Source organism: Mytilus californianus, unplaced genomic scaffold, assembly GCF_021869535.1.
Source record: "Mytilus californianus isolate M0D057914Y unplaced genomic scaffold, xbMytCali1.0.p SCAF_11, whole genome shotgun sequence".
In the NCBI taxonomy this organism is placed as follows: domain Eukaryota; kingdom Metazoa; phylum Mollusca; class Bivalvia; order Mytilida; family Mytilidae; genus Mytilus; species Mytilus californianus.
Genome location: NW_026262593.1, coordinates 73,822,632 through 73,945,204, shown reverse-complemented (window position 1 = coordinate 73,945,204; position 122,573 = coordinate 73,822,632). Strand labels below are relative to the sequence as shown.

Sequence of the window (122,573 nt, the reverse complement as noted above, 5' to 3'; positions counted from 1 at the left end):
AATCAACATTGTTAAGTTCTTATTGGTTTATCGTTAATTGTATTCAAACAGTTTTTTTAAATGCCATCTATGTACACAATGTCAATACTTTTTGGGAGTTTTAAATGTTTTGTTGGCATTTTCCTTTCATCAACTATTTAAATCCATAAAATTCATATGTCAATGCACAGGTATAGAAAAATCGTTAACTTGCATACATTTGTATCTGTACTTTATGTTCAATGCGACCATTTACATGCTTATTTGTTTGTTTTTATAGTGATTAAGATTATATCACAATGTTGACTGCTGTACCCCTATTTTTGACAGTTTTTCCTATTATGTCTTTTTGTTTTGTTCACACAACGTTGTCAATATAAAGGAATTTTATGCGACTGTCATACAAGTGAGAGGTTTAGCTAGCTATTAAACCAGGTTTAATCCACCATTTTCTACATAAGAAAATGCCTGTACTAAATCATATGACAGTTGTCCATTCGTTTGCTGTGTTTGAGCTTTTGATTTTGCCATTTGATTAGGGACTTTCCTCGGAGTTCAGTATTTTTGTGATTTTACTTTTTTTTTGTATAAAATTCGTTTCACTGTACTTAATCAATTTTTTTGTTGATTCAATAGACTTGATGTAGTTTATTATATTGTTTAATTTAAATCAATGCATATTGGGAGAACACCATCTATTTGCATATCATTTGCATATTTCTAGTTTGATATGAGATGAAAATGTTGCCTTTATTTCTAATACAAATTCATTTTCGAGTCTATGAGATTGCGCATTTCAGTTTCAATTAAGACGTTATTACAACAAATTACAATACGATAATTCGTTTTAAAAGTAGGTAAATTAATATCACTTTGCTTTCATGTAACCATGGTACACTCGGGCATACTTTGGTTCTGTATTATATATAATTTCCCTTTAACCGCTTTTTTCATTCCGGTTTTGAATAGATATTTTTTATCTGACCTACAATAATTCCTCTGATTTATTTTATAATTGTGTTACTCCGCTGATGGAAATAGGTGGGCGTGTTTACTAACAAACACTATACTTGTCCTTGTCACGGCTTTTGTCATTTTGTGTTGATCCTTAGTCTCTTTAAATGCATTCAAAACTTTTTTAGATTATTTATTTAATCTTGTATAAAGACTTGTTTATTGATGAGACCTATATATTAAACTTAAAATACCTTTAAATTTTTCATTGAAGTGTAATTATTTCATTGACCATGATTTTAAAGACACAAATGTGTTATACTAACATTTAACCTTTCCTTTAACATGATTCGGAAATTACCTGCACTGATATGTAAGGTATATTATGTATAAAAGAAAACACAGGATAAATGCAGGGATGCACCACTATTCATTAAATTGAGTTCATTAAGATCCACACAAAATAGTAATATCCTGAAATATCATCAAAACTAATTCTATATGTTTTAAATTGTGTTTTAACTAAACATGTTCCGTACTATTTGAATGTAAGTGGTAGTTATTTAATAATTAAAGTACTAGTTTTCAATATTCATTTGAAAAATATGAAATTGTTTTTCATTATTAAACGAAAAATAAGCGGCAAATGTGGTTCTTTTGAATGCTATATTTTAAGCATTTCATAATAAAATCTAGCACTTAAACTGTATTAAGATGTATTCGTCAATACAAATATGGATTTGATAAATATCACCTCGCCCATTGGTCAGTACGCCACATGCAGGTAACGTTTTTTGTTAATGTCATTTGAGCGAGAATACTACTTCAATGTTGTTGGATTAATGTAGGCGTATCAGAGAGTTGCAACGGATAGTTGGGTCAGATATACCTACATTTTTCGCATGACTGACTGATTAAAGTAGACATATTAAATGATTGTTTGATTGTTGGTTGTTTAACGCCCAATGGTTCTTAATTTTCATACGTTCAGTGGCCAATGTCGTGCATGTTCATGAAGAGAAAAAAAATTAACAATTAATGCAATAACGTGCAGCGACGGTTACCTTTTTTCTGCAATAACCGAAGAACATCAATGGATGACCATATTTCCATGCTCCAGTCGACCGAACAGGAAAGAAATATTCGAATACAATTAAGACTACAGAAGTTTACAAAAAACAGTAAAATAGCAAAATTACCGAATCCAAAATGGAAAGTCTTTTATCAATTGGCAAAATCAAAAGCTCAAAAGAATGGAAAACAACTGTCATATTCCTGACTTGGTACAGGCATTTCCCTAATAGAAAATGGTGGATTAAACCTGGTTTTATAGCTAGCTTAACCTCTCACTTGCATGACAGTCAATACGTCAATCTCATAAATCGATATAGTAAATACAAATCAAGGTAACAAAAAAAAAAAAAAAAACAAAAAAAAAACAAAAACAAAAACTGAGTGAATCTCATGAAAAAAATAAATGAAGGAGCATAGGCGTCTCCTGTCAAGCATGCATCAACCACGATGAGTAAAACAAAAGACACATATCTGCTATTTCCCGTTTGTGCTAAACTAACAAAAAGCGGTCATTTTAATCGTTTCATTTTAATAGTATCAATTAAAATTTAAAAACTATCATGTGTCTCCTTTTCTCATTAACGTTATAGTTATAACAAACCCGATTTAATTCAGGTCATACTACATTAGCTTTATTTGACAAAAACTGTTCGGAATTTAGGGTCCTCAATAGTCTTCCACTTCCTACTTCGTTATTTATTTCATTCGAGCGTCACTTTTTTATATCGGCAGATAGAAAGGGAAAGCACTGTTCAAAATAAGGTAAATTTACGATGAAGAGTTATATTTGTGAAAAGTAATATAAGTCGTACCTAACACAATACACTCATAGGTTATCATGATGAATTTTTTCTGACTTTTTTTATCTCAAAATACCGAATACAAAAAAAAAAGAATTAGTAAACTAATATTCATATAATGAATGTAATGAATATATACAAATCTTTACGACGTGTGTCAGTTTCAATCTGTTATTCCTTTTCCACTAAGCAATATTTGATCATCTAGAAAAAAGTTTGCATTTTCCTACAAAAATGACTCGTATGCCAACAAGTCCTTCAGTATTGTATAACTATACTTACTAATACTTTGATTTGGATAATATAATGTATTCCATAAATAATATAACGAAAAGTAACATGCATAATGTCTATAAAAAAAAAACCAAACAAATCGTATCCTAACAGTTATTCAACGAAAATATAGTCAAGTAAATAAATTTAAATTCCATATTATTGTGTACAATTAGACGTAAATTTTAGGACTTAAAAACACTACAATTATATGTTTTAAAATGAATTCTATACCCCATTATATTGGAAGTCGATAGAATAGAAATACACACGTAGTTAAAACCAATTTTGTAACATTTAAATAGAATAGAAAGAAAAGAAGATGTTTATTTTGATTTGACTTCAAATTAATCGTTTAAAAAAAGATCGGTGATGAAGGTTTAAAGTTCATCAAACTACGGGAGACAGCTGTCAAATGCTAGCTGCATCTGAGTACGGTAATGTTTAACATATAGAATAGGATTAAACAAAATTAAAAAAAGTGAATGGTCAACGAGTTATATTGTTTGAAGAAGTGGAATTACTATATACTTATATATTGTCAGTAAAAAAGTATAAAATTCAAAACGTCGATCAGTTTTTAAAAACCCAAAACAAAATCACTTATGTGCCCTAGAATTAATGCTAATACGCTTATAAAGTAACAAGAACGTTAAATCGACCAGACTAAATATTTACACAGTATGTCACTAAATAAGTTAGCTATATACAAGTAATCATGTACTTAACCAGGATTGATTGATTGATTGTTGGTTGGTTAAAGTCCAGCGGCAAATATTTCATGCATGTTCAGGACGAGAACAAATTAGCAATAAATACAATAGGTAGGTTCTGTAATGAGGCCGTCCGGGATGAAGGTCGGGGAAACTTAGACTGCCACTGGAAAAAAAGGCATATTGGATAAGACATAAATTTTTAGCCTTGCTACAGGCCACCTACGGACCCCAAAAGAGTTGTTGCAAGGATTCTAAACGTGCAAAGAGTGTGGCACTACCTTTAAGCGAGGTATCGGATTTTACGCCCCAATTTTGACCGGACGGGGCTGCATATTTTTACCTCCCGCACAGCCAAACGGACGCCTCACTTTGGCGAGGGTTTGACTGCCGGCATGAGGAAGACCAATGTTGACCATATTTCTATTCCCCAGTCACCCTTAGGGGTTCTAACCAGGAGGTCAATGTGGTGTTAATTAGAAAAATTACATCAATTATATTTCGGTAAAGACCGACATAAGGTCATGAGGTCATGAGGTTACTTCAGGACTATTTTGCGTTACCTTGACTTTTAAAATCGGTTAACTTATTTTTAAACATAGGTAAACTTGTGTCACCTGTATACCAAGGTGCTCTTTAAATATTTAAAAGGTAATAGTTTTCCGATTTTAAGAATCATCAATGATAAGTTATAGCACTTGTTGTATATGATAAATCCAAGGACATAACTTCTTTCCAAATAACGATAGTTACGGAATAATCATATTTAAACACTGATCAATGAAAGTGGAATACAGTTTTTGCGATCATGGCCAATTCTTTATATTTAGCTTCAATGGTCCATTTAGTATTTACTTTTGGAGAGTGATTGATTGATTGTTGGTTGCTTATCGCCCTATTTTATTCTATATTTAACTGTTTTTATTTTAATGTGTTTAAAGAATAATTAGGGCATTGTATTTGATGATATACACAAATATACTTTCTACAAAGAGAGATGTCTCGCTTTTTGTAATTTTGATAGTAAAATGCAAATGTTGATAATAAATGGAAAATATTTGCAAAAAAAACAAAAAAACAAAAATCTAGAGGCTCTAAAGAGCCTGTGTCGCTCATCTAGGTCCTTGTGCATAATCAACAGTGGACTCTCTCCGACATTGTAGACAAGAATATAATTCAGGAAAACAAAATTTTTTTGTTGATCTTATATTGCTGACCATTTTTACTGTTTAGTTTTTCTCTATCTTCTTTATTTTATTATGTTGGGTAAAAAATCCTCATTAAAGGACAATCACTCCTATGAAGAGTGACAGTCTACTAACTTTATAAGCAAAATGTGACTTGTTTGTGGATCTTGCCTTACTGATCATATTTTTTATTAAAATTTCTATTTATCTATTACAATTTTTATCATAGACGCAAAAAATCAAAGGTAAAAATCGTCAATAAAGGGCAATAACTCCTACTATAAGATGTCGACGGAAATTTACTTTATATTGCCTGAAATGTTGATTTAGCCATGATGATAATTTTTGATTATTCAAGTTTCTATCTATCTATTTTAATTTTTAAGATATAAGGTAAAAACGCAAAATATTGGCAAAAATTGTCATAAAAGGGCAATTACTCTAATAAGGAGTCGTCTGACGATTTCGACTATGCATTCTTATTCGTAGATCTTGTCTTGCTGATCATCTTTGAACTTAAAGTTTATCTCCATCTATTATAGTTTGCAAGATAAAATGCAAAAATGAAAAAAATGAAACAATTTGCCTGTAACGGCAATAACTCCTATAAGATGTCGCCTGACAGTTTTGACGTCATTGAACAATTAGTAGAGCTCAACATTCTGAATATTTTTGTTCAGGTCAGATTTCCCCTTTTTATAACGGTTTTCAAAATAATAGACAAAACTTGCATTTTACTCCTATGTTCTATTTTAGCCATGTCGGCCATCTTGGTTGGCAAGCGGGGTCATCAGACATATCTTTTAAACAAGATGCCCAAATGATTATTGTGTCTAAGTTTGGTTAAATTTGGTCCTGTAGTTTCAGAGAAGATTTTTGTAAAAGTTAACGATCGACGACGGACGCAAAGTGATGAGAAAAACTCACTTGGCCCTTTGGGCCAGGTAAGCTAAAAAGATAATGTCCATGACGGAAGGTTCAGGGCCAAATAACCTCCATGGAAATGGTAAATGTCAATGCTTGTAAAACAGAATACATGTACCAAAGACCATTGCCTTATCCGAAGTAGTTCCCTTTAATTACTTGTTAAACATGCAAAGGTTTTAAAGTCAATCAATACAATATTGATAGGTATGGGGCAATATAATCTCAATGAAAATAATCTTGCAAATGTTCAAACAACTGCATAATATTGACTTCATATATATCAGTGTTTATCTTAATCTAATCTAATCACAAATTTCACATTTGACATGTCAACTAAGGACACGTTTCAAAGTCAATATGCCATGACAATTGGGGGCTAAATAATATCCATGAAAATGCGATGAGCAAATGCTAATACAACTGTATACAGAATTCCATTTACAAACCACAAGTGGTTCCCAAAAAATAGACCTAATCACAAACTATTACATGTAAACTTCTGAAAAGTTTCAAAATATGTAAACCACGACTAAAAGAAAGGGCTAAATAAAACTCCATGGCAATAAGTTGTGCCGATTATGATACAACTGCATACCGAATATCATAGATCTATCTCTAGCGGTTCATATCGACTGGTCTAACCACACTAATACTAAATTGACGACGCCACTGACGGAAAGTGTACGATAAGTCTCGCATTTTGGCCCCTTTGAAGTTAACAAAAGACGACGAGTTTTGACAATAGGTAACTGAAAACTTTGAATCAGGCCAGCAATAAATAAAATTCAAATATTTGCCCTTCGCCTAAAAAATCATAGTAGCGAACAATAACTCTTTTATATTACGATATATATAATTTGGCTTTTAAATAATTGGCTTTTGATAAAAATGCAATTAGCAACCAGTCTACAATTATATCATCCAAAACAATCAACAAGGGGGTCATCGGATTTGATTTTAACTTAGTGCCCATTAAAAAAAGTAAAATATATGCCATTTGCTTCCCATGCCTTTAACATGTTTAAGGAGATGTTATATTTTGCCATTTGATGAAGGACTTTCCGTTTTGAATTTTCCTTGGAGTTGGGTATTTTTGTTATTTTACTTTTTATATCTATAAAATAGCTAAATTATCAATAATAAAGTAGGGTACTAACCAAGCCCACAAGTGTGGGAAATTGCTATGATTGCTTTTGAGAGTTTTTCATTTTTTTATAAAAAATATTCTTCTTAATTAATCGGTAACCGAGAGTCTGCTTCTTGCCCCGCTATTATCGCTATTTCTTTTGTCGTCCCGAACATGCATGCAATATTTGCGACTGAACGTTAAGCAAATATCAATCATCAATTAAACTTACATCAATCACAGACATGTTTTTTTCAACATGTATTTTTTTTAAAAACCATACATTTGTAGCAGGAACAATTCTGCTGGGGATTCGGAGATGCGGATCACAGCTAATACTAGCGTATTGACTGATTGACGATTAATGCCAAATGTAATAACGCTTAAATAATCTAAAGTCAATGAAACAAAAACAGTATATACAAATATAATTTAATTCTTAAATACAATTTTCATAATATCAAAATCCAATTTAATCGAAATTGAGCAGTACATGGTATTATAGGTACGTGGCAGATGCACGAACCTTCATGTTGAAAAACTCGGCCTTCCTCAAGAAATTTGACAAGGTTAGCTGAATAATATTTATATAAATGTCAAAGTTTCTAACTGTTAGTCATCAACATCTTTACACTTTAAAAAATAAGAAAAAAATATATCTGAAAATAATAAATAGATATAAGAAGATGTGGTATGAGTTCCAATGAGACAATTCTCCATCCAAGTCAAAAGTTATAAAAGTAAACCATTATAGGTCACAGTACGGTCTTCAACACGGAGCCTAGGCTCACACCGAACAGTAAGCTATAAAGGGCGCCCAAAATTACTCGTGTAAAACCATTCAAACTGGAAAACCAACGGTCTAATCTATATAAAAAACGAGAAACACTTATGAACCACATCAACAAACGACAACTACTGAACATCAGATTCCTGACTTAGGACAGGTGCAAACAAATGCAGCGGGTTTAAACGTTTTAATGGTACCAAACCTTCACCCTTTTTCTGAAACAATAGTGTAACATCACAACATAGAAAGACACACTATAAAATATCAACTGAAATAGCTTAACTCAATCAAAGGACATATTAACACCATTGAACATACACTGAACAAATAAATTTGACCTATGATACAATGTAAATACAAAAAAAGTAAACTAAGGGAAGAATAATAAAAGTAACATGTTATATCGGTATGAAATGTTAAACAATTAAAGAAAAACAATCCGCTCGAACAAAAATATCAGTCGTTTGCAATAACTTTAAACACAGGTAAATGAAAATAATTTTGTTGTTAGATATACGTATACAGTACCAACAGAGAAAGGAATATTTTTACAAAATAAATAATTTTGATGTTCATAGTACGAAGTGAAAATTTATAGTAATACCAAACACTTATAAAAGCTGGTATATAGACCAGATATAACCCTGAATAACATTAAATAACAAAAAAGCAATACAATTAGTATCAACAGAACAAATAAACAAGAAAGTACGATTTGAGAGTACTCGCAGTTACTGACAGCTAGTTAAAAGCCAAAACAATTAATAATAAAAAATCATGCATCAGAGACTGAAATCAACTAAAACACATCCCAGGGATTTAGAATTTTAACGTCATGGACAGTTAAAGAAGACATGACTAGTGCAATGCCAAAAATTATAAATACCATTCAATTTAACACAATTGTAACGATTAAACATTAAATGACATATTTATCAACCAATATGAAATTTTGAGGGGAACTAATACCTATACTTCCACATTCCTCTCCCTAAGACAATCGATAAAATGTATATCAAAATAATTTAACCTTTACAGGCTTATTAAAATAAAATATTACGCAACAGATAACCCGCATAAAATGTAAATGTTTAGCATAATAAATAATTGGTTACAACAATTAACATGAAAAATGAAAATAAGTCAATGTATAGAACAAAATTAGGATAAGTGTTTGAAAAAAGAACCAATTACCATTGAAACCCTGGTCTTTTTTTTTCAAATGTTCTTTGTTAATTGAATCTTTTTACCTATAACCTGCCTCAATATTAGGCCTATTTATTGTTGCTATTGGTATTATCATGACATATGTACGATAGCAGCAGTCATGTTCTTGTTGTCATAAACTAACCATGTTACAATTATAATTGTCCATCTTGAAATGTTTTGTTAATTGCGAGTCTTTACCAAAAAAAATATACAATGTTACCTGAAGTTACCATTGTGACATAGATTTGTTCAATTCCCAAGGGCCAAGGACAAGTTAAAAGACGTAGTAGAAAAGTCCATGTGAGTAGTCAATAAAGATATGTTTTTGAACGTCAGTATTATATTTGTATCTTATAGATTTGAATGAATGAACGATGAGTCATACATTTAAAAGGTATTATATTTTGTGAACCCCTCTAATCATCTTCCACATAGCTTAATATCGTGGATAATAAGTTTTATTTTTTAAATGATTTCAAATTTACAATTAATCTATTCAGTATAATGTGTTCTTGCATATATTAGTCATGATAATTTAACGCATCACTAGAGGATTAATAATTACTGAGATTTTGATGTTTGAAATTGGTATCGTCACATTTGGCATGCTATTGATCCTAGTTTGCAGTTGTTTGTCTGTGTCCTTATAAAGAGCACAAAAATTTCGACAGAAAGATTTATATTTCGCTTAGATAAATAAGATGCAAAAAGGCAAACCTACGTATTTTTTGAGATTCTTTTTCGTTTTGTCTTTGTATCACAATAATCTGGCCAGAAGTGACTGTGCATTTGTGTTTAGGTCCCTGTACTGACCCATCGTGACTGTGTATTGATGTTTAGGTCCATGCACTGACCCATTGTGACTGTGTATTGATGTTAAGGTCCCTTTACTGACCCATCGTAACAATATAATGATGTTAAGGTCCCTGTATTGACTCATCGTGACTTTGAATTGATGTTAAGGTCCATGTTCTGACTCACCGTGACTATGTAATGATGTTTAGGTCCCTGAACTGACTCATAGTGACTGTGTATATATATCGTAATGTCCCTGTACTGACCTTGCGTGACTGTATTGATGTTTAAATCCCTGTTCTGAGTCATCGTGTCTGTGTATTGATTTTTAGGTCCCTGTTCTGATTCATTGTGACTGTGTTATAATGTTTAGGTCCCTGTACTGAATCATCGTGACTGTAATGATGTTTAGGTCCCTGTACTTACCTGGCGTAATTATATATTAATGTTTAGGTCCCTGTTCTGACTCATCGTGACTGTGTTATGATGTTTCAGTCCCTGTTCTAATCCATAGTGACTGTGTAATGATGTTTAGGTCCCTGTACTGACCCATCGTGACTGTCTATTGGTGTTTAGGTCCATGCACTGACCCATCGTGAATGTGTATTGATGTTAAGGTCCCTTTACTGAGCCCTCGTGACTGTATAATGATGTTAAGGTCCCTGTACTGACTCATCGTGACTTTGAATTGATGTTAAGGTCAATGTTCTGACTCACCGTGACAGTGTTATGATGTTTCAGTCCCTGTTTTAATTCATAGTGACTGTGTAACGATGTTTAGGTCCCTGTACTGACTCATCGTAACTGTGGAATTATGGTTATGTCCCTGTACTGACCCAGCTTGACTGTATTGATGTTAAGGCCCCCTTTCTGACTCATCGTGACTGTCCTATGATGTTTATGTCCCTGTACTGACCCATCGTGACTGTATTGATGTTTATGTTCCTGTTCTGAACCATCGTGACTGTGTATTGATGTGTTTGGTGTAACACCATTAATTCGGGCCCGGACAGAAAGCACATACCAGAAAGTAGTACATATTTACACAAAACAGTTCCTACGCATGGGTGTAACTTTCAAACTACGTAGAATATTTTGTCAATTTTGGTATCAAATGAAAGCTGAATGACTGGTGATCGTTGTAGAACATGTTTTTACCTATAATTTTGAATATTAAAAAAAAGGCATGAAAAGGAGGGTACATTTTGTCTGTAATTCAGATCTGAAGTACCTGTTTTGTTGGTACATCCGAAGTTCCGGGAACCAGTTCTCTCTTATATGCCATTAAAGGTATGTTGATTTTTTCAGTACAATACACCAAAAGGTGTTTCTTTGACATGCAATGATTATCACTTTCTTTGAAATTAAGACAAAAAAGCTGTGCCTGCTTGAAATTGAGTAATTTAACAAGAAAGCAACGGGGCCATGCATTAGCGGTGTACTTCCTATTACAGAGAATCACCAGAAATTCAATTTTTAGAAGTTGTACCCATTTCTATGATAATTGGTCATATTTGATGTCAGTTACCATGTTTAATCAACTTTTTTGGATTAACAATTCTGTTTATGGGAAATTTCAGCTCTTAATTGCCATTATAAGGTATTTTAGCCTTTTTTGGTCATACAACACGCATGCAGTTAAGACTTGACCTGAAGTTCTAACTTTTGATTTATTTTGGGTTGAAATCAATGAAACATGTATACTTTGACTTGTCTATTGTAAAAAAAATAGCTCTTGGTCAAATTTTTCTATGATTTTTCAAGTTTTATTGGTTTTCTTATGGTAGTTCTTTACAATTTCTGCAATTGGTATATACTCATATAAAAATTCCAAAATCTCACTTTATATGCAATTTTGAACCAGTTTAGTAAGTTATCCAGCTGAGGGTTATATAAATTGCTCTTAATAATCTATTCTTTACCAAAGAAGTATGGTTTATACCAAAAATGTCCCTTTTCCAATTTGAAGAAAAAAAGGGAGGACAATATTCTCAATTATGTCTCAGGTTTGGAATAATATATTTTTATTTAATGAACAATCTCTGATAAACATATGACTATTGGTAAGAAGATTGTTTTCCTAGTAGAAATTAAAAATGTGAAACAATTCAATAGAGAAAATTAATGGCCCAATCTATAACAAACCATTTACGAGAAAAAAAAGAAGACATGAACCAACTAAAGGCTACTGACTTGGGACAGACACACAACGAATGTGACGGGGTTTAACATATTTGTAAGCGCTCAACACTCCCCTAACCTTAGACAGTGATGTTACAACACAACATAAGAACAAACTGCAAAATCAATTGCAATGGGCCTAACTCATAATCGACACAAGACACAAAGCTAACTGACAAACATACTTTTCCAAACTGAAAGTCTTAAGAAACCTAATGACATATCTATTTCAAATAAAAATTTTAAATACAGTTATTTTAAATTTAATCCTTTGTGTTTATGTAAATCATTGTATAGTAACACATGATTTTGTTTACCTGCATAGTTCTTTGTAAGCTTTTATGTAATATTCCAATAAAATAGTATTGAAACGAAGCCGGGATACTGTCTATGGACCCTTAACAGGACTTTGTATCTATTAGATAACCCCCAACAACTTTTCTTTTAGTCTAAATCTAGGGTAGGGTTTGGCCTATGCTTTCGCTCTAGGACTTTATAAATAATTATATATGACTGTCTTTATAATATTTAAAAGTTTTATTAGGTATAATATTTACCGGTTTATGCCACCAGTTTATAAATGGTATAAACCTGTGTATTCAAGGTTTCTTCTTTTAAACTGAGTTTTACTGTGCGTATTGCTATGTGTTTTTTTATTCTACATTGGCTAGATGTATAGGGGGAGGATTGAGATCTCACAAAACATGTTTAACCCCGCCGCATTTTTGCGCCTGTCCTAAGTCAGGAGCCTCTGGCCTTTGTTAGTCTTGTATGTTTTTTAATTTTAGTTCCTTTATATGTTTTGAAGTTTAGTGTGACGTCCATTTTCACTGAACTAGTACGTAATTTTATTTAGAAGCTAGCTGAGGACCACCTTTGGGTGCGGGATTTTCTCGCTGCGTTGAAGACCCATTGGTGTCCTTCGGCTGTTGTCTGATCTTTGGTCGGGTTGTTGTCTCTTTGACATATTCCCCGTTTCCGTTCTCAATTTTATTCAAGAACTATATCTCTGATCGTTATAATACTAGTAGCCAGATACCCAGTCATTAATAGCTTCTAGACTCTTTTTCAAACTGATGACCAAGAGTGGCTAGTCTGCCCTTACCACTAACCATATGCTAATCTTTGACCTTGACCGCAGTCAGACTTTCCTAGTATCGGACTATCTATATCAACAGGTGAAACAATCTGGCTCGTCACAAGACAGAACACTCAAAGAGAGGATATTCAATGAATTTATAGAACTCACAAACTCAAATGTTCTCGTAGAAGTTCAGTACTAGTATATTATTTGTCTCATCGGTTTTCATACCACAAGCATCAAGCTGCATCTCGAATGGAATATCTCTCGGTATATCTTATTATGAAGAACAAACCCAATCTATCTTCAAAGTAAGTTTCAGAGTAAAGTTACTACATTTAAATAAGTTTGGGATTAAACAATGAATAAAGGTGGAACAGACCGACGCACCAAACATACTAGCCCGACATGATGATAGTTGTCGCTTCAAGCACGGGACAACAAACGTAAAGTCAGAACTTTTTGAAAACTCGTTCTCAATTTCAAGGCCAGTAATTTAACAAGTATACCAAATATTCAAATTAAAAGAACCAGCGTGTAAATCACTGAAGGAAAGTTGAAGCAAAATAAGACTCGTTCTGTTCTGAAAATGCTTTCACACATGCTCAAGGGTAATGGCTGATGTCTAGGTTTTTTCCTGTACAAAGGGGGGTAACAAGAATTAATTTTAATCACAAAACTTAACTCAATCCAGAGATAAGGCGTTTATCTGTAATAATTCAGTTAAGTACAATTTTTATTAAACAACACACAATTGTTATTAAACAATATTATTCAGCTGCGCCTCAAAGTAAATTTATGATTTAGTAATCCCAATAGTCTCTTAGTCAGCAGTCTCTATATGTCTTAGACCACAAAGGTTAATTGTTTTACAACTGTAATTTTCAAAGACTCACTCTGCCATTCTGCTCAGGGTCTGCATTTAAAACTCGCATGTTAACTCTTTAATACTTAAAAATGTCCGTCTTTAAGTTCAAGTCATAGATTTGAGACACGTACGAAAATGTCAGCAAATAATGACCCCGAACTTTAACTTCTTTTATCAGCAATCTATAAATAACTTTAACCTAAACAACTAACAAGCTGAAGAGTTAATCAATCTCGTTATTTGCAAACTGACAACTTTTACTCAGTTCAAAGAACTTCAAAAACTCAACTCACAATTAAACTCTTTTAACCAGCGAACCGCTTTATAAATAAACTACGTCTCAATACGTAAATATTCAAAGTTTCCGCTTAAATATTCCATGCAAACCCTGACCCAAAACTAGCCAGTTTTAGTCAAGCAAAATTACATAGAATTAAAGTTATTTATAGATTCAAGTTCGGGGTCATTATTTGTTGACATTTTCGTATGTGTCTCAAATCTATGACTTGAACTTAAAGACAGAAATTTATAAAGTATTAAAGCATTAACAAGCGAGTTTTAAAGGCAAACCCTAGGCAGAATGGCAGAGTGAGTCTTTAGAGAAAATTACAGTTGTAAAAACATTCAACTTCGTGGTCTAAGAAATCATCATAGAGACTGCTGAATTAGATACCATTGAATTACAAAATCATACTTGTACTGTTATGCAGCTGATTCATATGTGTGTTGCTTAATTAAAGTTGAACTTTACTGAATTATTTCATTACAGGTAAACGCCTTGTCCCTGGACTGAGTTTAGTCTTTTGATTAAAATTAATTCTTGTTACTCCCCTTTGTATAGGAAGTAACCAAGACATCAGCAATTCCCCTTAAGTCTTTGTTTCAGTGTTTCCTGACTACAGACCGTTTGTGTGAAGCATATTCAGGACAGAACGAGTCTTATTTTGTTTCAACTTCCCTTCATTGGTTTACATGCTGGTTTTTGTTATTTGAATATTTGGTATACTAGTTAATTTACTGGCCTTGAAATTGAGAACTAGTTTACGAAAAGTTTGACTTTACGTTTGTTGTCCAGTGCTAGAAATGACCGCTTTTTTCCGGTCGGGCTAGTCACATTTTGTCTGTCGGACCTTTATTCATTGTTTAACCCCACACTTTTTTACATGTAGTAGCTTTACTCTGAGACGTACTATAGAGATAGATTGGGATTGTTCTTCATATTTGGGTTAAGTGTTAAATATACCGAGTGATTTCCCGTTCGAGATGCAGCTTGATACTTGTAGTATGAAACCGACGAGACAAATAATATACTGAACTTCTACCAGAACAATTGAGTTTGAGATTGTGATTTTTCCTGTAAGTATTAGTACGCCGCATGTTCCGTTTCTGTCTTGTAACGATCAAGATTGTTTCTCCTGTTGATCAAGATAGTCCGATACTATGAAAGTATGACTGCGATCAAGGTCAAAGGTTGACATCTGGTTGGCCATAAGAGCAGACTAGTCACTCTTTATCAACTGTTCAAGAAAGATTCGAGAAGCTATTTGTGACTGGATATCTGATTAGTAATCTGTGCGAACGGATTAGCAATCCGTTATAACGGATTGGTAATCCGTGGGAACGGATTGGTAATCCGTGGGAACGGATTAAAAAAAATATATAGCATGTCCCTTCCCGGGCTTCGTAATTTTCAGATATGTACTTCGTGTCTTTTTTGTTTTAAGCATGAGGGATGGAAATAGACCATGCCATGTCCTGTCTGTATTTATGTTTGATGTTTTTCCTTGTATCGATCTGATAAGTTAAGCCTTTTCAACTGATTTTTATATTTTGTTCTTATGTTGTGCTGTTACACCACTGTCCCAGGTTAGGGAGGGTTGAGCGCTCACACACATGTTTAACCCCGCCACATTCTTTATGTGCCTGTCCCAAGTCAGGAGCCTGTAGTTCAGTGGATGTCGTTGGTTCATGTCTCATATTTGTTTTTTGTAAATTGTTTTGTTATAAATTAGGCCATTTGTTGTCTCAATTGAATTGTTTCATATTTATCTACTGTTAAAGAAAGATTTGAGAAGCTACTTGTGAATGGATATCTGAGTATAATAACCATCTGACATATAGTTCTCGAATACATAGGTTTAAACCAATTATAAACTGGTGTCATAAACCGGTAAATAATATGCCTAAAAAAACTTTAAAATATTCTAAAGACGGGCATAACTATAATAGAAGTCCTAGAGCGAAAGCTTAGGCTGAACACTACCCTAGATTTAGACTTAAGGAAAAGTTGTTGGGTTGCTGTCTAATATGTACCAAGTCCTGTTAAGGGTCCATAGACAGTACCTCGGCTCCGTTTCATACCTTGCACTAGTTGTGCATACTTCTAAATACATAATAAAATATAATCAGTCAGGGAAATAAACTTACTCTGTGGGGGACTTCTATTTTTCTAATTTTGTTTGATTCTAAACTGAAAACGTGTTGGCTTTGGTTAAATTTGAGAGCTCTATCTGAAAAGGGATAGGAACTGCAATAAATGCCTTAACTCTAAAACTGTAAAAGAAGGATAACTCAAATCTAAACATTGAAATACTACAAGAAGTATCCAAAAATTGCATAACAATCTGCTGGGAATTTTTGTTAACAAATTACAACGAGAATTATGAAATGAAGTAAGTTTTTATTCACAATTTACAAGTCACAGGAAATTGAATATTGTTTTTATAATCAAGTAGTTCTCGTTAAAATCAGAAATTAATTTAAAGCTGTAGAATTAGCCAATTCCGAAGTTTACAATATAACGTCTTTGCTGAAAGGATGTCTTCAGGCGGACTCACATAATTTTCCGCCATATATAAGCAACAAAGTTCAAAAACTTCTTCTTCCTCACACGGGAAGCTGGATTCACTAGCAGATCCTAATCTACACTCATCTATTTCCACTTTAGAAATATGAAAAACGTAATCACGTACATTTGCAAGATGGGGAAAAAGGTAAAATATGTTCGGTTTTCCTGATGGCGTGTTGGTGTTCCTGCTTGGTCGTATTCCATGCATATTCTAGACCATTGAAACTTCATCTAATTCGTCCTGTAAATGGAATCACTTGTTATGAAATATGTACCAAACTACAGCAACAATTTAATGAAATTTTGTTAATAAAAGAATTGTATATGATAACAAATACACGTATCGTATAATTCAATGCACATTTCATCGTTATTCTTTTCAGTAGAATGGTTAAAGGTATTCACGGTAGATTCATGGAGAGTCAAACTACATTGAATTATGCTGTGGTAAAAATAAGATCATCGATAAAATTTGAAGACAAAACGAAGTATGCAGTCCATTCAAATACATTAATTTGACAATTATATTGAGCATGCAATAATCTCATGAAACAAAACTGCACAAAGTTGATGTCCATATGGCTACCAGTGAAGACTCCTTGATCTTTCAACTTCCCTAGTTCTTCAATCCAAATCTGGCCTGACTTCTTTCTTAGAATTCCCCATCACGACTCAATCCTGGTATTCAGTGTGCCTTTTCCATAAATAAAAGATCTTTTATATGATTCTTCATCTTCATCGGCTCGTTGAAAAAATCTTTGCATTGCTGCAACGCGTACATTTGTCGTTCCCATGTCGCCCGAACTGTTAAAGAACATCCTCTTTGTTCTTCAACATCGTCATTGAAATAGTTTGCAATTATTATTGAGTTCTTATTACTACGTGCACACTTCAACCAAATTATTTTTCGTGAATACCCATCTATACAACCGCTGATACACAGGCCATATGGTTTCAGTTTGTAATAGCCGTCAATATGCCAACAAACGTTGGGTCCTTTTTACCAGTATGCTCTACGTTTCAGGCATCTTCTTTGACGTAAATCAACCCCGCGTGGATCAAGAATACGAAGCAGGTGTCTTATCTGTTCCTTTTTTACCTTAAGTCCATGTAAAATACATTGATGATATATCCATGCAACTGCCCTGCTGTCTTTTTCTGGTTATCCATGAAGTCAAATAAAGAATTGAAATCAGAATATTCTTTCCTTCTAGTCAGATCTAAGTCGCGTAACTTCCGCTTCAGATGTCGTAGCGATATAGTGTAATTGGGCTTCTTGCATAAAGTTTCCTTTATATGTTCATATGGTAGTCATAAGAGAAAAAAAAGTTTAATGATGTGAGGGTTCATCTGAAAACGGACAACGATTTATTATAATAAATCAGTCAAACGTTATAATTCACATACTTTATTATGATATTAAGCTCCCGAACGTCGATTTTTACTACTGCACTTGCAAGATTTTTTATTCAATCAGAAGTTGAAACCCAACTTCCGGTCTTGCGCTTAGACTCAAATTTGGGTCCGTTCGCCCCAATGTACGTATCTTCGCCTCGGGGCCGTTTGCATCCTTTGTTTAGATGGATACATATTTCCAGATATACCCTTCTTATAGAAACTGAGGGAGCTTATCAGGTAACGCCTGCTTCATATTATGACGTGATTATTTCTTATTTGCCTTGTTATTTGTTCTAGGCTAACAGTATTGCCTGAGGCGAAGCCGAAGTCTAATTTAGCTTTCCAAGGACCAATAACAAGGCCAATACAGAAATAATCACGTCATAATATCTTTATTTATTAACTACTCGGATTTTATTTTTTTCCAGTGTGTATCATTTCGCACGTAAGGCCAATAATTATATGTACCATGAATCTTAAAATAAAATAAAAAAAATCTTTATAAACATTAGCAGAAGTGGTATGATTGCCAATAGGACAACTCTCCATTTAAGACCTAAAGTAAATAATTTGAGCACTTATAGGTCACAGTACGGCCTTTAACGTGTATCCGTGACTTACACCGCAAAGTGAGCTATAGATGGCCATAAAATGACTTGTAAAACAATTCAGACGGGACAAACTAATGGCCAGATTTATGCAAAAAACAATAAACAAAAAACACATATGACACACAGCAACCTGCGACAATCACTTAAATTACAGGCTCCTGACTTTTTTGAAATAGGTTTAACTCATCAGACCGGTACCATGTAACATAAAGTAAGCAACCACTGAATAAACAGGTATGATGACACACTTGAACATAAAAGATATCAAGTATAAATATCGAAATGATGCTGAGGCCAATTAAATATAAATGATGCTGAGGCCAATTAAATATAAATGATGCTGAGGCCAATTAAATATAAATGATGCTGAGGCCAAAACAATCAAATTGAATGAACATGTCGTTAAGCAGGGATCAAAATAGTAGCCAAATGTTTGTCTATATAGTTTTTAAAATTATTATTTAGTTGAACTTTTTTATTTGTAGAGAAATCTGTCTGGATCTTTAGAAATATTCCGTCTTTGTTTTCATTGTCTTTATCAAATCATCATATCCCGTATAATGATCCGGTAGTTATATTAGTGAAATTTGGTTATTGTTTTGCTTTCATTCCGCTAATTCTTATAAAAAAACATGTATTTTTCATAAACGCGTCCATCAGTTCTTTCTCGCTTGAAATTTAATTGCTTTTAGGATTTGGTGTACAAAAAAACAGCGTCTGTCAGACGTCTATTTTAATAATTTCGACTTCACCATAACATTAGATCCAAAATCCAGAGACATCCCAAAATACTGTATATCTGTCAGGTTCGAAGTCGACCGATACGAAAAAATCTAAATTGACCTAATTATTTTGTATTGGCCGAGTTGACACTATTGTATTGAACAGGTTGTACACATCATATTAAGTCTAATAACAGAGTTGCTAATTACGAGTAATCAATATCCTTATATTCATATTCATATTTTTAAAGCGCTATACAAAGACATAAATATGACATTTCAGATCGCACTGATTTTGGTACCGTTCATAAGATAGTGTATTGTTAGTAACTAGCTTGTCGTTGCCCTATGATAAGAAAGGTTTACCAATAAATATAGCATTTTCATTCATAACATGTGGTTACATGTATACTCAATCTGTCATAAATCGTACAAGAACGCAGAATGCATTACTAACTGCTTGTACCAGCTGTCTCCAAAAATCTCTATTACCATGATAAACGTTCTTACTTTGCTAGTTGCCTTGTGCATGGCAAACATCACTGATACACATATCTTAAGTTCATTTGATATAGCATGTCCCTTCCCGGGCTTCGTAACTTTCAGATATGTACTTCGTGTCTTTTTTGTTTTTAGCATGAGGGATGGAAATAGACCATACCATGTTCTGTCTGTATTTTTGTTTGATGTTTTTCCTTGTATCGATCTGATGAGTTAAGCCTTTTCAACTGATTTTTACATTTTGTTCTTATGTTGTGCTGTTACACCACTGTCCCAGGTAAGGGAGGGTTGAGCACTCACAAACATGTTTAACCTCGCCACATTCTTTATGTGTCTGTCCTAAGTCAGGATCCTGTAGTTCAGTGGATGTCGTTGGTTCATGTCTCATATTTGTTTTTTGTAAATTGTTTTGTTATAAATTAGGCCATTAGTTGTCTCAGTTGAATTGTTTCATATTTGTCATGTCGGGGCCTTTTATAGCCGACTATACGGTATGGGTTTTTTCATTGTTGAAGGCCATACGATATCCTATAATTGCTTACATTCACTTGAACTTTGGTGGATAATTGTGTCTTTGCCAATCATACAACATCTTATTTTCATATTTATATTTTGGTTGGTCTCATTTATTTATTTCCTTAACCAATTTAGAATCAGTATCTTTTTTTTACGTTTTGCATTTGTTCGTACGTTATCCTAAAGGAACCCGTTAGTTGTTTCCATTTAATAAATATAGGCTCTTAGTTTTTTGTGATTTTGCTAACACATTTTCTATTCCATTGTGGTTGTCAAAGTAGAGGTTACACTTTATAACTTGTCCAGCAAGATTACCTATGAAAAAGAAACTTCTACATATGCACTGACGATGTCTAAACTTGATGACATTCATATGAGTTATTATAATTATTTTTTATGTTGATTTTTCCCAAACCGTACACAGGTTTTTAAATATCTTTTTAAAGTCTCGTAATTGTACTAAAACGGGATTTCAAATGCATCTTTGTCGTATCTAAACAATAACACGAGGAAACATTTGAATAAAACATTTTAAATAGTCAATGCATTGTTTAAATGTAATGTTTATGTTGATAATCTGTAATTCAAAACGAATACACTGCGATAAAACAATGTCTTTGTGAATACTACTTTTACTGTTTAGTCTATTTTCGATAATATCCATTTGACGTGGTCTGGTACTTATACATCCGTCATTGTGTTATTGTGCTATGGTAAATTTTGTGTTCTTGTCTTTCATTTTTGCCGATGTGCTTTATCTATATGCCTTTTCGTGTTTCTTTGTTGACATATTTGTTTTTATAGTGATTACGATTATGTTTTGTTCACACATCCTTGTCAATATTATGGAATTTTATGCGAATGTAATACAAGTGAGAGTTTTAGCTAGCTATAAAACCAGGTTTAATCCACCATTTTCTACATAAAAAAATGCCTGTACCAAGTCAGGAATATGACAGTTGTTATCCATTCGTTTGATGTGTTGGAGCTTTTGATTTTGCCATTTGATTAGGGATATTCCGTTCTGAAATTTCCTCGGAGTTATGTATTTTTGTGATTTTACTTTTTAACATTTGTTGGTTTTACACTATATTCTACTCGACTTTTAATATTTCGGCGTAAACGTATGCATGTGCATTGCCAACATGACATATACTCGTACTGTTTTAACGGATTAGCTTCCTCTGCTGCAGAACCGTTTTGTATAAAAAAAATTATTAAAATTTTTTTCGTCAATTGCTCATCATTTGACAGTAAAATATTAGCCTCCGGTTTTAAAATTTTTTTTCTGTCAGTATAAAGCTTATCTGTCACTGATTTTACAGATATATACTTTTTTATATAAATAAGGGAGTTAATTAACCACCGGTATATGAGTCACTTCCGGTGTTGAATAAAAGCTTGCTCTCCGCTGATTAAAAACATATATGGTTTCTATTCACTTCTACTTGCAAAAAAGGAGATAAATTAATATTTCCGGTTTATTAAATTTTACTTCCGGTTTCAAATGATACATTTATCTTAATTATTCCAGAAATATATAGTTTTAGGTATTTTTACACAAAATTTGTTAACAAAATGCTACTTTCGGTTCACAAAAGTCACTTTCGTTTGACCGTTTTCGAGGTCTCTTGTTTCCCAGTATAATGCAGAAGACATTATGGCTATATAATATTCCGGTTCGAAATTATAGCAAGGTCCTAATCTTCGTCAAAATCACATTTGCCCTTGGCCATAATTTCAAGTTCATAAACCAAAGTTCTCAAAATCAAAATACCTATGGTCTCAAAAATATATCAACATGCAATTTATTTTAAGCATTCCATGTGAAAAAACTATCAAACTGAACCTTACCCTTACGACAAAATTTTACCGTAGGAATTTTTGTAAAACACTTTTGTAAATACATGTATCTATTAATGTTTCTGAAGAGCAAAAACAAGCTAAAGTCAAAGGTACGTGTAAGATCATGACCCTGACCTTAATTGTCTTACCTAAAAGTTAAAAGCCTTAGGTCTCTATCACTCAGGGTTTATAAGTAACTTATAAAATCCAGAGGATGTAAATTGTGAAAATAGATTTGTCGATGTCTTGTACGGTTGCGAAGATGTACTGATACCAAGAAAACAGTGTAATGGAGATTACTCTTATCACACACATGTTCTGGAAAACGGTGACTCTTTCAAAAGCTCATTTACTGTTCGATATCATATACCAAATATCTAAGGAACATCTTGCGAAACAACCAATCAGCGAACAGAAATTTGGATGGAAGAAAAAAAATTATTATCATTTCAAAATCAAAATGTCTTTCCACGGAAAAGACATAACTATGCTTGGGAATACTTGTTATAAATTCAAATACAAACATTGTATCATTAATTCATCACTGAATATTATAATATAATTATACATATAAGATAAAACAATAATTACAAACATTTATTGACCATTACAGCAGACTTTACCAACCAGCACAAACCGACTTATCTAATAAGTTAACGTACAAACTACAACACATAGTCACGATAGTCTGACAAAATTAAAACTTTAGCAATCTGGTGCGTCCAAAGCCTTTAGATTTGTCATCACAAAGAAATATAAAACTCAAAAATGTGAAAGCAAAAGATATTTGACTTCTTGAATACGTGAGGAACTTAAAAAAGAATGGTCAAATCCAACAAAATGTGATGATATTAAAACAGCTTTGCGTACGGACAATCCTCCCAGTTTGTCTACCTTCATCATGTGTGTGTCAAATTATGTTTAGTATTTTTAATGTGCCTTTCAGCATGCCTATAGACAACGTTTAAAGATTTATCGGGAATGTACTTCTGAAATACTATCACATTTAGGAACTTCTATTCTTAACAAAGAAATTTCTCTTTTTTTCAGTCGCTGTTTGTATTACTGTTCATAGAACTATGCCACGATTGATCCAATTTTGTAATAGTAAGTTATTAAATATATAGACCCCAAGGATGACTGGGGAATAGAAATGCTGTCATTTTTGTCTTCTTTAGACCGACAGTAAAACCCTTGCTAAAGTTTGTCATCATTTGATTGTGCGTGCTGAAGAAGAACGCAGATGTTCAATCCGATGTTTCGTGCAATGATGGTGTCAAGCTCTCTGCACGCTAAGAACTTGCAACAACTCTTTTATTGGTCCGTAGGTCGACCACTATTACAGGAATGAAATGTAAAATAATATGTTTTTCTGTATACCTTTACTCAACTTAGGTGTTACCAGAATAACATGATAAACACATAAAAGGAATAACCAATTGTATTGTTTATTAGTTTGTTCTCGGCCTGTAGGTCCGTAGTTTGTTCATGTCAGTCATATTTGTTTTTCGTAAATTGTTTTGTTATAAATTAGGCCGTTAGTTTTCTCAATTAATTTGTTTCATATTTTTCATGTCGGGGCCTTTTATAGCCGACCATACGTATGGGTTTTTCTCATTGTTGAAGGCCGTATGGTTGGCTATGATTGCTTAAATCCACTTCATTTGAACGTTGGTGGATAACAATTATAATTATTATACTTTACTATAGCAAACAGTAATAAAATAATTAAGATATTGCTGTAAGTTTCTTTTTATTTCCTTCAAAGAGAATAACCCCCTTTTCCTGCGGCAAATGTCGCATAGGCAAAATATCTTTTTGTGAATCTGCGCGTAGGCAAAATATCTGTCCGGGAATATCCACGTAGCAAGACTAACTGTTTTGGGCGCACATTTGAATGTCAAAAAAATATCAATCTAGAGACGTCATATCGTTTGTTTACTTCTTCAAAATATGGCAGCCGCCTCAACATTTTGCTCATTTTCGCATCTCGGATCTGGACACAAAGACTCAAAAAGCACTTAACAGCTACAAAAGTTGCGTTAATATGCTTAAATGAGTATGCAATAAGTACAGATATATGTAGCATGTTTTATCTATTGTCATACAAATTCATTATATCAAATACAATTTGCCTTACTAAGTCCTTATATTTGAATAAAGTAACATTCATTTTTAGTGGAACATTGTTTTAACGTTGATTAAGCTCTTTTTACAAATTGTTTGATACCCCCTCTATGTGATTAATGCAAGATAACTCTGGTTAATTTTCCAAACATTTTATCGTTATGGGGAGATAATATAATTCGGTTTTCATTTATAGTCTTTTTCAAAAAAAAATAAAATATTTTATGTAGTTTCCAATCATAATTTCTCACTTAAGCACTGGACATAAGTTTGAAGTTTTGGGAATAAAGTGGTGGTTATGGTGTCCTGTTTTTTTTTTTGTGCGTATGTGTATCTTGTTTGTGTTTGTATTTAGGGGGTGTTACACTTCATACATGTATTTGTCTTTACGGAATCAAAAAAAGCAGATAAATTAAAACAATATGTTAATGCTGTTGGAGGTTATATGATGCGGACAACAACTTAAAACAGTGTATTCTTTAAAGCAGAATAAAACATGTGTTATTCGCCTGAATATATGACCTCAAATTAAAGGTAAATTACTTTTTATGTTATGTATTACCATCATATGGCTTTAAACGTAAAGAAACGTAATATGACGAGGGTGTATTTTTCCGACCTTGACTACCCATGAGGGTCTTGCACGGTCGGTAAACGTAATATGTTAGTTACTTTACAATATTAATAAAATTATGGAATGTCCTTTATATTGGTATATAATAATATTAAACGTTTCAAAACAAATAAATGAAATGATAGATATACATATATATCTTTAATAATAAATACTATGATCAATTAAATATATAAATATTGTAATGATTTCAAATTAAATCAAATAATTATACGTATAGATTTAATTATGAACCTGTTCAAGGGGGACAATTAACGCATTAATTCGATAGACTTTTTGGAATTAAGACAAAGTACAAAAGGATGTCCCTCTTGCATACAAATGACACATCAAACGAATTAATTAACACAACATTTGTGCTCCAGCTACAATGAAAATCCTTAATTATCAATATAACCAAAAGTTGTTAATCTATAGGATAGTGACAGCTAACGAATGCTAACCCACAGCAAAGTATATTTGTTTGCAATTTTTGTTAAACCTACTCGGAAAAATGTACGAACTACTTGACTTGCATAGCTTATACTTAAAGTGTTTACACATTCATATACTATGGTTGTTAAACATATGCCTCTTACAGTAAAAGACACATAAAAGATTACATGTTTGCATCAACTTACCTAAATAAAGATTTAATTTAAGCCTGAACATTTTGACATTGTTTATTTTTTTATCCGTGTCGTTTTTTTAGTTTTATCACAACTTTCTGTTAAGATTTGAATAAAATACCCATATCCCGATATCGTCAGGTAAATACGCTTATATATGAGAAATCTTGATTTTTCTACTTACAGTCGAGAGGAACTTTGCAAAATTATCTCAAATTTTTATCGTTCATTCAGGGAAAATTAAGTATCTTGTATTCAGTTCAGTATAATTACACAGTTATGACCTTCATGAAAAGTAAATATCCAAAGTTATTAAATCTCGAAAAGGTTATTTCCCTTCGGTTCAACGGACCTCCAGGAAAAAAACCTTTCCACGATTTAATAATTATGGATATTAACTTTTCACGAAGGCCATAAGTGTAAAATATCACATAAACATACAGTAGCGGTATCATGGGGTACCCAGTTACGTGTTGTCTTTATTCAGGGAAAAAGTGTCAAAATTGCCCTAAATTATTCACTGCATGGTGTTATGAAGCCTACCATGAAACATTTATTGGTAGTACATGTATAACCCTATTTATACTTGAACATGTTAAATTTCAATTGTATCATGAAATATTCGGAAATATGAAATTGAAGATTACCTTATTAATGCACAAACCTGAAATGTCTAATTTTTGTGTATAATGAACTCTTTTTTGTTTCATTGCATCGTAATTTAGATTTTGACCTATTGACGTTCTTTCTTAAATAAGTTCAAAGAAACGCTTTGTCGTCAAGTTTCAAATTTCATCTCTTACGAGTTTGTTATTGTGTATCATTGTTAGAAATCCAGATACATAAAAAGAAAAGTTTGGACGTAACAAACAGAAATGAACGTATAGCAGCAATCAAAGACGGAAAAGAGACCAGACGTTATGTTAGAATTCAGGTTATTGGTAAAGATGGAGTTGGCAAGTCAAGTCTTGTACGTAGATTAGTTGGAGATTTTAATACAAAATTGAACAGCACGGATGGAATCGATATTATTAAAAAATGTCAAATAAGAATGACTGATGGCGAATGGGTTATTGGTAAAGGTGAGTTACAATTTTTTTTACTCCCGGTTAAAAATCGAATTACAACATGACAAGGGTTTGCATCTACCCTTCATTTTGTCCAGTCAATGAATCGATTATGCCTAGTTATCTTGCTGAAAATGATAAAAAAAAATAAAGCTCAATTATAGACAAGTTTTAGATCATATAGTTATTTGTTACAATGAATTATATATTTATATAATTTGTTTTATCTCTGTGCAATTTATGTTTTTGCCAATTTGATGAAGTTCACAGAATTTTGTTTCAGGTTTCCTCAAATGATTAAATACGATTTTCAAAAAATAAAACAATATTTTAAGGTAGATTGGTTTTTAAATCTAACAGACAGATATACATAATATTTTTTTACATTCAAAGTCGAACCAATAACTTGTTTCATTTTGCAGACGGAATTAAATCCGAAACGAAAGTTTTCGTCTCTGACAAAATCTTAATTGACTGATTTTAGGCAAGAGAAGTACTTTAAAAAAATGTGTTTTTTTTCTGATTTTCAGTCACCGTCCCGATAACTAGTCTTTTTCAGACATTTGCGACCTGTTAAGACCATGATAAACAAGACGGCTTGTTTAACTATTATATTAAGACTTGTTCATACAGTCTATGCCGAAATCAAACAAAGGATAAACATGATGTATAGTGTTCAGGGTGACTGTACTATACTAGGAGTTAGGAGTTTTATAACGAGCTGGCCATTTATAATAAATACTTTACCACAAGCGATAGCGAGGTTTAAAATATCAGCATGAATTACCAGCACGTAGCAGAATCAGTATATATTCAAATCCCCGTCAATCATTTCTATTCTAATAGAACACATACGGCAATTTCGGTTGGATCGAAGCGCTCTAGGAAGGGGCAAATATTTGCTGTTCCCGTAATTGAACACACTATTAATATTGACGTAAAAGAGAAATAAATTTGAACAAGTGACATGTTAAAAGATTTACAATAACAAACTTAGACAGGTTTGGACGAAGAAAATGTTTATCGTACTTTTATTTAAGAAAATTGGTCTTCAACAAATTTTTATCTTCGTTTGTTTAGGTTTCCGTGATTTGATGACTTTCAGTTTTACATTCGTGCATTTTTAAGGAGAATGCGTATATTCACTTGCAATCATCCAATGACAACATGTAAATAGCACTCTGAAACATGTCCCCGATGCTGACACGTGTCAAAACGTGTCCTTTCATCACAAATCGCCCAAAGATGTCAAGTTGCACTACCCTTAAGGTGTTTATTTTCTCCGTTGAACTGGTTTTTTTATCGAGTCCAAACACAAAACAAAAATCCAAACTGCTATTTATAAAGACACTATAAATAATTACTGAATTACAAGAATATATTCAAGGTAGAGACCAGATCAAATTTCAGAGATTGTCAGAAGTTACAGAAATGATAAAAACATGCATACATTTATGATGAGGGGGCACGTTTGGGCGTACAGTGACGTCAAATGGACACCGTTGGTGGATTATTTCTCCCTAAAGGGGATAGGACACGTTTCTTACTTTATATTTTTATATACATAGCTGATTTTTTAGTTGTGTTGTTGTTTGTATTCGGTACTTATTTAATAACATATATTTCTTTTCTCCTTTTAACGTCGACATTAATAATATTTCCATCTGTTAATGTTTCATCTATTATTTAATATCCCATTTTTTATATATCACAACTAGTCTATTGTGTGTAGACGCAACTGTGTATGCCTCCAAATACTTGACCACATCTGGTAAGTTATGATACGGAACTTATAAATGTCAACTTTCTTACGGTTATATGGTTATCGTTTGGTAACAATATTTTATATTGATCGCTCAAATTGGTATTGACCCTATTTGCAAGAAATCAAAGATAACAACTTGACAAAAAATGAAACTGCTACCAATTCATTTCAATCCTTTTAAAAATACGCAGTCAAATATATTACATTTGGGGAAGTCAATTTGATTTACGACTTGGTTAAGTCCCATTTAAATCAATAACCTCGCTCCGATTAAACACATTCAAACTGCTCTTAATTTTCGTTAACCTGCCTGCGTCGTAGTAATGGTAAAAAACAATATCATTAATCAGATCCAACTACTGTCAATTGACAAACTACATGTAGTTGTCCAAACAATTTGCTTATCGGTCAAATTGACCGATAGGAATGTTAAAGTGTTAAGATTAAACGGGGAGCAATTTCAATCAACTGGAAATTTGAACAAAAATTCATACAGCGGCCAACTTGGAATCATCTGACAGATAATTGATTGAAGTTTTCAGAAATCTTAACTTTAAGAAAATATTCCTTTCTTAAGTCTCGTGGTATGTCTCAAAAAGTCACGTGACTTGCTGAAAAAATATACAATTAAAGTTGAAAAGTTATAGTACAGGCATTTTGTTACCAAAATAGAACAGTTTTAGTTTAAAAGCAATGCACAAAGTCGTTTGGAAAACGTACTAGATACCGACTTGATATAGAAATGTAAAAAAAAACGTACCAGGTGCATAGAAATATCGATGCTTGAAACAGTCAAAAACAACGGATGTTTGAAGAATTTTTGTCAAAGTCAAATATATGGCACAAGTTGTTAATTAAAACTGTTAAAACAGAATAAGTTATATACGAATAAATATTCACTGAACGATAATCTGGTATGGTTGGGTACCCAGGGTAAGAATTAACGAAAACAAAGGAAGGGGGAGTTAGGCACCGAAATTCATAAGAAACATAGTTTTCTTAATTGGACTTTAGCATGTATTTCAGTTGTTATTCTTTTTACCAAGGGCAGTGAGGTTTGAACCCGTGGTGTCTCTGGGGTCAGATTGTTCATCTTACCGTTGATACACAGACTTCTCTGGAGAAACAAAAATTGGAAGAAAATTATTCAACTTTTCTCTTAGAATGCTATTGTTGCGAATCCTTTTATTCTTAAGCAGATATGTCGGAAAGTAATACAGAAATGTTCGTATTTTTCATTCATATGTAACTATTTCCTCATTTAAGCGACATGGTGTCCAACATCCTCATAATCAACCATTTAAAAAAGTTTGTTACTGCTATTCTAACATCGCTAACAAAGTTTAGGACATTATAGGTTGCATTTCTGTAAATATTGACAATGCAATTTCCCTTAGGCACTCCTTTTACGGCTAAAACTGTACCACTTTTACTATGAAGTTTTGAAAAAAATCATATCCTAGAATGGAAAGTTTATACGCACTACAATTTATTTAGAGGTCAAAATATGGGGCTGTGCGGCATATTTTCAACGTTTACATGCCCCGAACTTCTAAGAGTTTAAACTAACACTAAATTTCTTAACTATCCCTACCTTGACTGTAGGATTACCACAGATTTCAATAAAAACAATATGCATATGCATATTTACTGGTAACATTCCCAAGTTATGTCTCTATGACATGAAATATAGAGATCATAACTGGGAACCAGTATGTAAACAGAATTAATTATCTATGAATATTCTATATCTCCCCAAAAGAGGCGTGGTTTGAGAAACAGCTGTATTTACAAAGTGCAACCTATACAAACAGTTAGTCCAATAGAAAACTCTCTAAAAACACTTTTGCTCACATTAATTTTTATTTATCAGAATTATAGCCTTAAAGAAATCACTGTATAAAGTCTAAGTTTTCTTTTACTGTACATTTTATACCCCTCCCCTGTTTCAATTTTTTAAAGAATTTGAAAACAAGACTTTTAATTATTGCCAGCTTACCCTATTTGCATGTTTTCTGACATGAAATGCCTAGATTCTGTTTAAAACTGTTCTGATAACATATTGAAAGCATTTCAGAATACTGTAAATGTATTTTTTAGCAGTCAATCATTCGAACATTCAAAATTATATAAAATATTCAATCCTGCCTGTGTCTCTAGTCCACATTTTACTGTATGCCTATTTGTCAATGAAAATTCACAATTTCTGCCTCATATGGTCAGTTTAGAATTCTTGTCACAACAGTATCATCTTTAACCATATATCTGACATAATTTGCTCATATGTGAGCTAAAAGTGTTAAAACAAAGCCATATTTGCAATAGTTGTATGTTTGCAGATACCAGTTTGATGTATAAATTCACTTAAAATTTTATAGAAATGACTGCTAACATCTGATTTTGGCATAACTTCCAAGCACAGTTATTGTTTTCAATATAAAGACCTCTAAAATCATAAAATCATAGCATTTACAAGTTAAACTATTTGTTTTATGACCCAGGGGGTAGGCAATTTTCTCAGTTTTTTGCCCCTGGGGCCTCATATTTCCAAAATTATTCTGCTGTTTCTAGCAATATGGAATATTAGTACATATTCAGGATAGAACACACTATTGTAAGTTTTGTTGAGATATTTTTGTATTTCTAGCTTGTATTTTTTTATGCAGCGGTGACAAAAAAGCAGATTTAGGCGTTACGGCTTAATTTTGGGTTATCGACAGGACAAAAACACCCCACCAATAATATTTAGGAAGGATCTATGAATTTCAATGACTGCAAAGAGTAAATATAAGCACTTCTAAACATTTTAACTTACAAATATGCATATATTATGAATTTATTTTGCATTCAGGGCTTTAAGTAAACTATGCATACTGTAAATTGTGAATTTATGCTGAGTCATCATAGTTAAGGCCCAGGATTTATTTAATCTTCATGAAATACTTATAAAACTTCATATTTGAGTTAATTTCTTCAGAATCTGTGAGATAAACCAAATTTGGTTAAATTCTGTATGTTTTCTTTTTTCACCCAGTATAGGTTGCATTTCTGTATATATTGACAATGCAATTTCCCATAGGAACTCCTTTTACGGCTAAAACTGTACCACTTTTACTATGAAGTTTTGAAAAAAATCATATCCTAGAATGGAAAGTTCAACGCACTACAATTTTTTTCAAAGGTCAAAATATAGGGCTATGCGGCATATTTTCAACGTTTATATGCCCAAAACTTCTAAGAGTTTAAACTAACACTAAATTTCTTAACTATCCCTACCTTGACTGTAGGATTACCACAGATTACAATATAAACAATATGCACCTGTATATTTACTGGTAACATTCCCAAGTTATGTCTCTATGAGATGAAACATAGAGAGCATAACTGGGAACCAGTTTGTAAACAGAATTAATTATCTATGAATATTCTATATCTCCCCAAAAGAGGCGTGGTTTGAGAAAAAGCTGTATTTACAAAGTGCAACCTTTAGATATTTTCATCTTTTTTGCCAAAAAAATGTTATGGAGAAACATGAATTTTGAGTGCGTTGTGAGTTTGTCTTATACTGATACTCTATGAATCAAATATTTTACTTGTGTACAGATTTATATTACAGTTTTAATAATCTTCCTGTAAAAAAAAAACACGGCACATTTATCAACAATAGTCATATGTCGTTTTTTTTAAAATCAATGATTTACAATACAATAATCTATTTCTCAAAAAAATAATCTTGTCAATATAGGGCAAATTGACATAACACATTGATTTATACTTGTTTCAGTCATCCAAATCATGTTGCTGGTATTCCGAGTATTAATTTGAGCCCTCAATAACATCTGTAGGTCGAAATATGTCGACGATACAAGACTTCATGCAAACTACTTATCCAAATAATTGTCCAATCGGTTAAAGGGTTAAACATATCTGTGACTAACATGTGGCGTATAATTGCGTAAACGAAAGAAAAATGCCAGACAGCATTTTTATTGGGAAAGTAGAATTGGCGTATACTGTGATTTGTTTCTATTTCTGATCGGAATTTATTCCTCAGTTATTGAAATAGAAAAAAAAAAGAAGAAATCTCATAAGGTACTCAATATAAGATAACTTCAATCAAAGCATATTATTATAAATATTTTAAAATACATGTCAACTATCCGACATTAACAAAGTTTTAATTTTGTTTTATGTTTATTGTATAAGAGTATGATTGGAAATGTTAAATACTTTAATTTGATTTCGTACAAGTCTTTGATTAGGTTTTTACATAAACAATCTATATTAGATCAGTAAATCAATTTACTGTTGACTTTTTATTTCAAGCTTGTAATATTAAACGATGGACTAAAAATTGCCATAGTCATTATTGGTATAAAATTTAAAAATCAATAAAAACGTTTGAAAACAATGGAAAAATAATAATCTTGCAATGATACATTAGAATTTAACGACACCTTAAAAGTATCTTTTCCTTTGAAAAACAGCATACACCAACTTGTTTTTTAAATATTTCAGTAAATGATACCACTTGTCTTGCGCTAGATTTCAGCTCATGTATCTTCAGTGATGTTGGAAGCAAAAATATCATACAAAAATAATTTTTCATTGGAAAATATACTAAACGGGTTTTTATCAAAAGGGTGTTTTGAGATGTTCTTTTGCCTCTATTTTTTTCGATTCATGCTCTGGATAGTCAATAGAATACATTATAAATCATAAACACGTGATGTGAAATTTCCTAGGTAAATGGAAATGTGATAATGTAGATTTAAATAATAAAAAATCGTTAACTTTTTGAAATTATCCTTCATTTGAAATTGGCAAAACCCCATTGTTTAGAAATACATAGTTACCGGGTAAAATCTAATAACACTGAACGAAGAAAGAAAATAAAAATATCAGGGATGCTCGTGTACAAAACCTTCCCCTCACAAAACTTAAAATAAAAAAAACATCCAAGCTTGTCCCAAGATATGTATCGGTACTCTAAGAAACACATGATTCAAAGTATAAAAAGACTTAAAATGATTTTGTTTACAGTTGTGGAAGCTTTTTATCGACGTTCCTTTTAACTTTAATTAATATTTTATGACTCATGTTTTTGGGATTTAAGTTCAACATAGGAATCGCTGTTAAAGCTTACAAAAAGCATATGCTTTATGATGTAGACGCAAACTATTTCGAGAATTGTGTACTGTTAAAACAATTACCATCTGCTAACAAGTCTTCGAGGCTTTATGCTCGTTATTCATGGCCAAATAAATTACAGGAGCGCAATACATGTAAAAAATATTTCCGTTCTCCATTTATACTGTATACCTTACAACAAACTTCTTTTCATTTACCTGCAAACATTATTCTATTTCGCGGCATTTTGTTCAAGGTTATGGTTGACTTTCTGAAATTATTTAACATCTCACCCCTCATTTTATTGATTTTGTATTTACATTGTGTCATAGATCAAATTTATTCGTTCAGTATATGTTTACTTGTGTTAATGTGTCTTTTGATTGAGTTAAACCATTTCAATATTGATATTTTATAGTGTGTCTTTCTATTTTGTGATGTTACACTAATGTTTTAGGTAAGGGTGAAGGTTGGTACCTATTAAAACGTTAAAACTTGCTGCATTTGTTTGCACCTGTCCTAAATCAGGAACCTGATATTCATTAGTTGTCGTTTGTTGATGTGGTTATAAGTGTTTCTCGTTTTTGTATATAGATTAGACCGTTGGTTTTCCCGTTTGAATGGTTTTACACTAGTAATTTTTGGGGCCCTTTATAGCTTGCTGTTCGAAGTGAGCCAAGGCTCCGTGTTGAAGACCGTACTTTGACCTATAATGGTTTTTCTTTTACAAATTGTGACTTGGATGGAGAGTTGTCTCATTGGCACTCATACCACATCTTCTTATATCCATATAAAACTTGTCAATATTATCTCCGCATTTCTTCCCGTCTTTTCAAGTCCGCTTGAGATACTTACTCGAAATATTTTCAAAAAATGAGCTATTTTAGATAGGCATAACAACAAGTGTATTAATAATTGAGTTTTTGTTTTAAGCACACTACGTTTTTCTAAAAAAAAAAAAAAAAAAAATTTACAAAAAAAATCATCGATAATGGCTTCTGCTCAGGCAGAGCTTTGAAAATTCCTATACATGAATATCAAATGATGTTGCAATCCTAACAAGAAATTTGTTTCTAAGTAAGCTAAGTGTTTTTTTCTTAAAAATATCGGTTTTCAATTTTAACAAAAATATAAAAAAAAACCTATGAATACACAGAAACAATTATTCATAAGTTTACTACATTTGATAAAAAAAGGTTTCATATTTCGAAAAAAGCACAAACCCATCAAGAAATTATGTGGATACTTCGCAAATGCAGTTGAAATTTACGTTGTTGCAGACAATTAGTTTACATCAATTATAACCGCCGAATATTACTCATGCAGACTAAATACACTTTTTTCCCATGAACAGTAAAGTAATGATAGCTTGTGGTTACTGAATATCGTTTCTGGATATACAAATCAACACCAAAAATTTATTTATACACAAATATTGTGTCTACATACATGTACTATCGTCAAATATGTTTATTGTGAAAACAATTCCACTTGACTATTCAGAGCTATTGCAACTTGTTTCTTTAAATATTTTTGTTGCATCAGACACAATGTTAGAGTCCCAAATATGAAATGTCAATTAAACCTAGTGCATCTTAACTTAAATCTTTCATTAGTGAAACTTTGCAACATGTTTGTAGTGTTCATGTTTGGTGTCTGCATGTTGAGTACAAAGAAGGCGGTTTAAGAAGGTTTGTCTTCTTATCTTTGTAATTCAGCAGTCTGCTGATAAAAACCAGTTCAGATATTTAGAATTATCCATAAGCATGTTACTTTTTCAAATAACTTATTACAGTTGAAACAGAGAGGAATAAAATAATAAACAGAATACAAGAGACTCTATACAAAGAACCAAGACAAAGCGAATCAGTTTCTGATCAAGTAATTCCTTACGAAGGGGAGAAAAACAGGAAAGAAGACATTACATCTAAAGAACCGCTGTCTAAAGTTGAAAGGAAACAAGAAAACTATCCTCCAACTGTTTCAATTGACAATTCATTGAAACATGAAAACGAAGTTAACGTAATGGACACTATTACCCCGGATGCATAAAAATCAAGTATTGACAAACTTATGAAAGATAATGTTATTTTTTTCTACTAATGATATTAAAAAATCCGAAGAATCAATAAAAATTGACGATATGAGGAAAAAGATTTTCGAACAAATGGATGAAATTCTTTCTGAAGTTAAGAAGGATCAAGACAGAATGACACCTGAGAGTTTGATAGAATGTGGTCTCTGGGATTTTGCAGGCCAGAAAGACTATTATGCCAAACATCAGACCTTTTTAAATCCACATGCTATTTATCTTCTTGTTACAAATATATCTGAAGACATATCAGCTGCAGGAGATGAGACAAACTTTGATTCAATTGAAGGTAAGATGTTACAATCTCCGTTAATAACAGGACAAAACAAGATCCTAATTTAAAAAAAAAATGGCTGAGCATCTATGGTTGAGTCAAAAGGATGTCAAACTGTTCAAATACACGTCCAAACACAACAAATATGTTATAAATAAAAGATTTCGTTTGAAGCATGTTGACAAAAAAAAACTGAACTAATCGAAAATAATATTCATTCACATTTTAAAATAAATAAAGCAGGACAATACTGAATTGATAATTCCTTTTAGGTTAAACGCTGGAATAATAAAAATAATAACTATAATACAGTAATCAAATTTAATATATAACTATAAAACAGTAATCAAATTTAATATATAACTATAATTATGAAGTAAACAATTGTGATTTTAGACGTAAATCCTCTAAACGAGAGAAGCTTAGGTTCTATAGTATTTTAAAGTCATGTTCATATTTCATGTGTTATCCTTAGAACAGTTTTGGTTGATTGATTGATGGTTTCTTAACCTCAAGGGGCAAATAGTACATGCATGTTCATGACAAAAACAAATTAACAATAAATGCAAAAGGCAGGTTTGGTAATGGAGGTCCTCCGGGATAAAGGTCGTGGAAATTTGGACTGCCACTGGAAAATGAGGCTATACTGGGTAGGACAGAAATTTAGCCTTGCAACAGCCCACCTACGGACCCCTCTGAGTTCTGTTTGTGCACATGTCCTGCAGTCATAAGCACCCAACTGTGGAGCACCATGACTCCTTATATACAGACATTACAATAAAGTGTGTAAAATACTAGAAGTTACATGAATATAAGTATAACAATATGGTCGACGTGGAAAGAACGATGTGGAGTTTGGAACTTAATTCGGTACATTTTTACACGATTTTTGCAAATGCTTTTCCTTTAATATAAATGAAATTTGATACGACATTATCTTTTTTATAATGGATACTATTGACCAAAACACTTTTTTTTACTTGGGAAATGGATGCATTAGGCACTTGACAAAGAGAGGCAATTGACAAAGAGAGCCATGACGAAAACGACTCTTTGTGAAAAAGATTCCAGTGGTTTCATCTTCATTTGAACAAAAACAAGTAGATTGTGAAAACTTAGAGTGAATTGGTTAATTATGCAACAAGACTTTGTACGTTTTCATAAAAATTTTATTCATTGAACATCTGCCTTGTGGAGACATTGTGATTTTTCATGGATTGAGGACCCAATAATATTGAAGAGTGATGAACAATTGGTGTTTGTCTTGAGACATGCAGAGGTATTTCGTTTAGAAATACATTATTTTACTGTTATAGTGTCCGACTGGAACTAGTAAGTAATTGTAATATGCATCCTTTGAGAGCATTACTTATGCACAAATAATTTTGCTCTTAAAGTCAAATGTCTTATGAGCCACTTCATCACACTTGCTACAAAGGGATTTCCCTCTGCATGAGTTAGTTCCATGAAAAACTTTTTGTTGACATTTCGAGCATCAGATAGTATAAATTAGGTCAAAACTCTTTTAACGGTCCGTAGTTTAGGAAGCCTGCTGCAATGCAAAATTTCTGTCGCAATCCAATATACCCTCATTTTCCATTGGCAGTCCCAATATCCCAGTTCGCGGTGTCGCAAGGGTTCGTAACGTGCTGAAATCTTGGCACTATCTCTACACGAGGCATCGGAATTAACCTCCTCATTCTGATCGGACGTGTCTGTATACTTTAACCTCTCGCACAGCGAAACGGACGCCCCACTTTTGGCAAGGTCGGAAAAAAGTCCTACGTGACCATATTTCTATTCCAGTCCCTCTTGAGAGTAAAACATCTACACAATTTCGGAGGAGATAATGTTGTCCTATCTTCAAAACAAGTATACTAGTGGTTCATGGTTATAAAAATCTGATTTTGATGAGTGTATGCCTGTTTCTGATTATTCCCATTTATTTAATTTGTTGGAAATTTTTATCATTGTTTTATTTTCAGATAAATACCATGCAACTCCAGCAAGAAAAAACCCATGCAGTTCCATATCTTTCAATTTTGAAAAAAGAAAAAGGTGTTATTAAAGAAGTTTATGATCAAGTTCAAGACACTATATGTCAAGGTCAAGAAGTCAAAGACCCATCTCTTCATCTCTTCAAAGTACACTAGGTCATCACCCAGGTACACATCAAATACAGTCCTAAAAAAGTAAAACAAAAAAATAATTTTCTTTCTCATGAAGGGTCTACATACCAAAAGGTATTTTGCAAAACAAAATCTTTTCGTAAGAAATAAAAGATAAGTGGGGGAATAAAAAAAAAATAAGAATAAATAAAAAGTCTTTTCACGAAAAGAGGGAAGACATAAAAACAATCTTTTGACTTACAGTTGACCACCGGGAAATTATAATTAAAACATTATAATGGATGTTTCTATTTCCTTGAAAGTGCATTTAAAAGTGATTTACCCTGTTGATAAGTAGATTTCCATCTCTTTGCTTTTAAACAATTGATATCAGATATAATCTGAACACGTACTTGACAATTAGTTTGCCAGGAAGATGTTCTCTCTTTTTCTCAGTATCCTCAATCTACTGTTTTATACAATGCAAGAGATGGTGATGCATTGAGGAACGATAGTGTATCTAGGACCAAAATTATAAAAAGGTAAGGTTATATCTTTTCAGAACTTCTTCTCAGACTGGTTTAAGTCTGAAGATAAAGAGTTCAAATCAGCGCTTCTTTACAAAGATCATATTAAAAACACAAGAGGAGAGAAAAGTCTCATTAGAATATCAATGCAAAAATATAGATGTTACGATTTGCCGCAACTAACAGGTAGGTAAATATATTTTGTTGATATCTTATACGGTATCTGGAGTGAACCGATAATAATATCTCAAAAGTTAAGCATGACCTTGGCCTTTTTGGTGAACCAAGTACCTCAAATCAAAAGACCCTAAGTCTCTATTCGTTATGGTATTACCACTTATAAATGCATATCACTTATATTTAATACATGAGGGCGAATTAAACTCATATGAAGTGTCTGAACCGCTTCGGTCAAAATAAGTTTTGATATCCTGAGGATGAAACGAAGAATTAGACCAAGTAAAGTTGTCGCCAATTGGAAATATAACTCTTACAAGGAAAACAAGGAAAACTCTTTGGTTAAAATGTGTCAGTTTCAAAAGTGTATAATATGTTCCATATCATAAATCAAATATTTAAGCGACATCTTGCGATACAAAATCTTCTCGTTAGAAATAAAAGTTGCGAAATAAAAAATATATGATCAGAATAAATCAAAAGGTCTTTTCATGAAAAGTGGAAAAACATTAAAAGAATCATTGGACCTACAGTTGACTACTGGGAAATTATATGTAAAACTATTTCCTTGACAGTGCTCTAAATGAATAAGTGGTTCACACTTTTCATAAGTAGATCTTTCTATCTTTGTTTTGATCTTGACTAGTACTTCGCTATTCGTTTACCAAGAAACTTTTATTTTTGTGTTTGAGTCTCTCTATGTTTCAGCTTCCTTAATCGATTGTTTTATAGAATGCAAGTGATAATGAGATTTTAAGCAACGATTGTGTATCTAGGACCAAAGTTATAGATAGGTAAGGTTATTTCTTTACGGAACAACTTTTTAGACTAGTTTAAGTTTGCACATACAGGGTTTAAATTGGCATTATTATCAAACAGCGCTTCTCTACATTACAGTTTGTAGTCATCATTCCATTAATGAGTATGGCTTTTAATTCTAAAGTCTGATTAAACATCTGTCTGAATTTCATCTATTAAATTCACTTCCTTTACTAGAAAGGTTAAGTACAACTGGCCATGTCAAAATATTGGGAAGATATTTGTAATTTCCTTAGTTGTTGTAGTATAAATAACGCATTCGAACTTCCACTTTGAATTTGTTTTATATTTTGACATATCGGAGTTCCTTTTAGCTTTTTTCTATTCGATATAGGTTTTGCTTATTTCTAAAGACTGTACGGTGACCTATTATAGTGATCTTTAAGCGCTCAAATGTTTGCTCTTAGCTGTATGGATAGTAGGATCGGCAATCAGGTACTTAACGCAAAAACAAATTCATCTGACCTCTAGGAAATGTATGTTTAAAAATAGAATGGAGTGAGGTTTCGAATGATGATTCAATACAGTTTTGTTTCAGTTTCCTTTAGGGTGTATATATACAAGTGTTTTACACTTTAGATTTATAAATTATTTACCAAGAAGTTTTTTTTTCTGTTTCAGGTTCCTTGTCGACTGCTTTCTACAATTCAGGTTGTAGTGAGGTATTAAGCAACATTTCTGTATCCAGAATCCCAATGGCAGAAAGGTAAGGTCTTTATCTTTGCAGAAAAACTTCCCAGACTAGTTTAAGTTTGCACATAAACTAATGTCAATTTGTCAATATTATAAAACAAGGCTTCTCTACATTAAAGTGTGTAGTCGTAATTCCATTGGAAGTTTGTCTATCAATTCCACAGTCTGATTCAACATCCATTTTAATTTGATCTCTCAAATTCACATCTTTAACTTTAAGTACACACTGACAGGCCAGACTGCCAGAGAGACGTTTGTAACCTATTGTATATATCTTTGTTGCAGAATAAGTCACGCGTAGAATTCCTGTTGTGAATTGTTTCAAATTTTTTCGTACCGTAGCTTATTGTAATTGGATTGAGTTTCAATGGGGCAAAAAGAACTACTACGATACGTTTTCAAAGTAAAACGTTGATATGTGCAAATAACTTTTTCAGGTTCCAAAAGAAAAAAAAACCTTTGGACTGTAACATTTGATTTCCAGGAAAATATTGTATAAAACAATGGCGTTAGGTTTCGAATGATGATTCAGTAAAGTTGAGTTTCAATTTCCTTAAAATGAATTTATACAAGTGATTTACACTTTCGATAAATTGTTTTCGTTCTCTTGGTTAAAAACGATCAATATGAGATATGATCTGGACAAGTTTTTTTTCTGTTTCAGCTTCCTCGTCGACTGCTTTCTACAAATAAATTTGTAGTTATGTATTAAGTAACGAACGTTTATGCAGAATCCAAAAGACAGAAAGGTAGGTCTATATCTTGACAGAAAAACTTCCCAGACTAGTTTACGTTTGCACACAAAAAGTGTAATGTCTCAATATTACCAAACAGCGCTTCTCTGCATTGAAATATGTAATCTTCATTACAGTTATAAGTTTGCCTTGCAAGTTTGGCGTGAATACGACGAAAGATGCTCCTGTTTGAAGTTTTCCTCATAATATCACCCGTAATCTTGTTACTTCTGCATATTGCATAATGGTCAATACGGTTGCCAATTTAGGTCTGCATTACTCCATATGCCATAATATTCATTGGTTTTAAGGTAGATAGGGTGTCTTCCTCCATCTTGGATTTTGAAATACCAGAAAATAATCGGTCTAGACCTTTAATAAAATGTGCAAATTTTGAGAGTAGTGGGTAATTCATGTGTAAGAATTTACATTTTAATATAGAAAATGACATGTTTTATTATATTTATGGTTGTATTTTACAAAAAACAGAATACTTTTGTTTGATTCAATTTTTTCCAACTTTGCCACATAAGGGGAGGCAACTCAAATGTAAGGGCAGATAATTCAAATAAAGTTACTTTTACAATAGAATGTGTTAGGAATTTATCTATTTTATTATGTAGCATGAAAACGGGCCCGGTGACCCCATTTTTTTCTTTTTCTTTTCTGAAAGTATAATATTAGAGCTATCTTCTCATATTTTATCTCAAAATTCTATGGTGCAGTTTTCGTTTTATGGCAGAAAATTGAGTTTTCCATGCATAATCTATACAAAATCTGTCAATTTTGCACAACCTGTAGCGTGAAAATAAGCCCCGTGACCCATTCTTTTTATTATTTTTTCCAAAAAAGCATGATATAAACTACATTATGGCAAATTATTAAAAAAATCTATGGATTATAATTTAGACACCCCATCTACCTTAAAGCGATATTGTAGTTTTGATAGCTTATGGTGAATAATTTCTTCTCGTCGATACGGTGGCAACAACTGGAACAAATAACAATTAATCAAACCTGATTTGTAGCGCGCCTTTCTATGAACACGTCTAGGTTGGAATTCCTAAAGAACGAGAGAAACTTCAAGTTGGACGACTTCAGACGTACAAACCCCAAAGTGGGACTGGGTGGTAGAACTATGGTCATAACAGGTCTTCTTCCGACCGCAAGTAAAACCCTTGGCTTAGTGGGGCGTCCGATTGACTATGCAGAATGTATAAGATCGCTGCCACGTCCGGTCAGAATGAGGACGATAAATCCGAAGCCACGTTCTCTGTACGTTAAACACCATTGCAACAACCCCTTGAGGGGTCCGTAGGTGGCCTGTTGCAATCGAATTTACCTTCAATTTCAATCAATCAGAGGAGCAATATTTTTACCGGTCTTTAAGGCCGAGGCCATTCGTCGGTCAGTCCTCTCGTCCCGTAACAGGTTGAAGTTTTGATTTTAAGGTAAGAAACAGTTTTTGTATAATGTGGTTGTCTCAATATCTTGAAACTACACATTTTCGTTATAAATGTTAACTTTAAATATATATGCAAAATTAAGGTTTGACCCAGTTGTTACAGAACACGGAAATGTCATATGTTAAAGTTTGTTTACAGTAGGTTAACTGTATATACAATTTTGGTTAAAGGTTGTTCATGGTCACATCAACTTTAAACTTAGTACATATGTTCCCTGGTGTGGTGTCCTAACGACACATATTTCTGTTTGTTTCTCAATAAAATTTCTTACTTTGTTTGTTTGTTTTTTTCTTTATTTTGATTTATATGCAGTTCAATAATTACCAGACATGATTCTTCAATTGTAAACTGAACTGTATTATTTTGTTTTTTGTCATGTGGAGACAGGCAAAAGATACCAAAGTGACATTCAAACTCATAAGTTGAAAATAGGGTGACAACACCATGGCTGAAAAAAAGAAAAAAGACCAACAGACAAACAATAGTACACAAAACACAACATAGAAAACTAAGTCTGACCAACACAAACCCTCCCCCCCCCGCAAAAAAAAAAACACTTGGGATGAACTCAAGTGCTCCGGTAGGGTAAGCAGATCCTGCTCTACATGTGGCACCCGTCGTGTTGCTCATGTTAGTACAAACCCGGTAATAAGTTTAATTCAGAAGGTCATATTCGGGGAAAGGGGCTGGTATTGTAGTTACGACAATTGGAACATATACGTTGTCAACAGATGTTCCATAACGGTCAACCAACTCGTGATGGCGTCCGAAAAAATTTACGAAGAGATGATTTCAACTTCACCACTTGGAACTATTGGTTTGATAGCTTCCGTGTCAGAGTTTCTTGATCATTGCACATTTCTTAAGTATGTTCAATTGATATATCAATTTAGACTCGGGTTATTTTGAACAACGTCAGTACAGACATTTGAAGAACAGAAGCGTCTTAATACAAACGTCCAGACATTTGACATTAGTTTCATACTTGTACGTTTTATATCTTTAAAAATGACTGAAATGTTACATCGTTCTTTACAAATGGACTTTAAGTTTATTAGATACGTAATGAATGTATATTAATGTCAAAGTCCTGACGTCTCCAACTACAGACGTCCGGAGTAGCGACATGACTTATACAGAAATATTGGATTTAAATTGCATAAGTAATGTCATGGTTCAAATTGGGTTTTCTCCCGAATATCAGAAAACAAGGTCAACTAAAAAAATCAAATGTAAACTATGTTTCATCGCCAATTACAAATACATTTTATGTATTTAAAAATAAGAATATGTGTACATTTGATATATAATGCTCAATCTAAAAATAAGAAGATGCGCATATTATAAGTTACATAGTGTGCTAGTGACGTATTACGATATGTATGGGGTCAGTAAATTCCATATTGGGTGAGACCCAATATGTACCGTATTAGGTCAGTAGCACACTGTGTAACGAATTTATCTTACCGACTATCTAAACATGTGGTATTTAAACTAGTTGCCTATCAAAGTGATCAAGTCTTCAATACTTAGTATTAAGAACTTTCTTCAATTGGTCTGTACAAAAACAAATGCCAACAATAACAACTTGTTACTTTAAATATGTTTTATGATTTCTTTTTCAATCGTTAATCATCAATTTCTACGTCATTTAAAACATTTAAGATTGTTCATCAATACCGTGTTTTTTAATAAACTACTAACCGTGAATTGAAATAACCACATATGAAATAAACATGGTCTTAACCCGATTGCGTTTAATCAATCGTATTCCTAGAAATATATAGGAGGTAACATAAGATAAAATATATATTGCTTAATCTAAAAATAAGATATGGTATGATTGCCAATGAGACAATTCTCCACCTGAACTTGCATGAAATTATTGCCACTAGACGTTATACAACCAACAATCAATCAAATATATCGCCTTCTAGTAGTTATGAGTTTGAACATCTCATTGGTACTTTCAAATTTTTCAACTAAATTGACTCCATTATACAATATAATATATGGATTGGAATCAAACTTATGCCATAATTGTTTTTTATTTCATACACATAAAATATAAGAAGAAGATTTCGGAGTTATGAACAATTCTATTACCTCAACAACATGTATACTAGTACCAAGTATTTTAATACTATTTAGAACGAAGTATGATCTATATGATTCAGAGACTATTTTTAAATAAGTATTGGTACTCTCCAATTTGTATTTACTTTCGTCCTCAATCAACATGTTTTAATAATTTCCGTACATCTTGTTTCAGGCAATGTTAGTTTATTTAAGTTGTCGTTTTAAGCAAAAATAATTACAATATATTATAATTAAATCTGTTGACTGCAGACCGTGTCAATGCAAGACTTCAAATAAAGCGTATTAAATTATTTATTAATAAAACCCAACATTGTCCAAAGGCATGAATTAAATCGATTGGTAAACACATACTTGTGATTAAATGAAAAAAAAGTAAATAAATAGTCTATCATGTCTATCATGGTTAATCTTCGTTGTATAAACTCCATTGTGAAAATAAATTAAGGAATTACAAATTTTAGAATTTATACATGTATGAAAAAACCTTAACAGAGCCGCCGCAAAAAATTAGGAGACGGCAGTATCAAACTCAAAATTACATTCTTAGCTTTCAAATGTTCTCAAAACAACGTGAGAAATAGATGAAAATTACTACTCATTGAACAATATGAAAAAAGGAATCTCAAGTTTGTATTTCCTTTCGTCCTCAATCACATTTTTTTCAATAAATTCCGTACATATTGTTTCAGGCCATGGTAGTTTATTTAAGTTGTTGTTTTAAGCAAAAATAATTACAATCTGTTGACAGAAGACCATTTCAATGCTAGACTCAAAGAAAGCGCATTATATTGTTTATTAACAAACCCCAACTCTGTCCAAATGGATGAATTAAATCGATTGGAATACAGATACTTGTGAGGAAATGAAAATATAAGTAAAAGAAGAGTCTGTCTTGGTAAATCTTCGTTGTATATACTCCATTGTGAAAATATATTAAGGAATTACAAATTTTAGTATGAATACACAATGTACATGTATGAAGAAAACTTTAACAGAGCAGCCACAAAAAACGGACAAGGCAGTGTATATCTCAAAATTACATACTTAGCTTTCAAATATTCGGCATTGAGCGTTTCTGACCCAGATAAGAGTTTCGGACACATGAAATTTATAAGTCTTGTTTTTATTTTTTACAAATTCTAAAAGTAAAATTCTATGATTCGATACACTGAACATTTCTCATACAATAACTATTTTTGGTTGTTTTGTTTATCTTTTATCGAATGATGGTGGTTGGGACAATAAACGTATAATTGCGTGGGTAATTTTATCACTTTATTAATATAAATAATATATGGCAAGTATCCAAGTATGTTTTCATCTTTGGGTTTGAAATATTTGGGTTTTAACATTCATGATGAGGGAATATCTACGAAGCGCTTCAGACTCGCCGCATTTATAATGTGTTTTTTTTTTTTATTTCCATGATGATAATAGGATGAGTATTAGGTAACTGTAAAACATTTGAAATATGTTTGATTGTTTTTTCTTTTTAAAGAAGTTGCAGTGTAACAACGAAAACAATTAGAAAAAAGTAGAAAAAAGTCAAGGTTTTGTCTTTTCATTACAAAATTTTATGTTAACCACGTAAACAAATTAAATATTTTTGTTTAGCCTTACACAATTTTATACGGCGAATCAACTAGATATGATGTGAATGTGTCAGTTTGTTATTTGCATTTCATTCGGTTTATAAAAACATCATATACAGAGGTGCTGGCAGTAAGTACTCATTGTTTCTCTTCAATATAGTTAATAAATTTCTCATTTAATTCTTTCAAGGAAAACATAAGAAATACATTGTAGATGTAAATTACTACTAATTGAATATTTTGAAATTAAAAACAGCCTAGTCAACATTAAGGTTAGGGTGAAGGTTGGCGCCTGTTACAAAGTTGACACCCGCTGCATTTGTTTGCACTTGTCCTAAGTCAGGAACCTGTTGTTCAGTGGTAGTCGTTTGTTGATGTGGTTCATAAGTGTTTCTCGTTTCTCTTCTTTTTTTTTAAATAGATTAGACCGTTGGTTTTCCTGTTAGAATGGTTTTCAACTAGTCATTTAGGGGGACCTTCATAGCTTGCTCTTCGGTGTGAGCCAAGGCTCCGTGTTGAAGGCCGCACTTTGACCTTAAATGGTTTACTTTGTGACTTGGATGGAGAGTTGTGTCATTGGCACTCATACCACATCTTCTTATATCTATAGTAAAAATCATCGCTATAAACCAAATGTCTATTTCACACAGTTTGGTTATATTATTAAAAAGAGAGGAAGAGGCCGGTGTAAGTAACTTCAAATTTATAAAATAATGAAACAGGTCCTGAGTTTTGCAGACGAAGTGTTGATGCAAAAGACTTGTTTATAAATAATGTATAAATAAACCACCCAAGGGCGACTAGGGAATAGATATATGGTCACCATTGGTATTCATCCGACCGGCAGTAAAACCCTCTCCAAACTCGGGCGTCCGTATGGCTGTGCGGAATGTACAAGTTTCCAGCCTCGTCTGGTCAGAATTGGGAAGTTAAATCTGATGCGTCGTGTGAAGAGAGTGCCATGCTCTTTGCACTTTAAGAACCCTTTAAGAACTCTTTGAGGGGTCCGTAGGTGGCATGTACCTAGGTTCAATTTCTGTCCCTATCCAAAAAGTAAAATAACAAAAATACCGAACTCCGAGGAAAATTCTAAACAGAAAATCCCTAAGCAAATGGCAAAATCAAAAGCTCAAACACATCAAACGAATGGATAACAACTGTCGTATTCCTGACTTGGTACAGGCATGTTCTTATGCAGAAAATGGTGGATTAAACCTGGTTTTAAAGCTAGCTAAACCTCTCATTTTATGACAGTCGCAAATAATTCCATTATATTTGACAACGATGTGTGAACAAAACAAACAGACGTAATAGGTAAAAATGTCAAAAATAGTATTCCAAATTTCTCCGACCTTCATGTCGGACGGCCTCTATTACAGGACCTATCTATTGCATTTATTTTTAATTTGTTCCCGTCCTGAGCATGCATGAAATTTTTGCCACTGGACATTAAGCGACAAACAATTAATCAGTCTATAAGTGAATAAGAAGTTGATAGTAAATATTCAGAAATTATTTTATTTTGTCGACAGCTATAATGTAATTTGCATTTAATAATTACATACTTCCTTGTAAAATTTTCAATCTGCAATAGTATCAAAACAGCAAAGATAATCAATAATAGAGATGTGTCATTTTGTACATATACCAAAGGGTAACTTCATGCGAAGCATAGTTATTTATTGTTTCATTACATTTAATAGAAAATGGGGATTTTGTGGCAAATAAAACTAAGATTTTTGTAGAAAATCCACACACTTTAATATAGAGATTTTCGTTATAAAATTTTAAACATAGATTACTCACTTGTTTGTCCATGATGTGCTAGCGTTTATTGTTTACACAAAGTCCTAAACAACCTTTACATTCCAAAACACCTCATGTTGAGTCATTAAGGTCGAGCGCACCCTAGAAGGTGTACTTGAATTGGTCCATATTTATTTTTGTTTTAACCAATAACTTAATTTAAAAAATTGTTTTTATAAAATCATTGCTAGCACTGCATGTAATAATCCTCTATCTATTAAGCACCGAATTGTCAAATATTAGAGTACAAGGGGAAAGGCTGTGGATTTTCTATAAAATTCCATGTTTAGCATTGAATCAACACAAGGGTATATAATCCTTAAGGATCAGTTGTCAGTACTTTACATTAAAACATGAATGGAATCAACGTACATGCAGGCTAATAATATCAACAGAATCATTAAAAAATAAACTGGCAACAACTTCTTGCCAATTCTGTTACATTGACTACCCCCTTGATCAAATTCTACAAGTAACTCGAGGCTTTTGAAATTATCGTATCCAATTGTTATTTGAAATATCAAAATTGATTTTAATTGTACTATGTTACCAAGGTTGAAATATGTATATCCTCGTAAATTTAAGGATGTTAGTTACGTGTATATTAGATGATAACATGTTCTGAAACTATTCATAAGCATGATAAGGTTAAACACAATGCATACATATATCGAAAAACACAACTTATCTGGTATGCATGACTTGAAGATATAAGAGTTTAACAAACAGCTATCAGAAATAGTGTATCTAATGTTTCAGTGGTAGAAAAAAGTTAGGATAGTATATTAAAAACAAATATGACTGACTAAATGAGTGTCCGTGCGAAACTGCAAATGCATATGGAGTTAAAATATTATACTACTATCTAGAACAACCTTGTAGAGTACGATCTATATGATTCACAGACTATTTTTAAACAAGTGTAAGTACTCTCAAGTTTGTATTTCCTTTCGTTCTCAGTCAACATGCTTTATAAATTTTCCTATATCTTGTTTCAGGCAATTGCGATTTTTTTAGTGTATTTAAGCTGCCGTTTGAATCAAAGATTATTACAGCATATTATAATTAAACGTGGTAACTGCAGATCATTTTAATGCCAGGCCTCAAAGATACGCATCAAATTGTCCATAAATAAACCCAAAAATTGTCCAAAGGGAGGCATTAAATCGATTGGAATTCAGACACGTATCAGTATTTGAAAATAGAAGTAGACGAAAAGTCTGTCTTGAGTTTATTTTCTCTGTATATATATCATTAGAAACATATACTAAGGAAATTAAAATTATAGAATTTAAACATGTATGTACAAACTGTTAACAGAGCAGCCCCCCCCCCCCCCCCAAAAAAAAGAACAAATCAGTATCTGATTTTATTTACCAATGTCAAAAGTAAAGTTCTTTGATTTTGCACACTGATTTTTTGGATACAATTTACTATTTTTAAGTTTTTTTTAAACGAAGGGTGGTGGTTGGGACAATAGACATATCATTGCCTGGGATATTCCATTGCATTATTTAGTGATAATGGAGATCTCTGTTTATTGAATTACATGGTTAACAAAATTTGAAGAAAAAAATCAGAAAAATAAAATAAACACATTAAACTGTACCAATTGTATTCTACCTGATGTGCACTTCGACTACTTCTTAGTCTAATATTAGTACATCATAGTAACTATCAGTTGTCAGTAGTTTATATTAGAACACGAAGGAATACAACGTACATTGATACTTTAATTTAATTGAAGTATGTTACCGAGGTTAAAATATCATTGGCACTCAGTCAACTTGATGATGTTAGTCACGTGTATACAAAATGAAAACATTTTCTGAAACTAGTCATAAGATTAAACACAATGCATACAATTTCTCGACAAACACAACTTAGGCTGTATGCTTCATTTTGAGACACAAAACGTTTTGGGAAATAATGGTTCTAAATGTTTCAGAGGTAATTACATTTAGGATGGTATCTTTAAAAAAACTGTTTGTAAGTATAGCGAAATTACTAATGTTTATAGAGTTAAAAAATAATTCACTACTATTTAGAACGACCTTGTGGAGTACAATCTATATGATTCACAGACTATTTTAAAACAAGTATAAGTACTCTCAAGTTTGTATTTCCTTTCGTTCTCAATCAACATGTATTAAAAATTTCCGTATATCTTGTTTCAGGACATTGCGATTTTTTTTTTAGTTTATACAAGCTGTCGTTTGAAGCAAAAATTATTACAACAAATAATAATTAAATGTGTTAACTGCAAAAATTGTAATGCCAGACTTCAAAGAAAAAGCGTATCAAATTGTTTATCAATAAACCCCAACATTTTCCAAATATATTTCGGGCTGTGTAATTTTTATCGAAGTGCGGTGATTGGGACAATAGACATATCATTGCTCTGGATATTCCATCGTTTTAATCAGATAATAGTGGAGATCTCTGTTCAATGAATCATATGGTTAACAAGATTTAAAAAAAAAAACAGTAATATTAAACGGTACCAACTATACTGTACCAGATGTGCACTGATGGGTCTTTTTTTTTGAAGCGCGAGTCTGGCTGATGGGTCTGGCGTACAACATTTCAATGCTGGTATCTACGATGAGTTTATTTACAACTATTTGGTAGATGCCACTCCTGGGGGGGAGTTTTTCTCCCCGAGGGTATCACCAGCCTAGTAGTCAGCACTTCTGTGTTGACATGTATTATTCATTGATATGGTCATAACTATAAATTAAAGGTTTACAAAACTTTGAATTTTTCGAAATACTAAGGATTTTCTACACCAGAAATAGATTACCCTAGCTGTATTTGGCAAAACTTTTAAGAATTTTGGGTCCTCAATGCTCTTCAACTTCGTACTTCATTTGGCTTTTTTAACTTTTTCGATTTGAGCGTCACTAATGAGTCTTTTATAGACGAAAAGTGCGTCTGGCTAACAACATTTCAATCCAGGTATCTACGATGTGTTTATTTTCGACTACTTCTTTGTATTATTTTAGAACATCATAGTAACTTTCCGTTGTCAGTAGTTTATTTTTAAACATGAAGGAATACAACGTACACTTAGACTTATATAATCAACTGAGAATCAATAAAAAAAAAAATTAAAAACAAAACGAGAAACAACTTCTTGTCATTATTGTCACATTGACTACATTCTGCAAGATATTTGGAAATCATCTTACTCAATTATTATTTGAAATATCAAAATTAATTTTAACTAAAGTATGTAACCGAGGTTCAAATAATTATATCCTCGACACTCGTTGTTTCTTTTCAATATAGTAAATATAGTTCTGATTTAATTCTTTTAAGAAGTAAAATAACAAAAATACCGAACTCCGAGGAAAATTCTAAACGAAAAGTCCCTAATGAACGACGTAAGAAATAGATGTAAATTATGAAAAATCAAAAAAAAAATCCTTTCTTTAAATGATCACTATTAAACAAAACGTTAATTTCACACAGTTAAGTGATATTATGGAAAAAAAGAATACGAAAGAGGCAGGTTAAATGAGCTTAAAATTTATACAACAGCACCCGAGAAATTCCGACGAAATGTGGATTGAATTGATGGAGAGTTGTCACGTTGGCACTCATACCACATGTTTATATATTGTGTACAAGTTAATGAAAATAGTGATGTAGAAGACATGTGTATATATTGTGTACAAGTTAATGAAAATGATGATGTGAAAGACATGTTTATATATTGTGTACAAGGTAATGAATATGGTGACGTAAAAGACATGTTTATATATTGTGTACAAATTAATGAAAATGATAATCATTATGGTAAAAACTCAGAAATTATTTATTCGACAGCTTTTGTATCATTTGTATCATTTACAGTTATCTTTTAGAACAGTTGTATAATTTGAAGCGTGTCGTAACCAAAGGCATAGGTTTCATACAATTTTACATGATTTGAATTCCGACACGACTAAACCCAATACACCATTACACACGAATCAATAAAAAAGAATAATCGGGCAACCACTTCTTGCCAATACTGTAACATTGACTACTGGTTGTAGGATAGTTTCTCGATTAAATTCTGCAGTAGAAGCATTGGAAATTATCTATCTTAATTGTTCTTTGAAATATAAAATTAATTTTAATTGAAGTATGTTACCGAGGTTCAAATATTTATATCATTGACACTCAGTCAATTTAATGATGTTAGTCACGTCTAAAGAATATGATAACATCTTCTGAAACTAGTCATGATGTTCAACACAATGCATACTATTTATCAACAAACAAAACTTAGCCGGTATGCTTGATTTGGAGATATAAGAGTTTAACAGAAAGTTTTGGGAAATAATGTATCTAAATATTTAAGAGGTATAACGAGTTATAAAATATTTTACACTATTAAGAACGAATTTGTGAAGTACGGTCTATATGACTCAGCGACTAATTTCAAACAAGTATAAGTACTCTCAAGTTTGTATTTCCTTTCGCCCTCCATCAATATGTTTTAAAAATGTCCGTACATCTTGTTTCAGGCCATTGCGATTTTTATTTAGTTTATTTAAGATGTCATTTCTAGCAAAAATAAATACATCATATTATAAGTACTGTGTTAACTGCAGATCATTTTCATGCCAGTTTTCAGAGAGAATTGTTCATATATAAACATTGTCCAATGGGATGAATTAAATCAATTGGAATATCGATAGTTATGAGTAAATGAAAATAGAAGTAGAATAATAGTGTGTCTTGGTTAGTTTTCTTTGTATGTATACCATTGGAGACATACACTAAGGGAATTGAAATTATAGAATGTATACATGTATGTAAGAGACCGTAACAGAGTAGCTATAAAAAGACAAACCAGTATCTAACTCAAATTTACCAATTTCAAAAGTTAAGTTCTATAATTTGGTACAATAATTATTTTTGGGTCTGTTTTCTTTTTATTGAGGGGTGGTGGTATGACATATAAATATATTTCTAAACTTATCGTTGCCTGAGATATGTCATCACTTTATTTAGGTGATAATGAAGATTTCTGTTCATTGCATTACATGAGGGAACATGATTTTAAAAATATGACCTGAACGTAGGAATTGTCAACCTTATCATAGAGTCAGACATGGTTTATAAACCGTTCTGAAACCATATATGTGCTAAAACATTTACTAAATGTTATCATCGGTATAAGGACATCATTCGTAAATATAACTCAACATGCAGACATCTTATACGTTTGGGTATTTCACATCCAATCTTTGATGGTAATATTCTTTACAAAGCACAAAAATGTGGGTATTCACCTCAAAAGCTAACAAAACCTTTGAACAGACTTATTAAGAAGGGATATAGTTACGATACTGTTGTCAGGTCATTAAAAATTGCGTATTTTGGCTTTAATATTGATTCACTTATAGGGTCTTTGCATCGGAATTAAACATATTTATTCTAAAACCAGTTGTTAGCATGACACGGGTTATGTTCTTCTCATATATTTTATGACGGTATAATACTAAACCCCTAACAGGAGGGATTGTGCTTGATATTCATATGATGAAGACATAATCTTTCAATCAGTTTAATTGAGGTCTGGAGCTGGCATGTCAGTAACTGCTAGTAGTCTGTTGTTATTTATGTATTATTGTCATTTTGTTTATTTTCTTTTGTTTCCTATTCTGACATCGGACTCGGACTTCTCTTAAACTGAGTTTTACTGTGCGTACTGTTGTACGTTTGTTTTTTCTACATTGGCAAGAGGTATAGGGGTTGGGTTCAGATCTCAAATAACATGTTTAACCCCGCCGCATTTTTGCCCCTGTCCCAAGTCAGGAGCCTCTGGCCTTTGCTAGTTTTGTATCATTTTTAATTTTAGTTTCTTGTGTATAATTTGGAGTTTAGTATGACGTCCATTATCACTGAACTAGTATACATATTTGTTTAGGGGCCAGCTGAAAGACGCCTCCGGGTGCGGGAGTTTCTCGCTGCATTGAGGACCCATTGGTGGTCTTCGGCTGTTGTCTGCTCTATGGTCGGGTTGTTGTCTCTGACACATTCCCCATTTCCATTCTCAATTTTATTAAGATTGTCTAAAGACATGTCTAGTCGTAAGAAAACTTTGATTAGCAGCCCTAAGTGACATCCATAAGCTTCTCAAGTATATATCTTTTCATCCTTGGCTTTGACATATTTGAGTTAAACATTCATGATAAAAGAATATCAACAAAAAAAGCAGCACATATATAAAATGTTGTTTCTTATTTTGATTACGTAGATAGATGCTTAAAACATGAGGAAATTGTGAGACATTAGAAATATTTGGATTGTTTTCCTTATAAAGGAGTTGTATAAAAACGAAAACAGAGTAGAAAAATCAAGTTTGCTTTTTTTCATTTCATAATTTGATGTTAACCACATTAATGAACTAAATATTTTGTTTGGCCTCAAAAACTTTAAAATGGCGAATAGAATACAGATGGTATGAAAGTGTTTGTTTGTTATTTACATTTCGCTAGGTAATAAAGGGTCATATACAGAGAGACCGTAAGTACTCGTTGTTTTTTTTCAATACACACTACAAACCAGTAAAAGTCTGAAATGGCCTATATCTGTACTCGACTGTACTGATTTTTACTCGACCTGTTTGAATTGGTCTGAATTTTACTCAACATTACTCGACCCCAGTCTTAACCTTACTCGACCGTACTGATTTGTACTTGACCCTTATCTTTGCCAGTGAAAATAGTCTGAACTATTACTCAACCAGTCTGAAACAGTCTTAACCCATTCTCGACCTGTACTTTACCAATTTTTTCAGTCTAAACCGTACTCGACCAAAGGTCTGAACAATACTCGACCAGTCTGAACCATACTTGACCAAAAAACCTATACTTTTTATTAATTTTAGCTGTTAAAATTAATTTCTTTTTTTCTGACATGACAACAGCCCCAATAAAATAAAGATATATATATATATATAAACATATTTTTACATCCTTACATGATTCTCAGATTTATCAAATAGAGATAGTTAAATTGAATTATCTTATATAATAATTTAGTTATATTAATTTTAAAGTTTTAGAGTTTTGTTAAAAAAAAGATTTTCTTCTAACTAAAAACCACACCTTTACTGAGGGTAATAAAACCTTATAAAGGTGCTTCTTGTTTAGCATGTTTTTTTTGTTTTTTTTAAACTTAATTTTCCTAAATTCCTAAAGAAAAACTATATAGGTTTCATGGTTACATACAATAGTGATATAATTATCTTTTTAATGAGGTAACAACAGCCACAAAATCACTGAAATTGTTTAACCTTATATTAGAAATATATCTATTCTTATTATAATTGGGATATATTATATATCAAAAAGGGATAAAAAAAAATAAAGAAATAGATAAAATTTTTCTTCTGATTAGTGGTAAAGTATAAAGAAATACCTCCTGCTTGGGGCAAACTCATTAAAAAGATCACACCTGGTCAGAGAGTATTAATTGCTAATTAACATTCATTAAAAATTGTAACACCCTGTAAAACTTAAATCACAATGCCTTTTGAATTCACTAGATAAGTAATACACGAGTTTAAGAAAAAAAGGGCTTTTTTTTTACCTGTAAAACACACATGTACTAGGTAATTAAACCTTATTAAAGTGCTTCTTGTATGCCATGTCTTTAATTTTGACAAAAGTTATTTAAATTTAATTGAAATAAATTTTTTCTGTAACTTTGGAACACATTTCCTTTTTTAAATGGTTATCAAGGATTGCTATGGAAGTTCTATTATCATGATTATATTAAATTCTTGGTTTTACAAAACAAAGGTGATTTTTAAAATTTATTAAGTTGCTTTATATACTATTTTAAATATATTTTAATAAAAAAAAATGTTCACAGCATTATTAACTAAACTCAACTGACACCATAAATCTATACAAGGCTTAAGTAAATGGTGAAAATTGTCCAGTAACCATAAAATATATCTGATACATTAAAAAAAAAATTTGAATAACATTGAAAATATAAGTAACAATTCAGTTTTGAGATTATTTGATCAGCTTGTTTTATTTTTATTTTAAAGGTGATATATATATGTAAGTGCTGATAAATATGGTGTTGAATTTATATTATGTTTATTGTGAAATTTTGGTTTCAATGCCATATTGAATACATTTTAAATTTCAAATTGTTGTTCAAATTTCTAGCCAGGGGAAATAGCTGTTAAAACAGTTCCTAAATTGATGAAATACAATAGATAGATACAAAAATTAGGTCTAGGTTGGTTAAGACTTAGTCTAGTATGGTTCAGACTAGGTCGAGTATGGTTCAGACTAGGTCGAGTATGGTTCAGACTAGGTCGAGCATGGTTCAGACTAGGTCGAGCATGGTTCAGACGAAAATAAAATGGTTAAGTACTGGTCGAGTACAAGTTCAGACTGTTAAGTATGGTTCAGACTACAGTCGAGTATTATCAAGTAAATTTCAGACCAATTCAGACTGGTCGAGTAAAAACCAGTACAGTCGAGTACAAATATAGGCCATTTCAGACTTTTACTGGTTTGTAGTGATAGTAGATATATTTCTGATTTAATTCTTTTAAGAACGACAAAAGAAATAGATATCAATTGTGAAAATAAAAAAAACCTTCTTCAAATCATCGCTATCAACCAAAAAACCGAATTTTACACAGTTAAATAAGATTATATAAAAAAAAAGAATAAGGAAAAGGCCGGTTAAATGAGCTACAAATTTATACAACGGGACCTGAATAATTCCGACAAAATGTGAATTGAAAAGACATATTTATATATTGTGTACACGTTACTTAAAATGATGATGTAAAAGACATGTTTATATATTGTGTACAAATTAATGAAAATGATGATATCAAAGACATGTTTATATATTGTGTACAAATTAATGAAAATGATGATATCAAAGACATGTTTATATATTGTGTACAAGTAATGAACATGGTGATGAAGAAGACATGTTTATATATGGTGTACAAGTTAATGAAAATGATAAAAGTAAAAATTCAGAAATTATTTATTCGACAGCTTTCATGTTATTTACAGTTATCTTTTATAACAGTTATATAAATTGAAGCGTGTCTTGAGTATAGACATATGTTTCATACAATTTTGTATTATTTGAATTCCCAAAACGACTAAACCCACTACGCCATTACAAACTTCCTTGTAAAATATTATTATATCATATAAACAATCAATTGTCAGTACTTTACATTAAAAAATGACGGAAAACAACGTTCATGTACATGATGTAAGTTTATATTATCAACTGAGAATCAATAAAAAAAAATAACCGGGCATTAACTTCTTGCCATTTATGTAACATTGCCTACTAGGCGTAGGCCACATTTTAAGTTAAATTCTGCTAGTAATTGGAAGCATTGGTCTACTGTTATTGAAATATCAAAATTAATTTTAATTGAAGTATGGTACCAAAGTTCAAATGTTTATATCCTCGGCATCCAGTCAATGTAATGATGTTACGCACGATATATAAAATGATATCATTTTCTGAAACTATTCATATATTATCAGAATAAATCAACAGGCAAATCCCGAAAAGTGGAAAGACCTAAACCCAATCATTGAACTTAAAGTTGACCACCGGGAAATTATATATATAAACAATTCTATTGGATGTTTCTATTTCCTTGACAGTGCATTTGAAAGGGGTTTACCCTTTTGATAAGTATATCTTCATCTTTTTGTTTTAATAAAAATCAATATCAGATATGATCTGAACAGGTACTTAACATTTCGTTTACCAGGACATTTTTTCTCTCTTTATTTCAGCTTCCTTAATCGACTGTTTAATATAATGCAAGAGATGGCGAGGTATTAAGAAACAATTGTGTATCCTGGACCAAAGTTGTAGAAAGGTGAGGTTATATGTATCCAGAACAACTTCTCAGACTAGTTTAAGTTTGCATATAAAGAGTTTAAATTGTAATTTTTACCAAACAGCGCTTCTCTACATTACAGTTTCTAGTCATCATTCCATATATATAATAATAAGTTTGGCTGAAATTCTAAAAGTCTGGTTCAACATCTCTCTGAATTTCATCTCTGAAATTAACTACCTTAACTTGAAAGTCTAAGTGCAGACTGGCGTGGTCAGAATATTGGGAAGACGTTTGTAATTATAAAAACGCATTAGAATTTCCACTTTGAATTTGTTTTATATTTTGTCATACCGGAGTCCCTTTTAGCTTTTTTTACTGTACGATATAGGTTTTGCTAATTTCTGAAGACTGTACGGTCACCTATAATAGTGACCTTTAAGCTCTCAAATGTTTGCACTTAGGTGTATCGCTAGAAGGATCGGCAATCAGGTACTTAACGCAAAAACAAATTCATCTGACCACCGCGAAATGTATGTATAAAAATAGAATGAAGTGGGGTTGCAAATGATGATTCAGAAAATTTTGTTTCAGTTTCCTTTAAAGTGTATATATACAAGTGTTTTACACTTAAGATTTACAAATTATTTAGTTTATTTTTCTGTTTCAGGTTCCTTGTCGACTGCTTTCTACAATTCAGGTTGTAGTGAGGTATTAAGCAACGTTTCTGTATCCAGAATCCCAATGGCAGAAAGGTAAGGTCTATATCTTTGACTTCCCAGACTACTTTAAGTTTGCACATAAAGAGTTTGAATTATAAAACAAGGCTTCTCTACATTAAAGTGTGTAGTCATAATTCCATTGGAAGTTTGTCTATCAATTCCACAGTCTGATTCAACATCCATTTTAATTTGATCGCTCAAATTCACATCTTTAACTTTAAATTCTAAGTACAAACTGACAGGCCATAATATTGAGGAGACGTTTGTAACCTATTGTTTTTATCTTTGTTGCAGAAACAGTCACGCAGTAGAATTCGTGTTGTGAATTGTTTTAAATTTTTTCGTACCAAGGCCCTTTTTAGCTTACTGTACGCTATTTGTGGCGCTCATTTTTGAAGACCGTACAGTACAATATAATAGCTCAAGTGTTTGCCATATAGATGATTAATTGGCAATCAAACCAAATCTCCTTATTTTTATATTGACGTAATTGGATTGAGTTTCAATGGGGAAAAAAGAACTACCACGAAACGTTTTCAACGTAAAACGTTGATATGTGCAAAAAGAAAAAAAAAAACCTTTGGACTGTAACATTTGATTACCAGGAAAATAATGTATAAAACAATGGCGTGACGTTTCGAATGATGATTCAGTAACGTTGTGTTTAAATTTCCTTAACATGTATTTATACAAGTGATTTACACTTTCGATAAATTGTTTTCGTTCTCTTTGTTATAAACGATCAATAGGAGATATGATCTGGACGAGTTTTTTTTTCTGTTTCAGCTTCCTCGTCGACTGTTTTCTACAATTAAATTTGTAGTTACGTATTAAGCAATGAATGTTTATACAAAATCCAAAAGACAGAAAGGTAGGTTTATATCTTTACAAAAAAACTTCCGAGATTAGTTTAAGTTTGCACACAAAGAGTGTTATTTCTCAATATTACCAAACAGCGCTTCTCTGCATTGAAATATGTAATCTTCATTACATTTATAAGTTTGCCTTGCAATTCCACAGTCTTGTTCAACATCCGTCATTTTGTCATCGCTCAACTTCATATTGACCGATCGGTTGTTTTGCAACATTGTTGTAGAAATGTTTACAGTAAGCGAAGTTTGGCGTGAATACGACCAAATATGCTCCTGTTTGAAGTTTTCCTCATAATATCATCCGTTACTTCAACTTGACCATAAGAAAGTAATGAACGTATCTTGTTACTTCTGCATATTGTATGATGGTCAATACGGTTGCCAATTTAGTTCTGCGTTACTCCATATGCCATAATATTGATTGGTTTTAAAGCGATATTTCTAAAGAACGAGAGAAACTTTCAGTTGGACGACTTCAGACGTACAAACCCGAAATGTATGACTGGGTAGTAGAACTATGGTCATTACAGCTCTTCTTCCGACCGCAATTAAAACCCTTGGCTTATTGGGGCGTCCGATTGACTGTGTTGAATGTATAAGTACGATGCCACGTCCGGTCAGAATGAGGACGATAAATCCGAAGCCACGCTCTCTGCACGTTAAAAACCATTGCAATCCAATTTACCTTCAATTTTAATCAATCAGAGGAGCAATATTTTTACCGGTTTTTAAGGCCGAAGCCGTTCGTCGGTTAGTCCTCTCGTCCCGAGGTAAGTAACAGTTTTTGTATAAGGTGGTTGTTTCATTATCTTGAAACTACACATTTTCGTTATGAATGTAAACTTTAAATATATATGCAAAATTAAGGTTTTGACCCAGATGTTACAGAACACGGAAATGTCATATGTTAAAGTTTTGTTTACTGTAGGTTAACTGTATATACAATTTTGGTTTAAGGTTGTTCATGGTCACATCAGCTTTAAACTTAGTACATATGTTCCCTTGTGTGGTGTCCTAACGACACATATTTATGTTTGTTTCTTAATAAAATTTCTTACTTTGTTTGTTTGTTGTTTCTTTATTTTGATTTATATGCAGTTCAATAATTACCAGACATGATTCTTCAATTGTAAACTGAACTGTATTGTTTTGTTTTTTGTCATGTGGAGACAGGCAAAAGATACCAAAGGGACATTCAAACTCATGAGTAGAAAATAAGGTGACAACACCATGGCTAAGAAAAAAAGAAAAAAGACCAACAGACAAACAAAAGTACACAAAACACAACATAGAAAACTAAGACTTACCAACACAAACCCTACCAAAAACTTGGGATGAACTCAGGTGCTCCGGCAGGGTAAGCAGATCCTGCTCTACATGTGGCACTCGTCGTGTTGCTCATGTTAGTACAAACCCGGTAATAAGTCTAATTCAGTATGTCACATTCGGGGAAAGGGGCTGGTATTGTAGTTACGACAATTGGAACTTATCCGTTGTCAACAGATGTTCCTTAACGGTCAACCAACTCGTGATGGAGTCCGAAAAATTAACGAAGTGATGATTTCAACTTCACCACTTTGAACTATTGGTTTGATAGCTTCCGTGTCAGAGTTTCTTGATCATTGCACATTTCTTAAGTATGTTCAATTGATATATCAATTTAGACTCGGGTTATTTCGAAAACGTCAGTATAGACATTTGAAGAACAGAAACGTCTTAATAGAAACGTCCCGACATTTGACATTAGTCTCATCTTTTGTACGTTTTATATATTTTAAAATGACTGAAACGTTACATCGTTTTTTACAAATGGACTTTAAGTATATTAGATCGTAAAGAATGTATATTGATGTCAAAGTCCGGACGTCTCTAATTACAGACGTTTGGAGTAGCGACTTAATTTATACAGAATGTTTACTTAACATAAATATTGGATTTTAAATGTATAAGTAATGTGGGAATAATCATTGTTCAAATTGGGTTTTCTCCCGAATATCAGAAAACAAGGTCAACTAAAAAAAATCAAATGTAAACTATCTTTCATCGCCAATTACAAATACATTTTATGTATTTAAAAATAACAATATGTGTACATTTGATATATAATGCTCAATCTAAAAATAAGAAGATGCGCATATTATTAATTACATAGTGTGCTAGTGACGTATTACGATATGTATGGGGTCAGTAAATTCCATATTGGGTGAGACCAAATATGTACCGTATTAGGTCAGTAGCACACTGTGTAACGAATTTATCTTACCGACTATCTAAACATGTGGTATTTAAACTAGTTGCCTATCAAAGTAATCAAGTCTTCAATACTTAGTATTAAGAACTTTCTTCAATTGGTCTATACAAAAACAAATGCCAACAATAACAACTTGTTACTTTAAATATGTTTGTGATTTCTTTTTCAATCGTTCATCATCAATTTCTACGTCATTTAAAACTTTTAAGATTGTTCATTAATACCGTGTTTTTCAATAAACTACAAACCGTGAATTGAAAAAGCCCCGCCTATTAACCACATATGAAATAAACATGGTCTAAAAGTGGTTGCGTTTAACCAATCTTATTCCTAGAAATATATAGGAGTTAAAATAAGATAATATATATATAGTGCTTAATCTAAAAATAAGATGAGGTATGATTGCCAATGAAACAATTCTCCACCTGAACTTGCATGACATTATTGCCACTAGACGTTATACAACCAACAATCAATCAAACATATCGCCTTCTAGTAGTTATGAGTTTGAACATCTCGTTGGTACTTTCACAATTTTCAACTATTGATTGACTCCATTATACATTATAACATATGAATTGGAATCAAACTTATGCTATAATTGTTTTTATTTCATACAATTAAAATATAAGAAGACAATTTCGGAGTTATGAACAATTCTATTACCGCAACAACATGTATACTAGTATCGAGTATTTCACTACTATTAAGAACGAACTTGTGAAGTATGATCTATATGATTCAGAGACTATTTTTAAACAAGTTGGGTACTCTCAAGTTTGTATTTCCTTTCGTCCTCAATCAACATGTTTTAATAATTTCCGTACATATTGTTACATGCCATTTTAGTTTATTTAAGTTGTTGTTTTAAGCAAAAATAATTACAATCTTTCAAAGAAAGCACATTTAATTGTTTATAAATAAACCCCTTCATTGTCTAAATGGATGAATTAAATCGATTGGAATACAGATACTTGTGAGGAATGAAAATAGAAGTAAAGGAAGAGTCTGTCTTGGTAAATCTTCGTTGTATATACTCCATTGTGAAAATATATTAAGGAATTACAAATTTTAGTATGAATACACAATGTACATGTATGAAGAAAATTTTAACAGAGCAGCCACACATAAAAAAAGGACAAGGCAGTATCTATCTCAAAATTACATACTTAGCTTTCAAATATTCAGCATTGAGCGTTCCTGACCCAGATAAGCGTTTCAGACACATGAAATTTATCAAGTCTTGTTATTATTTTTTTTACAAATTCTAAAAGTAAAATTCTCTGATTCGATACACTGGATATTTTTGATACAATGACTATTTTTGGTTGTTTTGTTTACCTTTTATCGAATGATTGTGGTTGGGACAATACACGTACAATTGCTTGGGTAATTCTATCACTTTATTAATATAAATAATATATGTCAAGTATCCAAGAATGTTTTCATCCTTGGATTTGAAATATTTGGGTTTTAACGTTCATGATGAGGGAATATCTACAAAGCGTTCAAACTCAACACATTTATCAAGTGTTTTTTTTTATTTCCATAACGTAGGTAAAATTAACATTGTGTAACTGTAAGACATTAAGAAATATGTTGGATTGTATTTTCTTACCAAACAAGTTGTATTGTAACAACAACAACAAAAAAATAGAAAAGAAATCAAGGTTTCCTCTTTTCATTACAATATTTTATGTTAACCACATTAATAAATTAAGTATCTTGTTTGGCCTTAAACAATTAAAAAGGGCGAATAAACTTGATATGATGTGAATGTGTCAGTTTGTTATTGGCATTTCTTTCGTTTTATAAAAAAACATCATATACAGAGAGACAGTAAGTACCTATTGTTTTTGACAAATATATTTCTGATCTAATTCTTTTTAGAACAACATAAGAAATAGATGAAAAATTACTACTAATTGAATATTTTGAAATTAAAGACAGCCTTGTATAAATCATCGCTATTAACCAAATGTTTATTTCAGACGTCCTGTACATGCATGAATATTTGCCACTGGACGTTAAGCAACCAAGAATTAATAGTGTATAAATAAATGAGAAGTTGATAGTAAATATTTAGAAGTTATTTAATTTGTCGACAGCTATTATGTAATTTACATTAAATTTTTAGAACAGTGATATAATTTGAAGCGTGTCGTGATCATTGACATAGGTTTCATACAATTGTACATGATTCGATAATTCGAATTCCCACATGACTAAACCCACTTAGCAATTACACACGTCCTTGAAAAATAGTATTATATCAGATTACGATCAGTTGTAAGTACTTTACATTAAAATATGAAAGAAAACAATATACATGTAGGCTGCACTTTGTAAATACAGCTGTTTCATAAACCAACAATGTAGCCTCTTGTGGGGAGATATATAATATTCATATATATTTTGTTTACATACTGGTTCCCGGATATGATCTCTATGTTTCATCTCATAGAGACATAACTTGGGAATTTTACCAGTATAAGTATACATGGATAGCGGCGAAATTGGATTCTGAGGAAGACCCAAATTGAAGGTAGGGGTAGTACAGAAAAAAGTAAAATAACAAAAATTCTCCAAGGAAAATTCAAATCGGAAAGTCCCTTATCAAATGGCAAAATCAAAAGTTAAAACACATCAACGAATGGTAAACAACTGTCACACTCCTGACTTGGTACATGCATTTCCTTATGTATAAAATAATGGATTAAACCTGGTTTTATTGCTACCTAAACCTCTTACTTGTATGACCGTCGCAGAATTTAAGTATAAGTTTAAACTCTTAGATGTTTGGGGCATATAAATGTTGAAAATATGCCGCACATACCTGTTATGACCTTTGTAAAAAAGTGCATATCAACTTTTCATTCATAGATATATTTGTTTACGCAACTTCATAGTAAAAGTGGCACAGTGTTAGCCGTTAAGGGAGTTCCTATGCGAAATTACATTGCCTATATTTATAGAAGTTCAACCTGTAGGTTTATATTATCAATGAGAATCAATAAAAAACACAACTAAGCAATAACTTCTAGCCAATTATGTTACACTGACTACTATCTTGATTAAATTCTGCTAGTAATTGGAAGCGTTGGCAATTATCTTACTGAATTGTTATTTGACATATCAAAAATAATTTTGATTGAAGTATGTAATTAAGGTTCTCGACACTCAGTCAATTTAATGATGTTAGTAACGTTTATATAAGATTAACATTTTCTGAAACTATTCATGAGAATGAACACAATGCATGCAATTTATCGACAAACACAACTTAGCCGGTATGCTTGATTAAGAGATATAAAGAGTTTAACAGAAAGTTTTGGGAAATAATGTATCTAAATGTTTCAGTGGTAAAAATAGTAAGAATAGTATATTGAAAAAAAGTATAGCAAATATAGAAGAAATAAATATGGCTGACTCATAACCTCAGTCATGACTGGCTAGTAAGAAGATGATAAGATAAATATATATTTTATTATTTTATTACCGGCCGTTACTAGATCAATACTATCAGAATCAGAGATAAATTTGACGAATTGTTGATTGATTGATTGTTGGTTGCTTAACGTCCAGTGGCAAATATTTCATGCATATTCAGGACGAGAACAAATTAACAACAAATACAATAGGTAGGTTCCGAAATAGGGGCTTCCGGGATTAAGATCGGAGAAATTTAGACTGCCACGGGAAATAAGGGTATATTGGATAGGGACAGAAATTTAGCCTTGCAACAGGTCACCTACGGACCCCTCAAAGAGTTGTTGCAAGGGTTCTTTACGTGCAAAGAGCGTGGCACTCTCTGTACACGAGGCATCAGATTTAACGTCCCTATTCTGACCGGACGTGGCTGCAAATTTGTACATCACGCACAGCCAAACAGACGCCCCACTTTAGCAAGGGTTTTACTGCCGGTCGGAGGAAGACCAATGGTGACCATACTTCTGTTCCCCAGTCACCCTTGGGGGGATTTGACGAATGAAAAAGTGTCTTACAACGTAAACAATTAGGTCGCCGAATCTATATTTAATTAACCATTGAAGGTTGGAAATATTAGATGATTAGAAGTGATTACTAACGTCCGTCAGCCAATATTACACGAATATTCAGGCTGATAATGTGTATATCAATTTCAAAAAAACTCCGCAAGTTCATGTCACAAGTCGTGGTTTAGCAGACCATCTTAAGAATCATCAGGACGCAGTCCAAAAGAAGATATGTAACCCTATTATGGATCTTTATTTTAACTACCGCCTTACTTTATTAAAGAAGTATAATTGCCAATGAGACAAAAACTCAACAGAGAATAAATAACGTCGATATAAACAAGTATACGTCATCGTTTGGCCTTCAACAATGAATCAAACCTATACCGTACAACAATCTGTAAAATGAACGACGAAATTTGAAAAATTAATATAACCCTTTTGTCCATAGCGCGTTTTCGGTATAATCTACCTTCACCAGGAACGTTTCGACAAGCAATTCAAACGTGAAAAACCTACGGTCTGATTTACGGGACGACAATTTGATTTCTAGGGACATGATGTTGTTTTTTTGAGGAAATATTGATTTCATCTGCTGGCTTATTTCTTTCATGAGGTTATGCTAGGGTTATCTTTTTCAGTATTTACCAGGCCAGAATATTCATATCTGATTTCTGTTTTTATCATCAAACTTTTATAGTATAATTCTTGAAACAGAGAAAAAAAAAACTCCTGGGGATTTAACTAAATACAATGTGATTGACGTTTGATATTTTGTCTGGTTTAATAAATCATCTTAAAATATATAGTAGTAAGTTTTTCTATTCTGTATTGTTGAAGTTGAAAACAGGACCGTGATAATACATTAGTGCTATCAACCTCGTGTTACAACTAAATCAAAAGTGAAGGTAAGGCAGATTTAAATAGTTTTACGAATAAAACAACGGATAATAATGTCAAGATATTATATAGAACTAAGCTGCATCACAAATGTATTTTGTAGATGCACTTTTCAAAGATATAAAAGGAGCCTTGATGTTGCATGACATTTAAAATGCGTTATTATCAGTAGAAAGCAATGGAGTTTCAAAAAGTAATCGAAATGATGGAAAGCGACCAACCTCATTATCTTTAAAAAAGAAGTGCGATTACGCAAAATTTAATCAGAAATAGATTTTAATCTTCCAAAACACAATTTATATACTATTTTAAGAAGCTGGTATATGCTTGTATTTAACTTGCATAAAGCTTAACACTCCGTTAGAACGATTCGTTGAATAAAATACCCTGGCCTATTCAGGGGTTACATGTACAATGTAACAGTAAGCCAACAATTGCCAATCTCCTCCCACATGAAGATCAAATTGGAACTACCTTTTTTTCTTTCACATGTCTTATGATTCTTTTAACGATTTGTTCAAGACTTGGTTCTAATATAAGGACACGTACTTTAATCTAAAATTTCCTTATTAATCCACAATACTTGACACGATATTTTTCGTGCGAAACTGGTAATGAATGTGGAGTTCAAAAACTGTTTTACTATAATAAGAACAACCTGAAGTTTCTTACCAATATCGAACAGATACTAATTTAAAACCAGTATAAAGACTGTCATGTTTTGTACTGGCTTTTTGTCCTCAACCGACCTGCTTAATAAACCACCACAAATCTTGTTTCAGTCCATAGCAACATGATGATGGGTAATTATATCATATTTGAAAAAAAATTAAATTTATTTCGAAAAAAATGTCTGCGATTGAATCTGTAAGAGTAAAAGTGTAATGTTGTTTTTCCAAATCAAGGTCCATTTATCATTAATGTACAGAATAAATGGATAAGGAAAAAAAAGGAAAATTTTTCTTATAGCACTTTTTCTTGGTTATATTGTTTTCTGAACAGATATATCAACGAAAAAATCACATAAGGTACAGTAATATTTATAACCGGTAGAACGTACGAATGGAAATCCGATTATTTATTCTGCAAAACAACTATATTTAATCCGAATCATCAGTTTACTGAATAATACAGTTTATTAAAATTGGAAAATTTTAGTTCGATTTTTATTTTATCATTTGATTGTAGCTGTTCTGCTCAGCCTTTTTTTTATCTTTTAATTCAAAAATGATATTATATAATTTTACCTAAGGGTTATTTCTAATATTTTAAATCAAGAAAGACCTGTTTGTCTTCTTCTTCTTCATATTATTTATAAATAGCTGTATTCCAAACTGCAAAATGTGGTGCGCTCGCAAACATGTTTTACCCCGCCAGATTCTGTTGTGCCTGTCCCAAGTCAGGAGACTGTTATTCGTGGATTTGAGTTTGTTTTCCGTTTACTGTTTTTACATAAACCACACCGTTGGTTTTCTCGTTTGAATTGTTTAACATTTTGTCATGCCGGGTTCTCTTAAAGCTTGTCATACGGCATGGGCTTTGTTTATTGTTGAAGGCGGTACGATCACCTATATTAGCCTACATCTACGTAATTTAGTCTGTCAATGGATAGTTGTCCCATTGGCAATCTCGCATGTGATGAAAATAGGATATCCCGACGTCTTTTGTGGTCAACATTTAGGTTCAATATATGAAGAAAGTTTCTTTGACAATCAGATACTTTATGAAACCTTCATTACGAAACTTAAATAGGGCTTACATTGATGGTATCAGTTATGGTAACAAATAGTCCACATTTATCAAACAATTTTTACAAAAACAGAACGGAGCCCAGACATATTTAAACAGATTTAATTATGGAAGAACTTAACTGTATTATTTTTCACAGTCCTTCACATTATTTAATGAAGCACCAATCATACAAATATTGTATTTAGCGACGGTTTAACAATCATTAATCTTTCCGTTTCCGATATTACTATTGACAATGAGGGTCGGTTGAAAACAAAACTTTACGACAAAAGAGATGATTTCAGCTTCCCAATTGTGAACTTTCCATTTCTATGTAGCAACATTCCAGCAGCGCCTGCATGCGGAGTATATATCTCCCAATTGATACGATATTCACGGGCTTGTGTTTCCTATCATGATTTCCTTGATAGAGGATTGCTGCTCACAAGGAAGCAATTAAACCAAGAGTTCCAAATGGTGAAGTTGAAGTCATCCCTTCGTAAATTTTACGGACGCCATCACGAGTTGGTTGACCGTTATGGAATAACCGTTTCACAGATGATATTGGATATGTTCCTTATGTCGTTACTATAATACCCTTCCCTTTTCACGAATGTGACTTACCGAATTAGACTATTTACCGGATTTGTAATAACATAAGCAACACGACGGGTGCCACATGTGGAGCAGGATCTGCTTACCCTTCCGGAGCACCTGAGATCGCCCCCAGTTTTTGGTGGGGTTCGTGTTGCTTAGTCTTTAGTTTTCTATGTTGTGTCATCTGTACTAATATTTGTCTGTTTGTTTTTTTTTATTTTTGGCCATGACGTTGTCAGTTTGTTTTCGATCTATGAGTTTGACTATCCCTCTGGTATCTTTCGTCCCTCTTTTTACTAAGGATTTCAAATCATTTAATGAAATATACCAACAACTAACAGGTAAACGGACCTGTTTTTTAACAAAACTCACAATTTAAAATAATGCTTGTAAAAATATAAATAAAGATTGTGTTCATGGGACACAGATGATGCCCCCGCTTGCATATAATATTATAAAGAGGCAAAACTCGAGAACGGTAAAAGTGACACCACCCAAATTCAAATTAGATCTGCATTATGTGGTAATACGCTTTGTGTATAAGTTTCGTAACATTTAGTTAAGCCTAAGGCAAACTAAAATTAGAGAACGGAAACCCATTTTGGGACGTACGTATGGACGTACAGACGGACAAAGGGTAACAGATGGGGGCATTAAAATAACTATGTTCAACTCAAAATATCAGAAAACTTTTAATTTATAAATTCAGATAACAAAAGTCATTAAACTTGAGAATTTCACAATAAAATATTTACAAAAAACCATTAACAGAACTCAGAACTCGGACTCCTATGTGACTAACAATATCGGAATATTTGTATAGCGATTACATTTATTGGGGAGAAAAATTGGCACAATTCATAGTAAAATGGATATTAGGAAAGCTAAAGAATTTCGATGGATAATACATATCGAACACAGACTTCGAATAATGAACCTGTCAAACGAAAAGTGTCATTTATGTGTTGAATAAAACAATACTGAAACTCTTGGGCATATATGTTATCAACGTAACATCATTAAACCATTGGTAGAAACAGTTGTTTGGATATTTTTACTGTGTATTTCAATAAGTAGCGAGACATTTACGATATTAAGACCTATACACATAATCCTTAAAATACAAGTGTTAACGCAGTAATCATGATAATACTTTATTTCAAATAGGCAATTTAGGAAAATTCATAATATATGCAAATTTGATAAAAATCAAACAAAACACTCAGTCTGTACGGACTTTGTTGAAATTGCACATGGAAAACGAATTTAGAATCATCTTGCAACGCCCGAATAGATTAAAAACATGTATATGCAGAGCGAAAGTTGAACACTTTTCCGAACAAATATAGAAAAGTATACTTAGTTTTGCTGCTCTAAGCTTAAAAGTGTGTTCCGATTTCTTATGTTATCACCTTTATTGTATCTTAGGTTATGCTTTTTGCAAATGTGCAAACTATCTAGAAATTTTTTTTTCATTGTAATCCATATTTGAATTTTTCGGACTGTATTATGTTTATTAGTAAAATACCACATACATATCATTCTTCATACTACTTTAGTTCTTACAACTACAAATACAAAATATCTTATTTCCGGATATACCATTATGATGATACGTAGCAGGCAAATAATACTAAGTGTGCATTAGGGAATTATTCAATACTTTTACCAATTGAATAACACATAGTTATTAAAATTGGTATTATGTTAATTTCTTATTTCGCGTATCAAATATCACATGTATGCATTGCCGAAAATACATCCCGTAAATTCTTTAAATTACTATTGTAGTATATAACTAGAACACAACAACTATAAATATGTCTGCTGCATCTAAAGAAAGACAAGCAAGACTAGGCAATATTGTCAAGAAACTATTCCCAAAAGTAATGCAAACAATATTTAAAGAATGTGTCAGTCCAAGAGGTTTACAAGTGAAATATCAACAAAAACACATACCTATCGAATTTACAGAGGATGAAATATCCTTAATGGAAAAACTTCCAAATATTGATGACTTCACCATCGATCTATGCTATAAAATATTGCGGTACGAAAATGCATTGCATGAACCGTCGTGTCAATGGGGGAATGTTCCACACGATTCAGAAGTTGAAATCGGCGATGACGTTCAGAAAAATACTTAATGCAACTAATGACGTTATCAGCATTTCGGATGAAATATCAGAGCTATATTACGAAGAGTTTCAAAAAAGAACACAAGAGGTACTAAAGAGAGTAGATAAATATCTCTGTCAATATACTTCTATACAATTGTACCAAACAATTCAGAGCTCTGATATTAGTATTACTGATATGCTTCAAGAACTGGCACTTATGCAGCAAGTCAATGGTATGGTTAACAGTAGAATTAGACTCAGACGTATTTACTAAAGCATATCATAAATCTGATAATATTTTGAACAATACGAAATGGAATGGACTCACACAGTATAATTATTCGTGATTTTAGTTTAAAATTGTATAGGGCTTCATTTTTGATGTAGATTTCTCTTCCCTTTTAGTCTCAAACTGTAACAAAATAAACCGTAAAACTCGTGAAATTTATGAAAGTCAGAACCTTATATACCACGATTAACAATTCTAACACTGTCTTATACATGGATTAGATATTTGACAATAACCGCGTTTGTATGTGTTTTTTATAGAAAGTGATCGGGATAGTTAATCTTCAAACTCGTGTAATACTCACTTATAACGGTGTGTCAAATAATTTAGGTTTCTTCCACTTGATCATTATTGGAGTTTCTAGTCATTTGTAACGTATTGAATGTTTCAAATCTGACATGATTTACATGAAACTTTTTTTTCAATTAATCTTACATGAATCAAAATGTCAGGATTCAAATAATGTTTGCGTCATTTTGGCTTTGCTGATTTGCATCTTTTAATGACATTCAAGAAATGATGCGTATTGAGATTGGTACCAAAAGTTTATTTTGCATCCTGTCGTAGAGCCACTAATATATCTGTAAGATATTTTTGGAAGGCGACACTTAAAATGATGAAGTAACATAACCATATCATTTGTTTATCTGTTCTTGTAGTCGTCCAAATAGTTGATGAGGAAAGTGAACATGTAGAACGTTATTCAAGAGTTTCGCGCGTTATAACTGACACTTTTCCAAATATACTCAGAGATATCATCCGTTCAAAAATGTCTGCAAGTAACTTGTACCAATTGTGTTTGCCGCATCTCAATAGTTTCTCCTCTGATCAGCAAACTAGCTTAACTGATGCAAACTCGTCCAATTCATATGATTCAATGGACATTACATTGATCTATAAATTGTTGAGACAGTTTTTGCTGATACATCCTCCTACAAACGGAGAACTGACGTAGAACGCATACGTCGTTACATAAACCAACTAGCTCACCGATGCAACACAAACATTGGAGAGGATGAATTTGATGATTACTACGATAAGTTCCGTGATATTGGTTATAGAATGGATCTCAACTTTTTCCAGAAGACAAATTATAAACGATTGATTATTTGTCATAAGACATGCAGTATGGATATGCAGATGCTGATCAAATACAAGAACGCCTTAAAGCAACTAGAAAATATAAAATGTAAGATATAAACCTTCAGAGTTTTTAAAACATATACGTGCTATAACAGTAAATAATAATTGTTTATATTTGTTTGATAGTATATATAATAATCACAAGATATATGGTATTATTGCCACGGGAGTTTAGTTTTTTTCATGATTTAATTAGTTGTGTCATTGTGAGATCGTTTATTATTTTGTATCTACTCGACTGATATTTGCATGTTCTTAATACATTATTCTAGTTCTGCTCATATATCTTTCTCAACTGACATGTATTACCCTTATTAAAGAGAGATGAAAAGCACCAAAGGAATATATAAACTCGCAAGTCAAAAACAAACTGACTGTTATTAAAAAAAACACGAACAACGACGAAAAGACAAATAATAAAAAAACACAATATATAAACCTAGAAACTGAGCATCACCAACTCTACCAAAAACAGGGGGTGATCTGATGTGCTCCAGAAGGGTAAGCAGATCCTGCTCCATATGTGACACTCGTTGTGTTGCTCATGTAAGAACAAACCCGGTGAAAAGTATAATTCGGTTGGTCATTTAGAGAAAAAGAGGACGGGGTTGTTGTTACGACAATTGGAACATATCAATCGTCATCTGTGAAACAGATATTTTATATTTTAAATACGGTAAAAGAACGAGAACTGAAATCGTTGAAAAATTATGGGATGCATAGCAGAAAATTCTAACCTTGCCGATACATCCGGTTTTGATCCTTTCGGAGAATATGCTGCAAATCTCTTAGTTTTTGTTACTTGCCTTGGTTTTTGTCTTCTTAAACCATTTATACCGTTTGAACACTGAAATAGGACTTTTTCCAAAATTGTTGTGTTGTAGATTTAAAGATATATTTAATGTTAATTGATAATGGAAAACTGTTCACAATTGCAATGGTAAGGAATATAAAATCTTGTCACACTGATATCAAATTTTAAAAATTGTATTTCAAAACGGCATTATAAAGGAGAACATTTCGAGATTGATTAAGTGTATGCGTAGTAGAAATTTCGTTTATTGATATTATTAATTACAATACAAGAGATGCATGCTCATCAAGAGTTCTTGTACAAAACGAATGTTGCAATACATTAAGGAAAATTTTACCTGATATATATATTTTCACTTTTTTTGCTTAGGTCTTCGATGTTCCATTATGTTTTGATTTCTAGTATGCCTGATATATCATATCGGTATATTCGTTTATTTTACTGGAAAACACTTTTTTTTTGTGTTCACATAAATCTGTATATTCGTTTCTATCTCGAGCAGCATTTTTTTTCTTCAGATTCATGCTTCATTTGTTTCTTTCATTCGTTCACCTAAACATCAGTTTTATTTAAATTACATTTACATCTTCCGGTATTTTGTAATGGTTGATCACGTTTATAATTCTACTTTGCATATTTCGTCCGTTCCATTTACAATTGTTTTCGATATGTCTATCAATGTGCACTTTAATCCTTTCCTAGTCAAACATTGCTTAATTATTATTAAAAATAAATATTGATCGTTTCACAAAAGCTGTGATTTATTCAATGCAAACAGCGCCTTTTGATATACATCGCTGTGAGTTGTCGTTACTTTGGTATGTTTTTATTTTTCTTATTATCATGTGTAGATGAATAATACATTTCTTGACTGCAACATACGACGTATGGTGTTATTTTCGATTATATACGTTTCGGCATTTTAAGCTCTGTATACATAATATACCAAATAGAAAAAGTTCTTTAGAAACACGAGTTCTTTTATTGTTTGTCATTTAATTTTCATTTTTATAATGCGCATTATTTTAGTTTTGATATCTATTAATTCTGTAATACCTTTTAATTTTACAGTACAATTTGAAGAAAGGCCTTTAAAGTTTTTCTGGGGAGAAAGTTTTGATAACAGTTTGAGGAATTTGAGAACTATATTGAAGGACGAAAAATTAGAAGGTAATTTGAGTGTATAGAATATTAGTTTGATCTAAAGCGAAAAAGAATACAAAACGAATATACTATATAATAGATATATCATCAGTCATAATTTCCAAAAGATGATTGATTGAATTTTGCTCTAAGTCTGGTGGCAAATATTTCATGAATATACAGGACGAGAACGAATCCATAAAACACTAGGTTGGTCCTGTAAAAGAGGACGTCCGGGATGAAGATCTTGAGAATTTGGACTGCCACTGGAAAACGAGAGGTATTTGATAGGGACAGAAAGATATTTGCCTAGCAACAGGTCACCAACGGACCCGTAAAATAGTTTTTGCAACGTGCGTGGCACTCTTTCTTCATGATGCCTGTTATCTAAATGTTCCCATTCGGACCCGACAATGGCTGCAATGTCAATGTCTGTAGACTGAACACCAATAATTTTAGATTTCCATAGTTATATGCATTCCACCTCTTACCTCAAAAATTAACAAACAAAAAAGTAATGGGTGCCTTTCTTTGATGAAGAGGAAGAATCCAATAATTGTCCAGTAAGTTCATATTCTCAAATTCTTTAGCCAATGACTTTTTTCAATAGTGATAAACACATTTGAAAAATTAGACATGTAGAACAAGACATTTGACTTTCCTCGTGTGAACAATGTTGTAATTATATCTTAACACTTACATGAAAGTTGTTACGGACATCGTTTTGTGGTATGTTATATGGTCAAAGGAATATAATAAACAACTTTATAATTTTTAGTAGGAAGACGTAAAGTCCGTGTTCAGATCATCTGCCAGAACGAAGAGAATGTCGAGGCAACCATTGATATTCTCATTTCCCTCAAAGACGAGATAAACGAAGACTTGAGTGGAATTGAATTCATTGTTGCCACTAAAGGGAGCATCGTTCTTCATATAGATATCTTGGCACAAACGTTGGAAACAGATGAACTATTACAATCCACCCTGACTTTATTTCTTAGAAAAATTTTGGAACGAATATCGACATCCAATATTGAAAGTATTGATATTGTTTTATTACCTGTAGAAGGTTTGTAATTAATGTTCCATAACATATTTAAACCGAAATTTTAAATAACTATATGTTCATTAGAGTATCCCCTATGCTTTTATTTCCGAATTGGGAAGCAAAATTAATTAGTTAGCTTATCGAGGTACATTATTGATTAGTTGTAGCTTGTTTACGTCCAATCGCAAATATTTCACACATCTTAAATACGAGAAAAAGAAAATAGCAGTTAGCACGAAAGGTAGGTTCTGCGAGATAGATTGGCCCAAATAAAAGTCTGAACGGCTGAGTACCATTGAAAAATGTAGGTATGACGAATGGGGAATACAAGCTATATACTGACTCGTCATATAATTGTTGAAACAGATATTCAACATGTTGGGAGCTTGCCACACCTTTATCAGAGGCATTGTATTCATTGCCAACATTTCAACCGGAGGCGGCTGCAAATTTGAGCATCCCACACCTCCAAATGGACACCCCACTTTTAGCAAGGTTTTTCTTCCGGATTGGCAGACGACCAGGGATGATACTGTATGTATATCCAAGTCTGTCCTAACGGTTTCAATGGAATTTTTACTTAACACCTACAGGGCATTGTTGCGCAGCAGTAAATAATCATCAAACCATTAATGGATAACTAGATACAATAAAAGAAAGAAAGAAGAAGAAATCAAATTTGAAATTAAAGAAACAGAATACTAGTAGGTCTATAAATACACATTCTACATCGGTCTTTAAAGACTAAAATTTTGATAAGCAGTTAGCACCTGTCCTACCTCTATGACAAATATGTTGCTGGTCTGCCCAGAAAAATCCCCAGACATCGTTTTTGTGTGAATGTAAATCACATTACATAAGCTTCTTGATAAATGTAGTAGATATTGACAACTCACTTAGAAATGCAAGCATATACCCCAATGACACTTACAAAATAAAACATGAATAATCATAGGTCTGTTCTATGTTCCTTGGGATGGAGTGAATCAGATGAAAACTCCAATATATTCCCCACGACACTTACCAAAGAGGAAATCATGAATAATCATAGCTCTGTTCTATGTTTTCTTTGGATGGAGTGAATCAGATGTGGATACTAAAAAATTCCAAAGATATCTTCGAGTACCTACATTCTAAGTCTTTTTCCTCTTGCAATAGTATTAAAACATTTTACCGGTGTACCATTTACACAAGTATTCCCCTTTTCAAAGTAAAAGACAACTTGAAAAAATTGGTCTTACTTTGTTTGATAAAATGTCTCTTGTTTAAGGAGGGGATAAATCGTAAATTGTAAGGATCACTCTGATTCGAACAACAACATTTTGAAACGGACATTATCAAGATGCTTGATTTCTTGATTGACAACATAATTGTTACGCTTGTATGACCAAACAAACATTTGGCATTCCCATAGGAACCAAGTACCATTATCATTTAACTTCACGTTCCGTTATATATATATATATATATGTCCTCTCCCTAAATATTTTCAAAGTTTAGTGACGTGTGTTGTGCGCATATATTGGCATGATGGAGATTTTTACTTTTTCTGTTTTTATCTGCCTATTATAGTTTTATATATATATATATATATATATATATATATGTTAGACTAAGATCGACGTCCGATCCTCAAATCGACGTCCAAATCTGACGGCATGTTCTCAAATCAGTGTCCAATATTTTAATCCTCTAAATGACGTCCAATGTGACGTTATGAATCACAAAAACGACGTCTGATTGATGAGAGTCTCCTCTCATGTCTAAATTTCATTGAATCATTTATTTTTAAATTGATCCTTGTTTATATTATCTGTATCGTTTTGTCTTTTTGTGAAGTAGCTAACAGATACTATTACTGTTTTTCTAAATTTGTATCTAAATAAAAGGACAAACATCAGAAATGACAATAAGACAATCGCCGACATTATATTACTATTACATGTACACAGAAATGACAATAAGACTATCACCGACATTATATTACTATTACATGTACACAGAAATGACAATAAGACTATCACCGACATTATATTACTATTACATGTACACAGAAATGACAATAAGACTATCATCGACATTATATTACTATTACATGTACATGCATATTAATATTTTGGTGAAATACGTTCATATTCCTGAACTACGGTGTCATTTTCCTTTCTTGTTCGGTCTTGATCATATAAACAAATGAGATGTAGATAACCGAAAGACATCTAGAGGGCAGAATACAGACTCAAACAATATAAAGAATGAAAACGTACGGCCAATTGTTGAAAAGTATTATGATTTGGTCTTAAAATTTTCAACAATTTATTTGAGTTAAAGGTTCAACCCACCCTTTAAAATATGAATATATGATTTCACTGCGACAAGTCCAGAAAACGGACGTATTAGAGAAGTCAAAAATTGGACGTCGATTTGAGAACAACAAAAAAGACGTTGATTAGAAGGACATAAAATTTGCTATTGATTTGGAATGTTATTTTAGTATGACGTTAGATTTGAAGGTCGATTTGAGGAACTGACGTCGATTAGAGACCAGACATCGAGCTGAGTCTTACATATATATTAAATATACATTCTTTTTTAAAGGATCGTAGATGGGAGGTTTCGTCTATATGATTCATGTCCGTTTCACACTACAGACGGCAAAAAAAAACATGAAAAAATCAAAGGAAGTTTTTGAAACCAATTCCATATTTGAACAAAAAGCAGTAGATTATTCTTTTAAATTTAATCTAATTAAGCATTTAAAGTGAGTCATTGCATAAAATTTAGTGATCAATTTGAAACGGTTTGCTTCTAGCAAAAAGACGCCACTTTAATGAAGAGGTTGACGTCACACCAACGGTTTAAACATAATATAAACTTGGCTGCTTGATGCATTATTTTATCATTACTTTTACATTACAGAGTTCACACAATGGAATACACCAAAACCTATTGGACAACCAGTTTACTTAGAATTTGATTTCGAGGCTGAGCTATTTGAAACGAACTATAACATTAAAGAGCAGTTACGAAATTTTTCGCACGCCATCTTCAAACATTCAAATGGAAGCGTAACAAACAATGATGTTACTGCAACACTCCTACCTATTTGTCTTGGTAACTAATTTATCACTATACATTTTATTTTTGGTAAACATGCAAATTTCTTGTAAATGTTCTTAAAACAGATAAATTATTAAATGTGTGTTTTTATATTAGTCCCATATTCTTTGCGCAATCCAACACAGCTGTCTTCGAGCCAAAACTTATAACCCTCGACCTCATACGACTGTACAAGGACATAATACAAGATTATTTAAAAAAAATGATACCTTTAACACATGACTTACAATAACCGCCAAAAGAGGTTGTGGTAAAGGTTAAGGTCATCTTCATAATTTTGTTATCTTTATTCCAAATAAACCGTAACAGTTAATGATGAGATGTTTTTGCCAAATGGCTGTTTACGACACGTAACAACTTCAACGCACTGGTGACCCTTTATATGAGTTTTCTCCCCTTATATATTTAAAAACAGTAAAACTCTTCACCCATAAAAGTGGACGACCTGGTGTCTTTCGATATGATATCACTGACCTATGACCTTGAAATTGAGCTCAAGGTCAAAAATTAATTTGACGTTCTAGATTTAGACCTTTGTTAAATTCAAACTGGTTCATATAAACCAGTAGGTCTTTTGCATTAAGTTGGTAGACATATGTATGACCTTTAAAAAAGACAACTGGAAGTGACATTATTATAACCGGAAGTAGCCATTTTCACACTACATTATTAAAAAAAACACATAAAAATGTTTAGAATCAGTTTGATGTCACTTATGATATGAACCCGAAGAGACATCTTCTAATAACGTTTTTTAAACTGTTCATTAATCTAATCCTTTATTATCGAAATGTGAGATGGAAATACCTGTGATTGTTCCCTGAGCCCATTTTTTTCTTATGATGCTTGATTGTTTCGCAAGATGCTGCATAGATATTTGGTATATGATAACGAACAGTTTATACACTTTTGAAACTGATACCGCTTCACCGAATACTTTTCCTTAAAACAGTTATCTCCCCGAACACGGTTTTTCTTGTTATTTCTAATGCTACACAACCGTAGAAAAAACTGATTTTTTTTTTCCAAATTGCTCATTCTATCCTCATGATGTTTTGTTTAATTTTGACCGAAGTGGTATAGAAATTCCATACGAGAGTTATTTCTCCATCATATTTGATATAAGTTAAATGTATTTGTACCTGGCAAACCATAAGTGATAAAGATCTATGGTCTTTTGATTTGATGTCGTTGGATCGGTCAAAAAGAAAATTAGGTCAAGGTTAAATGTTCAAGGTTAAGTGCTAAATTTGAGTTTGGCTTATTATTACCAATTTTCAGAAATCGTATAAGATACCGACAAAATATTTTTACAGCATGGTTAGTCGCGACATGTCATAACAAAATCAAGTTTAGTTTAAAGGGTACGTAGACATTTGATGGGAGTTTTCTCTGCTCTTATATTTAAAATTAGCTGTATGGTGATAAAACTCGTAACCCGTATATTGAAGAAACTAGGGTCTTTTGATTTTAGGCCCTTGTTTTATGACCTTGAAATTGGGATCAAGGTCAAAGTCTGATTTGACGTTTTAATTTTCTAACTTCTAAATGGTTCATGATAAAGTCAAAGGGTCTTTTACATTGGATTGCAGACACATGAACTTAAAAGAGATCAACCAAAAGTGACCTTTTGTAAATTGGAAGAAGCCATTTTTGTATTATTTTCCTGAACAATTTACTAGACCTTTATATTTTTTGGAATCAGTGTGAAGAAAGGTTCAAATGAAACAGGAAGTATCATTTTGTAAACCGGAAGTACTTACTAATATTCCTTACTTCTAGAAAATTGATATATAAACCATACATTTTTAATCAGCATAAATTAAGCTATTGTCTTGCACTAGAATTTACATGTTAAACCAAAAAAGTATATTTTACTGTCTTATATATGTCCATTTGGGGTGGGAAGACCTTCAATTGTTCTCTGAATAGTAAATTATGCTTTTTTTCTCCGCCAAATTTCAAAGGGAAAAGTAAATAAACGTACGTAAAATGTTGAAATGATCTTTGGTACCAATTGTATGGTAACTGTTAGGCACCAAAGCGTACTATTTATCTTAAAAGAATTATCTCTACTTTCCCAGATACATTGTTATTGCTACTCTTCATAAACAAAAGGAGTTAGCGACAGAAAGCGGTATATTGAAGTATATCATAAACCATCAGCCTAAAAGATCTAGGGTCTTTGATTTAAAACCATTGGACCATATCTAGAATATATAAGTCATATTTTAGATATTAACTTTTTTTTCATTTTTCCCCAATTATCTCAAATGGTTACAGATGGAACAAATTTGAAGGATGGAAAGTTAAGGGGCATTTGTTAACATTAATACTGGATAGATTTTACCATTTTGAAAAGGCATAACTCCAATTGTCGGTTTGTTAAAAGTCGTTATTAAGCATAACCCTTAAAAGGTCCTAGATCCATAGCACTTTTGCAATGACGAGGACTAATGCCATTAACAAAGGTCAAAATTCAATATAGCCTACTGTGAGGTTTTTACCTTATTTTACGGGTTTCTAGCGCTCTAGACCACTCGGCCTAGATGGATGGATCTATCGTAGAGTTGTCACTTGTTTAGACGTACTTATCAAATAATTATTTATGTGACTGCATCTTTCTATCCTTTACGATATATAATTTAGCTAGTCTGCAATCAATTCCATCTTCATGACTAATATATCATGTAATGTGTTACAACTCTAGATTCTTCTTACGAGGAAAGGTAACACTAGGCCACCGAAAGCTGATTTTTTTTAGTTCAGTCTAGGTAGCCTATGTCATATCATATCGTAAAGCCGAACAGCTCATCATGTAAGAAAGCAGCTTGTCTGTTCTTAATATTATTATCAAACAAAGCTTGATCGAAGTTTATAGTATAATTTAATTCAAACAGCTAGTTTTAAACTGTTAGGCTTTTGAGTAACTTGGTCCTAGTTATTATGCAATTACCAAAGTTGTCATTCTAGCTGATCTCAGTTTTCTTGGTGTGACATTGTTACTGGTGTCCACTAAATTGATCAAATTTTGTACGTCGTTACCGGAGACAGAGATAAGTAATCATTGCTCTTAAAAACATTAACTATGGCAAGAATATTTGACTACCCTTTTATTTTAAGCTCTTTTAATTATGAATATAAATTTTATTGACTTTTTTTCTGTTTTCCAAGGAGTTAAAAAATGCATTGTATCTATAAGTCACCAAATAACATAAAAGAAGTCGACGAAAATGTATTGGTTTAACAAAATATCAATGGCATATAATGAAAGAGTACAATATAAGAACATATTTAAACGTGACACCTCAAAGTGTGTAGACTGGTATGTAGGGCCATGAGATTTTGACAGCCAAACATTTATGGCCTCTGACATATGACTTTTTAATAGCGGTATACTACTGTTGCCTTTATTTATATGGTCAAAAGTTAGGCCTTGTAATAGGCTAACTACGGCTTTCGAAAAGCGATGTTGTAAAGGTTAAAATGCAGGAAGCTTGACATTGCCCTTCAAGAACCTTCTTATTCAACCTCCTTATTATATTCTTAGATGGATGCGTATTCAAATATCCTCCGCAGCAACTTTTCGACAAAACCTCATCATCAGAAAAAGAAATTTTAAACGATTTTTTTTTATCCTGGGTATGGGAGCTCCCTCGCAGATCTTTGCAAAAGCGAAAGACCTCATTGAATGGTGTCTATTATAATATTATTAAATTTCCCCTTATATTAATAATATTTAATTGGCCTTCTTTCAAACAACAAATTTTAAGTCAGGAACAACATTTAATGAAATTTAAAATTTCACTTCACAAACCACATAAAAGGACTTTTTTTTTTATTGATTAACAGTTCATAAGCGACCAGTGGCAAGTATTTCATGCATGTGTAGGACGAGAACAAATTAAAAATACATACAACAGGTACGTCCTGCATAAGGCCATTTATGATGATGGTCGGGGAAATTAATACTTCCACTCCAAAATGAAGGTACTTAGGATAGGGACAGACATTTTGAAAAGTTACAGGCCACCAAAGGGAGTTGAAAGAATTAATGCAGAGAGCGTAGCAATCTCTCTTCCCGAGGCAAGGAAGTTATCGTTTCAATTCTGACCGGACGTGACTGCGTACTTGTACATCCCGCACAGCCAAACGGACGTCCCACTTTGACAAGGGTTTCTATTTCTATTCCCCAGTCAAACGAGGGATATTTACAACCAGTGGCAAATGTTAATTCATAAATGAAGAATGAATTTAATATGAATGTACTGTAAAATGGTTGATAAAAATACAAAAACACCTCTTTAGCATTTTAATTTAACTATTTGTTCAATGATATAATCGAAGCTTTTTTTATTTATCTATTTCACAAAATTTGTCAACAAAAGAAGAAGCAAACACCCAAGCTTTAACACCTGAGGGTAAGTTGGATAGGCGACAGAGACTTGTAACACGCTAACTTGTTTTTCACCCCAAATGAACTTTAGATTGATTGATTGATTGTTGGTTGCTTAACGTCCAGTGGCAAATATTTCATGCATATTCAGGACGAGAACAAGTTCACAATAAATACAATAGGTAGGTTCTGTAATAGATGAAGGGATTAAGGTCGGAGAAATTTAGACTGCCACGGGAAATGAGGGTATATTGGATAGGGACAGAAATTTAGCCTTGCAACAGGTCACCTACGGACCCCTCAAAGAGTTGTTGCAAGGGTTCTTAACGTTCAAAGAGCGTGGCACTCTCTTTACACGAGGCATCGGATTTAACGTCCCCATTCTGACCGGACGTGGCTGCAAATTTGTACATCCCGCACAGGCAAACGGACGCCCCACTTTAGCACGGGTTTTACTGCCGGTCGGAGGAAGACCAATGGTGACCATACTTCTATTCCCCAGTCACCCTTGGGGGTCAAATGAACTTTAGTATAAGCAACATGAATTTTTACTTGTTGTTAATGGCTTGAACTAGCTAATAGTTAACTGTGAGTATCGACAGATATGTATTTTGTACTTTTATGTTAGTGTAAAGGTTTTAATGTGCTATTTATCTATCTGCGGTGAGGTAAGCCCATTCCAATTGATTGATTGTTGGTTGCTTAACGTCCTGTGGCAAAATGTTCCATGCATGTTCAGGACGAGAACAAATCAACAATAAGTACAAAAGGTAGGTCCTGTAATAGAGTCCGTCCGGGATGAAGGTCTTAGAAATTTGAACTGCCACAGGAAAATGAGGGTACATTGGATATGGACAGACATTTTGCCTTGCAACAGGTCACCAACGAACCCCTCAGAGAGTTGTTGCAAGGGTTCTTAACGTGCAAACAGCGCTATCTTTACACGAGGCATCGGATTAAACGTCCTCATTCTGATCGGACGTGGCTGTGTACTTGATACATCCCGCACAGCATCGTATTTCGGCATCCATTGCAACCAAACATACGCCTCACTTTGGCAATGTTGTTACTACCAGTCAGAAGAAGTCTTGGTGACCATATTAAAAACCCAAAGTCAGCTTTTGTGTTGATAATATATCAGTGGTATTGTATTTTCTCTTTTAGTAATCATATAACATAATATTTGTAAAGACTGATTATATTTTTCGTTTAAATATCAGTGGCTTAATCAGAAAGGACACAAACTAAGAACAAATTGTATGGTCAACCCTGAAAGTGGGTCGACTAGTATAAAATGGCTTTGAGATATCGACAGCTACAAATTAAGGGAATGGTGCATATGGTCAAAAATATTTCTTCGCAATAGGCAACATAAGGATCCTCAAAACTGTTGAAAGGGTTAATATGCAGAAAGTTCTAAAAGTGTAACTAATAAAACGCCCCAATCGTGATCTGATGTGGGTTTGTACATCCCACAGATGCACCTGCAGTCCCTTGCGGCGAAACTTCTATGACGGAGAGATGTGTACTAATTTCTCTATCCTGGGATAGGAAGCCTCCTTGATGAACTTGCTCCCTACTAGATCTTTGCGTAACCGAAAGACATCATCATGTATATATTTATACTAGTATTTAAATATCCCTATTATGAAAAAAATACTTATGAAGAATATTTCATTAAACTAATAGCATATTGAACTCCACGAACAACACAAAGCCTTTCAAAATGGTCAGCTCATAGATGATCAATTGTTTAATTGTTGTTTGCTTAATACGTCCAGTTGCAAATATTTCGTTCATTTTCAAGACGGGAATGTGTTAAGGATACAACTAAAACGTTAGTTCTTTACAGTAAGGCAATACCAAACAGAAGTCCCTCTATAGCATGGTACGTTGATCGTAGTTCTATACAGTATTAAACTCGTATATGACTGCAATAATGCAACTTATTTCAAATCGACTCTTCTGTCCAATATTGCCCCAAGGACTCTTTGAGGGGTTCACAGGTTGCCAGTTACAAGACAAATTGCCTGTTCCTTACCAATATACCCTCATTTTCCAGTAGCAGTCTAAATTTTTCTAGACCTTTATCCCGGATGACTTCTTTTAAAGGAACTGCCTATTGTATTTATTTTCAATTGTTTTCGTCCGTAACATGCATGAAATATTTGCCACTGGACGTTAAGCAACCAACAATCAATAAATCAATCAATGCAATATCTTTTGTGTGTTTCTACTTTTATTCATTGTGACCAAGTTTTCCCAGTGTCTTGTGGTTTTTTATCAGTTGCCTCTACGATTTCCGTAGAAAAAAAACGAAATAGACAATAAATTTGACCCCAAACGGTGACTGGGGGAAAAAAATATGATCACTTCAGATCTTCTTCCGACCGACAATAAAACCCTTGCAAAAGTGGGGCGTCCGTTTGACTGTGCGATAGGTATCAAGTACGCAGCCACGTGCGGTCAGAATTAGGACTTTAAATCCGATGCGTCGTGTAGACGCTCTCTGCACGTTAAGATGTCCGTGGTGGCCTGTTGCAAGGCAAAATTTCTGTCCCTATATCATACCCTCGTCTTCCAATTGGCAGTCTGAATTTCCCGACCTGCAACCCAGTTGACCTCGTTTTCTGGATCTACCTATTGTATTTATTGTTAATTTGTTCTCGTCCTGAACATGCATGAAATATTTGCCACTGGACGTCAAGCAACCGACAATCTATCAATCAATAAATTCGTGTTATTCTTAAAAACAAGAATGTGTCAATAGTTCACGGAAGTCCAACTCGCACTTTCATTTTCCTTGTTCAGTGGACCGTGAAATTGGGGGTAAAAACTCTAATTTAGCATTAAAAATAAGAAAGATCATATCATAAGGAACATGTGTACTAAGTTTCAAGTTGATTGGACTTCGACTTCATCAAAAACTACCTTGACCAAAAACTTTAACATGAAGCGGGACAGACGGACGGACGGACGACCGGACGCACAGACCGAAAAACAAAATAAAAATCTTTTCCCAAAACAGGACGAAAAATATATTCTACAAACAAGATAAATATTAGCGCGTCTAGGCCGCACAATAGTAATAAGCATGTGTAGCAACCGATGAAAAAAATCAATCCTCAAAAAATCCTTGAAAGTTTGGGGTTGTGAAAGATTTGATATAGTGTACACATCAACAAAATATTTTTCAAATTTCAATCTCTTTAAGTCGTTAACTGCATTATATTTTTTAACCAATTATGTTTTAAAATAATAAATTCGATGCATCATTTTCTATTTCAGAAAATTTATCAACCACAAAAGAATCATTCACCTAAGCTCAAACACCTGTCAAATACAACCTTCCTGTTTCTGTCACTTTGCGTCAACAGTTAAATATCCAAAAGTCAAAGAATGAAAATCAGATCATTAACAGCTGTATCAAAACAGGCAATACATTAGTGTTTAACGACTATGATAATAACCGACTTATTATTTGTAATTCAGACGGTACTGATATCCATCACATTCCTCTGTCCTATACACCATATTATATGACATTGGTGAATAGTAATACTGTGGCAGTAACCTGTACACGTGACAGAACCATACTGATAATAAATATATCTACAGGTTCTGTCACCCGTACAATCAACACCAGTGATTACTGCTTCGGAATATCATATAATGATAATAACCTGTACGTTGATATTGATCAGAGTATAATATATGTGATGGACCTGACAGGTAAAGTAATACGTACTATACCTTTACCTTCATACGATATCGGCGACATTACAGTAGACAGAGACAGGTTAGTCTGTATAGACGATACATCAATATACTGCTGCTCGTTAGATGGAAAACTAATTTGGAAGTTTGAAATGGAGGGATTTCAAGATTTAGGTCGTGTGACAACAGATAATGAGGGGAATGTCTATGTGACTTATTTTAACACCAACACAGTAATAGTTGTATCAGACGATGGCAAACATCATAGAGAACTTCTCACTAAATCAGATGGATTGAATGTGCCGTGGGGAATTTATTTTGACAAACAAGAAAATATTCTGCTTGTTTGTAATCATTTTGACGGAAAGGCTTTTCTTTTCAACGTGAAAAAGAAACTAACATAAATAAACATAAATAATTCTGTCAGACAATGAGTTTATTCGGACTCGGATCTGTTTATGCATTTAGTCATTCAAAATAACTTCTATTTATCTATTTTTTCTTTACTATTAACTTAATTGCTTGTCATGATCTTTACAGTTGTATTCCGTATTCAGATTAAAGACAATATTACAATTATATTATGTACTAGTTTTGTGTGATCAACGCTTTCTTTTCATGTGTGACAAAAAATCAACTTTATATAGATATTAATAGAAATGTTACAAAGACGATTTGTTCTTTGATTCACGTCCACTTACTGTTTGATAGTTGGAGAAAAAAAAAATCAAGAGAAAAATTTTAATTTAAGTCATATGTATGTTCTCAATATTTTTGTTATTCGAAATAAATATTCTATATAGATGGGTAAGTTGTAAATAATATCGGAACAAATTAAACATCGTATTGTGTCGTTAGGTTGCTGTCTCATGGACTGATACTCTTTTTTTCCCTTTATTTGATAATTCATTTCATCCCGGTAGACTTACATATACATTTTATATACAAATAAATCAGATATATACATTGTTTATTTTTTCTCATCCTGAATATGCATGATATTTTTGTCACTGGACGATACACAACCAACAGATTAACCAATTAATTCTTCTATTCATATCAAACTTTATGGGTTAGGTTTATTCGTTTGTTTAGCTCCGGATTTGATGAACTGTTTTAAAATTTTGATGTTGATGAAATAGAAGTAACACATGGTCTAACACCATACAAACTGATATGACTGTTCCAATTAATTTGTGTCCTACATCCAGATAAAATCTCGGTAAAAACTAAATTACGGAAAGATTATGATTGATTTTAAATCTTCCTTGGCTGTTGTATTTGATAAATGTTGTTCGAATATTAATTTTTCGGCACTTTTAAAACATTTGAACATTCATTTTTCCTATATATTTTATTATTCAAAATCAAAAACTTTTTCCGAGTAGGAAACAATGTATATGCTCCTATCTTTTATGTATAATTTATACTCTTATGAGAAAGATATTATCCAGGAAAATGTTATCAGGCGTTTTCATCTAAATAAAAAATTCTTACTGAATCAAATGTATTGAATAGACCGTTAGGAATTAATTTTATCATACAAGAAAAAATATTCTGCCTGTTTGTAATAGAGATAACGGAAAAGATTTTTTTTTTTTTGACGTGATAAAGAAACTTGCATAAATGAACTTAAATTAGTTTATTCGAATTCGGATGTGTTTTTGCATTCAGTTATTCAAAATGGATTGTATGTGTTTGTGTGTTCTCTGCCGAATACAAATTCAACTTAGTCAATTGTGATTTAATTTACATAATTATTACCTTGCTTTCTTATAAGTTCTGTATGAGGTATTCCGTGTTCCGATTTTTAATTAAATATATTTTTTATGTGTTTGTATTATAATATCATCGCTAACATGTTATGTGCGATAACACAACAGCTTTATATGAAATTTGCGGGAAATTTTACTTAGGCCAAGGACGTGTTATTCTTGGTTCACTTCCACTTGCTAGCTTGGTTGTGATGATTGGTATAAAAACTCAAAATATATTTCAGAGCATCTTTTAAAACCCGCAAAAATATATTGTGTTATGCATACATTATTAACTTGACTCGTTTTTCATGTGTCGGATTATTTGTCCTCGAAATTAAAAAAAATAAATAAATCTACGGATGTTTAGAAAAATAGAACAACTTTTAAATTTTAATGTGTCGCTTTCATTCTTCAGTTCAGTCCTAACGAAAACGAAGGTCAAGGAAAGAAAGCCCAAGTGGTATACGCCAATGACACCATTCGCAAACGAAATAAAACATGTGAAATAAACGTTAATGAAAATACCCTAACGGCAAATTAAATAAAGAATCTACGTCAATGATGCAGTACTTCCAAGGTTACAAAACATAAAAAAGATGTGACCTATGTGAATGAAACAGTAACCAAACGACACAAAGACACATAAAAGGTGTGTCATATACGCCAAGGACACAGTACTCAAACGGAAAAAAAAGACGTGGAATATACGTCAATGAGACATTGTCATTGTCCTTCGACCCAGACAACAAAAAAGGTATTGCATATGAGTTGCAACCTTAACGACACAATCACTAAAGAAAGATGTGGCATATACTTCAATGAAACCCAACTCCAAAGAATAAAAACAAATGTGGAATAGGCTAACGAGACAAATCCTAAAATAGGATTATCGTATAAATCAATGGCACAGTACTCTAATGAAATGAAAAATAAAAACAAATGTGTAACTCATCAACACAACAAAACAATAAAACTGTGGCATATACGTCAATGATTGATTGTTTGTTGCATACCGTCCAGTGGCAAACTATTTCATGCACGTTCAGACGAGAACAAATAAACAATAAAGATAATAGGTAGGTTAAATTCGGGATAGAGGCCGTCCGGGATGAACGTCGGGGATATATTGACTGCCACTTAAACATGAGGGTAAAGTGCATTGGGACAGAGTTTTTGCCTTGCAACAGGCCTACTACGGACCCCTCAAAGAAATGGTGCCAGGGTTCGTAACGTGCTCAGAGCGTGGTGCTCTCTCGACAAGGGTCATCAGATTTAACGTTCCCATTCTGAACGGACAAGGCTGCGTACTTCGCTAAATGACGCCCCACTGTGACAAGGTATTTTTTCTGCCTGTCAAAAGAAACATATTTCTATTCCCCACTCTTCCTGCGAATATAAATATACGTCAATGAATGAAAACTTAAACGACACAAATCACAAAAAAAAAGTAGAATGCAAGTCAGTAAAACTGTACTCCAACGACAGGGAAAAAATAAGACACTTACGTCAATGAATCAAAACTTAAACGACACAAATAAAAAAAACAAAATGTAGAATGTAAGTCAGTGAACTGTACTCCAACGACAGGGATAAAATGAGACATTTACGTCAATGAGACCGTACTCCAACGACACAAATGGCAATTTAAAATGTGACATATATGTCGACGAAACAGTAATCACAGATGTTAACAAGACAGTATCTGTACATTCAAAATGGTGTAAAAAGTGGCATTTATATTTCAGTAAACCAACGAGACAATATCTTCACGACGTAAACAGTGAATGAGACATTAGAAGCAAATATTGCATATACGCTGGAGAAAAAGTGCACCAAAGACAAAAATACTAAAAAAAGGTTCCATATACGCAAAAAGACGATACTCCAATGACACACATAGTTTTAAAAAAAAATCTGTCATATAATCCCATGAGACTGTAAACCACCGACACTAATAATAAAAGGCTGTGGCATTTTCGCCGACAAGAAAGTATACTAACGACGCAAATAGTTAAAAAAATGCGACATCAATGACAATTAGTCAGTGTTCCAACGACAGTAAAATGGTTTGGCATATACTTCAATGAGACTCAAACGACACAAATATATATAATAACTAGAGTCTCTACAGAGCCTGTGTCGCTCAGCTTGGCCTATGTGCATATTTAACAAAGAACACTCCAACATTGAAGACGAGAATAGAAGTTATGACAAAAGTCACTGTAAGTTTTGTTGATCTTGTGTTTCTGATCACTTAGTCTTTTTAGTTTCTCTCTATCTTCTTTAGTGTTTGCTCAGGACACAAAAGAGGAAAAACAAAGTCCTCATTTAATCATCAATCACTCCTAAGGATAGTGACACTTACAGTACAGGACTTTACCTATAGCTGATGTGGCTATGTGGTTAGATGAACAATTTGACGCAAGATAGATCGCGTGTTCAAGCCTCACTATCGGATGTGAAAATTAATTTCCCATATTAAATGTACCTTTACCTTCAATTACAATTAAGACAACTTATATGCATGCTAAAACCAAGTTAAGAAAACTATATTGCATAACTGACACCTCCTCCTTCCTTTGTTTATGTTAATTCTTACCCTGAGTACCCAACCATACAAGATTATCATTGTATGTTCAACAAGTATTCTTTTGTCTAGGACTCATTCTGTAAAGAGTTTTGGTTAACGCATCTTTTTACAGAAATGTGAGCCATTTATTTGACTCACAAACTCGTTATTTTTTATGTTATGACCATTGACAATTTAACGCACCGGTCACGTTTTTCTTCTTTCTATATAAAGTTAGAACCTAATTCGATTCCAAATTTTGAATACTAAATGACAAATAAGGAAAATGATAACGATTCATCTTATAATAATAATATATTTTAGATGTTTGCTACTTTTTCCCGTCATGGATGTGCATAAAATATTTGTCACTGGACGTTAAAAATACAACTATAAATCAATACACCAAGGGTGATTCTAGTTTATATATATATTTGTTTTCAATTTAGACTTTTATATATATATATATATATATATATATCTTTAGGTTATAACAACTACAACCCATACAACAACATTAACACGAAAGACTTCAATGCCTAAAACAACAACCACAATAAGGACATCCAGACCTGGGACAACAACCGCACTATAGGCCTCTACAACCAAGACAAAACATTATACCAAAGATCTCCATACACGAGACACAAACACCCCTACATCCGAGACAACAACTACCAAACAAAAGACCTCTACACCCGAAACAACAACAACCAAACCATAGACCTCTACACCCGAGACACCAACAATAACAACCTTACAAAAGACCTCCAGACCTCTTCATCTGAGACAACAACAACCACACCATACACCATACACTTTAACACCCGAGACAACAACAACCATACCAAAAACATCCAACCTAGGACAACAACTACCACATCTAAGACCTCAATATCCGAAACAAGAACAAAGACATCAACACACAAGACAATAACAACCACACCAAAGACCTTTATACCTCCAGACAACAACAACCAAACCAAAGATATCTACAACCGTGCCAACAACAACCACGAAAAGACCATCACTCTCGAGCACTAATAAAACAATTTAGATCTGAAACGGTCATTTTGGTCTGACCAGCTCTTAAATATTTTATTGCGTCATTTTCAGTTTTTCAGTCATTTTTTTAGACTTATTCACTGCGGTAAATTCAGTACTGTTCAGACCATTCGCTTGCAGCCAAATTAAGATATGTTCAGTCAATATTCGGACTGTTCAGTATCTGTTATTTACCTGTGCATATCACCATCATACTGAATTCTCCTAAATGCTACTGAACAATACTGAAATGACTACAAGCGAACTGTTTGAACCGTACTGAATTTACTGCAATGAATTAGTCTGCAAATTTACTGAAAAGCTGAACATGACTGAAAAATATTTTGCTTTGACTTTTCAGATCCTGTGAAGATTAAAATGACCGTTTCATACTAAAATTCATTTACTAGTGTCGAGACAACAACAACCACACCAAAAACCTCTACATACCAGACAACAACAACCACACGAAAGACCTATATACCACCAGACAACAACAACCAAACCAAAGATATCTACACTCGTGACAACAACAACCACAAAGACCTCCACACACCAGACAACAACCACACCAAAGACAACAACAACCACAACAGAGAGCCTCACATCCGAAACACCATTCACACAAAGACCTGTACACTCCCAGACAACACATTCTCACCAAGGAAATCTACTCCCGACACAACAATAACCGAACCAAAGACCTCTACACCCAAGACAACACCAACCACACTAGAGACAACAACAACCTTAAACAGACCTGTAGACATCCACATCCGAGACTACACCAATGAACTACACCCGAGACAACAACATACAAACCACAGACCCTCACACCCAAGACAACAACCATACCAAATACCTCCATTCCGGTGAAAACAACATCCACACCATTATCCTCTACACCCTAGAACAACAACCACATAGAGAACATCCAAACCCGAAACAACAACCACAACAAAAACAACAACAATCACACCAAAGACAACAACACCAATACCAAAAATGTCTGCAAACGAGACAACAATAACTACACGAAAGGTCTCTTTACTCCAAACAACAACACGGAAGACAACAAAAATACTAAAGCCACAACAACAACAAGACTAACACACCCGAAACAACAACAATAATTAAAAAGACCTACACCAGAGACAACAACATCCAAAACAAAGACGTCAACACACCCGAAACAACAACAATACCGAAGACATGTACACCAGAGACACCTATATCCACAACAAAGACGTCCACACCTGAAACAACATTCACATCAAAGACCTCTACACCCCCAGACAACAACTACACAAAATACATCTACACCCGAGACAACAATAGCCCCATCAACGATTGTCAACCCCGTGACAACTACAACCACGCCAAAGACATCTACACGCTAGGCAACAGCAGCCACATCAAAGACCTCCACCCCAGACAACAACAACCACACTAAAGACATCTACACGCGAGACAACAGCAACCACATCAAAGACCTCCAACCCAGACAACAACAACCACATCAAAAACATCCACCTGAGATAACAACAACCTTACCAAAGACCTCTTAACCCGTAACGACAACAACCACCCCAAAGAGCTCCATTTCAGAGACAAAAATATCCACGACAAAAACCTTCATACTCGAGACAACAACAACCTTACCAAAGACCTCTAAACCCGTGACAACAACCACATCCTTTTCAGAATTTTCCATCATTAGTAAGAGGTAGTATTTCATATTATTTTGGATTACATGTACTTGTCATAAAAAAGAGAAAGATTTACAACTTGTCTTTTTTTTAATTCAAGAATTAAACAGATTGTATGGCACCATAAATAGCTGAGGCATAAATAGTTTTACCCTGTCGTTCTGGCTTACCAACTTTAAGTTTTTTCAAATTCCATGCATGTTTGATAGAATATGTTTTCAATTACACTTTTTCTCGGCTCCTGCAGTCCTCAGGCACTGATGAAATACCAAGCCATGTAGAAGGGTGTGGATCACTGTCACTTATTACCATGATTACTGATAATTGGTCACAGTTTGGTGTAGTATTTTGACAAAGCAAAGCTATCTGTTTTTAAATAATCTAGAGTACCCCATTAAACTAATAAAACTGTTGTTAAGGAACGTGGAGTTATCACATAATTAATAATTGTCGTTAAGGTTTGTGTCGACAGAAGTTGGAAAAAAGGAAGGACATTCTTCAAAATTTTAAATAAGTTCTGATGCTGAATCTCTTACACTTGAGTCTTGTGTTTGCATGACAGACGGTTATTTTAAATACTGTGTTGTAATTGACACTAGTTTACAATTAAGAGAAACAAAATGGACAATGTATAATGCTTTCTATAGTCTGTTAAAGCAGAATACAAAATAAACTTTGAAAATCAGTAGTTGATATTCGTACTTTAAACTGTCGCAAGTTGATGGTGTAGCTGCAGATGTTTGAGCTGTGTCAGACTTCTGATAAGATAGTTTAATGTTGTGTATTTCAAATGCCCAAAGAACCATGTGACAGTCTTCATTTCTTTGGCACATTAAGGGAAAGAACATACTGGCTTTGATTCAGAAATTGCAGTTTAAGTACGATAGGCTTTTGTGGGATGTACACGTATGCAGCCAGGTCAGGCAATTTTTTTTTATTTAATATCATTCACGTCAATTTTTATTATTGTTTGGTGTTATCTCTGTACATTGGTTTAAACTTCTTCAACTGCGACCTCGGTTTGTTATTGATCCGTATGGGGAGATGCATGTTATTGGACTCCTTTGGGTAAAATAAGTGTTGGATTTTGTTACTTTTAATAATATACATTCTTTCTTTGTGACACCGCCTCCCCCCCCCCCCCCCTTTTCCAAAGGGTGACTTGGTAGAAGAAATATGGTCACCGTTGGTCTTCCTCTGACATGCAGTTAACCCTCGCCAAAGTGGGGCGTCCGTTTGTGTGAGATTTACAAGTTCGCTGCCACGGGCGGTCAGAATGGGGACGTTAAATTTGATGTCTCGTGTGAAGAGAGTGCCACGTTCTTTGCACGTTAAGAACCCTTGCAACAAATTGTTATGGGGTCCCTATCCTGTATACCCTCATTTTACTTTGGCAGTCCAAATTTCCCCCGACCTTCATCCCGGATATCCTTTATTACAGGCCTTTTGCGAAAGTTTTTCTCAAACATAAGTTGTTTTCGTGATTTTCGATTAAAATCATAACAGGACTTATTACATAGATAACATTTTGGTCAATGTTTATATCTATCCTTGAAGAAGATTATCTTTCATAAAGAGTTGATTGAGATTTGTATATTTTATTTAACTGATCATATTTTTTATAATTTTTTTTTGTCAATCTGGTTAAAACTTTAAACGTATAAAAAACGTCATTAATGGGCAATAACTCGTATCATAAACTTAAATTCAAATGTTGAATATTAATCCTTTTATTTTAATATTTGCTTATATTTTTTTAAAGCTCCTTATATTTCTACGTGTTTATACATTCCTGGAGTCGGTTTCACAAAATTTGTTTACGATTGATGGTGATGAAGAATTCAGGATACTTACTATCAATCTTAGTCGTTTTTGTAAAACCGACCCCTGACTTTCAAGGTCTAAGCGTTTCCTAAGGAAAAACATTCATCGGATGCAGGATATTTCTAAAGCGTTATATAAGAATATACAGAAAAAAGTAAAATAATAAAAATACCGAACTCCGAGTAAAATTCAAAACGGATACCTTATATACATATCGCATAATTGTTCAGTGTTCATCAACTTTTAATTCCTTATTTTGCTCAAATATAGCAGGGAATAAAGGCCAAGGGGATTACGCATCGATCGGATTGTTTTTTTTTTTTTTTTTTATGTTAATATAAACTTATATAATTTGTTTTCAAAATATCAATGTAACAAGCGGCGTTTGAAGCAATTCTTTCCATAATGAATAGACAAACACAATGCATGTACATATGTATTCCAATAACAAATTTAAACAGATAATCAGATTGTATCAAAAAATGTTTGATGTGGTTTCGGTATGGCGACAGGCTTTAATGTATTACTTATCTTGAACATGCGATTTATTTGTTTTCCTTTCAAAAGCAATTTTCTTTTTCATAACTTATTTGTGGTAAACAGTTTCTTATTTACCTTTAAATGTCACAATAACCAATATTAAAAGAGGAAAGACTGCGCACTTAAACAAAAAAAAAAAACACTTTCGGAGATTAAATGACGTAACGATTAAACAAACATCTAAACTATAATGATGCTCATGTTTACTTTTTTTGAAATCAAAATATTTGGGACAATTATTTTCACTATTCTCAAATACACACTTTTTCGACTGCTTTTCGTTGCAATCCCACTGTGTCTAAACTACCCCGGCAAAAAATGTTTGGACTCGATGGTATCTAATATCCGGTACGGTGACGGAACATCAATAGACAGAGAAAAAGCAGTTTTCTGTTTATTTATTTGTTATTTTTATGATATCGAAGAATATATATATACATATATAACTATTTTCTATTGTGAGATGTAATATTTTCTACAACCGTTCTAGATTAACCGAGAAATAAGTAAAAATGCACGTCAAAATGACGAATTGAGTGAACCTTGCCTCGAATTTGTTTAATTTCTCCTGAAATTGTTCATATGGTACGGAAAGAAAGGTACGGAAAGAAAGATATTAACATGGAGATTGCAAACAAAACTAGTCACTTTGAGCACCTCAATCCTTGTATTTCTGCGTATAGAACGAAAGAAATAGGTCATGATAAAATGGAAGCACCCGGTTTTGTCAATGTTGTTTACTACACAATGACCCGGTTTTGTCTATGTATAGAACCCGGTTTTGTTTATTTTATGAAAAACAACGTTAACACTGGTACCCTGAAACAAAAAAATAAATTTAAAAATGGCTGATCATGTGGGTTTTTTAACCAGATATCTCAATAAAGCGTGTGGCCAAGTTTAATTAAATTGTAACAGAGGAGAAGATTTTTGTAAGATGATAGGAAAAAAGGCAAATAAATGGTAAAAATCGTAATTAAAGGTCAACAATTCTTACAAGGATATCGACCAAGTCGACTTATTCGTATATATTGTCTTGCTGATCATTTTTTGCTATATAACTTTTATATATTTCAAGATAATAGACAGAAATGGAAAAAAAGGAGAAATTTGTCATTCAAGGACATTAACTTCTATAAGAATTCGTGTGAGAATTTTGGTGTGTATGGACAAAAGGTAGAGCTCAACATTATGAACATATCTGCCCCTGTTAAATTTTCTCTATCTATAGCTGTTTTCAAATAATAGACAAAACTTGCATCCCCCTATGTTCTATTTTAAGCCATGTCGGCCATCTTTGTTGACAAGCGGGGGTCATCAAAAACTTTTTAAACTAGATACCCCAATGATGATGAAAAACAGTTAAACATAAGTTCGTTAGACCTTTTAAAACCGACATAAGATTGTGGATAAGGTTTGTTAAATGTATTGTAGCCTAGTAATTTCAGAGGAGAAGATTATGTAAAAAATTAACGGAAGACGACGGACGACGGGGGCCAAGTGATGAAAAAAGCTCACTTTTCCCCTGGGGTCAGGTTAGCTAAAACCAACCAAGAATTCCAAACAAGATTGCACCGTTCTTGAATTTAAAAGTCTAACATTTCATAATTAAGGCTTACACGAACGAGATAAACTAATCAGACATGGCAAAACAACTTCAATTGTGGTTTTTTTTTAACAAATATAAATACTACGTATTATTTATACAGGAGTGACTGTTCGCACTGACATGTCGCGATTGCTGGAATGATCGTTATCGAAATTATTTTGAAGGTCTGTAAGATAAATAATTTAATAAAAGTATCTCATAAAATTAACATTGTTTATGGAACCATAAAAAAGTCAAGGTCTGATAAAACCTGCCAGACGGACATGAACACATTACAATCATTAAAACCAACCAAAAAAAAAAACTAAACATTTACCAATTAGTCAAGAAAATAAGTTCAAGGTCACTTAAATAGTCATGTGCGCCATACGAGCAAATATAGTTGACCTATTACTTATGGTATTAGAGATATAGACTTGAACACGAAATGTTAACCTTGATCATAGATATCAACCATTATCAGCTATTCATTTTGTTATGAAATCGCTGAACCATGAAAATGAGGTCAAGGGCAATGGACACGTATTCCTATAATTTGTGTGAGAAGTTTCCTTGACAATCCTAATTTTCTTTTCAAGGCTTATTCTCTCATGAGATATCACATTATTATTCAGTGTTAATGTTTAGACAAGAAAACGGTACAATGAATTTGTGTCAGGCCCGTTAACAGCGTCAAATTTTTGTTGATCATGTTTTTGATGGAAAACTTTGATAATAAAATTGAGAATGGAATTTGTTAATGTGTCAAAGAGACAACGACCAAACCAAAGAGCAGAAAATAGTCGAAAGCCAAAAATGGGTCTTCAACTCAGCGAGAAAATTCCGCAACAGGATGCGTGCTTTAGCTTGCCATTTAACAAAAATGTGTACTACTTCAGTGAACATGGACGTCACACTAAACTTGAAAACATATAAATGAACTAAAATAAAAAAACATCCAAAAGCCCAGATTATCCTGAAATATGACAAGCCAGGCACATTCATTCGGCGGGTTTTAACATGTTTTGTGAAATCCAACCATTCCGCTCTATTTCTAGGCCAATACAGAATTAAGAAACACACAACAATACGCATAGTAATACTCAGTTTAAATGAAGTCCGAGTCCGATATCAGATTACGTAACAAAAGAAACTAATCAAAATGACAGTGATATATAACTTAACAAAGGACTACTAGGAATTACTGACATGCCATCTACATACCTCAATTAAACTGATTGAAATATTAACTATTCATCATATGAAAAATGAAGCACAATCAATCTCATTAAGGTTTTAGTATCCTACCAACATAAAATATATGAAAAGAACATAATCCGTATCATGCCAACTAGTGGTTTTAGAATAAATGAGTTCATTTCCGATGCAAATCCTATAAACCAATCAATATTATTACCAACATATGCAATTTTAATGTCAATTTCATTATAATATACCCTATAAAGTGACAACAGGGCTTTAGGCAGAATACAGTTGAAACAGTTAACCGTGTTGACTAACAGTAGTTTCCCTTGACATGTAAACATAATTTATCTTTTTCTCTCTGCTAACGATGATAAGGGAAGACGAGTACTTATTCTGAGTTGTTTACACAACCACATTTTTAATATTATTCCAAAGCCATAATGTAAATTAATCGTTCAAGACTGTTAACCTTAAGTGTTCGGTTACATTTATCTCACTTGTATTTATGTCCTTGAACTAATATTGAAGACTAATAAAATTCAAATTAAATTATTATTAAAATATTAAATTTATTAGAAGGTTAAGAGTCTAATTTTAAAATCGGTTAACAGGTGAATGCATGTGGGTGGAAAGATCGCAATTATTCTAACTTCAGAAAGTATTTTACATGGTCAGTGCATACTTCAATCTGGCAAGAACATGATTGAATCCTCTCCAAAAGACATTTTTCCTTCTAATTGCCAAGCCGTTGAGAAATTGTTTACGTGAAATGGTATAACCTTTTAACAGTGTAATTTTACCGTTCAAAGTGTAAACTTCACAACATAATATAATACTTAACATTAAACAAAGTTCAAATTTATATGATTAGATTAAATACTTGATTATTTAATTTATACAAATTCTATAATTGTTTAAGGATATGATAATAAAGTTACATCACGGGATTAATATGCGCGATATTAGTTTCGCAGATACATGCATATATTTAGAAGAATTGTGTGATTGGTGATAAAAGAATGAAGACATATTTCTAGTTATAAGCTATATACCTATCCTGCAACATTCAATATGATTGTCATTTTGTAGGAGACTTCCATTAAGTCTAAATTACACGACCACGAATAAAACTAAATCTTAAATGAGCAAATGAAACATATAATAACTTTTCTAGTAACTCAAGATGTTGTATCAGACTTTAAAATATTATTTTCAAAATAACGAAAATTTACGAAATGGTCGAAAAAAAGAGAAAATGAATAAACTGAGAAACGGCCTTTCTGATATTTATATTTTCTGGCGAATTGTACATCGAAATAGACACAATTTTTCAGGGATTTCTTTTCTATGACGAACGGTTGCTGCTAACAAGATGGCAATTACATCAAGGGTTTCATGGTTCGTTTTTGTGGGGTTCCTGTTGTTCAGTTTTAAGTTTCCTATGTTGTGATTTGTATACTGTTTTACGTCTTATTGGTTATTTTTCGTTTTTGCCATGGCGTGTAAGTTTCACGTCGACTTGTAAGTTTAAACATCCATTTTGTAGCTGCTGCCTTTCTTTTCCAAAATGACAAAGTCATTCATTAAAAAATTCTAGTGTATCTATTTTCCTTGAAAACTTTATTACATTTCAAACGTTCATGTTCAATACACTTTTGGATACTTTACATATATGGATGGTTTATAATGTTTTCAATTGTGTGCTTTAAGGGTTTACAATAAGACATTTATGAACCTGCTATTGTAATACTATATGTTAACTTACTGGATATGCTGATAATCTATGTGACAACTGCACGCAGGTGGGTATTAGTTGTGAAACAGGATTTGCAAGCCCTTCCAGAGCAGCTAAGTTCAGTCCCGGTTTTAAGAAGAATTAACTTACTGGATATGCTCATTTGTCTACTTAATCAAGAGCACACAGGTGGATGTCAGGTGTGGAACGGGAACTGCTAACCCTTCCAGAGCAGCTAAGTTCAGCCACGGTTTTAGTTGGGTTTGTGACGCTGTGTTTGATAAGATATCTATGAAGATATTTGTTGACTGAGTCTATATGTTGTATGTTTTTACTGAACAACGTTGTATCAGTTCGATATTTTTTCTTTTTTTTCTTGTCGCTTTAAAAAAAAGCTATTTCTGCATCAACAGTTTTCAAATGCATCTAATTTACAGTCCATTTATTTTTATTCACAGTCCTCACCACATTTAAACAGCGGTCAAATGTTATAAACTCGTTACATAACGTTGATACTTGTTTGATAGATTAAAGTCTATCATGATTTAATTGAAGAGTCAGCATGGGAAAGACGATCGGAGCATACCCCCACCTAAAATTTTCACAAGTTTTGAGAAATGTAATTTGTATGCTATTAACCAGTTTCTTTCCTCGAACATCTTTTAAATTTTCTGATCTCCATTAATAATTTCGAAGGAAGATTAAACATTGTTTATAAATTTGGTAATTTCTAGACAAGACATCATTAAATGCTCTATTATTCTAAAGTCACAGTCGATTCGATTGTCCAACCTTTTTATACAAGTTTATTATCAACTCATTGTCTTGATCTAGATTCACATGTGAAACAGTGAGATTCGAACACGCGATCTTTCCTTATTCTCTTTTCTTTATTTTTGGTCCATTTTCTCTTTTCTTTATATTTTTTGCCCATTATTCTCTATTCCGTAACCCTCCGTTCACACCCTTTAGTATAATTCACCATATAGCCTTCACAAATCAGTAAAAGACATCACTTAGAGGCCCCGAATCGCAAAATGATTGAATGCTAATCTCACGCAGGCAGGTTAATGCTGTTTTACGGTAAATTAGCTATTTATTCATTAAAAAATCATTAGAATATGAAATTATTTTAAATTTTTCTCAAGAAACTTTCATACCCAGAACTAATTTTTATCATCCCTTATATCATCCAAACTTTTAATTTATGGTGTCTCAGAACCGCCCACTTGGTTACCATGGTAATGGGCGACATTCAAAGATGGCGTGTGAACCATCATCTTCACGAGGCCGGCACACCCCAAAGAACTACACTTATGAATCAAAATAAAGTTGAATTTGGTTGATAAAAATGTTATCCTTCTTAAAATATGCCTTTTTCTAATAAAAAATATCAGAAGTGACATACAATTCAACCATGCACTACAAACCAGTAAAAGTCTGAAATGGCCTATATCTGTACTCGACTGTACTGATTTTTACTCGACCAGTCTGAATTGGTCTGAAATTTACTTGATAATACTCGACTGTAGTCTGAACCATACTTAACAGTCTGAACTTGTACTCGACCCTTACTCGACCAGTACTTAACCATTTTATACGTGTCTGAACCATGCTCGACCTAGTCTGAACCATGCTCGACCTAGTCTGAACCATACTCGACCTAGTCTGAACCATACTCGACCAAGTCTTAACCAATCAAGATCTATTTTTTGTATCTATCTATTGTATTTCATCAATTTAGGAGCTGTTTTTAACAACTATTTCCCCTGGTTAGAAATTTGAACAACAATTTGAAATTAAAAATGTATTCAATATAGCATTGAAACCAAAATTTCACAATAAACATAATATAACTTCATCACCATATTCATCAACACTTATATACATACATATATATCACCTTTAAAATAAAAATAAAACAAGCTGATCAAATAATCTCAAAACTGAATTGTGACTTATATTTTCAATGTTATTCAAATTTTTTTGAATGTTTCAGATATATTTTATGGTTACTGGACAATTTTCACCATTAACTTAAGCCTCGTATAGATTTATGGTGTCAGTTGAGTTTAGTTAATAATGCAGTGAACATTTTTTTTATTAAAATATATATAAAATAGCATATAAAGCAACTTAATAAATTTAAAAAATGACACCTTTGTTTTGTTAAACCAAGAATTTAATATAATCATGATAATAGAACTTCCATAGTAATCCTGTGATAAACTTTTAAAAAAGGAAATGTGTTCCAAAGCTACAGTAAAAATTTATTTCAATTAAATTTAAATAATTTTTGTCAAAATTAAAGACATGGCATACAAGAAGCACTTTAATAAGGTTTAATTACCTCAGTACATGTGTGTTTTACAGGTAAAAAGAAAGCCCTATTTTTTTTAAACTCGTGTATTACTTATCTAATGAATTCAAAAGGCCTTGCGATTTAAGTTTCACAAGATGTTGCAATTTTGAATGAATGTTATTTAGAATTTAATACTCTCTGACCAGGTGTGATCTTTTTCATGAGTTTGCCCCAAGCAGGAGGTATTACTTTATACTTCACCACTAATCAGAAGAACAATTTTATTAATTTCTTTAATTTTTATCCCTTTTTGATATATTGTATATAATATATCCCAAATTATAATAATAGATATATTTCTAAAATAAGGTTAAACAATTTCAGTGATTTTGTTGGCTGTTGTTACCTCATTAAAAAGATAATTATATAACTATTGTACATTTTTTGTATGTAACCATGAAACCTATATATGTAGTTTTCATCTAGAAAAAAAACACATGCCAAACAAGAAGCACCTTAATAAGGGTTAATTACCCTCAGTATATGTGTGATTTTTAGGTAAAAGAAAATCTTTTTTTAAAAAAACTCTAAAACTTTAAAAATTTAATATAATTAAATTATTATATAAGATAATTTGATTTAACTATCTCTATTCAATAAATCTGAGAATCATGTAAGAATGTAAAAATCTGTTTTTATAATATGTCTTTATTTTATTGTGGCTGTTGTCATGTCAGTTAAAAAGAAATTTATTTTAACAGTTAAAATTTAGAAAAAGTAAAGGTTATTTGGTCAAATATGGTTCAGACTGGTCGAGTATTGTTCAGACCTTTGGTCGAGTATGGTTAAGACTGAAAAAAATAGGTTGAGTACAGGTCGAGAATGAGTTAAGACTGTTTCAGACTGGTCGAGTAATAGTTCAGACTATTTTCAATGGCAAAGATAAGGGTCAAGTACAAATCAGTACAGTCGAGTATGGTTAAGACTAGGGTCGAGTAAAGTCGAGTAAAATTCAGACCAATTCAGACTGGTCGAGTAAAAATCAGTACAGTCGAGTACAGACATAGGCCATTTCAGACTTTTACTGGTTTGTAGTGATGCCAACACCAAAAACTAACTTCCATGTCAATTTTAAAAGTGTTGTTTTCATTTTAAAAACAAGAAACAGAAATCTTGGTATTCGTGAGCTTTTCAAGAATAAATATGCCACGGTTTAAAGAGATCAACAAATATTAACGGGATGCGCCAATGCCATATTTATAAATGAATGATACACAAGTCCTTAAGCGGCGACATGTAAACATTGAAATGATTCAGGTTGATTATTCCCCTTTACGGTGTCAAAATGCCGGGAAAGAAATAAACGACATTTTGATAGTTTTTGACTTGAAATGGACTCAATGTTATTTTTATCATTTTTATACTTGAATGAGTTAATGAATCTTAAAAGAATCACGGTGATTACTAATGTTATGACGGAAAAGGGGGGGCACTCTAACGTTATCCACCATATAGGCCTTCTTTGTAAGAGCTTTAGTAACCTCATATGTATTACATATGTGACGACTGTAAATAATTTTAACTTCTTTACTTACTTAACTTCAATTTTCATAGGGTTTTTACGACTTCCAGATGACGAACGGCAATACAAGCTTTATAAAACAAAAAGTTTCTCCTGATACGAAAAGAATGTATGAAGCCCATGCTATTAATTACTGCGTGTTAAATGATAAATATTAATCTGATCAGACCTGATAAAGTCTTTGAAAATGATTTTTTTTTAACTTTTTAAATAGTTCACTGAAATTAAATGGATCAGAAAACTGTCACATGTGTAAATGCATCTTTTCAGAGACAATATCTGCTTTAAGTTAGAATTTCTCTATGTTCCTTTGTGGAACATGCATCATTCATTCATTGCAGTCTCTTCAGTATAAAACATTATTTCAATAAATTTGAAAACAAGTCATTTGGTCCAGGATTAAAACCAGCAAAAAATTATAATGCTAGGTAAATAAGTACTTATTTTCTATTGTTATAAATAAAAATAAGAGGTGAAACTATTTGTTTATTTAATAAAGTGATGTGCATGTCAAACAAATCCTTTACTTCTTTAGTTCATTATGAGTATTAATTAATTATCAAATACATAATGTCTATTTAAAAATTTCATAAAAACTTATGATAATTTTTCATTTCTTTCAAAATAGTTTTCTTACACTTAACACCGAAAGCATTGTATATGTCACATTTAACTGATAATCCGTATCACAATACCTACAATACTTTTTTGGTGGTTTTCCATGATCCATTATAAATGTAGACACATATCATCCTGTTGATTTTCTTATGTTATTGTTCTACTGGAAAATTCTTTATTCCTTAGTATTTCGTTAAATTCACATGTAACATGCCAAGAATAATCTTAAATACATGTAAGAACATGCAGTTACCAGCCTACCAAAATATGATGATAGAATTATTATTCTCACTCATTCCACTGTTCATGTATACTCACTCACTCACTCACTCTGATCCAAAATTATCTCAATAACTGGTATATGATGAATAATGATGTGAACATTTCCTTTTATGTGTTGACATTACAAGAAAGAAGTGCACAGTCCTTTTCTCTGATTTAATACTTTCATTTCTTTGTTTTCAATGTTCCAGAGTCAGTTTGAACATGTAATTCTTCATTTTAATGTCATACTGAAAACTGCTTCATTCCAACGTTCACATATAACATGGCATGGCTTATTTCATATTCAGTTTGATATATTTTTCCTCAGTTACATGTATAAATGGTCTGACAGTTTCCTTGTGAATGTTGATCTTCAAATGAAACAAGAGTCTACTCTTTTTCTCTGATTACTTTTTCCAATTTTCAGTTTGTAAAAACCTATTATAACACCATTGCGTCCAAGTCATCTTAATACTGAAAAAAATAATGAAAAGAGATAGTAGGAATTTAAAAGTAATTGGTATTCATGTTATGATACAAATAGAAAACTTCAGTTTAAATTTTGTGTTCCTTAATCATTATGGAATTAAAGTAAACTTGAAAAAAGTTCTGCACTGATTTAAAATAAACTTTCAATTTATGAGTTTTTTGAAAAACTACAATAAAAGTTCAAATACAGCTTACTTTAACTGATATTTACCCATCACAATGCTATACCAATTTGTTATTATTAATTATGACTTTATCAATATTGACTGAATGTAACTCAATACATTAGAAAAGTTATCCAGACCCTCATATACACCTACATTTGTAACACATGAGGGTCTGGATGGTGTTTACAGAATAGATAATAATAGTTAATGGGGAAAAGTGCAGAATAAAGGGCTTAAAGATTAAAGAATAAAAAAAGGACTAATAGGAAAGAAGAAATAATGGTGTGTTAAAACATAGAGAATAGAAAATAATGGACAAAATATATAAGGATAGAGAAAATGGTATAAAAAAAGAATAAAGAAGTGAAGGTCCCCCATCAAGACTCATTCATTATAATATAAATGCTTACCTTTTTGTAGACCTCTTGTTTGATTTTTATAAGAACTTCATGTCTTTAGGCATTAAAATGCCATTTTAATGTGTGCATAATGTAAATCAATCTGCAAAAGAAGTTACAATAATTACTGAAAGGGTTTCAAACTAAATTTTATACACACCAGCACACCAGATAGTAAATAAAGAAAATAAGATTTATGTAAATTGTTTAAATTAATGCTTGTCAAAATGTGAAAAGATTTAACATCTCATGTGCCTGCCTAAAGCAATTTTATTAAATGCAGGCACGCCATATAAAGTATGATCAGAGACATATATCTGATGCCATGTATGCATATATCTTTACCTATTTTCTTTATTTGGTTTTGTAATATGTTATACGTTATATAGATACAATAGATAAGCGTTGACTCTTGAAAAAGAAACCATGAGCCCGGAGGGCGAATGGTTTGTTTTTCATGAATCAACGCTTATCCATTGTATCTATAACTTAAACTATTGTGTTAATGTCTTTTCAAAATTAAAGCCTATTCTTAATTATAAGGTATTGTCAGTGAGTTTAAATAACCATGTTATCGTGTCCAACGATGCATTAATAAATCTAAGTACACAATAAATTGGTTAGAAATATACAAATATAACACAACACGTCTGCCTTTAAAGATCTTCATAGTATCAGGCATCTGAATATTATCTGATTTTACAAAATAAGACATATTCGAACTTATTTCGTATAAAATTGAGAATGGAAATGTGGAATGTGTCATAGGGACAACAAACCGACCAAAGAGCACATATAAAGTATATATATATAATAAATATTTCTAGCAAAAAGCCTAATTCTAGGCACATCACGATTTTCTCGCATAGGAATTTGCGAATAAATATTTGTAAAATTATGTAGTAATACAGATGAAATCATACTATATAAAATTATATAAAACAAAAATGGACAAATAGAATGTAATCATTTTCGTTTCAAATATGTGAAATAGCCAATAATAATCCAAAAATAAACGGTAAAACTCGCTATTATTACAATAATATCCACAATAACATACAAAACCAAAAAAAAAACAACATGAAAACTAGAGAAAAGAGACAAGAAAGAGAATACAGGGATTCGAACATAAACCGACAAGTCCCTACCTTTAATTCATTGATCTTAAGCATGTTAACCTCGTGGCTACCAACTTAAACTATACGATTGCCTATTATGTATATATAAAGGTACAAGCCCTGTGTGTCCGTTGTACCGATGTATATTATATGTTCATTTATGTGTATAAAATAGACATTTAAATTGTAACCAATTGGTAGCCGAGAGGTTTCGTCGATATGTTGATGTCAGTAACACATAACAGATTTCAAGGACGGGTTCGATTCCCAGTGAAGGCATATAGAAATTACAAAAATTAAAGGTAAGTTTTTAATTTAATTCCATTAGTGAACAGAAATCAGTATATTAGCCAATCCAAACTTAATGAAATTAGGCACACAAAGGAAACAATTGAATATAATTTGGTGAGTCCATTTCAGCGACGGATTTAGGAAGCGTTGATTCTAGAAAAAGAATCCACGGTAAATGAATAGGCTGACGTCACGACAATGGTTTAAATTGGAATAAACATATAGTAAGGAAATAATTTAACATGTGGAATCAGAGCATTCTGACGATTCATGTTCAAAATTTACTTATTATAATAGATTTTAATAGGTCAAGTGTTTGCCTCCAACATTAATGACATGCATATAAGGCGAATTAAAGGGGGGAGCGGGCCGGCATGCTGCGCGGACTTTAACAAATTCCACTCCTTATCATCTTATGTTTCATTTCTAGCCATCATGGGCCAGTTATTTAAACATTTTGGACCCGCATCTGTGCATGGCAGGTCTGTCTGCAAAATGCCCAATTCATGTTGACAGCAAAACGTGTAACAAATTAGCCCCCTTTTTAAGTAAACAATGCAGCTTTATCTACATTCATACTCAATCATCAATGAAATGAATGTCGACGAACCTTGGCAGTAGAAGGCTAAAATAATTTAAAACAAACTTACCTCAAAATATAAGCAACATCGTTCTATATTAACGTGTTTTTGTTGGACGGTTGACACTGACTCTATTATAACAAGGTGCCCGATCAGCTGTTCGTGACAAGCTCAAACTTGACGTCGACGAAACGTTCTAGCCAATCACGCGACGCATAGTTTAGAAAATGACGTCATATTTAGATTTCGATGCAATCATCGAAAATCAATGCCTAATTTTTTTAAAGTGCATTAACCTGCCTGCGCAATTTTGAATTGTGAACTGTCGGAAATTTGTTTTCCAATCAAACGATTTTAATAAAAAAAAAAGAGATTATCGTTGTGAATGTTCGTGTAATACTGACAGATGGACCTAGGTCATCAATTCTAATTATCTAAGATTACTAACCTTTCAAAACTTAAAAGTAAAGATCATTCATCCTTATTGTTCGGATTGATAAAGTATTTTCTATTCGTCGACATTATCTCATATAAATACTATGGATCTGATAATCGCTGTGCATAATTTAACGACAGGGGGAGTTTTCTTATCAAAGTAGTGACCTCCCTTGTCAATGTGATGATGTAATCAATCGTTTTATTTTTACCATCTTTATATGTTATTTCATTGTTTTATTTAAATTTGTGATTCATATATATTTTATTATAGATAAAAAAAAGGAAATTGAAAGTCTTTGATTCATTAATCACCTTAGTTCAAATCATAAGTCAGGCGGTCTATTCTGTCTACATTAGGTAGTAAATACACAGGGGTGTCAATGGCTATGAAAAAAGAAAGGAAAACAATGTACAACGTGAATCGAGAATTAAAGAAAACAAAATGCAGGAATTGAATCCAAATGTCGATTTTTGTCTTGTTTATTGAAAACAAAAACGAAAAACGAAAACACTTTTAATGTTCATTTTGGTATTTGAAAAATCAAAAACGAAAAATGTAAACACTTTCGTTTTCCGTTTTGGTTTGTGAGAAATAAAAAACGAAAATTGAAAACACTTATGTTTTTCGTTTTGTTTTTTTAAAAATCACCAAAAACGAAAAATGAAAGCTGTTTCGTTTTTCGTTTTTTTTATAACTCAAAACAAAAAAACGAATGGACGCAAATATACATGAACCATAAACGAAATTTTCTTGCAGCACTGTTTTCACTTCAAACAAATTGTCTTTTAAAAAATAAACAGAAGATACCATTTGTAACCTTCTTCTTGACGTGACAAAAACGTTACTTTAATACAGGCATTTCTATTCTTTCATCTTTATTGAATGTTAGATTGTCTCTGTGTGGCAGTTATATCAAGTGACAACAACCCTCGACCAAAGATCAGAAAACAGTCGACGGCCACCAATGGATCTTCAACACAGCTACAGCTGGCCCCTAAACATGTGTACTAGTTCAATCAAAATGGACGTCGAACTTAACTCCATAACATATAAATGAACTAAAATTAAAAAAACACAAAGACTAACAAAAGCCAGAGACTCCTGACTTGGGACAGGCGCAAAACTGGGGTGGGGCTAATTTTACCATAAACACATTTGCCAAGAGTGGAAGGGGGTTCCCGTAAGACTTAAAAGTTGTACTTTAAAAGAAAAATGTATCTATTAGCTATACAGCATCATTTGCTGTTCCTTTAAGCATTTTGTCAGCATAAAATTATTGTAAAAATGAAAACTTATACGTATTTTGTTTATCCTTTTATTTCAATTTTTGGTTATGTATTGTTGGGTGCAGACCAAGCATTACATAAAGTAAACGCACGTTAATGCTGCGTGCACATATTTCGTTAGTTAACTTCAATTTTCCCATTTACTTTAATTACGTTTACGCGGTCAAAATGGAAATTTCTAATGTCTACCCGAGTAAACGCGCCTTTACTCTTTGTCCGTTTAGTCAGTTGTAAACGGGCGTTTACTACAAATTTCACATGTGTATTTTTACGTGCACTTGAAAGTAAACGCGCGTTTACTTTTCGCGTTAACTCATTGTGTAAATTATCAAATAAACTTCGGGTACATTGTCATATCTTATCAGATAAAGCTATACGTACAATTTAGAATGTGTTGTTCATCTGTGTTAATATTTTTATTGAGATATATTGACATAAAGATTAAATAAAGGCAACAGTAGTATACCGCTGTTCGAAATTCATAAATCGATTGAGAAAAAAACAAATAGGGGTTACAAACTAAAACTCAGGGAAACACATCAAATATAAGAGGAGAACTACGACACAAAAGAAACACAACATTAAGATGTAACACACACAGAAACGAACTATAATATAACAATGGCCATTTTCCTGACTAGGTACAGGACATTTTAAGAAAACAATGGTGGGTTGAACCTGGTTTTGACACTTTACCACTTAAGGACGACAATTGGTTAGTTTGTAAATATCTAGTAATGTTGTCGATCATTTTGCTGTATAATTTCTTTTTTATATGTATAAAGTTTTCGAGCTATTTTTGCAAAACTTTTTTTTTTATGAAAAAACGTCATATAAGGGCAATAAATCGTATACACTGTTGATTCATTATTTGCTGGATTCTAATATTCGTAGAATATTTTTACAACTCTGTGTATATAAAAAAGAAGATGTGGTATGATTGCCAATGAGACAACTCTCCACAAAAGACCAAGTAACACAGAAACTAGTATCAAATTTCTGTAATTATCAAACAATGTCAATACTGGCTGGCCACACTACCTTTTCAAATTTCTTTAAACTTATTGTGTGTAGTCACACTACAATACAATTAATGTTTTCAATAAAAAAAAATAAAAAAAATGATGGGTTGCTATGGAAACGGTGTTATCTATTTTTCATACAATGGCCTCCTGAGAAAGAACACAAAAATTGCAATTCTGACCAATTTAATTGACATAATATAGTATAACATTTACAATAAAGTGGAATATGCTGTTATTTATCTTAAAGTACTGTATTTTAAGTTTCATATCATATAAAAAACTATTCATAATAATAATTCTGCATAATTCTAAACGACACTTTATTTATCCAAATTTTGGCATTTTACCAAATCAAGAAAATTCCCTTTTGGAGCCCATTTTGAATAGAATTTTTTTACCTTTGCACACTGATTTGAAATTAAACTAATGATAGTATATGTAGAAGATATATAGTTGGATTTAACCCTCCCCCCCCCCCCCCAAACAAATTGTGGGAAATTCCCAGACCTTTATGTACTTAAATCCTAAAAAATGACAAAAAATTGCAAAATATGCATATTTCCATGGAAATGGTAGTTCATTTCAAATTGCTTGACATTGTCTCTTGGCAAAATATTTTACTAAACAATCAACAAAAATAAAGATACTCCGCCACATTATGTAAAGGTTAAATAATTTTCCAGTTTTCATCTAGAAACCGTAAAAAAAAGGGGGGTGCAAAAACTTGAAAATAGCATAATTCATAAAATTTTTGTTGGATTTAGATTAAAATTGAGCTAGACCTTTGTTTGTAGTACTGAAGCACTGTGTAAAGTTTTAAATAAAAGGTTTATCTGATTTCCAGTTGTCATCTGGAAACTCAAAAAAAGGGGGGATCAGATGGCAAAAACTTGAAAATATCATAACTCATAAACCTTTTGTTGGATTTAGCTGAAATTGAACTTGACCTGTGGTTTATAGGATTAAAACACTGTGTAAAGTATGTAAAACATTAGTTGATTGGTTCTCAAGTTATCATCTGGAATCATCAGGGACTGACAGACAAGCCAGACGGACGGACACACACAAATTTGGAGGGTATCACATAATACCTCGCCAATACGTGTGGAGGGGTATTAAAATAAAAGAGTTGTGTACATTTCAGAATCTTATCAGAAAAAAAATGTATATTCCCTCACAATTTTTTCAGCATCATATTGCCATCACCTTGCCTGAAACGTCCTATAAAATGCTATATGGGAATGTGCCAAAAAATTTGGTTTACATTTTTGGGAAAATTATATAAGAAAGGGTATACATTTTTGAAAGTTTTGCAAATAATAATAATATATAAAGTTGGGTCTTGATTTTTGCATTTTCAAGGAAATATAGATATATTTATGTAAAATTAACCTGAATTTAAGTTTGTCTTTGTCTAAAAACATATGTCTCCCCCCGTTCTGCAAACTAATCTGAGCAGAAATAATAGCTATGCTGATGCAGTCAAAGGGGCATAACTCCTACAAAAAAAGGGTGATAAAAAATTCCCGGTAGTATGCACAACTGCATATGATGTCCTTGCTACATACCAAGTTTCGTCAACTTCGGTTCAGTAGTTTAAGAGGAGTTGTGCTGACAAACTAATTAATGATGATTTTTGGCAAATTTCTAAGTTCAAAGGGGCATAACTCCAACAGAAATTAGCGGATCAAAATTCCCGGTAGTATGCACAACTATATATGATTTCCTTGCTACATACCAAGTTTCCTATTCGGTTCAGTAGTTTAAGAGGAGTTGCGCTGACAAACTAGTTTAAGACTATTTTTGACAAATTTCTAAGTTCAAAGGGGCATAACTTCCACAAAAATTAGCAGATCAAATATTTATGTTAACATGCACTACATATGGTGTCCTTGCTACATACCAAGTTTCATCATAAAATTCGGTTCAGTAGTTTAAGAGGAGTTGCGCTGAGAAACTTTGTGACGGACAGACGAATAAGCCAAAAACAATATGTCTCCCCACAAAATACATAATATATAAATTTCGGGGTTAAGTTTTTTTTTATCTTTCAGTGCCACTTCCCTGCCCAGAAATCAAGGTAGTTAGCCTACCAGGGGTATGTCATGATCAAGGTTGTGTATTTGATGCATAGGTGTTATAAAAGATATACTGGCAATTCAGAAATTATTGGGATGTTTTATTAATGCGAAAAATGTATAAAATGTCAGAATCAGGTTTGCAATAACCTAAATTCGCATTGACATTTTCAGTGGCGATTTTCCTTCACAAAAAAAAAATTCAATCGCATTAATAAGAGATCACTGGTCAGGGATATGCAATAATAAATACACTAATTACTTTCTGAATTTACAGTTAATAGAAATATTAAAAAAAATAAGTATTCCAAAAATACTTATAAAACACAGATATTTCACTATGAACTTGTTCATCTTATTCTAAAATTAAAGAGAACATTCTTTCAAAACGTTCCTTTTCAAAACCGAACATTAACTGTCTGCAGTTGCAGCTATTAAATCTGTTTCATCTATCTTCTTTTCTATTTGCACAAGTCTTGAGAAATAGCTAGATACTTGTTGTGATGTTAGATATTGAGATCTAGAGAACCTGTTTTCTCCATTTTTTAAGGCATATCGCATCTCCTCACTACTTTTGATGGATCCTCTTTTCTTCCAGTTGTTTTCCCAATCATAAATTTTTCATGCAAGTAAGCCTTTTGGTCTTGTGTGAAAATTGTTTTTGGTTTGTTCACTTTTAATGCCCATCCTTTGTTTAGTTTGTCAGTAGCAGTGTTGTTGTTGTTGGCAGGTTGTTTTGTAAATGACACTCCTAAATTCCCATCTTCCAATTTTTGAGCATATAAAACCTTTGTTCTATCTGCAAGGCTAAGTTTTTCTTCCTTTATATTACAGTAACCCAACAGGATGTGGTAATCTAATGAGGATGAATGTTGAAAAGAACGTGTACATCCTTCTTCAGGACAAGTAAAGATTTTTGCTATTGTCCGTCTCTTCTTAAGAACTGGCTCTGTAGTTGTTGTATCTTTATCATAATTATCATTTTGTGTATCTTTATCATTCTCATCATTATCACCATCATCATCTTCTACAAAACATTAATAGAAAATTCAGTGTTTTGTTATACTAAACAAAACAAAGTTTGGAGAAATATGACCAATTCATATGATGGAAAGTCATCATGCAAAATATGAATGAAATCCATCATAGTATAACATAAGAGTTCTCTATACAAGACCTTGTAAGGATTGTGCCATATAATGGTTGTGAAGGTGTGAGCTTTTGCTCCATGTTGAAGGCTTAACTCTGATACGAAGAACAACAATAAAAGTAATGTATGTACATGGATTTTGTATCATGAATTTATACATTATATCTCTTCTTTCATTGTATCTTTTGAAACTTATTTCACAAAGAAAAACAAATTGTTACATATACACTGTTCTTTCAATCTGATAAAACATAACTACCTCTGTCAACAACTTCTGAACCCACTGTAGCAAACTGGGAATAAGACCAATCATGATGAACAAAAATCTGTATCACAGGAATTTTCTTATCAATAATGCTGTTCCATGATATCAACTTTTCTAAAATGTAAAATATAAGCAAATATATTATTTCTTATAAATTAATTAAAAGGGATCTTGTATGGATGCTAATATCAATATACTGAAGTACATACATGTATATATAGAAACTGTGAATTACAACTGATTATTGTATAAATCGTGAAGATTCATGCATATAGCAAAAATTCTCTAGTTGTGAATTTATAACAGATAAATTCTGAAGGTCAAATGACATAACCCGCAGTTTTTTCTTTCTTTCTGGTCACCTGGAGTATCAAAAATAGATAATCTTTCTTCACTTATATTATTTATGCAAACCATTTTGGTTATGATTTTGTAAATTTGGTCAAGAGATATCACATTGTAACAAGATACATGTACCATTACAGATTAACAAAATAACATTATGATGGGAGAGGCAACATATTATCGTTCACTTAAACTATAATCTAGAAACATTTATGTGGGTAGCAGAAATTGATACAGTTAAATATCATAGAAGAAGGAAGCTTTCTTCCATTCTCAGGTTTAATGAAATATTTTTGAGAAATGTTAACAATGATATCCAAAGTGACTAAAATGGGTCCTCAAGCTACAGTTGAGCTGATAAATAAATCATAAAATTATATTACCTTGACCAATATCATAAGCTCTCCAAACTTGCAATCCATTATCGGTAAACTTAAAATTGTGTAGCATAGAAATCAATTGAATACTTCTCAGTGAGACCTTTTCATCATCAGCATTAATAACAGCACTTATAACTTTCACCCTGTACTGGCCTCTTTGTTGCGAATCAATTGCCTTAAAAAAAATGATAAAAGAAATAAGATGATAATTTGGCATGCACTTGATAGGTAAAATACATTTTTGGCAATGATGAAATTTGTCGGGACCCCACAACGGGTGCCGTTGACGGAGCAGGAACTGCTTACCTTTCCGGAGCACCTGGGTTCACTCCTGGTTATTATAGGAGTTGTCCATGTTTTTTAGTTTTCAATGTTTCTTGTGTTATTTTCTGTCGTTGTGTGTTTGTGTTCCCGTGTATGTATGTCTGTCTTTGTTGATTGCTCCCTAGGTATTTTTGTCATTATTTGTTAATGAATCAAATTGAATGAAACTAACCTGTATTTGTTTTTACTTTTGTGTAAAAGAATTGTCTTAGCACTTTTTGTATCAAAACACTTCCAAGATGAAATAATGAGATACTAGTACAATTTAATTTTTATGATTTTTGGAGTTTTAACGCCACTTTTAAGCACCGTTTTTGTGCTATTTCGTGGCGGCCAGTTTTTATTGGTGGAGGAAGCCGGAGTGCCCGGAGAAAACCATACCTTCGATAGGAAACCTGACAATCCTAGTCAATTAAGATTGGAGTCGAGTGCACCCGCACGAGCGGGGTTCGAACTCACAACCTCAGTGTTCATACGTATACTGCAATACATATGAGAAACTCATTGAAAACAAGTGTGGACACAGACCAGCATGGATAGTATCCAGCATTCTGAGAGTATTGCATGGTAATACATAGTCCCCTACCATTCAAAATTCGAACTGTATGTGTAAATTGTCATGTTAAAACTATAGATACCAAATTTCAAATCAATATAACGGTATTCATGACTAAAACAAAAATGCAGAAAATTGAATAATTGTGTGATTTTTCTAGGTCTTAGGATCATATAACTCTGCCAAATATTATCAGATCAGCAAAAAAAATTAAACTTGATCTGTAACGTGTAATGGTGAAACTATAAACCAAATATCAAATCGAAATCTTAAAGTACGGCAAAAAACTAGTGGAAAATGTATTTCTTGCATGAATTTTCTAAGTCCAAGGGACATAAGTCTGCAAAAAATCATCAGACCGGAACACAATTCGCACTAGATCTGTAACTTGTCATGGTTTAACTATATGCCAAATTTCAAGTTAATATCTTCAGGCATTAAAAAACAAAATGTGGAAAACCAATTATTTGAGTGAATTGTTCAAGTCCAAGGACCATAACTCTGCAAAAAAATCATCAGACCGGAACAAAATTCAAACTTGATCTATAACTTGTTATGGTTAAACTATATGGCAAATATAAAGTCAATTCCTTCAAGCATGACGAAAACAAGTGCGGAAAACATTACTTATGTGATTTTTCTAAGTCCAAGGGCCATAACTCTGCAAAAAATCATCCGACCGGAACAAAATTAGAACTTAATCTAAAACTTGTCACGGTTATACTATATACCAAATATCAAACCAATATCTTCAAGCATGACAAAAAATAGTGTGGAAATCTGATTTGCCGGACAGACGGACTGACGGATGGACGGACGGACAGAGTACAAACCTAAAGTCCCCTTCAACTTCGTTGGTAGGGGACTAAAAATTAAAAAGTTGAATAATTCAATTTTTCTAGGATTAAACTTTGACTATAATTGCATATCAAATATTCTTAAACTCATTGCCATCAATATAATTAACATACCAGTTTCATTTGGTCTGCAGTTGTCACATTATTGCCCTCGTTTACATGTCTTTTTATTGCTGACTTGATATGGGATGCCTTCCTGTCACATGGGCCCTTCCCATCCTGAGCCTCACAAAATTGTAGATTTTATTTTCTTGCCTCGCTCTTGATGTAAAGTGGCTATGGTCAAGGTACTTTTTTAGCAACCAGCATTATCTGACCATATGTTGACCTTTTTGACAGATGGAATATTTTTAACCACATCGACAAGAATAGCTCCAGTTGTAGCTGCATCTTGAGGGGTGGGTTGTTCAAATATATGCACATGTGTACGAAAAATCACACTTCCCTCTGCTTTTAACATAGAAAATGTGATGTGCCAATTAATGCCTCTCTTTCCAAACCAATCTGTCTGGCCCTCTCTAAATTTTCGCGGTAAAAATTTCATGGCCCAGTCAGCTACCACGAAAGCCTCATTTTCCCCGAGACAGTTCACAACAGCTTGTCTTGCCTTTTCTTGATTTTTTGATCGAAGGATATGACTCTTCCATTCATAAATATCAGCTACTGCTTTTTCCACCTAAAACAAAAAACTTTTTGAACTTTTTTTTGTATATTAGAACAAAATACAATAAAACTTATGCTAATGTTCAAGTTCATATTCACCTCATTCTCACAATTATATCTAGAATTTAAGAAAACCAGTGAAATGTGAGATGTAGGTCAAATTTACATTTTTTGGAAGGATGCTATCAGACTCTCGGTGATGCATCTCCTATGCCAAGTCGCATACATGTAACTGTTATTCATTTAGGACTTGAGAAAAGAACTGTGATCTATCTACATTGAAACCAAAAACGATGAGGAATGAAATTTGATAAGATGTTGTCTCTATCCAAAATGCATCTCCATACCAAATTACATCTGTATTCGTCACACAGTACCTTAGAAATGAACTAGGACATAAAGTTTTACCAGAATTTAAAAATACCTTAAAGAGCACAGCTTCAGGATTATCCTAGTGTCTTTCAATTGCACTCTTCAAAATAAAAGATAATGTTTCATCAACAAAACAACACTGTAGGCATTCATCAGTATGTGAATGGTCATCACATTTTTGGCAGAAGGGTCCTTTTTCTTCACTCAAAGCATATGAACAACAGTGGTCTGCTATGGATGATGATCTATTTACATGTAGCTGAAAAAAGAACATAGTTGATTCAATCTTTGGATTGGCTTCTGAGAAGATATATATATATATATAGAATAATGGTTGTTTTGAAGGTCATATTCCTATATACCCCCATAAACTTTGTTTTGAGGAAGGGGGATAACGAAAGTACTGTATCTGACCCTTTTTGGCCCTTTTTCAGAAACATGTGAAGCCAGAATCCCAAATTAAAAAAAATAGCCAAAGTAATATGCCAATAAAATGTGTAAACATTTCATAAGGCTCTGTAAACTACCCAAATTAGACACAAAACCATTAATTCTATGGATGGATAACAGACCCATAACCTTATAACAATGTACAATCACAAAATATTTTGAAGTCGTATGAAAAAAGGAATATAAAAACTAATAAAAACCTTAAAATCTGTTTTCAAGTAATGCTTTGCTACCACCAAATTATCTAGTGTTTTCTGCTTTTCATCCAAGGTTAAATCTAACTGTTCTACAGTTTCTGTCAGATCTGTAAATGCTCGACTTCCCTCGGAAATGTAGTAGTCAAGACCCTCCATAGACTGTCTGACTGAAGCGCTGCAGTCGGTCAAAATCTTGTACATAGTACTTGTGCCTGCAAATGAAATTAAAATTGTTTAAGACGGAAGGTCTTTTGGCCCTAAAAATAACACCAATCTTTTACAATATTTAACATGTCAAGTGTATGTATGAAATGAACATAAACATGAAATGAAGCCTGTTTTGTACTAGTCGGACACGCTGAACCGGATCTTTAACGTGCTATCACACAAGGTAACAGTCCGCAGGAAGACATGCCACCCCCAAGGCGAGCATGCTACCACATCGAGGCGGTTAAAAATAGAACGTTTGTGCACATAATATTTCAAGGTAATGAAATGGGATTAACCGGAAAACCTCAAATTTTGTAAACAAAATGGCTGACGTCACCAGCGAACATCCTTAATTCATAAAATTCAAACTGTTTAAGCAAAATTGTATTCCAAATGTAATAAATACCTAAAGGCTGAATGTTTTCATCCTCACATAGCTGTGTATACTGCCTGATGATTGTTGCAGGGGCAATACTTCTGATTACATTTGGTGTTTGAATGAGTTCTCCAGTTGAAAGCTGTAATGTTTTTTCTTCAATTGGTAAATCTTTGATCAAGTGGTTTGAAGTAATGAAGTCTAAAAAATGGTCAAGCTGTCCATCATTTATTTTCGAACGAGGAATCTTTGATGTTTGTGCAGGAACACCTAAACCAATATTTTGTGCATGCTTCTTAGCAGAATAAAACTTGTAGTGAGATAATCCTGGTATACTGGCACTGACTTCTGCAAAACTGTAATCATTTGTTGCTATTGATAATAACTGTCTCCTCAATGTTGAGGTGTTTGCAACCATGTATGATCTGACAATAGCATCTAACAAAGAGCTTGTGGTTTTATTTTTGTCATTTTGTTGCTCTCCAAATAGAGTCTTTTTGATGAACTCAGAATCATCAGGACAAATAGTGTTCAGTAGAGCAGTTATACAAGTATTTGCTTTTGATAGATATCGTCTCTTTGTTCTCTCACTTGACTTCTCTAAAGATTCAGTTAGACACTTTACAGGGCTTATGTCACATGCTTCCAAGAATTCATTAAATTTTCCAAGTCTATCAATTCTGATAACGGATGCTTCTGTACCCTGACTATTAGTATTGCAGCAACTTTCAGTTTCAAAATAACTGGTTGTTTCCTGACTTGATGATGTGGAAGCATGTACAGCAAACTGAAAATAAATGTTATTTTAAAAATATAACTGAAAATTCATAAATTAATGTGTGCATTTATTATTGTGAATCCCTGATTACTGACAAAAATTTTTATATGCTATATTTATTAAATGGGATTTGGAAAACCACTACTGAAATAACAAATGCAAGCGATTCTCACTATAAAGCTTGTATATAAATTTGAAGTCAATTAATATACAAATAAAAAAGCTAGAATATTTACAAATGAAATTCATTAAAAAAATCAATCAAAGGGCAATAACTCCTATAAAAATAGGGATTTTCCCAAATTTGAACTTGGCCAAGAGATTCTCACTATAACGCTTGTTTATAAATTTGAGGTCAACCGGTCAAAAAATAAAAATTCTTGAGCGCTTACAAATCCGGACGGACAGACCCGGCATTTCCATATCCTCCGCATTGCACAGTGTGCGGGGAACAATAAAAGTTAGATTGAATAAACAGCTATACGATCAGTATCAGAACCTTGTAGACACTCTAGACAATAATCACAGAGTGATCTCAAATGAACAAAATGATTAAACATGAAGTTAGTACATTGAAATTTCTTGAATTCTTTTATTCTTTAGCTCATAAGATAAAAATAGAGCATCTTTGCCATGACAACAAGGAGATGCTTCATCTTGTTGTGTAGTCTTTAATATAGATACGATACCATAGCCCCACTCGAGTTAAAGTGAATGAAATTTCTTTAAATATTGCCATAAAACCCTTGTTGTGAATCACAACGGTGTGCTACATTATGACACATGGGACCGTGTAGTAGCCCCGACGAGCGTAAGGCTGTGAGTGGGGTTACGTTATCGTATCTAGCTTTAATACTGTAAATTTTGATAAAAATGAAATTTCAATGATACCTACATTATAACCACTAGTAAGTCGATGAGGTCTGAGATTATACTGTTCTTCATATTGATAGCTACATGTATCACCAAGGTTGTCACTGTTCATCAAACACTGCATAGAAAAAATGTTTACTTATATCAAATGATAACTGAGTCTTTAAAAACATAAACCACTGTAAGCTTATCCATTAACAGGCTATCCTGACTCTCTGTGATTTTTATGTTTGTTTTTGTTCATTATATGTGTACAATTTGTGAATAGTGGTTTGTTTTTCCTATTGTTGTATGGTCTGTCATTGTTGGCATGTCCTGTTATCTTCTTTGTATTAATTATTACATGTATAAAGGTAAAAAAAAATAAAGTTAATTTTAATATCAAAGATTTTGGGTTAAATGTTTGTTAAAATAAGATGTGAAAATTTTGGACATAATTTATGGAATTCAAAAAATCTTATTTTGATGAGTTTATTTGTACTGGGAAAATGGAACAACACAATTTGAATAATGATATATATACAGTATATATATGACTAGAGGTTTTAAAGTACTTAATGAACCCACATATTCAATAATAATAATGTTAATATTTTGCATTTGCTTCGCGTGAATATTGATTGCAATTTGTACATAGTTCAAGTTTTGAAGAAAAATATGTAGAAGAAATTAATACTATGCCCATCAAAATAACACACATAAATTTGAAGTATCGTCATTTTTTTCCTCAAGATATATTAAAAATGCTGAAATATACTGAATGTCAATAGAAACACAACACCTATGTGTATTTTGCATTGAATAAAAATTTACTGTGTCAGATCTTCTAACTAAATTTGTCTGTATACGTAATTTTGCACAGTTCAAAATTGAGAGAAAACTAACCAAACCAAAATTTTGTTAAACTTCAATCTAATATTTAACAAATATTTTAATATTTTTTTAACAAAAAATAAATTGGGAGGATCAAAAAATTTTCTTTTGGTATTCAGACTTTCAGTAAATTATTTTAATAATGTATCATGATGTTTGATATACCCCTTTATACGACAGTCGGACTGATAAAATTAAGCCCATTAACAGATAGAGATACCATACAGTTACATTGACTCTGAATAAAATAAGAACATGTAATAGCATTATAACTTACATTTTTATTTGCAAAATTTTCAGCCAGGCTACACGAAGTGGATTGCCTACAATAAAGGGTCTTTGTGCATCTTGGACATATTGCTGAAACATACAGTTCAAATCATTTTTTTATAAAGATACATTTTTAGTACATGCAGATACATTTGTACTGATAAAATCAGTATTATTAACTTTCTCTTACATTCAA

General features: G+C 32.5%; 2 protein-coding genes across 4 annotated transcripts; one reads left to right on the top strand and one right to left on the bottom strand.

The window, feature by feature from the left end:
* Window positions 1-54,571: 54,571 nt before the first annotated feature.
* On the top strand, window positions 54,572-87,632 carry LOC127720682 (uncharacterized). Of its 3 annotated transcripts, XR_007990925.1 has the most exons (10): window positions 54,572-54,642; window positions 57,927-58,012; window positions 58,644-58,728; window positions 59,482-59,566; window positions 70,833-71,394; window positions 72,110-72,639; window positions 74,479-74,577; window positions 75,329-75,619; window positions 78,515-78,709; window positions 86,400-87,632. XR_007990925.1 is itself a non-coding variant. In XM_052227403.1 (6 exons), the coding sequence occupies exons 1-6, from the start codon at window positions 72,513-72,515 to the stop codon at window positions 86,432-86,434; spliced, it is 780 nt and encodes a 259-aa protein (XP_052083363.1). In that variant the 5' UTR covers window positions 70,496-72,512; the 3' UTR covers window positions 86,435-87,632. The 3 variants fall into 3 exon arrangements, 1 of the variants encoding a protein (XP_052083363.1); XR_007990924.1 differs by having other exon boundaries at window positions 70,833-72,639; XM_052227403.1 differs by lacking the exons at window positions 54,572-54,642; window positions 57,927-58,012; window positions 58,644-58,728; window positions 59,482-59,566 and adding an exon at window positions 83,104-83,136 and having other exon boundaries at window positions 70,496-72,639.
* Window positions 87,633-111,849: 24,217 nt separating this feature from the next.
* On the bottom strand, window positions 111,850-115,740 carry LOC127720684 (uncharacterized). The gene is made up of 3 exons (XM_052227406.1): window positions 115,582-115,740; window positions 114,848-114,967; window positions 111,850-114,465 (listed from the first exon to the last, which is right to left on the bottom strand). The coding sequence occupies exons 1-3, from the start codon at window positions 115,646-115,648 to the stop codon at window positions 113,984-113,986; spliced, it is 669 nt and encodes a 222-aa protein (XP_052083366.1). The 5' UTR covers window positions 115,649-115,740; the 3' UTR covers window positions 111,850-113,983.
* Window positions 115,741-122,573: the final 6,833 nt, after the last annotated feature.

Excerpts from the sequence above, each read along its gene's own strand:
- LOC127720682 (XM_052227403.1), top strand. The coding sequence starts at position 72,513 with ATGGATCTCAACTTTTTCCAGAAGACAAATTATAAACGATTGATTATT. Across the intron at positions 72,640-74,478 it reads GCAACTAGAAAATATAAAAT|TACAATTTGAAGAAAGGCCT; the intron begins GTAAGATATAAA and ends TTAATTTTACAG. Across the intron at positions 74,578-75,328 it reads GAAGGACGAAAAATTAGAAG|TAGGAAGACGTAAAGTCCGT; the intron begins GTAATTTGAGTG and ends TATAATTTTTAG.
- LOC127720684 (XM_052227406.1), bottom strand. The coding sequence starts at position 115,648 with ATGCTACACAATTTTAAGTTTACCGATAATGGATTGCAAGTTTGGAGA. Across the intron at positions 114,968-115,581 it reads AGCTTATGATATTGGTCAAG|AAAAGTTGATATCATGGAAC; the intron begins GTAATATAATTT and ends TTTACATTTTAG. Across the intron at positions 114,466-114,847 it reads TTCAGAAGTTGTTGACAGAG|AAGATGATGATGGTGATAAT; the intron begins GTAGTTATGTTT and ends AATGTTTTGTAG.